General features: G+C 32.3%; 1 protein-coding gene across 3 annotated transcripts; it reads left to right on the top strand.

Moving 5' to 3' along the window:
• The first annotated feature begins 51,664 nt into the window (after positions 1–51,664).
• LOC114332689 (acyl-CoA Delta-9 desaturase) lies at positions 51,665–130,691 on the top strand. Of its 3 annotated transcripts, none has more exons than XM_050646631.1 (5): positions 51,665–51,802; positions 102,551–102,810; positions 114,551–114,887; positions 127,588–127,770; positions 129,324–130,691. In XM_050646631.1, exons 2-5 carry the CDS (start codon positions 102,555–102,557, stop codon positions 129,706–129,708), a joined length of 1,161 nt encoding a protein of 386 aa, XP_050502588.1. In that variant the 5' UTR covers positions 51,665–51,802; positions 102,551–102,554; the 3' UTR covers positions 129,709–130,691. The 3 variants fall into 3 exon arrangements, with proteins under 3 accessions (XP_050502588.1, XP_050502583.1, XP_028138317.1); XM_050646626.1 differs by lacking the exon at positions 51,665–51,802 and adding an exon at positions 81,927–82,031; XM_028282516.1 differs by lacking the exon at positions 51,665–51,802 and adding an exon at positions 100,267–100,295.
• The last annotated feature ends 13,488 nt before the right edge of the window (positions 130,692–144,179 follow it).

Raw genomic sequence — 144,179 nt, 5'->3', positions numbered from 1 at the left:
GGGGGATGCACACATTTAAGATATAAAATAGATAACACAGTGGGGCTCCGCTTGAGCCTTATTTCCGTAGACAAAAATATTTTGAATGTCGTCAAATTGTAAAAATCTTGGACCTTGTTGAAAAATTACAGTAAATAATGCATTTCTAACTTAAAATAATTATAATTTAGTCTTTAAAGGTTACAAGCAAGTTTTGTATTAAAAATCAAGTCGCCTGTTTTTTTAGATAAATTCTTCAATAACTAATTCATTATGGAATTTCTTGAATCATTTTTTTTCAATTGACAACATTGCGAATTCAGCTAGTCGAACCTGACCAATAGTAGGTACTTCTAGAAAAATTTTGATTGCGTTTCATTGTATAGAAACAATTAAAATTATTTTAGAAATATCTTCTTGCAAATTAGTTTCAGTCAAAAGCTTAATTAAGTCAGTGGACTGCCCCGGAAAGTTCTTAAAATTGGATCGTCTAGAAATAATTTCCAATTGAGGCCTTAATTTTTGTTTGTTTAAATGTGGATAATTACCAATTACTAATTTCAATACCAATGTAGGAAATTGTTGCTGTATATTTCAAAATTTACCACTGAAAATAATTTAACTATTTCCAGTTGTCCTGTAAACAAAAACCTTCTTTTAATTTTAAAGAGTATTATATAGTATCGCAAAGAGTATTATATTATATAGTATCGCAAACTTTTTTAGCTTGATTAATAGTGGATTCAAAAATTTCTCTCATCATCTTCCTTCCATCTCTCCTTGGATTACTTCTTCTACCTCGGTTTATCTTTTGGTGGGTAAGTTGTCTCTTTATATTTCACATTTAATTTTTAATTTTTATTCTAAAGATAGTGAAGAAAATTTAATTGATTTTAAATATTCCACGTTAACATTCACAAATCTCTCCATTCTTAATATCGCCGGTCTGGAATAAGAATGAGGTAACTGCAAATTTTAACAATTCCTGGTTATTGCGTAATTAACGTTTAAAATACTGTATACAGATGATACAAAAGCGACAGAACTGCAACTATGTGCTGAGCCACCACACGGTAGTTGCGTCGTTATTAAAATATGCACCATTTTAGACCTTGCTTCAGACAAAGAATGACGCAACTGCAAATAGGGTGGGACTAAATTAATATAATGAAATTCGGACCAATAGGAATGAAAATAAGAGCCGTCGCTGTAAGAATAAATGGCATAAGAAATATTTAAAAATAGTTTTTTTTTGTTCAGAAAAAGTTTCAGATCAAGAATGACGCAACTGTAGATGGTGTAGAAAATGGGGGGATTAAATTTAGATAATGCAATTCGAACCAATGGGAATGAAACTAAAAAGCCATCAATATAAGAATAAACGCCACATCGATGCTCAAGACTGTTTACCTGTTTATACACCGATACTGTTTATATAATCACTATTTTAAATATTTAAAAAATTTTTGATAAAGAATGACGCAACTGTAGAAAAGGTTAAAATGGGGGGATTAAATTAAGACAAATAAATTCGAAACATTAGGGATAAAAATAAAAGCCAGCATTGTAACAATAAACCCCATACCGATGCTCCTGGACGATTACTCCTCATTTAATCTGAACTCTCCTGAGAAATTTAGCTTTTTTGCAATTACGTCATTCTTATTCCGGACCGGCGATACATTGTTTCAAACTTTATAAGCAAGGCAGCAAAATTTAAATATAGGTAAAAAAAGTCAAAAACAAATTTTAGTTTTTTTTTCTGTTTTCTATCAGCAGTAAAATGTACTTTTTATTAAAAAAAATAATGTACATGATTCAAAAATTAATTATTTTCTGTTTCTATTGTGTGAGTTCTCTTCTTATTATCTTTAAACTTGTGTTTTCTTCTATTTGAGTAATTACATTCGTATTATAATATCATCTTAGATATTTTATAACTTCTATTACATTCATTTATTTATCAATTGCGCAATTTCAGTTAAGCGTTATTAGCTGAGTCTGTTATTTATTCATTTTATGTCCCAGTTTAAAATTGTTAGTCCAAGCTGTGGGTGACAAATAGGTCGACAAATTTCAGGATATAATTTATAGTGCGGCAGATTCGTGCAAATATTATAAGAATTGTGAATTTAATGATAGAAGCCTATAATTTGGACCACATATACTACACATGTAAAGGTTCAAAATTAGATGGGAGGCTATCTCAGATTTTGCTTTTTACAAAAATGGCGGGCATTCAAAATGGCGACTATACATATGTGACTAATAGCACGATTACTTTTGAACGAAACATTCGATTTCAACCAAATTTGGTATGTAGGATCTTTAATTTGATGTGTAAGATCGAGCTTCAGAACCGGAAGAATCGGTTTACCAGAAGTTTTGTTTTTCCTGATTATTATTGTAAAAATATGTTGTTTTTTTTTTCAATTCTTTTACCCTGTATGTATTAATTTTTCAAAAAGTTAATACCGCCATTAAAAAGAGCGTAATAGTATATTAAGTATGGAGAACGGTAAGGGTTTTATACCGATCGAAGACAATTGTTTGGAGGAGGAGCGGCGCGACGACTCCAACTATTGTCTGAGATCGGTTACCCTTAACGGTCGACATGCTTATAACGTTTTTTGCACGATTGATACCATTATAAATTATAAAATTAAACATTTTCGTCATATTGACTAGTTTCATTAATTTTATCAAGATAGATACTTTGGTTGTTAGGTAGTAACTAGGGTGCATAACAACAATGGAGAGTTGAGTTTTTATTTAGTTGTCAATAATTTTAAGCATGTCAAAATAACTGTCAAAGTTGATGTTGATATTTTGATCTGCTTCTGTAAAAGATAAAAGTTTTGGTGTTTTTTGGAAGATAAAGTAGTGGTTAATAATTAATTTAGTGTTTATAAACAAAAACATTTCAGTATATAGTGGTTTAAAACTTATTTCCCCCTAAATGGGGGATAAAAGTGAGTCAGGGACGTCTCTTTTGACGCGAGTGACTGCGGATAATGGTGATATTATTAGTAAAATGGAATTGAATATGCAAGATGATGGACAAAATGCGAGACCGAACATTAAACAATTCAATTTGCTTTCAGATAAGTATAATCTTGATAATATTTGGGTTTACATTGAAAGGATTGGTGATGATCTTAATTTGGGAAAATTACATGCAATGACGATTGGGCACCTTATTTTTAAAAAATTAAAATTAACGAATGTTCGAGAAATTAAAAGTATAGGTAGGAACCGTGTAAAAGTTTTGCTTACTTCTCGGTTAGAGGCAAATAACCTCGTCAATAACAGCTCACTTTAAGAACAAAATTTGAAAGCATATATTCCTAGTCATTTACTAGAAATAAAAGGTGTAGTGAAAGACGTTGACACTAGATATGATGTGAAATATCTCATGGATAACATCGAAACTCCTTCTAATGTTTTGAGTATATACAGGACTAAGCGTAGGGTACAAAAAGAAGATAAAATTGAATATGTGGACAAAAAAACTATAATTATAACTTTTGAAGGCAATATTTTACCGAATTATGTTGCCTTTAATAGAGTATATTTTTCTGTTGAACAGTTTTTTGGCCGAGTTGTTCAATGTTATAAGGGTTTAAAATTTGGGCATGTTTCAGGGCAATGCCGAAGTACACAGGAACTATGTGTACAGTGCGGTGAAATTAAAAATAAAGACCATCATTGCGAAAAAAAGTATGTTTTGTATACATTGCAAAAATAACGAACATGTGACAATATCAAAAAAATGTCCATTTTATGAAAAACAAAAGAAAATTAAGAATATTATGATAGAACAAAAAACTACTTTTGTAGAAGCTAGATTAATATGTGAAAACTCCTTTTCAGCACTCATCAGTCCCAACTCTTTCTCTTGTTTAAATAATAATGAAAAAGAATTTCCATCCCTACCAATTAATAATAATGATAAAAATCTTGGTCCGACTCGACCAACTGTAGAAATTAATAGATCTCAATTTTTGACTCAATCAAACTCTAATATAAATAATTCAAATGAACACTCAGGAAAGAAAAGAAAAGCAAATTCACCTATTTTAGAATCAACATCTCATAAACCGATGTTCCCCTTCACTTTTGGACCGTCTCAACCTTTGCCAACTAATTCTTATACACCGAATAATAATATCGAAAATAAAACTGAACTAGCTAAATCTGTAGCAACATTTATAATAAACTTTTTAAAAAATATTCATACAGTAGAAGACATAAAAACCTTAGACAACAAAATAATTATTAAAGAAATAGAACAGTTCATAATTAATTCATAATGTCAATACAACATAATTTAAAAATAAGTCAGTGGAATTCCAGATCTGCTATATCAAACAAAGGTAGTTTAATGCATTATTTAAATAATAAAAGTATAGACATCCTCCTAATTAGTGAACCATGGTTGAAAAAAGGTATTAGTTATCATTTTAAAAATTATAATTTGGTTAGAAAAAAAAAGAAATGATGGCTTCGGTGGTGTAGCTATTCTCATCCACAATTCAATTACTTTTAGTGAATTAAATTTAAACTCTAATTTTAATACGGAAATAGAAGTTTGTGGTGTAACAATTAAATATAAAACAAAGGATCTGAATATTTTATCTATATAAAGACCACCTAAAAGTAAAAGTTCAGTGAATGATTGGACAAACATCTTCTCGCAAGTTAATAATTCAGCAATTATAGGAGGAGATTTTAATGCTCACCATACTATTTGGGGATCTAGTTACAATGGCACAGTTGGAACACAGCTTATTAATACTGCAGATGATCTCAACCTTATCGTAATAAATAATGGCGAGCCTACTGTTCTTACTCGACCAGATCAAAATAGTTCAGCAATTGATGTAACTTTTGTTACTCCTGACATAGCTAATAAAATCCACTGGTACATACATTCTGACACACTAGGCTCTAATCATTTTATTATCAATATGGAAATATTAGATAGTACTACAACTGAAGAGTTTATACCCAGAAGTAAGTGGAACATTAGAAAAGCCAATTGGACTCTATACACAACATCAGTTGAAAATTTTTTTAATAGTGTTTACGAAATGGACAGTACATCTGATAAATATAGCTTTCTAATAGATAGTATGAATCATGCTGCGCACATTTCAATCCCGCAATATAAAACTTAAAAATAAAATCCGTTGTTCCCCACCTTGGTGGAATACAGAATGTGATACAATTATTAAAGAAAGGCAAGAGGCACTGACAGAATATAAAAAAAAAATGCTAATTTTAATAATTTTATAAAGTGTCAAGCTAGCATGGCTAAAACTAAGAAGAATCTAAAATTGATAGCTAAAAAGAGTTGGAAAGATTTTGTGTCTTCTCTAAACAAAAATACTCCAACTACAACGTTGTGGAAGCAAGCCAGAAAACTAAATAGAAAATCAATTCCAAATGCATACAATTTGGATAACACCTTAGAGGATGAAATCTTTGATAAAATTGTTCCGCCATCTGTTAAACCACCTAATACTCATAATTATATTCCAGATAAGCAAGGCCATTCTTTACTAGAACCTTTTAATATTACAGAACTAGAATATGTTCTAAAAAATCGAAATAACACGAGTCCAGGATTTGATAATATTAAATATCCAATGATTCAACATCTCCCTAAAATTGCCAAACTTCTAATGTTACATATTTTTAATTGTGTAATCAGCAATAAATCAGTTATTGATCAATTTCACGATGTAATTGTTTTACCAATATTAAAACCAGGTAAAAACTCAAATTTGGCTCAGTCATATAGACCGATTTCTCTTATGTCCTGTATGTTGAAAACTCTAGAACGAATGATAAAACGCAGGTTGGAATGGTGGGTAGAAAAAAATAAACTTCTTCCAGATTTTCAGTTTGGTTATAAAAAAGGATATGGTACTTTAGACGCACTTTCTACACTAGTAACAGATATTCAAAACACATTTTCCAACAACACCTATTTACCTACTATATGCTTAGACATTGAAAGTGCATATGACAATGTCAGTCTTGACATTTTAAGGGAAAAATTGATAAAACATTTTCATATACCGCCTCAGTTGGCTGAAGCCCTTTATAATTTTTATTCCTGCAGAAAGATATATCTAAGAACTAATAATAATAAACTGATAGGCCCTAGATATAATAATTTAGGACTACCACAGGGATCAGTATTGAGTCCTCTTTTGTTTAATATGTATACTGCGGATTTGCATAAAGTCCCTACTGACATTTTTAAATTTCAAATAATACAATATGCTGATGATTTTCTCCTGTATTCACAGGCCAAAACTTATGATAACTCGGTTCAAACCTTAGGACGAATTCAATGTTGTGTTAATTTATGGTTCAATCAAAACTGATTCCAAATAGCTCAAAATAAATCTACTATCTGTATTTTCACTCGACATAATATCCCAAAAATAGAGAATTTAAAACTTAATGGCTACGACTACGCATTTGCTTCTTCCATTAAGTATTTGGGAATGATTTTGGATCGTAAATTGACTTGGAAATTACATATTGACTTTATGATAAATCGATGTAATAAGGGTCTAAATTTCCTTAAATCAGTTTCAAGGATTTGGTGGGGAGCTGATGTTGAAATTTTCTTGCTTTTCTATCGATCATATATTAGATCTATAATTGATTATGGTAATATTCTATATGGCTCAGCTTCTAAACATATTTTAAACAAAGTAGACGTTGTACAGAACTTAGGACTCCGTATCTGTTTGGGAGCTATGAAATCAACTCCAAATAAAGCTTTACATGTAGAAGCTTTAGAAATTCCACTCAATTATAGAAGGAAATATCTCAGCCAGAAATTTTTAATGAATATTCGTTACCTAAATATCGGTCTTTACCAAAATATTAACAAGCTGAATGTAGCGGATTTATCTAATAAATACTGGAAGCTAAAGAACTCTCCTCCACTTTGCGAGGCTTTTCGAGATCTGTTAAATTTTGACTGTGATTTTAACATGATTGATAGTTTTGGACTTGAAGATTTTCATTCTTTTTTACATACAGTTAAATTAGTAAAACCAAGTTACCATGAAAACAGTAATATTAGCTCTAACACCTTAAGAACATTCTTAGATAATTGGCCAGATTCTATAAATATATATACAGATGCATCTAAGACGTTAGTTGGCACTGGATGTGCCTTTTTCATACCTGCTACTAAAACAGAAAAAATATTTAAGTTAGGCCATGATTTTTCTATCTTCAGTGCTGAAGCCATAGCAATTTATGAGGCCCTGCAATATTTTAAAGAATCAGAAGATATATCTGCAACAATTTTTCCGATTCACTCTCTGTTCTTCTTGCTATTCAAATTATAAATTTTCCCAATAACAATTCAAATATTTATATCCTACTAATTAAGAAAATCCTTTTTGAAATTCATAAAAATAAAAGAAGAGTGAATTTTTATGGGTTAAAGCTCATATAGGACTAACGCATAATGAATATGTTGATAGTTTGGCTAAAAAAGCTATTGAATATGGTACTTCACATAATCGTAAGTTTTGCATATCTGACTTAGTTAACACTATTAAGCATCGAGTTAAAAATCAGTGGAGTCAATCATGGCGAGGTCTTTGTAAACAATCAAAATCTCAGTATTTACTGATTCAACCTTCTGTTCCAAATATATATTGTTTTAAAAATTATGTAGTACCTCGAAGATATATAACAACATTAATTAGAATGAAGTTTGGACATGCATGTTTCCCTCTACATCTAGCAAGAATTAAAGTTTTTGATTCAAATCTTTGTACAGAATGTCAGAAGGTTGGTGACTTAAATCATACTTTCTTTGAGTGCGCAAAATATATTCCATGCACATATAATTTAATCCAAGATTTAATAAAATGTAATGTTTTTGCACCTTTCAATGTATCCTATCTATTGTCTCTGAACAGCAAGAACATATATGATTGTTTAATGAAATTTATCTGTGAAACTAAAATTAACCTCTAAACTTATTAATCCTGATAATTTGGTATATTATGTACATATGAAAAAAGAAGAAGAAGAAGATACATAATGGAAAATGTGGTGAGCAACTTGGACAGTCCATAGCGGCCAGCTTTTGAACTGAGTAGAGAGCTGTAGAAGAGTTTGCTATGGAACTCTAAGGACCTCATTGCCTTCCTTATGTATGAACAGAAAACAAAAAAAGTTGTGACTGGCTAAATGACACCCAAGTCTATGCCATAAAAAAAATATTTTAAATACAATTTTGATTATCATAAATTAAACTATGAGCGAAAATGAATTTGAAGAAATTGAACGGGCTTGGGAAGAAGGGTGTTCCGCAATTATTCCCGAAAAAATCCAAAATCCGTTATCAAAATACCTACCAAAGTTTTAAAGAATGGTGCGAAGGCAAGAATTTAAGAATCGAAGAAAAGACTCTTTTGGCATATATCGTTCAAAGACATATGCAGTTGAAAAATCCACCGTTTTTCTTTATGAAGGCATTGATATTTCCAAGTTTTCAACTTTGATCGCGTATTTGAAGAGAAAAATTAACATATTGTACCATAAGTTTCAATATTAATAAATAATTCGTTAGTTTTCTTTATTCTTTCAAAAAATAAATTAAAATTAAGAGATTTTTTAACTCGACGGTAAGCGAATTACTTACCGTCGAGTTGGAGTACTTACCGTCGAGTTGGATTACTTACCGTCGAGTTGCTAGTAAATGTCACCTACTGACGTAAAATCTGTCACGGTAAACAGTCAAACATGATCAATCGTGCAAAAAAATAGTTTTTAGGAAATATTTTGAGCTTTTTAGTTATGTTAATTACCATTTAATAAAGGCATAACGTAACTTCGCATGTACCTGTGTGCGGCAGATTCGTGCAAATATTATAAGAATTATTGTGCATTTAATGGTAAAAGCATATAATTTGAAAGACATATAGTACATACATAAAAGTTCAAATTTAGATATGACGCCATCTCAGTTTTTGTTGTATTTACAAAAATGGCATTCATTCAAAATGGCGACAATACATATGTAACTAACAGCACGATAACTTTTGAACATCAGATTTTAACCAAATTTGGTATATATGTTCTTTCTTTAATGAATAAGATCGAGAACTTGAACCGAAAGAATCGGTTTACCAGAAGTTGTGTTTTTACTGGTTTTTTATGTAAAAATATGTTGTTTCTGTTTCAATTCTTTCACCCTGCATATATAAATTTTTAAAAAAGTAATACGGCCGTTGAAAAGAGTGTAAATATATTTTTAGGACTTATACTAAACTTTTCAGTTATGTTAATTATCATTTAATAAATGCCTAACGTAATCAAGTATATTCAAATGGGAAATAAGCCACAATTTTACCTAAAAATGATTTTATTAACGTTTCGACGCCCAAGTCGGGTGTCGTTGTCAAAATACAAAATAATACTAAATAAACAAAAATGTTGTTGCTTAGTAAAAAATTCTTCTAATAATTTATTTAATCTGACTCATTTATATCGGCAATTCAGACACGTATTATACATTTTAAAGTAGACGACTTTAAAATGATATTGTCAATATTGATGAGTTGCGTTCCTGGGACGACTTTACTAAAAGATAGTTCATTCGATTACATGAAATCAATCCCAACTCAAGAATATCCGCCACAAAAAATCATAGCATGTGATCTGTCTTTAAACATTAAACCGGTGCTACTAACAGATCATAATATAAATAGTACAATAAAGTAACTTGTGAAGCGATAACGATTAATTTGATTTAAGATGGTAATTAGGGGCTGCATTTCCCGAGTTTTTTACTAAAAAAAAAGAGACTAACTTAATTTTGAGCGTAATTGGCTTACTTATGATGCTAAGTACTATTTTAAAAAACAAGAATAAAGCTATTTTTTTTAACTTTAAAAAAGTTGTAATAAGTTTTCTCCAAAAGTGCATTTCTTTGGTTATTTCACGTTGAAATATTCACTTTGAAATTTAACGGATATGAACCTATTTCTCATCAGCTACAACTTTGCTTCTACTGGGTCTAGAGCGTCCGTACACACACCATTTATTTCACTTTTTTATGAGCTACATTTTTGATAAAAGTATTTTTTTCGGTAAATACTTACTTTTTGAGTTATTTGCCAAAAATCACCTAAAAAAAGTTTTTTTTTGTTGAAAAATGAACGCATTTACTCGAAAATAACTCGAGAAATTATTAGTGAAAAACTGCTATAGAACAAAACTGACTAAGAATTAGTCAGTTTATCCATTTCAAGACTTATTTTCAACGTATATTTTTTCACTCACCACAAGGGATGACACTCACCCCCAGGTTAAAAGCACACACCGCCCAATATCAATTTTTTTCTTTGACATGTTATCTTTGTGTACGCCAAATTTTACGTCGGGCCACCGACACAATAAATCACAATTGTAAAGAAAAAAATCTCCACTCCACTTTAAAAATCATTTTTAATAATTAAGGGAATTTTTTTTTAAATAATTTTTATTTCTTTAGTCAATGACTGTGAAATAATTTCTTAATTGATATAAATAAAGTCACTACGATTTACGAAAACAAAACCAATTATCTCGGCTTCAGTCGATCGTACAAAATTTTTATTTTGTTTTAAATCTTCGATTTGTCTTTAGCAACAATAATCTGCAAGTTAGAAACTCATAGGATGTACAGGGGCCGCTTTAGTTCTAAATGTTTATAACGAAATTTGCCCGCTTATTTTCAAACCCGAATTAAAATGTTGAAAAACGTTTTACGCAGTTGTTTCATCAAAATATGAAAATATAAGCCAAGCCGCACACCAAAGAAACATGAAACTAAAAACATGAAACATGAAACGAAAAACATGTTTCATGAAACTAAAACACTGCTAAACAAATCTCAAAGTCCGCCTACCAATGAAACGAGTGTGATTCATGCTCATGACACATTTTTATTTTCGGAGAGTTTCATAAATGGCCGGACGTATATTTGTTTAGCACCGTTTTATTTCCATGAAACGTAATTTACTTTTCATGTTTCTTTGATGTGCGGCCTGCCTAAGTCTTTAGAAGGAAAGTGGATCTAGGATTAACTCTTTAAGATTTTTTTTCAAAAAGTTATAGCCTTCGAGATTTGACTTCTCGGGATATACAGTTTATAATATCTAAGCAAAAAGTCCACCAATCGGGCTTTTTATTTTTTTTTATGTTTGGAACTGGAAGATATTCAATTTAATCCTTAAAAACATCAAAAAAGTTATTTTTACAATAAATAATGCAATTGCAAAAAACGGCCATTTTGGACCTTCCGCAGGTTGTTTTGCAACAAGAAATTAACAAAATTTACAACAACGTTTTATTTAAAAGTTTTTCTCTAATGAATATCCGAAGCTGCAAAATTAAAAATCTATAAATTTAAAATGCAAATTTTAAATTGCAAATTTAACAAATGAAAAACGTCATAAATAAAATAGCTCCTGAAATTTTTGTTTGTATTTTAGTAGAAGTTATTCCTGGCATCGTTCATTTACAACACCTGATAGGTTTCAAAAATTCCTGAATTATAACACATTTTTTCACCCACAGCCTGGGGTATGTGTATTTACGAACCACATAATCGTGGGCACAAAGTTGGCATATGCCTCAAAAGTATGTCAGTAGTACGGTCTCATTTACGCACTCAGTATTATTTTCTGTCATCCATTGTTGAAATTTAGCGTATCCCTTGTCGTCCGTTTCTTTTGATTTTTTCGGTAAAAGATTCTCGGTCGCTTTTTTTGGCTTTTTTAAGTATTTCTTCAGAAATATCGGATGTCTCTTGCATTCTGACTTTTTTTTTGACAATGTCACATTGCGCTTTTACCTTGGGTAACCCCTTCTCGGGGGTGAAAATTATTCTATCAAAAATAATACCATAAATCGATATACGGACAAATTATAAGCAAAATTTGTTATACAGGGTGTCCCGAAAAGAATGGTCATAAATTATACCACACATTCTGGGGTCAAAAATAGTTCGATTGAACCTAACTTACCTTAGTACAAATATGCTCACAAAAAAAGTTACAGCCCTTTGAAGTTACAAAATGAAAATCGATTTTTTTCAATATATCGAAAACTATTAGAGATTTTTTATTGAAAATGGATATGTATAATTTTTATATCAGGAACATCTTAAAACAAAATTATAGTGAAATGTGTCCACCCCATAAAAAATTTATGGGGATTTTGTTCCCTTAAACCCCCCCAAACTTTTGTGTACGTTCCAATTAATTCATTATTGTGGTACCATTAGTTAAACACAACGTTTTTAAAACTTTTTCGCCTCTTAGTATTTTTTCGATAAGCCAGTTTTTATTGAGATGCGGCTTCTTTTTCAATATATTTACGTAAAAATTTTATGGGGGTTTTGTTCCTTTAAACCCCCCTAATGTTTGTGTACGTTCCAATTAAACTATTATTGTGGTACCATTAGTTAAACACAGTGTTTTTAAAACTTTTGTCTCTTAGTCTTTTGTTCATAAGTCACCTTTTATCGAGATGTAGCTTCTTTTTCAAAATATACCTAAAAATGTAAATTATAAATAAATTTTCAGATTATTAACAGGTCTCTATAACCGTACTTAACCATATACAAATATGTGGTGGATTCGACAAATATTCAAAATATCTCGATAAACACTGGCTTATCGAAAAAGTACTAAGAGGGAAAAAAGTTTTAAAAATAATGTGTTTAACTAATAGTGCCATAATAATAATTTAATTGGAACGTACACAAAAGTTTGGGGGGGTTTAAGGGAACAAAACCCCCATAAAATTTGTATGGGGTGCACAAATTTTACTTAATTTTTTTTGTAAGATATTGCTGTCGTAAAAATGCCACATGTCAATTTTCAATAAAAAATCTCTGAGAGTTTTCGATATATGAAAAAAAATCGATTTTCATTTTGTAACTTCAAAGGGCTGTAACTTTTTTTGTGTGCACTATTGTATATAGGTAAGTGAGGTTCAATCAACCTATTTTTGACCCCAGAATCTGTGGTATAATTTATGACCAATCTTTTCGGGACACCCTGTATAAAGTTATTAATATAAATCAATGCTTTTTGAGTTATTGAGGATCAAGGATTTTATTTTTTTGGAAAAAATGCATGCTTTAAAGCTGTTTTCACGTATAACTCAAAAACTATAAACTTTTACAAAAAAGTTATTATTACTAAAATTGAAGATAATAAAAAATTTAATACAGTCCTTATTTAAAGAACTAAGCTAATGTTAATTTAAAGTGAGTTATGGGTAATTGAATGTAAATTTTTTTCGACGAGTACTCAAATCTAAGTATTCAAGCTGAAATAACGGGAAAACGATGCATTTTATAAAATATACCTGCAAAGCACTTGTCAAATCACTTCGGATTACCTATCAAATGAGCTCCAGAAGAAGCTAAAAGCATTAAAATTAAGCAAGTTATGATGAAAATAAGAGAACCCTTTCACAAAAATTAAAATTTATAGTAATCCTTACAAGAATTTTTTTATATTAGCATAAGTAATGATTTCAACAATTGTGACCGGTTTATAATGTAAATTTTTGAAAAAAACATATGATTTAAAAAAATCAGAATTTTCAAAATTATCGTAATTTTCATTTTCTTTTGATAATAACTCCAAAAATACTCAATATACGTAAAAAATGATATACCTATAACTAAATTTTATTTTTTTCTGTGTCAATATTCTATCTGTTTTTTTATTTCTGTAGGGTGACAAATAACCGAGATAGAAACGTTTAAAGCTTATATTTTCCTGCGGGAACCATGTAACCGGGGCCATTTAACCTTTTATTATTGTAAAAAGTAAGGGGTTTAAAAGATTAAATTCAACGTCATTTAATAGTGCTTGGAATTAACTTTCAAATGGTTTTTAGATAAACCTGATATCCTAAAAATTAACGGAGTTATTTAAAAAAAAAGCAATAACATTTTTTTTTAATTTTAAAAGATGAATTTTGAAAAATTTTTGAGCATAAATTTTAATGCTATCAACTTGTTCGAGGACTCATTTGATAAATATTTCTAAGTACTTTGACAAATATTTAACAAGTTTATGTTATAAAATGCATCATTTCCCGTTATTTAAGCTTGAATACTTTGATTTGGGTATTCGCCAAAAAAATATACATTCAATTATCTATAACTCACTTTCAGTTCATTTTAAAAAGTTTTTCTAGTAAGGGGTTTATTTCATTTTTTATTAGCTTCAATTTTGGTTATAATAACTTTTTTGTAAAAATTTATAGTTTTTGATTTATTTATGAAAAATCGGTTAAAAACATGCATTTTTCTCACGAAAAATTAAAATTTTTGATCTTTAATAATTCAAAAAGTTTTGGTTTATTTTAATAAATTTATATAACAAATTTTGCTTAGAATTTGTCCCTCTATCGAATTATGGGATTATTTTTAATAAAATAATTTTCACTCTCGAGAAATGGTGGCATCCACCCCAGGGCAAAAGCGCAAGTTGGCACCATTTATTCACTTCACCTTTATTCCTTGAGATATCCTCTAACCACTCACCAATTTTCATGCAAATCGATGAAGGTTTAAAGAAATCGGAGGTAATAGCTCATATCCACCTTCAGTGACTGCACTAATTTATATATATATTTTTTTTATGTAATTATGTTTATTTACAATCTACATCATTAAAAGAGTATTAAGTAAATTTTTTCCATGTTTTTGGTCATGAAGAAGAGACTTCCAATGATGTCTCATCTTATTCTATTTATGTTTAAAGTTTTAAAATAGGTCCTGAGGCCAGGTTCTATCTAGTCTCCTTGTGACAGGGCCATTATGAAATAATTCCCTTACTAATTCGTTGTCATGGTGAATGGTACGCTCGTTTTGTGATTCCGAGGCTCGATGGATTTCTTCTCTAATGAAAGGTATATTTAAGTCTTCGTGAAGTGTTTGATTAGTTACATATCAGGGTGCATCCACTATTGATCTTAGAACTTTCGACTGAAATCTTTGAATTATATTCAGTGATGTTGACTTTGCACAGCCCCAGAGGTGTAGTCCGTAGTACCAAATAGGTTTGATTATTGCTTTATACAGAAGAATTTTGTTTTGGATGTTGAGTTTTGATCTGCGTCCAAGGAGCCAATACATTTGCCGAAATTTCAAGTCTAGTTGTCTTCTTTTAGTCTGTATATGTTTTTTCCAAGTAAGACGTTGGTCAAGATGGAGGCCAAGGTATTTGGCTTCTGTTACTGTTGGTATTCGTACATTTTCCATTCTTACAGGTGGGCATGTGTTGTGGCGGTTTGTAAACGTTATTTGAGATGATTTTGTTTTATTTACTTTAGTTCGCCATTTTGTGTACCATTCACTGAGTATGTCCAGATGGTGTTGCAGGTCTTGTGAGGCTTGTATGTGATCTTCATTTACTGCTAGTATTGCTACGTCATCAGCAAAGGAAGCGATCGTAGTATTAGGAGACTCTGGTATATCGGCTGTGTAGAGTGAGAAAAGCAGAGGTCCGAGAACACTACCTTGCGAAACTCCGGAGTTAATAGGACAGAGGCTGGATTGTTGGTCTTTGAATTTTACTGAGAAATATCTATTTGATAAGTAGGATTTGATTAGGAGGAAATAGTTACTAGATAGTGCTAATTTTACTTTGTAAAGCAGTCCTCTGTGCCAAACTTTGTCAAACGCTTGTGAGATATCTAGGAATACAGCGTTGCAGTATTTCTTTTCTTCGAGAGTTTTTGATATTTCATTTATTATTCGATGGACTTGTTGTGTAGTAGAGTGATTTTCCCGAAAACCAAACTGATGTTCTGGTAGTAATGTTAGGAATTCATGATCTGCGTATATTCTTTGTAGCAGCAATCTTTCAAAAACTTTGCTAACTATTGGGAGTAGGCTGATGGGTCGATAAGATGTTACTTCATTGGGAGCTTTGCCTGGCTTAAGGATCATTATAATTTCTGCAAATTTCCATATTTTTGGAAAGTATGATAAACTTAGCATGCGATTAAATATTACTGTTAGCATAATAATGGCCTTACGAGGAAGTTGTTTTAGTACTTGTGCCGAGATTAAGTCATAACCTGGAGCTTTTCGTGAGTTGAGTTTGATTATTTCTTTCTTGACTTCTATAGGAGTAAAACTTTTGATTGGAAGGGACATTTGACATGCTGCGCTAATTAGTTCTTCCACTTCTTCATCAAGGTCTGGTGGCTCGGTTTGAAATACACTCGTAAGATGTTCAGCAAAGACGTCCGCTTTGTCTTTGTTGGAACGAGCCCATTCGCCATTTGGTTTATGGAGGGGAGGAATAGTTGTGTATGGTTTTTTGAGTTTCTTAGTCGCCTTCCATAGCGTCTGATCATTTGCTGTAAGGTTTGTAATGTAATGTTCGAAGGTTTCGTTGTTTGCAGCTTTGATGGCTACTCCAAGTTGTCTACGTAGTCTATTGTATATATGTTGATCTATGTTGTTTCTAGATCTTTGCCAGTTTCTTCTCACACGACGTTTTTCAGCAATGAGTTGCCGAATGTGTAGGGGAACATTTGTTGTATGTGTCGGTCTGCGTTCAGTTCGTGGTGTAGATTGCCATGCCGCTTCTTGCACAAGGGTGGTGAAATATTGAGCTGCTGTATCTATCTCGTGTGGAGATTTGATTCGCAAATTAAGATTAATGTTTTCTTCTAGGTAGTATTGAAAATCTGCCCAGTTGGTGTTTTTTGACGCTAGTCGAGGAGGGGGTGTGTTGGTTATAACTGTGGTACTCTTGTTCATAATAACTGGTGTATGATCAGATGAGAGGTCATAGCTGGATTCTATTAGACAGTTGTTTCTGGATTCTCCTTTGCTTATGTAAAAGTCTAGCACATCTGGAAGTTTTCTGGGGCCACTTGGGCAGTAAGTAGGGATTCCGTTGGTGTGGCAATCGTAGTTGTTGTCGATATATAAACTAATTTATATATAAAAATAAATTTTTTATAATTTTTAATTTCTATTTGATAAATGCATTTTGGACTAATTACGAAAAAAGTATTGTTGAGTAGGTATATTCAATTTCTGTTTATTCAGATTCTTTGTTCGAGAATATAATAATTTAATAAGACATTGGCAATGGAATCCTGTAAAAATTATCTGATCGATCGACACCTTGAATTACTTATTAAGTCACTTTCTTTGCCGTTTTAGATAGATACTTTAAGTAATACTATAACAAATTTACAAAATTTCTCTTTTAAAAATTCATATTACACAATAATTAATTTTTAACTCGTTAAAAACTAATTTATTCTAGTTAGAAGCCAACGACCACGCAAATGTACCGCGTTGCTTAATAACTTTAATATTGTGCTCTGACATTTTTATTCCCAATTGTTTGTGGTAAATAGTTTGAATGAGAAATTTTAGGCTGAGTTGGATTATTTGTACTATAGTAATTACTCCAGGGAAATAAGGCAAAAACATACCATGGTCGGGAAACTGATCCAGCTAGGTTACAAATGCGTTTTTTGGGTACCATAATACATATAAGAATACAATGCTAATACGTTATAAATACAATATTGCCAGTCACAGTTCGGAGGCATACATATTGGATAGAAAACAAAACTCAATACACTGACCGGCACAAAAAACGGCCACCCCACAAAATGGGTCATTTTTGACGTCTCGAATTTCCTAAGCCTGTTGTCCGATTTAAGTGATTTTTTCAATATGTTATAGCCTTATTCTTTAACAATATCGTTGTAATAATATTGTTGCCACACAGCTAAATTATCATTGTATACCAAGTGTACCAATCAACCTGTGTTTTTTTCTCAGGTCACCACGACTTGTGGAATATTCTAGCATTTATAAAATACTGAAATTAAACCCCACCTATATCCTCAGGTTTTCTTAACATTTTGTTTTTTATTCATCCGCTTATGTTGGATAATAAAAAAGTTAGGTACTTAAACAACTAGCCGGGTGTTTCGTCAATACAGGGTGTTTTTAAATAAGGATGGCAAACTTTAAGAGGTAATTCTGCATAAAAAAATAATGATAGTTTGCTTTATAAACGTATGTCCGCAAATACTTCGTTTCCGAGACACGGGATGTTGAAATTTTTATTACAAACTAACGATTTATTTATTGCTCTAAAAACAGTTATTGTACATATTTTGACATGCAATTAAGAATTTTATGTTCTCCATTGGCGCGCATACGGGTAATGTGAGGGGTAATATTACCCGCATGCACGCCAATGGTAAATATAAAATTCCTAATTGTATGTCAAAAAATGCGCAATAGTAACCTCTTAAAACATACCAAATTTCATTTGCATATCTCAACCGGTTTTAGAGCAATAAATAAATCGACAGTTTGTAAGAAAAAATTCAACATCCCATATCTCGGCAACGAAGCATTTGCGGACTTATGTTTATAAATCAAACGGTCATTATTTTTTCATGCAGAATTACCCCTTAAAATTTGTCGCACTTGCTTATAAACACCCTGTATTGACGAAGAAAATGGCTAGTTGTTAAAGTACCTAACTTTTTTATTATCCAACATAAGCGAATGAATAAAAAACAGAATGTTAAGAAAACCTGAGGCTATAGTCTGGTTTTAATTTCAGTATTTTATAAATGCTAGAATATTCCACAGGGTGTGGTGAACTTTGAGAAAAAACACAGTTTGATTGGTACACCCGGTATACAATAATAATTTACCTGGCTAGCAACAATATTATTAGAACGATATTGCTAAAGAATAAGGCTGTAAAATATTAAAAAAATCACTTAAATCGGACAACAGGCTTAGAAAATTCGAGACATTAAATATGACCCATTTTGTGGGGTGGCCGTTTTGTGTGCCATATAATAGATTTATATTCAAAAATGGCAAAATATGCTAAACAACTACATCTATAAATATGACATAACCCAAATAGTCCAGAGAAATAAGATTATTGTCGGGACACTTGGCCAACCAGGTTGCAAATGGGTTTTTTGGATAGTATATACCTAACACATTATAAATAAAAAATGCCCGTCACAGTTCGGACGAGAATTTTAGTTATTAACAAATAAGGGTCAAAATGGCAGTTTTTTCGTTACATACATACATACATACATTATTTAGAGCCTTTATCTTTTAGTAGATGGGCAAATGTTTTAAATGGCAGTAAAATAAGGTTAAAATTTTGAAAATAAAAAATCTACTAGGTTAAACTTTTTCAAAAATGATCTTTAGGCCTTTGATATAACATGAAAATTTGTGTCAAGTATCCTTATAATGCACAAAAATTTCACGACGATTCGTCAAGTAGTTTAAATTTTAATAAATTTGTTTATTGCACAGAGGTTTTTTGCAATGTTATTATTTAGAAAATAGTAATAATACATCGATTCTGCCGCATGAAAGAAGAACACTTATATTTTCAAGATATTAAAAAAAGTCAATAAAAGTCATTTTACCATTGGAAAAACATTTTACTAAAAGAAAGAATTTTTGGCTTAAATAATTTGAATAACTTTGTTAATATTGACTGTAGACTAAATACACTTTGATATTTTTTATATAGCTGATATTTTTACAGGAATTTGCACAACAAAATTTCACCTAAATTAATTAGGGTCAAAGTTAGCCAATTTTTTAATTTAATTCACAACTACTTTGTTTATAACAATTAAGCAACATAACTAGCACCATTTTGAAGTTTAAGGTATACAGTTGATGTGTAAAAGTTTGAGTAAACCTTTAACTTCAACAGAGCGGTTAATAAAGCTTTAAAAATAAAGTCCTAACGAAATCGGTTCGGGGCCGGTGGAAAGGAACTAAACAATCCGTGCATTCAAAAAATGAAATTAATTTTTCAAACATGCCGCGATTAATATCTCTGGAACTTGTTGATGGATTTCATAGAGTACATTATGTACATATATCACCACCTAATATTACAAAATGTTAGGGGGAACTCCCCTTATCACTCAGGCGTATGAAAAATAGATCTCGACCGATTCTCAGACGTACCGAATATGCATATATAATTTCATAAAAATCAGTTAAGCCTTCTCGGAGGAGTATGGCAACTAACACTAGAAGTGGATCATTTTATAGATTTAAATATATAGATAACTATTAAGAAATAGGGGTTGGTGATAGAAGGGTGAATATTAAGGGTGGTATGTATTTCTGAATGCTACATCATAATATAAAATTAAGGAAGACAATTTCGTCAAAAAAAAATTAAAAATAATGTCAGCGGAGCAACTCCCCCTTATGACTTATGGTTATTAAAAATAGATTACAACTTATTTATTCTTAGTCCTACAGAATATACGTGTATGTTTTTATAAAAATCGGTCAAGCCGTTTCGGAGGAGTATGGTAACTAATACTGTGACAGGCCAATTTTATAAAATAGAGAAGTAGCTGTGAATAAATACAAAAATTGACATAGGCGAAACATTTTTTCTTCGAAAATTCGTGTAAAATTACCAGCTATTTAAATATTAAAGTGAAATTAGTCTACAATCGATATTAGCCAAGTTATTCAAATTATTTATAGACCAAAAATGACTCTAGTTTAGTAAAATGTTTTTGAAATGGTAAAAATTACTTTTAATTGATCTTTTACATATATTAAAATAACAAGTCTTCTTCTTTCATGTGGGCTCATTATTTTCTGAGCAATAACATTTAGTCCAGAAAGCCACTGAGGATCCGCTAGGAAAAATATTCTAATTCGGATTTTTTGCACAATCTTACTCAAAAATGACTCCTTTTAACAAATTTGCATGTTGCCAGGACCAAAAGGTGGTCAAAAATTTTTTAAACGTTTTTTTTTTGTTTTTTTCCTAAAATAATTTTTTTTGCATGGAAAAAAGTTTTTTTTAGATTTTTTGGATCATTCCAAACAGAAAAGGTGTTTAGTGACTTTTCTCTAAAGTTGATAGTTTTTGACATATAAGCGATTAAAAATTGAAAAATTGCGAAATCGGCCATTTTTAACCCTCAAAAACTATATGAAAAATTGAAAATTTGAATGTTGCCAAGGTAGGTAGACATTCTTTAAACATCGATTGATGAAACCCCGAAGAGTTTTTTGCAATACAATATTCCAAACTCCTTTGTTTTTTAATTGCTAATCAAGCGTGTGCGACACTATTTTCCACCGACAGTATGGTGCAAATGAAAGGAATAAATTCATTATTTCCTAAACCGGCGACTTTAAGGAAAAATTCCGAAACAGGTCGATTTTTATTTTTAAGTTATGATATTGTGGCATATATGGTATACTAGTGACGTCATCCGTCTGGGCGTGATGACGTAATCGATGATTTTTTTTAATGAGAATAGGGGTCACGTGCTAGCTCATTTGAAAGGTTCTTTAATTCTATATTCAGTAATCTAAACATTTACATAATTATTTATACAGGGTGTCCAAAAAATTTTTATTAAATTAAATTATTTGACAAAAAAAGAAGTAGAAGGACACGCTGTATAAATAATTGTGTAAATGTTTACATTACTGAATAGAGAATTGAAGAACCTTTCAAATGAGCTACCACACGACCAATATTCTCATTTAAAAAAATCATCGATTACGTCATCACGCCCAAACGGATGACGTCACTAGTATACCATATATGCCATAATATCATAACTTAAAAATAAAAATCGACCTGTTTCGGAATTTTTCCTTAAAGTCGCCAGTTTAGGAAATAACGAATTTATTCCTTTCATTTGCACCACACTGTCGGTGGAAAATAGTGTCGCGCACGCTTGATTAACAATTAAAAAACAAAGGACTTTGGAATATTGTATTGCAAAAAACTCTTCGGGGTTTCATCAATCGATGTTTAAAGAATGTCTACCTACCTTGGCAACATTCAAATTTTCAGTTTTTCATATAGTTTTTGAGGATTAAAAATGGCCGATTTAGCAATTTTTCAATTTTTAATCGCTTATATGTCAAAAACTATCAACTTTAGAGAAAAGTCACTGAAGACCTTTTCTGTTTGGAATGATCCAAAAACCTAAAAAAACTTTTTTCCATGCAAAAAGAATAATTTTAGGAAAAAAACCAAAAAAAAACGTTTAAAAAATTTTTGACCACCTTTTGGTCCTGGCAACATGCAAATTTGTTAAAAGGAGTCCTTTTTGAGTAAGATTGTGCAAAAAATCCGAATTAGAATATTTTTCCTAGCGGATGCGCAGTGGCTTTCTGGACTAATTGCAAATAAAAGCTCTGTGGGGCAAACAAATTGAATAAAATTAAAACTAATTAAAAATCGTCTTGAAATTTTTTGTGCATTATAAGGACTACTTAACTCAAATTTTCATGCAATATCAAAGTTCATTTTTGTAAATCTTATAGCAAATTTTTAATTTTTAAAATTTCAGCTTTGTTTTGTAATTTACATAGTAAAAAATAATCTGAATAACATTCAAAGATTGCCATTTTAATCCTGTGTTCATCTATTAAAAGATAAACACTTTAATTAATATATTTAATGACGTTATTTTACCTGTGGAGATTTAAAGGAAGAAACTGACATTTTTGGTCCTTATTTGTTAATAACTATTATATACCTCCGAACTGTGAAGGGCATTTTTGTATTTTTATAATGAATTAGATATATAGTACCCAAAAACTCATTTAGTCTAGTAAAATAAGACTACACTACATGTAAATCAAAATGTAATTTCGTACAGGTTGAAACAAATATATCAAAGTTTAGGTTGGTACAAAAGATATTTTCAAGAAAGTATCCAAATCATATAAGGGGATCATTATTTAAATAATTAAAAAGAGGTTTTTGCACAATATTTACTATTTTAACTGCTAAGGTAATTTACATTTTAATGAAGGTCTTTAGGATTTTTTTCTGCAAAGCTGAAGAATAACTCTTTCACCTTAGACTACTAAATTCAATTTGACCCCCCATTTTTTTTAATAATTATATATAAAATTTAAAAATCAAATTTGCAAAAAAATATTTTTTGCGTTTCAAATCAATACTATAAATTATTTTATTTTCTAGGAGAAGTTGCGCTATGATATCAGTATTAAGCGAAAAAAAATTGGTTAAAAAATATTTAATAATTTATGGGATATTTAATTTGTTTATTAAATATTACTATATTTTCAATTGCAAAAACGCGGTTAATGCCAAAAGAATATAAATCTATGTAAAAACTCATGAATTTTATTTTTATAAATATGTTCGATAAATGTATTGATAAATTCAATTTTCAATTTAACTCTCCTCTAAAAGGGCATTTAAAAATTGTTCTAATTTGTTTATAATTTTTTTTTAATAACGTTGCGGGGATTAAACATTTTAAAATGCCGTTTCGATAATCGGGTTTCTGGGAATTTTTCACTATTTAACAATTTTTTTCCATTTTTCTTCTTCTTTTTTTTCTTTATACTAAAAAACATACGTTTTGCTTATACAGTGTTTCATTAAGAATGTCCAATCCCTGAGTTGTAGATCTCAAAATATTAATATTTAACTAAAATCACTTAAATAAAATATGGCTCCTTATTGAGTTACAGGGTGTTTTATTTAAAAATTTAACAAATATTATTGCTCAGTCAGTGCCGGCGCTAGGTTATAAGGTGCCCGCCTGCAAAATTAGCACAGGCGCCCTCCACCCCACACACATACACACAGATACTCGTACAACCCCAGCTTCGGAAACATTATGTGTGTTCAAATGGAACAGTGAGACCCACATGTCCGAAGATCAAACCGGTCACACTGCGTAACCTGACCCCGTACCTATCTGTACCTCCACCCCTCCCCATCGCAGTACATAACGAATAAGGGTAAAAACATGCCGAAGGTGCATATCAAAACAAACCTTAATTTTCTTATGAGATCGCACATACCAAGGATGTGTCATCCGTTCACCCTCGCGACCTTGCATCGCGGTTTACAGCGATGTCGATGCCAAAACAGCATACGGAAAGTATCTTCGGTATGTTCTGCCCGTCATCGATGTAAACCTCGCCGCGATCGCGACCTACATCGCGCTCATCCATGTATCTTCGGAATGTTATTTACCCTTACTGAAGATACTTTCCGTATCCGGTTTTGGCATCGACATCGCTGTAAACCGCGATGCAAGGTCGCGAGGGTGAACGGGTGACACATCCTTGGTATGTGCGATCTCATAAGAAAATGAAGGTTTGTTTTGATATCGATGTAACGACCGCGATCACGACCTACACCGCGCTCATCCATGTATCTTCGGCATGTTTTTACCCTTAGAAGGCTATGTACTGAACGTTACCTTGGATGCACTGCTGGGTAATGGAACACATCCTCTGTATTACTTTATGTGGTTAAACCACCTGATTTTAGGGGTAGCTAGAAGAGCTTTTCTCCCTATTGATGACTTGATTTTGGACTTGTGCCCTAAAAATATGTGTTCCGAGCAGCGAGGCACGAGGCACCGACTTAAGTCGGTGTCCCGCTATCCCCAAATGTCCCGGTAAATAAAGTTCGGTTACAGTTTTATTGGATCCCTCATCTGACAAAACAACTTCACTTTAACTTTTTTAAGAAATTGGCTAAGAGAACTAAGATTGTTTTCTTGTCATTTCTTCTTTTTCAGCTTTTATTTTTCGATTTGTGCCCCAGATAATTTTTTTTAATCCATTTTTATTTAACTAAATAAAAATAATAACTTAACCGTAAATTAATAATAGTACTGAGTAGTACTTAACAAATATAATTTTATATTAATTGAATGCTAGATTCTTTAACTGCAGAGTACAACTGACAAACTATTCTGTATTATAATCACATGAAATAATACTAAATCTAAGGAGCTCTAAACTAAATTTTATGTAAAATGTTTATTTTAAATATTATGTTTTTATGGGATTAATACTTAACTTGATACCTATTAATAACATAATACTTAAATAATTAGACAGGCGTAGGCGGCAAGAAAACAGTATCACAATCTTGTTTATTTTACTAGAAATCATTCATTTCCTCTCATAACTGCTGATACAAAACTAACAACTTGCAAGAAATTTGAAGAACATAAACAAAGCATTCTCATTAAGAGCAAAGTTGTTTGGTTAAAATATTTATGATATCTTTGACCACTAAATTACATTACTACATGGTAAGAATTATTCTATGCCACATTGCATATTTTTGTATATTATGTGATATGCAAAACTAACAAACACAGATTGGGATATTATGACGAATTTAAACCACATTTAAAAAATGAGTATTTCTATTTTAGTATTTTACATAACACCAGCATAAAAAAAGCTCATTTTGGCACCCCCCAAACAGGGGGCCCGCCTGCAATGCATCCCTTGCAGGCCCGTTATCGCCGGCCCTGTGCTCAGTATTTTAAAACTATTCGACGTTTCCTTTTCATACTTGGTAGAAAGTGTAGGCAATATATACACCCTATGTAAATATGCTAACTACACGTTTCTAGTTATTACCAGAGGCGTACCAAAGGGGACAGCAAAGGGTTGACCCTTCCAAATTCTACGTCACTGGCGAAATTGCCATTTTAGCGCAATTTTTAGATTCTTCAAATCCTTCAATTCTCTCTATGTAAATAATATACTCTTCACTCGTAGCGATAAAGTCATTAGTTTTCGAGATATTTGCAGTTAAACATAAAACATGTAACGGCACAGTTATTTTGATTAATGTTTTGTGCCGCTTAATTTTTAATTTCAAATATCTCGAAAATTAATGATTTTATCATTTGGACTGAAGAGTACATTATTCATTTTTAACGATAAAATCATTAGTTTTCGAGATATTTGGAACTAAAAATAAAGCTTCACAAAATACCGTTACATGTTTAACTTCAAATATCTCAAAAACTAATGAATTTATCGTTACGAGTGAAGAGTACATTATTTACATAGAGCAATTTCGGCAAATTGGTGGTAAAATGGCAATTTCGCCAGTGACGTAGAATTTGAGAATGGTCAACCCTTTGCTGTCCCCTTTCGTACGCCTCTGGTAATAGCGGGAAACGTGTATTGAACATAATTTCATAGCGTGTATAGTACTTACACTTTCTACCAAGTATGAAAAGGATACGTCGAATAGTTTTAAAATACTGCGCACAAATATTGTTTAAATTTTTAAATAACTCAATAAGGGGTCATATTTTATTTAAGTGATTTTGGTTAAATCTTAATATTTTGACGTATAGAATCTACAACTCAGAGATTGGACATTCTTAATGAAACAACCTGTATTATTCAAAACTACTATAAAGAAAAAAGAAGAAGAAAAAACGACAAAAAAATTTGTTAATTATAGAAAAATTCTCAGGAACCCGATTATCCAAACATTATTTTAAAATGTTTAATCCCCGCGACGTTATTGAAAAAACAAAATTATAATCAAATTAGTACAATATTTAAATGCCATTTTAGAGGGATGTTAAATTGAAAATTAAATTGATCAATACATTTATCGAAAACATACGTAAAAGTAAAAGTAATGAGACTTCACAGATTTATATTCTTTTGGCAACAGCCGCGTTTTTTCAATTGAAAATATAGTAACAATTACTTAACAAATTAAATATCTCATAAATTATTAAATATTTTTTAACCATTTTTTTTTGCTTAATACTGGTAACATAGCGCAACCTTCCCTATTAAATAAAATAATTTATAGTGCCTATTTAAAACGTAACAAAATTTTTTTTTCAAATTTGATTTTTAAATTTTATATATAATTATTTAAATAAATAGGGGATCAAATTGAATTTAGTAAGTTTTAGGTGAAATATTTGCCCTTCAGCTTTGCAGAAAAAAATCCGAAAGACCTTCATTCAAATGTAAATTACCTCAGCAGTTAAAGAAGTAAATATTTTGCAAAAATGACCCCTTTTTAATTATTTAAACAATGATCCCCTTATATGATTTGGATGCTTTTTTGAAAATATCTTTTGTATTCACCTAAACTTTGATGTAAAATTTGTTTCAACCTGTATGAAATTACATTTTGATTTTTTTATTTTATTAGGCTAATTTGCAACTTGGCTGATTTGGCCTTGCCGACAAAAGTGTTATTTCCTTGGAGTAAATTTTTTGAATTGGGTTTTGATCTTTTTCTTTCATTTTCACATTTAATGTTTCAAATTCTTCTCTAATTCTCTTAGGACAAGTTTCATGCCTTAAATATTTTTACTATATAGTCAACACAATTCTATCGAAGTTGGACTTGCGGATAAACAATAAGGCTTGATATTAGGAAGATCCTGTAATAGTGCAATTTTTGTCGTCAGGTAAATCATGAAATGCTTATAACGTCCGTCCTACTCTCTCAAACTCTATGCAAAGACAGAAAACTCACTTTTTATATCTACGTCTTTCTACAGAAAAGAAGATTGTTGTCTAACTCAATGTTTATATTAACAATATGTTTATATTAACGACATTTATGATTTGCAAAATTGCTGAAATGCCAACCATCTGTTTTTAAGTATAAAATCTACAAGCTAGACTGCGATTTTTTTATGGCTTTATATAATCAAAAATTACTTGTGATAACGAATAATTTATTATAATAATTATTAAAAGGCAATGCACGGCCTTCTTCGAAACATTAGTACTAACTGCATGGTCACTAATCCAGACAAATGAAGACACTTATATGGGTCAAGGCTGGTTAATTTATATTGTCACGTTAATTGATTTTGTGTAAAATAAGATATACATTATGCGATCAAAGAAACAATAGATACACGATCCTTCATGCCTTCATTACCATCAACCTTACAAATAGGTATTTGATAATGAGTAATTTTGGGTGGTGGAAATTTTGAGAAATACCTATTTAATATTGCCCACATTTTTAACCTGAGTACTAGATTGATAGTGAAAATCATCATGGTAGCTCAAGAAGAAACAACTTTTTGTGAAAAAAGGTTAGTTATATTTATTTTTTGGCTTTTCTACTATACATTTTTTAAGTATTTTCGTATTGAGAATTATTACAGTTAAACTACAATGTTTACTTTGAGCCTACTAATGCTTCTCTTTATTTTGGTTCTTATTACTTTATCATTTTCACATATCTATTTTTTCTATTCTTTTTTCTGTTCTGTTTTGGAGTACTTACTTTAATACAATTATTTTCTAATCCCATATCTCCTTTTATCTTTCTCTATTGAGTATTTTGTTTACAATTTTTCTTGTATAAATCTAGTGTGACTTTATTTTACAAACTTCAATTTAAAAATATAATTAACTATTTAGATGGGAAATAAGACACAATTAAATTGAAAAAATAATTGTATTAAAGTTTTGCAGCCCAAATCGGGTTTCGTTGTCAAAATACAAAATACTACTACAGTAAACAAAACTGTTGTTGCTAAGTAAAAAAATTCTTCTAATAATTTATTTAATCTGACTCATTTATATTGGCAATTTAGACGTATATTATACATTTTAAAGTAGAAGACTTTAAAATGATATCGCCAATATTTATGAGTTGCGTTCCTGGGACGACTTTACTAAAAGATAGTTCATTCGATTACATGAAATCAATCCCCACTCAAGAATATCCATCACAAAAAAATCATAGCATGTGATCTGTCTTTAAAAAAACAACCAAATGCAACGATGACAGTAAAATTCTCGCGTTAGAGATTCCATAGTAAATCACGAGGGAAAACCAGGAAAAAACCTCGTGATAATATTCCGACATCGTAAGTATTTGGTCTTATATTTAATTTATTCTCAAAAAACTAATACCAAATTCTGACTTTAATATGTTTAACTCGACTCTTGTTCAATAAAATTGAAAGAGAAGAAAACATGCCAAGTAAATCGAATTTGTTATATATGTCGTCTATATTAAAAAAAGGAGACAAAAGATCTATAAAAGGAGAAAATAACTATAGAAGGAGGAAATAACCATAAAATAGTTTAATGTTTGCAATTGCAAGAATATTTTCCGCGGTAACAAAAGATAAAATAGGACAACATATGGATAACTACAGTGAAGAATAGTCTGGATTCCTGAAAGCCAGATCATGCCTCGGCAATACATTTATCATGAGAAAAGTTATAGAGAAAAATAAAGAGAAAAACATTGAATCATTGCATTGCCTTATGATATTAACCATTAGTATAACCTATCTACACATGCAAGGTCAAAAACACCAGAAATTGTATTTGAAACAAAAAGAAAGAGTGAAATGAACCAATGCAGAAAGTAAAAATATAGAACATAACAGCAATAGTTCAAAATTAAACAATGGGACATCAAAGTGTGAGTTGCTTTATAAAAGAGTGGAGGTATAGCCTAGCTCGTAGCGGACATGTGTATTGTGTACATAACAGCACTACAGGCCTTAGAGGCCCTTGGCTTCGATAGTCTTGACTAATTTCTTCCACTTTTTGCGGTCCTGTATTTGTCCTTTCCAGTCTCTTGTACCCATTTCTTCTAGGTCAGTCCGGACGGCATCAAACCACTTCCTTCGTGGTCTGCCTCTTCTTTTCTTCCCTTGTTCTCCTGCTGATAAAACTCTTACTACGTTTCTTTCTTGTGGCATTCGTTAAACATAACCCAACCATCTAACTCGCCTTGATTTTCTGAGTTATTTTAGGTTTCTCATACATCTCCATTAGCTCCTGGTTTGTTCTTCTGCGCCATTCCCCGTTAGCTTCCTTTATACCACCAAAAAATGATCTCAATATTTTTCTCTCCCAAATCTCTAGCTTTTTTTCTACTTTATGGTCCATTGTCCAAGTTTCACATGCATACAACACCGTTGGTCTCACTATTGTTTCATACGCTCGGATCTTGGCTGCCCTTTGCACGTTTTTTGCCTTCAACAGTGCGTTTAATGAACCTACTGCTTTGCTACCTTTTAACAACCGTTTATCTATCTCTCTCTCTTCGTCTCCTCTATTTGTAACTGTTACTCCAAGGTGCTCAAATTCAGTTACCTTTTCAAATTTATAATCTTTGTCGTTTGTCCTTAGAGTAATCCACTTATTTTCTTCAGCGTTTTCTCCTCTCACTTCCATATCCTTGGTTTTTCCTTGGATTATAGTCAGGCCATATTTTTTTGCTTCTTCTTCAAATTCCTTGAACATTTTTTGAAGTTCTTTTCTTGAACGTGTCAGAAACACCAAGTCATCTGCAAAACATATACACTGTTATCTTCTATTAAGAATCATGCCGCTTGTCTGTATATTGGCTCCTCTAATTATCTTTTCCAGCACTAGATTGAATAAGTCTGTTGACAGGGGGTCCCCTTGTTTTAATCCTCTATTGACGTTAAACTAATTTGAAAAACTGCCTTCTATCATGACTTTATTGACTGTGTTGGTTAACGTCATTTTTACTAATCGTGTCAGTTTCTCTGATATTCCTAGTGCTCTCATTGCTTCGTATAGCCCGTTTCGCGAGATGGAGTCGTAAGCCTGTTTAAAATCGATAAAGAGCATATGCAAGCCTAGATTTTGTTCATAACTATTGTTTTGTAATAACTTTAGCAACAAATTTTGATCGGTTGTTCCTCTTCCCTGTCTGAAACCAGCCTGGTGTATTGTGTATGAAGGTAAAATAGACAATGTGTCTAAAACCTACAGAAAAATATTATATATTATAGATCTCGTGTCAATACTATCAATGAGACTTTCTAGGAGGTAAAAGTATGTCTTCGATTTCTTCAAATTCTAGCTATAATAATTCTGTTCTCTAAGTTGGCCGTTTATGTTATGTCGATGTAAACATATTATAGCCCCATATAAGTACTGCAATTTACCTTAGCTATAACGTCTCTTTTTGATTTTATGTGGTATCTTCTATTGTTATACAGACAATCTCTTTTTCAGTATCGTTTCTTTTTCTAACCATTTTTGGACATAGACGTATCCTTGTTCATTGTCCTCTATAATTTAGCCTATAAATTTCCATTTAAGTTTCATCATTTACTCTACTTCAAGCGAAACATGGACATACATACATATAGAAGCGAAACATGGACTCTACATCAGCGGGATGGACTGTACTAAATAAATAAGCTGCTGATATTTGAGAGAAAGGTTCTCAGAATGATAATATTTTGTCCTCAAAGAGACAAATTGACAGGAAATTGGAGAAGGCACCGTAATGCTGAATTGATGACTCTGTATGGTACTGAAAACATCATCAGACATAGAAAAGCTAACTGGATAAGATGGGCAGGTTATATGATAACATCAGAAGATGACAGAGTGTTAAAGACAGTATTTTTGAAAAACCAGACGGTAGACGGTAGAGGGTCAGTAGTAGGCCGTCCCTGAAAAAGATGGAAGGATGATGTTGAAGCCGATTTATCTAGGATTCGGTACAATAATGAGAAATGGAAGCACAAGATCCAAGATCGTAGAATCGTAGAAGATGGAGGGCAAAAGTGGATGCGGCGAAGACTCACGACTCACCCCGAGTTGTAAAGCCAGTCAAGATGAAGAAGAAGATTTGCTCTACTGACCAGTGGTGTCATGGTGCGGGAACGCGCGGGAACGCCGTTCCGGCACTGGTTAAGAAAAGAAAAAAAAAATAAATAGAGAATTTAGGTTTTCTAAACAAAAATTAGCAGTGCGTTCCGGCACTTCTAATTTTGCCATGACACCACTGCTACTGACTAACATTAAATTGGGAACCGTTATTAAATGATTGATTGAAAATATGAAGGATACATTTAGATATTCTTAATATTTAATATTTATTATATTTCCTGTACAGTACCTACGTAAAGAAGAAGAGTATACAACTTTTTAGTACTACAAAACGTTCACAAGATTTTTATTTATTAGACCTTACACATCTATTAATACTAACTTCGATGCTTCTATCTGAGAGAAATGCAAATATACCTACCAATAAATAAATAAATAATTATATGAATAGCTAAAGAATTTTTTCGATGTAGAAAGTTCTTTAGAATTAAAGAGACAAAAGAAAGCGGTAGTAAACGTAAGATTTGGAAATTTTTGTCGATTCGGTTAATAAAATATTCCAGCGGCTCCTTAAGAGCATGTCCCGTTCAATTGATGAGATATAAAGCGGTTTCACTTTCTTTCACTCGACCTTCCGTGAACGGTAACAAAAATTTATAGTTACATTGACATGTAGGTAATGAGCAATATATCGTTGAATTCTTATCTATATCTTTCAACTTTTCCGGAGGCTGTGACTATATCTTTCAACTTTAGGAAATTACTTGCATAATTTTGTGTAATTAGAATTTATTTCTTGCTATTATTTTGGGAATGATCAAATTTATTTAAAACTATTCAAATTGTTTTAAAAACTATATCTATACTTGATTTGAACATGTTAACATGTGTGTGTGTGTAGATAGGGGTTTGGCTTCGGACTTAATCCATTGACCGCAGATCGTAGTAATGATGATTTTATTGTAGCCTACTGATTTAAATTGCCTAAGGCCAGACACGCGATAATTTATCGGTAAGCCGTAAGAGCAGTAAGCGCTGTAAAATTAAGCGGAAGTAAGCGCTGTAAAATGCATGGCCAGACGGTGATGTAAATTACGGCGCGTGTCGCGAGGTGTAAATACAAAGTTTTGGTCGTTGTTGTGGCGAGATTACAGCGCCGGATTAACCATTAGGCAAAGTAGGCAGTTGCCTAGGGGCCTCGACCCCAAAGGAAGCCTCGTGGGGCCCAAAACGAAAAAATAATAATTAGAATTAAATAAAAACTATAAATCATATAATATATTGAAAACTTAAAATATCACGCAATACCATAACTCGGTTTCACACGGAAATCCACAACTAGAGAAGCTGCAACCACTGAAAATGCCCTTGATGAAATAAAAAAAAAGCTGAGAGAAACAAAACTTCCTTAACTAAAGAAGATGAAAAACATTCAATGACAGTTGTATTCCAGTTTAAGAAAAGAACCAGAAACCGAAACTAAGTTAGAAATTGAAGTTAAAAGTAAATTCGGCCCAGAATTCGGAAATAACATAGGATTATGGAATAACAAACGAAGAAATATGGAAATTGTGAATTGGAAAAGGTTCTTTAAAATCTAAAAATATTGATGGAAGTTTTTCAAGATTTTTTACACAATCTCTGGTTTTTCGAAATAATATCAGTGTAACAAAAATTAAAAGAGATTGGTTAACGTAACGTACTCTTCCTCAAATGAAAATGTTTACTGCTTTCCATGTATTCTTTTTGGCGAACACTCATCGACAGGCAGCGCCTTCATATTCGAATTGACAGCTCTTTGGAAATTTAATTTAATCAAGAACGGGATTACTCGATTCAAGTCCTGAAAAGAGTAGTCTCTGTGGTTAAGTTTCCATCTTCTCACGTATTAACGTTTAGAAGTGATACAGAAATTCTTCGTTCACAAAATAATAAGAACTACTTAGGCATTTTAGAGCTACTTGCAGAGTACGATCCTCTTTAAGCTCTCATTTAGCTAAGTATGGCAATAAGGGTACTGAAAAGCCTTACTTATCTTCAACGATCTGAGAAAAAACAATAGAGGTAATGGGAAAACTCCTTTTTGATACAATTTTTAAAGAAATTAAGGAAGCCATATGCTACTCCGAGCGTCGATTCAATATCAGCTTTGTCTTATATCGACCAGTTAACTATTTATTAATACTACTCCGAGTGTCGATTCAATACCAGCTTTGTCTCATATTGACCAGTTAACTATTTATTAAGATATGTAAATCCAGCTGATGGTAAAGTGTATGAGGGTTTTCTCTTATTCATACTCATAAGTAGCCATACTTTAGAAAATCTTTCTTTTGCTGTTTTAATCATTTTACACGACTGTGGCATTGATGTAAACGACATAAGCGGACAATCATTCAGCAAACATGCCAGGAAAATAATAATATAATAATATAATAATATAATAATATAATAATATAATAATATAATAATATAATAATATAATAATATAATAATATAATAATATAATAATATAATAATATAATAATATAATATAATAATATAATAATATAATGGTATCCAGGTTCATTTATCTAAGATTAACAAACTTGCAATTTACATTCCTTTTGCCGCACACTCGCTTAACTTAGTTGGAGTAAGTGCTGCTGAAAGTTGCGTTGGAGCAATATCGTATTTTAGGTTTGTTCTGTTCAGTCCGAGTACAACTTTTTTTCAGCCTCTACCCACCGTTGCAAAGTTAAGATCAAATGCTTAAATGAAACTCCACAAAGCGATCCCATTCGCCACGATCTAGTCATCATGAGAAAATTAGAGTGTCATTAGAGAGAACAACGAGTCATTAAAAGAACAAGCCGCATTAGATGGAGTGCAAGGGCTGACGCAACAAGAGCTTTGTCTAAAGGTTACAACGTCTTTAAATCTGCTGTGTATTCTCTTGCTGACAACACTAATCAAAAGGATGAAACAGTTTAAGAGGCTAAGTGTTTGTTGAAAGAAATGTCAAAAAAAGAAACATTCGTAATGAATGAGTTTTGAGCAACAATTTTAGAACGCATCAACGTTATTAGTAAATCATTACAGAAAGAAGAGATTGAACTTAAAACTGCAAATATAGATGGAGGGGTAAACCGAGGTGGTTTTGGAGGGAGAAGGCGGACGCCTTAAGGGGCCTCATAGCTCGGGTGGCCTAGGGGCCTCAAGATTCTTAATCCAGGACGTTGCGAGATGAGCTACTAATTTGGACCAGGTCCATTCGTTTTCGACACGACGCCAAAGATGGGTCCGTTCGATGTTGCTGCGCGATATTTTACAGCTCAGTCTGGCCATCCACTACTCTCACCGTGGAACCCATTTTCGCGCTTATTTTTACGGCTCTTACCGCGCAGTAAATTATCGCGTGTCTGGCCTTAGCCTAGGGAAAGGGAAAAATAATCATAAAACTATATTTCATACTCTTGAAAAAGTATGCTAAACGTGTGATAATGCAAAAAAGTGTATTAGCAGTACAAAAAAAATTATCTCAGTGTTCTAATTTTGTTTTTCTAATATTTTTCCTAGGGCTCTATCCCGTGTTTGTCGTGATCTGCCTCTCTTCTTTCTTTTTTTGCGTTTTTGCCTGACGACAATTTTCTTTCACCAGTTTTGTATGATCCATTCTCTGAAGATGACCCCACCAACTGAGTTGCCTTCTTTCTATAAATCCTAAGGTTGACTCTATTTCCAAATGTTTTCTTATATGAGTGTTCCGTAGTCTATCTCTTTTGGTAGCTCCTCGAACTCGTCTAAATTTCATTTCTACTGCCTGTACTTTACTCTTTTGTTATTCTGTTACTACCAACGACTCGCAACCAAAGGTTAATATTGACTATATTGGCAGACCTATATATTGACTTGAACACATTAATTTCTGTTTTCATTGTTATTTCTTTCTTATTTATGAATTTATTGCTCATTCCATAGTACAGGTTCATCGTTTTTTGAATTATATTATCTCTTAATTTATGTTTCCTGTCTTCCGTTGCCTTCTAATTATATTTTTTTAGTATTGGAAGGTTCGGGCTTATCTTTTATTCTTCTTAATTTTCTCACATGACCATAACTTTTGTTTTATTTTTATTAATTGTCATTTTTAAGTATTTTATTACATATTTCTATATTTTTTTGGAATTTTTTCATTTGCGGCCAATATGACAACGTCGTCGGCGAATGCTCCTTTTGAAATGTCTACTCTTCTTAAATTTCTATAACTCACGTGCATGTTTGTCACTTTTATGTTATATTCTTTAATTATCTTATCCATGTAAATTATAAATAGTGTCGGACTTAATCCTCCTCCTTGTCTCAGACCCTCGTTTGTAATAAATTATTTTGATGTTCTGTTTGACTGATGACATAATTATTCACATTGTTGTTGTGAATGTTCTTAATTACCCTTATGATATTATTACTAATACCTCACTTCTGTAATATTTTCCATAATTGTTGCCTTGGTACAGTGTTAAAAGCCTTCTCAAGATCTATGTACGCCATATACATTTTGTTCCTGTTGCTGATATTTTTCTTGATAGATTAAGTACAAGCAGCAAATAGATTAGCAGAATGACTTAATACGACCTAATGGCGTAACCTACATTAAATTATGTGACATGGTATCAAGAATCTATAAGGGCAATAAAACACCAATTTCATGACTACGCATGAAAAACAAGACTCGATACAACCAAAACACAGAGAATACTGGAAAAAGTAGAAATGAGAATACTTAGAAGAATTACAGGAATCATGCTGAGACATCGAATAAGTAGTGACGAGATTAGAATAAAATGTAATGTAATGTACATGCTATATAGGTCTGGATCCCGCGTATGAAAAAAAAGTTGAATAATAGCAAGCTGAAAATTTATTAATAGTTTAAGGGTGTTTAGTCGGATAAACTTTGATATATGGGAAAACTGTAACAGGGGCAGTTTTAATTGTGGAACAGGTTAAAAATTTGGAACGGTAAGACCACGAAAACGGCACATTTATTTTGTCCGACAGAACAGACTTAAACTCTCCGAACTGAGATTAAACTCTCATGCAAACATCAGACTGCTATTTATCACCTGTCATAATTCCTGTCATTTGACATATTCTACATGTTCCACTCATTAAAACTCCCATTTGGTCATAAATAGCAGTCTGATTTTTGCATGAGAGTTTAATCTCTGTTCGGAGAGTTTAAGTCTGTTGTGTCGGACAAAATACATGTGCCGTTTTCGTGGTCTGACCGTTCCAAATTTTTAACCTGTTCCACAATTAAAACTTCCCCTGTTCCAGTGTTCCCATATATCACAGTTTGCCCGACTAGACACCCTTAAGCTATTAACAAATTTTCAGCTTGCTATTAATCAACTTTTTTTTCATACGCGGGATCCAGACCTAATAAACGAGTGGACAATAAATAGAAAACAAGAATGGAACAATCACACAGAACGGACACAAGAGTCATTCAAATAGCAAGTAGCCCAGTAAATGAACGGGAAATACGGCGACGTAATTTTCAGAGTCAACTCCGAATTGCATGAAAATTTGGCTTTAGGTTCTACTTACCCTCCACTTCAAAGTTGAACTTGTGCTGTTGGTTGCTTTTACTTGGGGTGACAGTCACTCCCCCACGGGGATGAAAAAACGGGCATTAAAAATAAATCCGGAAATGGATAAATTGACTAATTCTAAGCAACTTTTTTTCTATAGAGTTTTTAAGAGTCAATATTTTTCAAGTTATTTTCGATTAAAAATGTTTATTTTTCGACAACAAAACCAAGTTTTCAGGCGGTTTTTCGCAAATAACTCACAACTAAGTTTTTTATCGAAAAAAAATATATTCTTAGCATAAATGTAGCATAGAAAAAAGGAAAAAGTTGTCTATTCGCGAAGTCTATAGACCCAGAAAAAGCAAAGTCTAAAATCTAAAATCTAATATTTTAACGTGAAATAATTAAAAAAATGAAGCACGCTTCGGGAAAAACCCATTTAAACTTTTTTAAATTATTTAAAAAAGCTTTATTTTTATTTTTCATCAAAGTTTCTACCATTAAAACTAAGCGAGTTAAGCTCAAAATAAAGTTGGCCCCTTTTTTTGGTTAAAAAAATCGTAAAAATCTCCCCCTTTTTAGCACCCCAAATTAAATTAATCGTTACCGCTTTACAAACATATACTTTACTTATGTATTCTTATATGATTTGTAAGTTTTACCGGTTTAAAGTGCTTATTTTTTAAAGGGTTATAGTTGAAAGGGCTTGAACGAGTCATTAATCACGCGTGTATGCAAATTTTGAACAGCCATATCTTAACAAATTTTTGTCTTTCATCATTCTCTTTGACTTATCGGTGTCGGCTTCCCTAATTGCATTTCTCCACACAATTCTATCTTGGGCCATATCAATGTTAATCCCTGTATTATTCGTTCTCTGGATTAACTCTTTATAGAAGTTAAGACTAATTTTAATAGTTTTATTTTAATTAAAATACAAATGTATTGTTACAAACTTATCCGTCATTCAAACGTCTAATAACATCTTATAAAAGTCAATAGTCAAAAGGAACTCTTCTTCTTTTTTATAATCTTGTTTAAGGTAGGTAATACAACATCCCCCCTCAAGATGATACATCTTCAACATAACTACTGACTAATCTTTACGATAGCGTAAAGGTCTGACAACCGCTCTCCCAGAGTGCGTTGTATTCTTACTCTGCTCAATATTAAATGGTCCATCAGTTTTCGTTGGCGTTGGAAGTCGTACAGGCGTTTTGGGTTGAGTTGGGTGACTTTCCACTTCCTGACTACCTTTCTCAATGTTTGTTGGTATTTGGGATGTTAGTTGTTGAGTAGTCGGTGTAGTTTCTGGAGTCGAATTTGTTTGTTGAATCCCTGGCAGTTGTTTCAATACTCCATCGGGGATACTGCTTAGATATGGAGCAGGGATCAGATAAAAATGGTTTCTCCTTATGGTGCTTATGGCGGTCTTAACTATGTATGATCTTGGATTAACTTCGTTAATGATTTCACCATGTCGTTTCAGGTCTGTGATCCATACAAAATCACCAATTTGAAGCCGACTCAAATTCTTCGGTCCATGTTTTCCATCATATAATTTTTTATATTTCGAGCGGTACTTCCTCTCCGCGCTTACTAGCTTTTTTGATGATTTAAATTCAGCTAATGCGATTGATGGTAGATTATCTCTCAATTTTCTTCCAAACATCATTTCGGATGGACTGAATCCGTTCTCTAGTGGTGTGTTTCGATAGGATAGAAGTGCTATCTCTATGTTGTTCTTATTCTTCTTTATTAAGGTTTTTGCGACTTTTACAGCAGCTTCTGCTGCGCCATTTGCTTGGTGGAATTGTGGGCTACTTCTCGATGTAGAGAACCCCCATTCTCTTGCGAACTGTTGGAACTCTGATGTTTCAACAGCATCAAATTGTGTTCCAGTGTCGGAACAAACCAACTGTGGTATACCATATCTTGCAAATATTGTTTTACAGATGTTTATTACTTCCTGTGATCTCATGTTCTGAACAGGAAGTACTTCAAAAAATCTGGAATAGTTATCAGTTACGACGATATACCATTTTCCTTCAATTTTAAAAAGGTCCATTGATATCACTTGCCATGGATAATCTGGAAATTTAGCTGGCAATAAAGGTTCATGATGGTTTGTCGAGTTTTGAATACAGATAGGACAAGATCTTACTTTGGCTTCTATCTCTTGAGAAATTCCTGGCCACCACATCGTTCCCAGAGCACGACGACGAGTTTTAGTTATTCCAAAGTGGCCAGCGTGCAATTTTTCCAACATCATTGCCCTGAGCTCACATGGAATGATCATACGGTTTCCTCTAAGAAGGATACCATCCACAACTGATAGTCCATGACGTACTGGGTAGTATGGTTTAACATCACCTGATAATGCAGACTTGTGAGGCCAGTCTCCCATTATGTAGTTCTTCAGTTGATTACAGGTTTGATCATTGCTTTGTGAGTTAGCAACTCGTGTTACATTCTCGTCAGATGTGTGAATACCTGCAAGAGTGACTCCATGAATGAAGGCATCGATTTCTTCTTCTAATTCTTTGTCATCTTCTGAAGGTATGGGTTTACGAGATAAAATATCAGCAATATATAAATTTTTCCCTGGAGTATATACAATATTGTAGTCATAACGCATCATGCGCATTCTAAACCTTTGAAGTCTTGGGGACAGATCATCGAGATGCTTAGTTTTAAATATTTGTATAAGTGGCTTGTGATCGGTCTCTATGGTATATTGTTTTCCTATCAGAAAACTCTTTAGTCGATCGCTTGCCCAGGTCAGAGCTAGTGCTTCTCTTTCTATGTTTGCATAATTTTGTTCAGCTGGAGTCAAAGTCCTCGAGATGTATGCTACAGGTTTCTGATGACCACCTTCAACTTGAAGTAATACAGCTCCCAGTCCTTTGGTAGAAGCGTCACTGGATAGGATTGTAGGTTTATTTGCATCATACATTGTTAAACAAGGTGCTGATATAAGCAATTCTTTTATTTTCTGGAACGCCTCTTTTTGTGCCGGGTCCCATAGAAATGCATTGCTTGGACTAACTAAACTTGTAATTGGTTGCATAACCTCACTCCTATTAGGGATAAATTTCGATAGGAATGTTACAGTACCCATAAGGCGTTGAACTTCCTTGACATTTTTTGGTGCTTCCATGTCTACAATTGCTTTCACCTTGCCTGGATCTGGTACTACCCCATCCTTCGACAACACAAATCCCAAGAAATCGGTTTTCTGCTTACAGAATTCAGTTTTGCCCTTATTCAAGGTTATACGTGCTTTTTTGATTCTCTCGAGCACTTCTCTTAGGCGGTCATCGTGTTCCTCTTTTGTGTTTCCCCAAACCAGCACATAATCCATATGGACTAGAGTATTTTTTGCTCCTTCAAGGACTCGTGACATTCTTTTCTGGAATTCCTCTGGTGCCGATGTAATGCCGAAAGGTAATTTCTGGAATTTAAATCTTCCAAATGGGGTTAAGAAGGTTGTGTAGTCTCTTGATTCTTCGGCTAAATTAAGTTGCCAGAATCCATGGTTTGCATCAAGTTTGCTAAAGTATTTAGCCCCTCTAATCTCTGCAAGTTGTAGCTCTACTACGGGAATTGGGTGAAACTGACTTTGACACTTTTATTTAATCTTGACAGATCGACACAGATACGGACCCCTTTTCCTCCTTTCTTTATGTTTACTACCATTGGGGCACACCATTCGGTCGCATGATCTACAGGAACAATGACACCATTTCTCTGCATTTCTTCAAAAGCTTCCTTTACTTGGTCTCTCAATGGAACTGGAACAGTTCTTGGTACAGAAATAGCATATGGTTCAGCATTTTCCTTTATTTCAATTTTGTATTCACCCTCCATATTGCCTAGTCCTTGGAATAATGAGGAGTATTCTGCGACCCAATTTGTCTCAGTGCTTATAGAATAAATTCTTTTTACTAAATATAAGCCTTGGCAAGCTTTCCTACTCAACAATGGGACATCAATCTCTTCAGAGATAAATACATTTTCTGTAATTTCCCTATTTTTATATTTTAGTTTTAATTTTACTGTACCTAGTATTTTGAATCTTTCTTGCTTTTTTGCACTAAATACTTTATTCGAAGATTCATTTAGAGGTAGTTAATTTATTACATTACTCAGCACTTGGACAGGTACCATTGTTACATCAGCAGCAGTATCCAGTTTGAATATGATAGCTTCAAGCATTCTCTCTTTGCAGCTTACTTGTAGTTTTTGTGTCCACACATTCCTGTCATCACTCGCTTTAATTTCATGTACATAAGAGTTTTCGTCACTATCAGGCTCTGAATTTTGCTGAATGGCATGTACATTTTGGTTTTTGGACTTTTTATTTTTATAACACATCTTGCTGTAGTGTCCTTCATTTTTGCATGTACCACATTTAGCATTTTTTGCAGGACAGTTTGCTAATTTATCATGCCAATCATATCCACATCTAGGGAATTTTTTCGTTTTCTCACCTTTACTTGACTGTTGGCAATTTTGGGGCTTCTGTGATTTTTTGTAAGTTGATTGTTTTGTTATAGCAGAAACATTTGGTTCATTTAGGTTTTGTTTTTGACGGATCAGCTCTTCATGTTGTCTTAGACTGGTTACAGCTTTTTCGAGAGTAAGTGCAGCATCAAGTTGCAGTTTGTCACTTATGCTTGTATCTCTCATTCCGATAATCAACACTAATAAAACCATATCATTGTTTAAAGTCCCCCAATCACATGTTTTTGATAGACTATGTAAGTCAGTAATAAATTTCTCTGCAGTATCACTCCCTTGCTTATGATTTAGGAATTTAGCCCTTTCATAGATAATATTTCTACGGGGTATAAAATAATCTTCAAATTGTTTTAATGTCTCATCATATGTAGTTGGAACTGGTGAAAATGATGAGAATATTTCTTCAGCTCTTACCCCCATATTATAAATTAACACATCAATTTGTTTTCCATCAGATGCTTTATCAAGGCCACACCCTCGTCTAAAACGTTGAAAACGGTTTTTCCATTGTGTCCAATCACTTGGATGGAAATTAAATGATTCGGGAGGTGATAAAGTGAGGTTTATCGACGGTGATTCTTGAACTGGAGCGTTATCAGGCATTTTTTTCCCAATTGATGCTTAACTGTGCTGTTTTCGTACTTTGTATTTTTGTACTAACCAACCTCTAAATTTTTCGAGTTTTCTCATCCGTATTTTTACAAATCAGCTGCCACCATGTTTTATTCGTTCTCTGGATTAACTCTTTATAGAAGTTAAGACTAATTTTAATAGTTTTATTTTAATTAAAATACAAATGTATTGTTACAAACTTATCCGTCATTCAAACGTCTAATAACATCTTATAAAAGTCAATAGTCAAAAGGAACTCTTCTTCTTTTTTATAATCTTGTTTAAGGTAGGTAATACAACAATCCCCTTTACCAACATGTCCTGCCTTATCGTCTCCCCCCAGGTCTTCTTTGGTCTTCCTCTCCTACTCCTTCCAGGAATCTGCACTTCAGCTATTCTTCGTATTGGGTGGTTAACGTCTCGACGTTGAACATGACCAAACCATCTTAACCTATGCTCTCTCATTTTGGCATCAATTGGTGCCACACCTAGACTTCCCCTAATATACTCATTTCTAATTTTATCCTTCTTTGTCACTCCACTCATCCATCTAAGCATTCTCATTTCCGCCTCATGCATTCGCTGTTCCTCTTTCTTTTTCACTGCCCAACATTCAGTTCCGTACATCATAGCTGGTCTTATGGCTGTTTTATAGAATTTTCCCTTCAGCTTCTTTGGAATTTTTCTGTGACACAACACACCACTCGCTTCTTTCCACTTCATCCATCCAGCCCTAATTCTACTGCATGCATCTCCATCTATTTCTCCATTACTCTGTAATACCGATCCTAGGTACTTAAAACTATTGCTTTTTACAATCATTTCACCATCCAAAGATACCATTTTATTTGTAGTAGCTCCATCTTTAAATGAACATTCCAAATACTCTGTTTTTGTCCTACTAAGTTTTAACCCTTTTTCCTCCAGAGCTTGTCTCCACTGTTCCAGTTTTTGTTCTAAGTCTCTTTCACTATTTCCTACTAACACGACATCATCAGCATACATTAAGCACCATGGAATGTTACCCTGTATTTTCGCTGTTATCTGGTCCAAAACTAATGAGAATAAATACGGACTAAGCACAGAACCTTGATGCAATCCTACTTTCACATGGAATTTATCAGTCTCTCCCACACCTGTCCTAACACTAGTCGTTACTCCCTCATACATATCCCTCACAATCTTTACATATTCACCAGGGACTCCTTTCTTATTGAGTGCCCACCACAGAATCTCTCGAGGAACTCTATCATATGCTTTCTCAAGATCAATGAATACCATATGAGCGTTTGTTTCTTTACTCCTGTATTTTTCCATCAACTGCCTTATAATGAAAATTGCATCTGTTGTTGATCTACCCTGCATAAAGCCAAATTTATTCTCGGATATTTCGGTCTCTTCACGTATCCGTCTATCAATTACTCTTTCCCATATTTTCATGGTGTGGCTAAGCAGTTTTATAGCCCTGTAGTTTGTACATTGTTGTATATATCCCTTGTTTTTGTAAACAGGTACCAGTATACTGCTTCTCCATTCGTCTGGCATTTGTCCAACTTCCATAATTCTATTAAATAGACCTGCTAGCCACCTTGTTCCTGTCTCTCCCAATGCTCTCCATACTTCCCCAGGAATATCATCTGGTCCTACCGCTTTTCCTTTCTTTATTTTTTGAAGCGCTTGAGCCACTTCCTCGTTGGTTATTTTGGTGACCATTGCTGCTACTGTCTCCGTTGACTCTACAGGCTGTCTGTCAAATTCTTCATTTAATAAGCTGTCAAAGTACTTTCTGGATCCCTTTTTGACATCCCATTCGTGACCTAGTATTTTATTATTTTCATCTCGGATACATGTAATCTGATTAAAATCTTTTGCTTTCTTTGCTCTCTGTTTGGCTATTTTATATATTTTCGTTTCGCCTTCCCTGGTATCAAGTTGATCGTATAGGTTTGAATACGCTTCTGCTTTAGCTTTTGCTACTGCTACTTTCGCTTCCTTTTTGGCGACCATATAGTTTTGAAGATCTATGTCCGATCTGGTTTCTTGCCACTCTTTATATAATTTTCTCTTCCCTTTTATTTTTTCTTGTACTTCATTTGACCACCACCAAGTCTCTTTATCCTCAAACTTCTTTCCTGACGTTTTCCCAAGTATTTCAATAGCCGTCTCTCTAATAATATTGACCATTTTTCTCCAAATTATGTTAGGGCTTCCTTTTATGTTCCAACATATTTTTTCTACTATTCTTTCCCTGAATAGACCTTCCTTCTCATCTTTTAGCATCCACCACTTGATTTTTTGTGGTCCTCTCCGATATTTTTGTTTAGTTTCGCTTTTTTACTTCGATGTCCAGAACAAGCAGCTTATGTTGTTGGCTTACTGTCTCACTAACTATTACCTTCCAGTCCTTGCATTCACGTATGTCTTCTTTCCTTATCATGAAGTAGTCTATTTGGGATTGATGTTGTCCACTTTTGTAGGTAATAAGTTGAGTTTCTCTCTTTTTAAAGAATGTGTTAACAATCGCCATATCCAATGCTGTTGCTAATTCTAGCATGTCATCTCCAGCTTCATTTCTAGTTCCAAAGCCTAATCCCCCATGTATTGTTTCATACCCTGTCTTGGCTTGACCCACATGTGCATTGAAATCACCTCCTATTATAACTTTCTCCTCCGCTGGAATATCACTCAGTACGTCTCCTAATTGATCATAGAAAGCTCTTCTTTCATTCTCACCTAGACCTGTTTGAGGAGCATACACACACACAACATTCAATACCTCTTTATCAATTACAAATTTCACTGACATCATTCTATCACTCGTTCTTACAACTTCTACTACGTTATCTTTCATTTCACTATCAGCAATTATACCAACTCCATTTCTAGTGTTACTACTCCCTACATACACAATTTATATCCATCACCTAGTTCTTTCGCCTTTTGTCCTTTCCACCTAGTTTCTTGAATACAAGCAATTTGAACTCTTCTTCGTTTGAGCGCATCCACTAACTCCAGACTCTTACCTGTAAGACTACCAAGATTCCAAGATCCTATCCTGATTTTTCTAACCTGCAATGGTGTTCCCCCTGAGATTGTCCTCACCCGGAGATCCGAATGGAGGCTCATTTTACTTCCGGAACATTTTACCTCAGGAGATGCCATCATTTTAGTATAAGTTTTTATTGTGTTTGGAGAAGGTCTTTTCATTATTATGGCCTGAAAAGATTTTTGGATATTTGATGCCTGAATGCCTTTTCTATCAGCACCATACCCTGCCCTGCAATTTTTGTCTTACAGAAAAACAAAATGAAACTAGCCAATACAAAAAGCAAAACCTACATTTTCTTACTCTTTGAGATTTTTCGTATCACTAATCCTTTTTAAGTTATTTTGAAAAAAGAGCATTTTTCAAAAATTTTTAGATCTTTTTTTAAAGCCAAATTTTTTCAAAAATAAGCACTTTGAACCGGTCAAACTTACAGATTGTATAAACAATAGATATACATATAAAGTAAAAGGTAAAACGGTACTTATTAATTTTATTTAGGCTGCTAAATAAGGAATAATTTCACAATTGTCTTAACAAAACAAAAGAGGCCAACTTTATTTTGAGCGTAACTAGTTTAGTTTTGTTGCTATAAACTTTTATAATACATAAAAATAAAGCTTTTTTTAAACACCATAAAAAAAATTTCTCGAGAATTGTTTAATTTTTTGGTTATTTCACGTTGAAATATTTGATTTGCCATTTGACGAATAAAAGAACATATTTTCCATAAGCAAAAATTTTGCTTTTACTGGGTTTATAGACTTCATTAATACACGATTTTTTTTTTCGTTTTTTAAAAGCTACATTTTTTCTAAGAATATTTTTTTGGATAAAATGTTTACTTTTTGACTTATTTGCGAAAAACCGTTTGAAAACTTTATTTTTGTCGAAAAATAAACATTTTTAATCTCAACTAACTCGAAAAGTTACGACTTACTACACAAAACTCTATAATAACGGAAGTTGCTTAGAAATTAGTCAGTTTATCCTTTTCCGGACTTATTTTTTCTGGTCCCCCCCTCCCAAGTAAAGGCAACCAAAGACACAAATTCAACTTTGAGGTGGAGGGTAAGTAGAACCTAAATCCAAATTTTTATGCAACTGGGAGTCGACCCTAAAAATTACACTCCAAACCGGTCATATACTGGACTATAGGTGCAAATCACCACGTGGTAGACGAAGTATCGGCCGACTGCGCAAGAGATGGAGTGACAATCTTCCATAGAGGCAGTATCCCGCCAATAAACAAAATTACTAATGTAAATTAAGAAGAAGACGGTAAAGCTTACTTTTTGACTGATTGATTGTTTTGTTTTATAGGTTCTTGAAGTCAATTTACCTAATTTTGGATTACCTCATTTAATGAACATTATAAAACTCGTTAAATTTTATTGCTATCTGCATAACTTGTAACGATTTTTAAATCAATCTAATTTATGGATTAGCGGTAAAAGTAGTAACGAGGACAGTTGGCGGGTGCTCCTATATAATTACATTATTTTAAAATTAGCTTTTCGATACGTCTTTGGTTTAAAATAATCAAATTATCGTAGGTATTTTGATGAATAGAGATATCTATCATAAAAGACAGTACTTTAATTAAATTATTTAGTCACACATTAGCATTTTCCAACTTTATGATGTAGAATAAACCTTCTTCTTCTTTTTATGGTGCCGTGCACCTAGAGTTCGAATTATCTTAATGTCAGACGCCTGTCTTTTACGGCATGCAAAAGTTCGCCAGGGTTGGCCAGAATAAACCACAGCTGCAAAATAAATATTCTTTATGTTTAGAAGAACTTGCTAAAGAGAAGCTTTGTACATTTTAGTAAACTAACATTTTTGGTGTAAATTTAAACAGTATAGTATACCCCTTGTTCAATTGGCAATTTGACTTTATTACTAGAGGTTGTCTTGGTCGATAACAGGGTATATTACAAAAATAATACAATTACTAATTTCTAACTTTTACGCTATTGTAGCAGTAACAATGTAACAAAGCAAGATTTGTTTCTACGAATTAACAGAGGAGTTCTGGAGCAGCTAGCATTTCTATTAGGCTTTTAAAATATGGCTCAAATAATCTGACCTTTTGTATAAGTATGCTAATAGAACTAATTTAAAAGAAGGTAAAATTACCTGAAGACTGAAACGTAGGTATAGGCTAAGTGTAGCTATTCACAAGAAAGGAGACCAAATAAAACAAAGATGTAACAAAGCAAGATTTTTTTCTACGAATTAACAGCGGAGTCCTGGAGCAGCTAGCATTTCTATTAGGCTTTTAAAATATGGCTCAAATAATCTGACCTTTTGTATAAGTATGCTAATAGAACTAATTTAAAAGAAGGTAAAATTACCTGAAGACTGAAACGTAGGTATAGCCTAAGTGTATCTATTCACAAGAAAGGAGACCAAACAATTTGTGATAACTACAGAGTGTCGAGGAATTACTATGGAGAGTAAGACAAATTTAATAACAAAATTAAAGTCTCATATGCCCTCAAATCGTTTGCCTTTCCGGGAAGATTTGCCAGTCGGTTTGTGTGAAACACTAGACGAAGATTAAGGTGTTTTATATATTTTGTGATTTCTTTTTTACTAATAAATTAATTTTCTTAATATTTCAAATTTATTAATTTAATAGGTGATGCACTTAGTACCTATTAATTAATGTTTCTTTATAAATAGGATCCCTTCTACTAAGTTAATTAGTCCTAACTACCGATATATTCAAATATCTTTTTTTGTGATGATATAAGTGAAAATAATATTGTACTATTAAATCCAATAATTATCAACTAACTCAGGCAGAAAATCTTAAAAACCTTGTGATTATCAATTTTTTTTGGCAAGCAATTATTAAAAAAACCGTGATATCTCAAAACTGTAATTTTGCAGATAGGACCTCTTGTCTTAGGAGGGCAGTACTAAGGAATTACTCTCCTAAACGTGATCTACAAAATACTGGCTTACATCATATACAATCGACTATCGGGATGTTGTGAAAACATAGTAGGAAAATACAAATGTGGATTTCTTAAAGAAAAGTCAACTATCAATCAAATATTCCTTTGAAGAGAAGCTTTGGAATAAACATATGAGTATAAACACACTATACAAAGCCTGGTATAATTCAAAATTCCATGACACTTGGTGAAATTGGTAAAAGAAACCCTCATAACAGTCGAGTGTAAAGTTACAGTGCAGAACAGAGTATCAAAAACATTCCAGACTCAAATAGGACTTCGACAGGGAGATAGTCTATGGTGCCTCCTATTCAACATCTCCCTAGAGAAAGCTATAAGAGAATGTGGAATAACAACAAGAGGAACCATTATTAATCATCATCATCATCAATGGCGTTACAACCCTTCGTGAGTCTTTGCCGCGTTTACTATTGCCTTCCATGCTTGTCGGTCCTGTGCCACCAATTCCCATTGTCTCACTCCCATTTTCTCCAGATCTTCTTTGACTGCATCTTCATTAATAATAGGAGTGTATAAATACTGGCCTATGCGGATGACTTCGATATCATAGAAGTAAAAAAGGTAAACCTGATCCAATCGTTCACGACATTGGAATCAGCAGCAAAAAGAATGGGGCTACGCGTTAATATTAGTAAAATAAAGTATATTAAGGTGACAAATAATAATCATCAAGTAGCAAAAACCGAAGATCTAACGGTTGGAAAATGTACTTTCGAAAGAGTAAGGGAGTTCATACACCTAGGCTCCCAAATCAAAAAAACTTTTAACATCTGACATAGTCACAAAAAGAACGAAAATATTGATATATAAGCTCTTATTAAGCCCGTCCTCATTTACGCGTCCGAAATGTGGACGATGGCAAAAGGCTATGCAGAACGTTTAGGTTGTTTTGAAAGTCAAATCCTCAGACATATTTGTAAAGGAGTGCAGGAAAACGGATTATACCGTAGATGCCATAATTTTGAGCTTTCCGCTTTTATGCCGTTTACTGAACTTAATATTGGTAGGTCCATCAAAATATACAGACTGCGGTGGGCAGGCCACTTAGTGAGAATGAACGAGATGGAGCCGTCAAAACACATTTATAACCAAAGACCAGATGGAGCACAATTTAAGGACCAGGTGAAAAACGACTTAACAGTGTTAAGATCACGGAATTGGAAAATCAAGGCGAAGGATAGAAAGGAATGGAAGCTGATTCTAAAACAGGCCAACACTCATCAAGAGTTGTAGAGACAATGATGATGATGATTAATTTATGGATTAACGGTAAAAGTAGTATCGAGGACAGTTGGCGGGTGCTCCTATACAATTACATTATTTTAAAATTATCTTTCAATACGTCTTCAGTTCATAATAATCAAATTATCGTATTTTGATGAATAGAAATATCTGCCATAAAAAAGTAGGTTAATTAAGTTATTTATGCCTGGTTGCACCAACAGATCTTAAGCTCCAGCTTAGCTAAGCTCTACTTATAGATAGGGCCTGCTTGAGTATCACTTACGTTGCACCATAATTTTAGGTTCTTACCTTATCAATTATATCTATTATTATATTATGGTATTCTTATTGTAATATATTATAATTATATTATATTAATTCTTAATGTGGAAAATCCTTAGATTATATGGGATACCACTAAAAATCATAAACTTTATTAAACTCTTCTACGAAGGATACAAAGCCAAACTAGAACATTCAGGTGAAGTAACAGAAGAAATATCCATAGAAAGTGGAGTCAAACATGGTTGTGTATTATCCCCTACCCTATTCCTTATTATGATAGATTGGGTAATGAGAAAAGTAATCGACTATCGAACAGGCATCAGGTGCAACCTTTTCAAACAGTTAGAAGATCTCGAATTTGCAGATGACATCTGCCTGATAACTGAACACCGAAATCATATGCAAGTAAAAATTAACAAATTGGCACAGTACTCCGACACGATCGGACTTCGAATAAACACAGAAAAAACTAAACTTCTAAAAAATAATAACCATTTAAATAATAAAATAATGATAAACGGTAAAGAAGTAGAAGAGGTAGACAAGTTCACATATCTGGGATCTGTCATGGAAAGGAACGGGGGTACAAAAATGATATACAGACGAGAATAACAAAGGCGCAACACGCATTCAACGCTTTAAATAGAATTTGGCAAACAAACGAAATATGGGAAACAACAAAAATTAAAATCTTTAATAGTTGCATTAAAAGTATACTGCTCTATGGAGCAGAAACATGGAAACAGGACGAAAATACAACTAAAAAACTACAAACATTTGTAAACAAATCTCTAAGAAAACTCCTGAAAATATACTAACCAAACAAAATAACTAATACAGAACTATGGGAAAGGACAAAGCAAACTAACATATCTACTACAGTCAAGGAAAAAAAATGGAAATGGATCGGCCACACTTTGAGGAAAGACCAAAGCAGCATAGCAAGACAAGCACTTGAATACCAACCAGAGGGGAAAAGAAAGAGGGGCAGACCAGACAACAGCTGGAAAAGAACAACAACGAGAGAACTCGAAAAAATTGGACTAAGATGGGGCGAATTCAAAAAGAGAGCAAAAGATAGAAGAGAGTGGAGGGAATTAGTTCACAATTTATCCAGAGAATAAAAACAAAAGAAGATGCGCTGTCCCGGCCAGACAGCAATCTTACACTTTTGGCCAAGAAACGCATAAGCGCCCAATACTCCACAAGGAGGGATGGAACGAGAGAGAGAGAGAGAGAGATATTAATTCTTATGATATTCTCGACTTAATCTTAAGATCTGTTGGTGCAACCGGGCATTAGTCACACATTGTTTCTTAACTTGCAAAATAAATATTGTTGATGTTTAAAAAATGAGCTTTTCACATTTTATTAAATAATTACTTTGTGGAAAATTTAAATTTCTTGTAAGCTAAGAAACTTTTCTAAACTAACTTATCCGATATAAAAATTGTAAATTTCAACTTCATGTTTAAAATTTTTAAATCCAACGATAAGCTTGAAAAGCTTTCTTCGTTATAGTTTTAAAAATAAGTTAAATTCCATTTAAATGAAATCACCCTGTATACACATCTAACAGTTCTTTGTGTTTAGTAAACAGACGTATAAAGCCAGTAGCTATAGAAGTAGAAAAAACATTTAGGACGTCCTAATTAATTCTACAAATCTCAATAAACCAAAGCATGTTTCTGTTGACACTTTAGTACAACAAAGATGGATTAAACAATATTGAATAAAACCGCTAAGCGAGTATGTTATCGATGTCAGGTACTCGAAATCCCACACCCGGTGTATAAAAAAATGGGGTTAAGATCTATCAAAAATCCCCTCCAACGGGTTGCAATAACTATCAACTACGGAGAACATAACGAAATTGTTCAAAGATCTATTGATGTTTATGTAGTGGGGCTGTTCTTGTAAATTATAAAGTTAAGTACTATTCTAACTAGATTAGTTTACAAATTATAGTGTTTAGGACAAGTGCATTACACTGACATCATTTTTGGATATTTATTTACTGGGACTGATTCTAATTTGTGACTTTGTAAGTACGTTCTTATATTATCTATTATACAAGAGTATTTATTTTGTCGTCTTCCTACCTTATATCATTCGTTTGTGATCCATTTACTTACATACTCCGTGGCGTTATAACCCTTCGTGGGTTTTAGCCGACTCGACAACTTGCCTCCATTCCTCTCTGTCTTGAACAATCTACATCCAATTCTACATGTCCATGGCTTTAAGGTCTCTTGCTATTATTATATCGTCATTGGAGTCGAGAACGTCAACGTGGTCTTCTTCCAGTTGGGATTTCTTCCCATACCAGCCTTACTATTCTTTCGTCACAATGTCTTTTGAGGTGTTCTGTCCATAGAAGTCTTCTAGACTTTATATCTTTTATTATGCTAGCGTCTGGATACAGTTCTTCGAACTCTTTGTTAATTCTTATTCTATATTGTCCTGCTGCTTCATCAAGCACAGGCCCAAAGAACTAGTCTCCCTTCGTTTTCATTTGTTACACTCAAAAAATTTAGTTCGTAATATTGATTAACAGTGATTATTGAGTAGTATTTCGTTGTAACAACAATTTAATTTTTTGTTTCAACGAACTTTTAGACAACGAACTTTTATTGTCACAATGATTGAATAATAATTGTGAAAATAACTAGAGTACATTAATCAATAACACTCAATTTATTCAGCCAATTAGTTAGTTTCGTATATTTAATAAATAATTGTAATTCTGGCAGCAAAACACTTTCTTGATTTCGTAGATGATAAACCTTGGTTTATCGTGACAATGTACAGATTTCATTAAAACAAGGAACAAATGTTGTTAATATAGAGTAATCTTTGATTATTCCATAGATTGTTATGATCCACTGATTGTTATGACAACTAATGCATTAGTCAATCTACTACTGCTTTTAATATCCACAATCAATGCGTTCATGGTAACAATAAACGCAGTTGTTGAAACAATAAATGTTTTTTGCTTGACCAATTGAAATGTAACGGCTTTTCCTTATCGTGATACCCCGAGCTTCTTTGTGTTACCATTGTTTAAAAAATAATTTTTTGTTAAACAATGCTGTTACCTCTGCCGAAATGCCAAATAATTTCATTTCGTTTCCAAGTGTAGTCCGTACTGGAAGGAAGTTTTCGTGTGTCTATTATCGTATTCAATTTTTTTCGAATCCTGAGAAAACTAATTAGTATTTTTGAAAAATTTAAACGCAGAATAAAATATTACAGTATTATCGAGGGTCTGAAGCCTCTGAGAACTTATATGTAGATTATTTTAATAAGTCAGAGGGGTGAAAAAGAGAAAATTTAGTATGATTTTTAATTTCAAATATACCATTCCAAAAGAAACTTTTTGAGGGGAATTCTAAGGGACTTTCAGCCCTCGGTAATAATGTAATATTTTATTCTGCGTTTACATTTTTCAAAAATACTTATTAGTTTTCGTAGAATGTCAAAGAAAATGAATGCGTTTAAAAAGAATTCGATCGAAATTTTGCACCTGCGCTCTCAAAAAGGATTAAAGTGTTATACATTTTTGGAATCACTATTTCATACGCTTTTAAATGAGCTGTCACATGATGTACTTTCCCATTAAAAAAAATCAAAGTTGTGCCTGTCACCTGAAGAGGGATCGTGCAAAGTTCCAAACATTGATGTTATAATATACTTTGATTATTTTAAAAATCGACCTATCCGAGTGTTTTGCTTATGTGTGCTAAAAATAAATAAGTTAATAAGGGGGGGGGGTAACACTTATTCCAGCGCACTGTATAAGTGAAATCAAAAATGAGAAATCATACAGTGTAAAGTCCATTAGGTTTAGGACAAAAACGAGGGATTTGCAAAATTATTAATAATCAATTAGTCTCATACATTGAGTTAACGTATTCAGGAATTATTAATATAAAATACGTTCAAATTGTCCTTTTCATGAGCATTTTTCAGTGCGTAACAAATGATGGGAAAGAGGGTAAGTCCGTGATAATACACATTTATGACATTTATTCTAACATGACATTTTAGTTAAATCTGACAGTTGTCACATTTTATTTTCAATTTGGAATAAAAACAAATCAAATGTGTTTCTTGCATTTATAAAATGGTATTTCCTTTGATTTGTATAGTCTTATAAATTATACAGATTATATTTGTCATATTATTATCTAATTAAAAAAATTATTTTTTTTATTATGGCGCCATCTATCGACAACTAGAATAATTAGAATAAATGTTGTAAATGTCTGTAATCACGGACGTGCCTTTTTTTCTGTCACATACAATTTAATGCGTTAGAAAGAAATCGAAAAACTGTGACGCACTGAAAGATGATCATGAGAAAAAGAATAGTAGGAATGAACGAAACTGATTGTAGGAATGAATAGAATTATTGTATTGTAAGAATAACCGAATTTATTGTGGAAATGAACGGAATTTAATTGTAAGAATAAACGGAAATAATTAATTGTAGAAATAAACGAAATTGATTGAATGCAGGAAGCAGTATACGTTAGGAGAAATAACACTGTAATTGACACAATGAATAGTCTTCGTCGGTCAATTAACGACGTTCTTGTTTCAATGAATAGTGTTCGTTGACTCAGTGAACAGTGTTCGTAATATCAATAAAGTGATATTATGGTATACATAATGAAAGTATTAATATATTAATAAATGGATGTTCAGCCATTCAATAAACGTAATACATTGGATCAACTAACGAAAATAATAAATTGATGAACATCGCTTTGTTGTTCCAATAAAACCAAGAATTGGACAAATTTTAAGTATTGCTTTTGTTATCTGAATTAACATTTATAATTTATATATCTTGTTAGTTATTTCCATTTTATAAGACTTTGAAGGGCATAAAGACATCTGTTGCCGGCTTGTATCCTATTGTCTTTTTCTTGTTATCCTTTATTATTGTTCCAATATATTTTAATTATCTGACGCGCTCATGCTCAAAGTCATCAATGGTGATATTCTGTCCGATTCTATTGTTTTGGTTATTGCGGCTCATATACTTATATTTACTTTTAATTTCATTGATTAGGAGCTTCATCTTTTCTGCTTCCTTCTTGAACCTGACGAAAGTCTCCTTCATCGCTAATCTAGTGTTTCCTATTAGATCGATATCGTCTGCAAATATTAACAGTAAGTTTGGTCCTTCTCGATGAGATACTGTAGTCGGTTTTTAGATTTTTGTAGATTTTAAATGTGATGATGGCAATTAGATGCCTTTCCGATAGATACTTATCTGGTTGTGTTCTTTCTTTTGGTCTTTTATCTCTTGCTGGTTTGTCTGAACTGCTATGCTAGTAACGCGATGAATATAAATCAGATGCAGAGACTAGCAGCTGAATAGGGCTACTGTGAAAGAAAGTATTAACAAAACGTGGTATGAATATGTCATTTCACGTATGCGTACTTATTCCGAATTTAAATCTTATATTTTCTTTTATACTTTTATTTTCTTTTATACGATACTGAAGCAGAAATGTAAACTCTAATCGATGCAATGTGTAAGATACTGAAAGCTTTTGAAATGTTGAGATATAAACTGTTAAAATTCCGAGAGATACTAGTAAAATGAAAATGTCTGCATTAGGTTAAAAAAAATCAATAAAATGGAATTTTTAAGTGCATTAATACCAACGACTTATAAGAGATTTAAGGTGAAAAAAAGTAGTCAAGATAAAACCAAAACATCGTGGCTAAATACAATACATCAATCGTATGACGAAAGATCTAAAAATAAGTTATCGGTATTGTGGAAGGGCATAGGACAGGTAGAATAAAATGATAATTTAGATGTACCTTTGGACTTACTGCATCTAAAAATCTTTTGGATTTAGAGCATCTATGACAAAAACTATTTGGATAAAATTTAGAGCGTCTATGCCAAAGAAAATTTCCAAACTATGTACCTAAATGAAAAAGTAGTCCTATAAGACTTTTTATTTGATTTAATTATATTTTTCTACAACCGTGTTAAAATAGTTATTTATGAAACAGTTCGTGAAGTATGCTTTTTGCGAACGCACGCGATTTTTAGAGCACGAGCGACAACGGAGCGAGTGCTATAAATCGCGTAAGTTCGCAAAAAGTACTTCACGCAAAGTTTCATACAATATTTTATCTACGATAAACAAATAAAACAAGCTGTAACTCCTCGTCACTGGAATGCATTTCTATTCTACAATTTTTAGAACTTTGACATTTAAAAATTCTAACTACTTTCAAACCACAAAACTGTCAAAACTTTTGTTGTAATTCATTGCTCATATTGTCATCACCATGACAAAGCGAAAGTTAAGGATTGTCACCATGACAACGCGAAAGTTATAAACAGTGCGAAAAAGTAAATCCCATTTAAAATACATTGTTATTTAAGGCAGGCACACTTTAAATCCTTTACGCACTGCTATCTATAATGACAGTTTTCACAAACTAAAAACTTATACATAATATGACATAGAGTAGATAAATTGCATTTATCTACTATTTATCTACTCTATGTCACATTATGTATAAGTTTTAGTTTGTGAAAACTATCATTATAGATAGCAGTGCGTGAAGGATTTAAAGTGTGCGTGAAGTAACAATGTATTTTAAATGGGACTTACTTTTTCGCACTGTTTTTAACTTTCGCGTTGTCATGGTAACAATTCTTAACTTTCGCGTTGTCATGGTGATGACAATATGAGCAATGAATTACAAAAAAAGTTTTGACAGTTTTGTGGTTTGAAAGTAGTTAGAATTTTTAAATGTCAAAAAAAATTGTAGAGTAGAAATGAATTCCAGTGACGAAGAGTTACAGCTTTTTTTATTTGTTTATCGTAAATAAAATATTGTATGAATCTGTGCGTGAAGTACTTTTTGCGAACTTACGCGATTTATAGCACTCGCTCCGTTGTCGCTCGTGCTCTGAAAATCGCGTGCGTTCGCAAAAAGCATACTTTACGAACTGTTTCATAGATAACTATTTTAGCACTCCATAGGAGCGTTAAAAATGCTACTTTAAGGCACTAGTGCTTTAAAAATTTTAAGGCACTGCAGTCAAAAGTGAATTATCAAATTGTGAAACGTCAAAATATTTATATTTTATTTATTAACATTAATATTAATAGTACAACTTGCGCAATTTGAAAAAGTTGGTTTAAAAGGTTTTTTAAAATTCAGTTTAAACTGTAATATTGCATTTTTAACACGTTTGTAGAAAAAAACAAGTTTTTCTACAACCGTGTTAAAAATGCGATTTTTAGCACTCCATGCGTGCGTTAAAAATGCAACTTTAAGGCACTAGTGCTTTAAAAAAAATTTAAGGCACTACAGTTCATATTGATCGTATATGCAATTTTGATGTAATGTCAAAAAAATATAAAATTGGAATGTCAGTCAAGTTCAATAAAAGTTTTTGTAGGTATTGTCCTGTAATTACGTTTGTAGAAAAAATATTGTATGATATACCTACGTGTTAAAAAGTACATTTTTAAGGCACTCATGTGAATTGCAGAACTCGCTATCGCTCATTCTGCAAACTTTCACATGCGTACCTTAAACGTGTACTTTTAACACTTACATCATAAATAGCTATTATGTAACGGTATAATATTTTCGCTAACAATTTTTAGACATTACCCTCGAGTGTAGACAGCCAGTTCTACCTTTTACGGCTCATAGATTTCATGGTTTCAGCAATTAACAAAAATATTTTATTTTATAAATTTATGACGTTTGTAGAAAAAATATTTTATGATATACGTGTTAAAAAGTACATTTTTAAGGCACTCATGTGAATTCATAATTCGCTTCGCGCATTCTGCAAACTTTCACATGCGTGCCTTATAATTGTACTTTTAACACTTATATCATAAATAACTATTATATTTATATCTCAGCTTGATTCGCCCAATATTGGACATAGGCCTCCATATGGCATTCGTTTTTGATATTTGTCTGCCCATGGCATTTCTCTAGTGGCATTTTCAAAATGTACAAAAGATGGTGACTTTCAGCAAAAACTTGCTATCGTTTGGATAAAATGAAAAGTCAAATATATGGTGAAAGCGCTCAATTCAACCTCCCGTATAGTCGATATCATTATTAGTGTTATAACGTAATTTCAGAATTTCTGCTTTGTCAGATATTCAGACTGATACAAATCATACACGGAAAACTAACGATTGAATTATCAATTTGTATCAGCCCAAGTACTGACGAAGCAGAGATGCTGAAATGGCATTATAACACTCTATTAATACCGATTCATACACTATGTCTATTGGAGTTGTGTGGTATGCATCTTGATCTTAGGCAGTTCGTAAATATACTGATAAGATTTTTTAAGCTTTTTGTCAGAACATTTATTTTTGTCAGTTTTATTATGCCATCTATTCAGCTGTTTTGCCGCTTTTTATTCTTATGATTGTCGATTATACTTCTTCCAGAGCGACTTTTGATACATGTTCTTGGTTACTGGATACTTCTTCCAGTGTTACACAGGCTTTGTATACAGTGTGTCAAAGCCAAATATAATAAATTCATTATTTAACGAATGAGCGATTTTGGAAATAAATCCCGAAACAGATCGATTTTTATTTGTAAATTATGATTTGTCTTGCAGCTATATTATACTAATGACGTCATCTGTCAGGGTGTGATGATGTAATCGATAATTTTTTTAATAAGAATATGGGTCGTGTGCTAGCTCATTGGGAAGGTTATTCAATTTTCTATTCAGTAATATAAATATTAACATAATTATTTATAAAAAGTGCCCAAAAAATTTTGTTTTAAATTAAATTAATTGATACAAAAATAAGAATGTGCCTAATTTATTTAATTCAAAATACATTTTACTGCTGTCAGAAAACAAATAAAATGTTTATTCTTGGCAAATAAACATTACTTTTTACTTCAATTTAATGTTGAAGATGTCACCCACCTGCCTCTTTGCAGTTTGAATATTTAGTTTAAGGGAAATTTTTTGTGTCAATTAACTTAATTGAAAAACAATTTTTTGGACACCCAGGTTTTCATTTTGTGTTTTATTTTAACATTGTTACTTCTTTGTTACCATGTGATAAATACAGACATGTTAAAGATTACAACCCGTTCACAGAGGCACAAAGATCTCACTCGTACAATCCAATTTTTTACATGTTTTACGTTCTTTGTGATTAAATAATTAGATTCACCGCAATTTGAACCCGCCACTCCACACCCCCTCACCCTACCAACAAAAACGTTATTTTTTTTTAAATTTTAAGTGGGATGCAATCAATTTAAAAAATTCAAAAAATTCATAAGCATAATTGAGGCTTTTACAAAACATGTCTATTTTTAGAGACCCGTAGGATTTTGAGATACATAACCTCAAAATTATTATTTTTTTTTGGAAAAAAGCTTTTTTTAAGATGGCTCCAAGTCTAATTTTTTCTCCCGTTTCGTGTTTCTGCCATTGTCATATAGGACATTGATTGTCATAAAGGACTGAGTTACTTTAAATTATATAAAATATAACCTTTAAAAACCTTGATTAGATCTATTATAAAGTTTATAAAATGGGGAAAATTCCCAAAACCCCTAATAGTCGAGGAAATGAAGCTGAAAAAATGGCAAAACCTCGCAATTTTTTCGTCCAGCATCAATTTGTACAAAAATTTGGGATTAGGCTCATTACACCCTCTAGTTCATTTTCTATATTGAGCCGTTGTACACTTTTGGTTTTTTAAGGGTGAAAACTACCCCTAATTGTAAAAAATTATAAAATAACATTTTCAACTTTAATGTTGTCAACATTTGGTTCTTATTAGTTACATAATGATTGTTTTATGCTTTAAGATATACTATCATAATATTTCAACCCTTAAAACCACCCTTGTTGGATTTATAGTTTAAAAATATTTACTTATCCTAAAAGAATAATTTCGGCTTGCATCGATTAACATAAAAATTTGGGATTAGGATCATCTCACCCTATACTTCATATTCTATATCATGCTTAACGGCGTTGATTATTTTTAGGGGTGTAAACTACCCCTTATTGTCAAAAATTATATAAAAACATTGTAAACTTTAATATGTGTAAAATTTGGATTTGATTGGTTAAAAATGATTGTTTTATACTTTGGAATATAATATCATAATAGTTCAACCACCCTTAATAACATTACAGTTTTTATAAGTAGATATTTTAATAGATCTATACAGAAAAATAAGTAGAATTAAGGAATTACAAAAACATTTATTTTCACAAAAATACGAATGTACAAATATGTACAAATACAAATACAAATAGTTTTTTAGTCATCTTTCAGTATACGAACCAGTTCTGTGGTATTATACATACATTGAAAATTATACATAAGCGGACTATTCGAATTTTTCGAAAAAAAAAAATCGTTTTATAATCATAGCTCCTTCATTTTTGGCGATAAAAAGTTTTTTAAAAATTGACGTTGTAGGATTTTTGAAGAGTTATAAGATTTTGTAAAGTAAATTCCGTAAGATCCCTTAGATTTTAATTAGGGTGGGTTTAAAGGGCTCGAATAAGGGGGTGTTTGCTCGTAAATAGAGGTTATAAACATCTATATCTTTCTAACTGTTCACTTAAATGAAAATCTATGCACAAGAAAATTTTAGATATTAAAAAAGCTACAATTTAGTAGTCCAACATTTTTCTCGTATCTCCAGTATTTTCGGAGATATTTTGAAGTAAAAGGTGAAAAATGGGAAATTGCAAAAAATTAATTTTTCTTTAAACTCCAATTTATCTAAAATTAGGCCCTTTAAATAGGTCAAACTTCTTGGGTGTATTGACAATACAAATATAAAAGGAATTACAGAAAGGTCAAGAGCAATTTTTAATTAGGAGGGAAGTTAGGGGGTTGTTTTCACTGATTTTTTCATAGAGAAAAGCAGGTACCGACCTTTTTTTGATCACAAGTCGCTTAATTTTCAGGCTATAAACTTTTTATTATTATATTTTGAAAGATCTAACTATATACTTGAAAAATATTATTTAAGTTTTCCTCGAAAAATGCAAAGTTTTTCCGTTATTTGGCTTTGAATATTTCAAATTATGCATTTGACGAAAAAGGCTAACTTTTAACATGCCGTATCTCGGTTTGTATTACTTTTAAATATATTACAGAAAAAGAATTTGGTTTGTGTTACTAAATGATACAATTTTGATATCTACAGTTTTTTTGATTAATTGCATAGTTTTCGAGGTATTCTCAAAAAACCCTCTAAAAAAGTCGATTTTTTCGTCGAAAAACTGTTACTTTCAACCGCGAATAACTCGAAAAATATTAGTTTTACGAAGAAAATGTAAAAAACGTTTTTTTCTTAGAATTAATTTTTACATCGATTTACATGGTTAAAATTTAATAAAAAAATCCCGCCCGCGAGATGGGGTGGAAACCACCCCCAAGGTTTTAGCGTACAGCAGCATGATATAGAAAATGATCCTTGGACTATTCCCACCTTCTGTGAAAATTTCAAGTAATTCCATACTGGACGAAAAAATTGCGAGCCAAAATGCTTCATTTCCTCGACTATAAAAACAGTTTTTCGGGTTTTTGAAAGCGGCACACCCTATGGATAAATCCGAAAAAAATATAAATATAGTTTTTGATAAAATACACAAAACAAGGCCAAATAGACCTGCAGCCATCTCCAAAAAAAAAGTTATATGTACGCTTTTTTTAAGTTAGGTATACGCTTTAAAAAAAATAAATAATGCAGTTTGAGGTTATTTATATGCTCAAGCTGTGGGTCTATAAAATAAACAGGTTTTGTAAAAGCCTAAATTATGCGTGTGAATTTTTTGAAATTTTTAAATTGATTGCATCCCACAAAGAAAAATAACGTTTGTTTTGTTAGGGGGGGGGGTGGCAAAATTGAACTCTGTGAGTGAAGGCATTTTGCCTATCTTGACTGGTGGTACCCTTTATATTTCTTCCAAATATGTGTTTATAATACTATCGTCTGCGCTTTTATTACTCGAACTGTTGAGTAACAAAAATATTAATCATAAATATATGTACATTTTGTATATATCTTTCATCTAATTTCGTATTTATATTCATCCATTTTCGTTCTAGTCCTTTTGATATTTTGAATTTATAATTTTTCTACCATGTCTATAATACATCACTTTTGATATTGTCCATGTCTATACATTGTTGTCATCAGTGGCGTAGCGTGAGTGTCGGCCGCCCGGGGCGGAAGACAATTTTGCCGCCCTCTTATTTAGGTATTTTAATTTATTGTATACTATACATTACATACATTAATTATAGAGAACTTTTCGGCGAGAACAGTTATCAATATTTTGCATTATACAGGTTGGATTTTAAATAAAAAAGTTTATCTAAGTTTTACAATCACGTTTATTAATACAAAAATTCTTTTACTTTAACTAATTAGATACATTGATATAACTTAGGTATTACCGGTACCTGTCACTTAAGATTAGGTACACCTTGACGATCGACAAAATTAAATAAAATCAATTTTTAATTAGAACTGGAACGATACTATAATGTTATATTTTTATTTTTATTGAAAAGTAATATGAGTATTTGTTAGAATTAAAAACAAAACTTGCGTCTTCAATTAACAATTTATACGTCTACTTTTTTTAAGAGCAAAGTCCTTTATTGCACCGTCAATGTCTATCCCATCACACACCTCTTGCTCACTAGACAAAATAGCCAAATTAGTTAGTCTGAGCGTGTGCTCACTACGGAGACCAAAGGACTGTATCCTCGCTCCGACCCTCGCTCCCCGGTATTTATATTCGTGAATTCTCGCATTTAAAATAATGTATTTATTTTACATAGCGATCGATAATATAGTTTTGATCGCTATGTAAAATAAATACATTATTTTAAATGCGAGAATTCACGAATATAAATACCAGGGAGCAAGGGTCGGAGCGAGAATACAATCCATTGCTCTCCGTAGGTAGTGAGCAAACCCTTAGAGTACTCATTGTCGATCTTAAATAATTTTTAATCAATTTCAATTTTGAAAAACTCCTCTCACAGCTGGCATTGCTTATAGCAACTGTGAAAAATATTCGGAACATTATTAAAATATTCGGCAGAGTATCTTCCAGCTTGGATTTAACAATAAATTTAAATAATTCAAGCGGTCTGCATTAATCAATTTCGTTGCCTATAGCAGCAACGAAAGCCCGCAGTCGAAGTTTTTCAAGCTTGAAACCCTGCTCGTCAATTTCTTCAGATGCGTAGTCTAGTTTACATTCAGTGTTGTCTGGATCTAATAGTATAGCCGGCCGGCGTTAGATGAACAAACTTATCCGTTAAATTATGTTGCTGTTAAAAAGGCTCACGAATTTCTACAATAACTCTATCTCTATCTAACGAAGAAAACAGCTTTCGTCTCAACTCATTTTCATAAGACAAGTTAGCACCTCTAGTTCCGTCATCAAAAATATTCTTTCTTGTTATGCGCCTCCGAGGTTTTATGGAAACTCCAAGTTCTTCACACATATTTTTGCATAACCTACCTACAGCGCCATTTGCTCATTCCTCTCTTTTCTCTGTCAATATCATCTGCAATGTATTTACTTTCTGAGCGCACAATCTTATGTCAAGTCCCCTTGTTTGTAAATATTTTTATGCATCATTCACTTTATGTAGCATCGGTTGCCACAGGCCCAAAAAACAAAGAAAGGAAAATGACTGCATCGAAACTAGTGAAGCACCTGCATCTCTCCTAGTGTTTAAGCTTTCACCTGCCTCTGTCAGTTTTTCCAAAGTGACGAGAATGTCTTTGTCATAATGCCATGTCACATTTACGGCATCGCCTCTTGCACTCCACCGCGTGTCTTGAATCCTTCTTTTGCCTGTAGCTGCTATCAGAACTTCCCAACGATGTGTCGATGAGGAAAAAAAGAATAGCAAAGTTCTAAAGCGCCGAAAAAAGTTGTGGTGATTGTTAGTCATAAACGGGGAATTTCGACAAGTCAGTATAGACGTTCTTGCCAGTCGCTACAAAATATCATTCAAAGAAAAGGAATTCATCGAATTCGTCACAAAATAAGTAATAATGAAAAATTCCGTGGTCCTTTCGATCGGTCCGAATTTGTAGTTGCGATAAAAATATAAAATGGTTCAAATATTTACAAAATATTTTTATTATTTATTGTTAAATTTTGCCGCCCCTAAAAAGTGCCGCCCGGGGCGAGTCGCCCCTGCCGCCCCATACTACGCTACGCCACTGGCTGTCATGTGAATTTTCCTTCCCTATCGAAAAGATTCATCATCATCATGGCATCCACACTCCTAGCGGAGTGATTGCCGCCCTCTTTGGGCCCTTCCGATTCGTTTGTCGCGGTGAATCAATCCGCATTAACATTTTGGTTTTACAATTGGTTGTGTGACTTGGCATCTTCTACAATTTTCCTCCATTCGTTCCTGTTTTTGCTTATGGTTGCCCATTCTCTGACTCCCATCTTCTTAAGGTCCTCGACTATCTGGTTCTCCCATGTAGTTTTGGGTCTTCCTCGTGGTCTGCTTGATACAGGTCTCCATTTAAAAATTTTCTTGATGGCGGCTTCTGGATTTCTCCTTTCTATGTGTCCCATCCATCTGCGTCTCTGTGCCTTGATAAATCTGATGATGTCTTCTCCTTTCAGAAGTCCTCTTACTTCGTGGTTCATGAGTTTTCTAAATTCATTATTACCTAAATCTAGTGGGCCTGATATCCTCCGAATTATTTTCCTCTCTAGGATCCTCAATCTTTCTTCCTCTTTCTGGGTCAGACACATTACCTCAACATGATATGTGATTACTGGTCTAATTGCTGCTTTGTAAATCTTTAGTTTAGTATTCTGAGTAAGTTTCTTATCTTTTAGGAAGTTATTGTATTTCCAGTTTCCTGCCTGGATTCTTTCACTGATTACGATGCTTCTATCGTTAGTTCCATTAACTGAGACTCCAAGATATTTAAAGTGTTCTACCTTTTCAAACTTATATTCACCAATATTTAAACTTATTACATTATCTGGATTTTTTTCTTGAGCATATTAGGTATTTTGTTTTGTTTTGATTTATTTCTAAACCCCTTTTGGATGCTTCCTTGCATAACTTCGTAAATTCTTCCTTTAAACTGTTCAGAGCCCAAGCGGGGATTTTTGCAGTTACTCGAGCGCGTCAGATTATTAGATGCGGAGAAACCTTGTACCCTAAAAATGCACCGTTAAGGGGGGGGGGGGCGAAAAAAATCTATCCTGAGAAAAACTCGAAATTGTCAGATTAAGAAGAGCTAAGCTGAGTACATGCAAAACAGTGTATATTTAAAAAATCTGACGATTTGAGCGGGGCGTAAGGAAATGGGTGAGTCCAAAAGTTTCACATAAAAAAAGCGAATATTTCGCGAGATGAATGACAGATCAAAAAACTAAAAAATACGTGCTCAATATTTTTTTTTAAATCTATCGAATGATACCAAACACGACTTCTCACAGAGAGGGATGGGGGTAAATTTAATATTTTAAATACGAATCCCGCGATATTTCGCGAAATGAACATCAGATCGAAAAATTGAAAAATACACCTATTCAGTATTTTTGAAAAATATATCGAATGGCACCAAACACGATCCCCCACGGAGGTGAGGTGGGGGGTTACTTTAAAATCCTAAATGGGAGCCCCCATTTTTTATTATAGATTTGGATTTCTTACGTAAAAATAAGTAACTTTTATTCGAAACATTTTTTCGAATTACGGATAGATGGCGCTATAATCTAAAAAAACGAGTGTTGGAAATGGAAAAATAAATTAAAAATGGAAAGTCCCCACTAAAATGGAAAACTTTTCTTAACTTTTTTGGGTTTTAGGACCTACTCTTCACAACCCAATAGGTCCCCATAACGCTCGAGTGACTGCACATTTAGCATACTTTGCTCCCCTACCATTAGAATTTTTTATTATTTTTAAATACATGATGAAACAGCAAAAATTCTATGCGTGCAAAATTAATTGGGTATAACATTTCACTCTTGTCAACTTCAAATAGCCTTAATCACTCTTTGTAATGAAGTACCTATTGTTGATTCTCTAAAAAGTGGATCAGATTTCATCGAACCGTTATCGAGATGAAACTTTAGTAAAGAAATAATTATATGTAATTGACATCAAATTTGGCCAAGACGCTACATTAGGGTCACTAGGAACATTATTTGACAAGTGGTTGATTGAAGAGGTATTCAAGACCCCCTTTATCGATGTTTGTTATTAACTACTACAATAAATCAATCTCATTACAAATTCAATTTTTTTGCGCCAACAAATTTAAATTCAACTTTTCAATAGCACAATGCAATTACTGGCATATTTTAATGTATATACAGAGTCATCTATAAAGTTTTTTCTAATAATTATAGCTGTAAATCAAATTCATAGATACAAAGAATATACTTTGACGGTACAGAATATTTATTATAATTATCTAATGACAGATAATGATAATTATATAGTCATACATAGCTATAAATTTATTTTTCTATGGATGCTATACAATGTGCAACTTCCCTCACTACTTACATACATTCAAAACGAACAATTTCTCAGGGTGTGAGAAAAGTCAGCCATTGCAGTGAGAAATATTTTTCTCACGGGTTCCATACGTAGAATCGCAGTTTCCATGGTAACATGCACAATACAAACACAAATATTTTTACAAATAAAATGTGTCAAATCAAAACTTACGAGGAATTACCTTTCAAAACTGTTCAAATATAACTGGTAACTATAATTTTAAATAAATAAAAGTATATAAATATTAAGAATATTAATTACCTACATATATATTTTATTTCAATTTTGGCATATCATCTACATAATAGCACCTAAATTATTTAATTTTGAAGATTGAACTCTTGACAAAAACGCATCCATAGAAAAAGTACAGTGTACAACACGTGAGAAAACGACGTATTTCTCCCTCGCTTGATTTGCGGCACTCGCCTCGTACCTCGGCTCGTACCAACAAACTTCTACGCTCGTGAGGAATATGTCTTTTTTCTCTCTTGTTGTACAATATACTATTGTCCGTTAGTTCTATTATCTTGGTTCTATCGTTCGATATTTCGTCAACTCACTTTAATTTCAATAATTATATATTTTTTTATTGAATAATTATAAGATGACCCTTAGGATTTTTCTTCCAAAAAACGTTCTCAGTTATGTCCCCTTTTTTTTTGTAAACGTCTACTTTAATTAGTCTATTTATTTTTGACTAATCCGCTATGGTTTTTCTCCTTCCTCCTACAGTTGTAATCTTTTCTCAATGCCTACTTTCGTCGTCTCTTGTGATTATATATTGTAAAATCCGGAGATATGGGATGCAGCCAGAAAGCAGTTTATTAACGAAAAGTCTTGGATTTAAAATATTGTTTATTATATTTTTATTTCAATTATTCTAATTGTTTAAAAGGTAGTAAACTTTGCATCTGGGGCTTTTCGTTGTTTTCCTCGTAATACGAGAGATGTCGCTGAATTGCGTCTCAGAGGTGGGTTCATTGCATTGCGATGGTTTGCCTTAAATTGGCAGAATTGTTTGTATTTCCTTCAGAGTTGAGACTTCTGAGCTTCACCGATGAGGCCTAAGGATGCTGAAATAGCTATATGGAGATGGTGGTCCAACTCTGAATCAAATATAAACAAAACCTGCCTTGATCTTTTTTATCTTTTTCATTTTTACTCAGTTTGAGTATTTAGAAACTGTCTTTCGGTCCTTTCCCTTGACGAAGGGAAGGTAAATGCGTGGCCTAAGCGTCCTCTATTTGCTTTCTCCTACTTTCGTCGTCTCTTGTGATTATATATTGTAAAATCCGGAGATATGGGATGCAGCCAGAAAGCAGTTTATTAACGAAAAGTCTTGGATTTAAAATATTGTTTATAATATTTTTATTTCAATTATTCTAATTGTTTAAAAGGTAGTAAACTTTGCATCTGGGGCTTTTCGGTATTTTCCTCGTAATACGAGAGATGTCGCTGAATTGCGTCTCAGAGGTGGGTTCATTGCATTGCGATGGTTTGCCTTAAATTGGCAGAATTGTTTGTATTTCCTTCAGAGTTGAGACTTCTGAGCTTCACCGATGAGGCATAAGGATGCTGAAATAGCTATATGGAGATGGTGGTCCAACTCTGAATCAAATATAAACAAAACCTGCCTTGATCTTTTTTATCTTTTTCTCAATGAGTTTTTTCGATTCTACACTTAAATTTTCTTTTTTTATCTAGTTTATGTCTAGTGGATGGGAACCATACATTTTTGGAGTTACTTGGTAATCACTGGTAAACTAAATAGTGTTTACCGGCATTCAAAATATGCTTGATTATTTCAGGTTGGAACCATATATTCGGAAGTTATTTTATTACTGAATCTCCAGTCACGAAGATCATTATGCTATGTTCTTGACTTCTAGTCTATCGCGGTTATCTCTTTATTCTGACACTAGCCTAGAGTTTACTTTAGGGCTCCTGAAAGCCCCTATATCTGCTTGATTATCTATCTATATAGACTAGAAGCAAAGATAAGCATAGATAAGCATAGATAAGCATATATAAGCATAGATAAGCAAAATTATTGGCTAGAACTCGTAAAGTGAATGTGAATATAAAAGGAATTATATAAAACGGTAAAGGGTCATCATTCCATATATTTCTGGGCAACTATAGACACGTGTTTCGGCCTACTTGAACCTCATCAGTATAGTGTAGCAAATTAAAAAAGTTGTATGTTAACTTGGAAAATGATCACTACAGGAGCAATGTTACCAGTTTTGGTCATATTGTTAAAAGATCCGCATATCGCAGGGCTACAACTAACACTGCCAAGGAGGTAAGGCTACCTGAGGAAATGAAAAGCCATAGCGGAATTAAATAAAATGATGTTGAATAATCGAGTACAGATATCAATATAGATAAGCAAAATTATTGGCTAGAACTCGTAAAGTGAATGTGAATATAAAAGAAAATATATAAAATGATGAAGGGTCATCATTCCATACACTTCTGGGCAACTATAGACACGTGTTTCGGCCTATTGAACCTCATCAGCAGTGGCGACGCGTGAGTTTTTCTGAAGTGTTACCAAAACCAGATGCAAAAAATCTTATTTAAAAAAATGAAGATATGGCTAGATGTATATATACACTCACCGGTACAAAATTCCGCCACCCAAAATTTTTGATTAAGTTTGACAATCTATAACTTTATTAGATTTTAAAGATTCTTGCACGAGTTTGTAGGTACATGTATTGATGTCAATTGTTATTATTCCGGTAACAAAAAATTTTTGCTAAGATGGCATTATACGGGGGTGAATGTAAGCGTTGTTTTTTCTCCTAAATTTAAAAAGTTCTGTGGAAAAATTGGAGGGCTGATTTTGTTTCATACTCCTTTTGTATTATCCTGGAGGTATCACTAAGGACTTGTTTTTTGAATTGTCTGAATATCTCTTTTCTTGTAAGAACTGTAATTAAAAACACTGCTTTGAAGGTTTATTTAATTAAAAATATAAAACGCACTAAAATTAACAAAACAAAACAAATTTAACAACAAAACAAAACAATTCAATAGCGGGTATGTCCACCTCTTGCAGCAACGACTGCTCGCAATCTGTTTAGCATCTAATAAAGATGTGTTTTACTTGCCTGGGGAATAGCCCGATATTCCTCTACCACGGCCATAACTGTACCAAATTTTCTGGAGGCCTAGGATGACGGCAAATAGCTTTTTTTATTCATATCCCATAAATGCTCAGTATGATTGAGATCTGGGCTGCATGTGGGCCATTCTAATCTTATCAATCCAACCTCAATTGTATGAGTCAATCAGTGTTTTTATTTACAAAAAATGGTACAGCTCTTACAAGAAAAAATATATTTGGATAATTCAAAAAACAAAATGTTGGTGATACTTTCGGGAAAATATGACAGGACTATGAAACAAAATCAGCTATTCCATTTTTCCACAGAACTTTTTAAAATTAGGAGAAAATACAACGCTTCTTTTTTATTACTGGAATAATACCAAACAATATAAATACATTTACCTACAAACTGGTGTAAGAATCTTGAAAATCGGAGCACAAATAATAAAGTTATAAATTGTCAAACTTAATCTAAAATTTTGGGTGGCGGAATTTTGCGCTGGTGAGTGTAGCTTCAATAATATCATTTTGTATATCACTTGAAACTCTCGAAAAAACATATGTTTCTAGATGTTGACAAAATTTTTGATCTTTTTTGGCAATTAATGTTAACATGTCAGAGTCGTTGCACTCAAAATGACCACGAAACGCTAATTCTTGTTTGGCCCAAAAACATACAGTATCTATTATAAGTGTGCTAAGGATATACCTATCTATTTTTTTTAACAAACTCATTATGTTTAGCAATATTTGCTTTAAAAGCTTGGTTAAGAGAACTTTTGATTTTTGTTTTGTCAAACTGAATCAAATTGGGTATACATCTTACATGTAGGTAACGGAGAAATTTCATGTCTCCTTTTTAAAAATCTAACACTATTTAAATCGTGAAACTGGTCCACCCATTTTTCTGTAGAAACCAGAAGACATGGCCAACAATACAGTATATTTGTCTTGCAACCATAATATAACCAAGGATTTTCACTGTACCAACTAAATTTAAAATATCGAACTACTTTTGTTGATTCCTTTTTTAAATTGTTTAAAATAGGTCTTTCATTTTTAATCTCATTTTTTTCTTCAAAATTATACAAGGAGAATTACTTTTCAAGTAGTTGATCGATTAAGAAGCGACACTCATCCATGGTTAACTGCAGGCACACTTTTTATAGGTACTGTCACCAATTTTAAATGTGGTAACAGCGCTACTGATACACAACGCGCTTATGCCGTCGCTTCTTCAAAATTTTCAGTCACTAGCCGGTCCCGAGCGCCAGCGTGGGCATATAACCATTGTGACCAGAAATGAGTCTGGTAACAGAGTATAATAAAGTACAACTGAGTCACATAAACTCGCCAATATTTTCGTGTCTACGAGTAGTTGGCTATTTACTGCGTTAGGTACTATTACCACATAATATAATAATATATTTCTATTGGTAAATAGAATTATTAATCGTCATAAAATCGTTTATTTGCAAGATTTTTAACTGTTACCAATGGTAACAGTGGTAACATGGACGCTTCGCCAGTGCTCATCAGTATAGTGTAGCAAGTTAAAAAAGTTGTATGTTAACTTGCAAAAGGATCACTACAGGAGCAATGTTACCATTTTTGGTCATATTGTTAGAAAACCCGCATATCGCAGGGCTACAACTAACACTGCCAAGGAGGTAAAACTACCTGAGGAAATGAAAAGCCATAGAGGTATTAAATAAAATGATGTTGAATAATCGAGTACAAATATAATATAGATAAGCAAAATTATTGGCTAGAACTCGTAAAGTGAATGTGAATATACAGTGCTAGTCAAAAGTCCGTACCCCCCCTCGTATCTTTTGAACGGTTATACTTATAATAGTGAAATTTGGAGGAAGGAAATAAACGGATGTAGGCGTCGTAACTAGTCATGACAGGTGACGTAATAGTGACAGATGACGTTGCAGCGCCACCATGACAGATAATTTTAAATGGGACCTTATGGCAAGTGATACCTCGTTTGAAAGGTATTGAAAATACCTATTTAGTCATACTAATTTTGTTTGAGTTTAAGCTAATTTTTATGAATAAATGATATAATATAAAATTTGAGTTTCGCATTTAATTAATAAAAATTTAAACCTCCGCCTATGATTACTTGTCAAAAGGGTTGACGTTGACGTAAAAACTATTAGAGAACTGAAAAACGTGAACTTTTTTGACAAAAAGAACATAGGCGGACATTTGAATTTTTATTAATTAAACGCGAAACTACAATTTTATATTTATTTCATTTATTCACCAAAATCAAAATCAATTTATATCCAAAAAAATTAGTATGACTGAATAGGTATTTTAAATATCTTTCAAACGAGGTATTACTTGCCATAAGATCCCATTTAAAATTATCTGTCACAGTGGCTCTGTAAAGTGATCTGTCAATATTACGTCACCTATCATGACTAGTTAAGAAGACTACGTCCGTTTATTTCCTCCCTCCAAATTTCACTATTATAGGTATAACCGTTCAAAAGATACGAGGGGGGTACGGACTTTTGACTAGCACTGTATAAGGAGATATATAAAATATATGAAATATGTACGAAATATATATTATCTATTTAGGTTATTATAAAATATATGTATAAATTGGTATCAAAATTAATGTTAACTTCTTTTAGCATAGGTAGAGTATAGTTAGATTATTTTCTATTTAGTACCTACTCGAGAAATTAGTCCTGCAGTTGTTTGTCAGTTTCTTCATATACGGTTTCTATCAGTTTTTTGATACGAGTTTCTTCTTGTACATATTAACTCTTAAAAAATTAGGATGATTTATTTTATGGTAAGTATTCTTGTCCGTTGGTCTGTTGTTGCTTCCTTATCGTTTCTGTTTTTTAAACATTATGGACAGATTCTTACACCACAGTGCCCAGATTATGTTTTGTTTTTAACATCACTGCCAAACAAAACCTTTCTAATAGTGTAATTCAAGTTTGCCAGTCTATTTCCTTGTTAACTGTGACAAAGTGGCAGAACTTCTGAATAGCAATTTCACTATGAGAAGATTCTATGTGGTCCAAGTTGAATATTTTTGTAAAAATACTAGAAATACGCTCAGTGAGGAAAGATTCTATCAAACAATAATAAGTTCACAGCGGATTTGGTACTTATGATCTCGACTCCCGATTGGTTGTGTTTTGCATCAGCCACCTGTTATGATTAGTCTAAGAGCTAGTGGACCCTCCGACTAACGGTCGTCCTGTAAGGCTAGAAATTTGTCTAGTGATAATTCATAGCACACCAAGGCTAAAAACCATGACCTGGCAGGCATCAGCCGTGCACGTGTATCTACCAGGTGAATCGAAAAGTGCAAATTTAGGGGGTAAAATAAACTTTCTCCTGTAAAGTTTAAATTTAAGTATGTGTTTGAGTAAGTCATTTAGAAGAAATGTGTACAATGACAGGCGATTCTGAAGAGCATAAGACCTTGCCAGGCGAGGGGAAAGATTATGGGTTTTTCCTAAAATTATTTTTTTTGCACCGAACAAATTTTTTTTTTAGGTTTTTTGAATCATTCCAAACAGAAAAGGTCTTTGGTGATTTATCTCTTAGGTTAATAGTTTTTGTTATATAAGCGAATAAAAATTTTGAAAATTGCCAAATTGGCAATTTTTAACCCTAAATCGGACATTTAACTAAAAATTTCACTGTTGCCAAGGTAGGTAGATATTCTTTAAACATTGATTGATGAAATCCCGAAGAGTTTTATGCAATAAAATATCGAAAACCCCTTTGTTTTTAATTGCCAATCAAGCGGGCGCGACACTGTAGTATAAGTGAGGACGTTTGAGTTTGCATAAATTCATTATCTCGAGAAAGGGCAAATTTAAAGAGAAATTCTCAGACAGGTCGAATTTTATTCTTAAATTAGGACTTTTTGGCATATATATAATACTAGTGACGTCATCCGTCTGGGCGTGATGACGTAATCGATGATTTTTTTAAATAAGAGTAGGGGTTGTGTGATAGCTCATTTGAAAGGTTATTTAATTTTCTATTCAGTAATATAAACATTAACATAATTATTTATACAGGGTGTACAAAAAAATTTTTTTTATTAAATTAATTTAGACAAAAAGAAGAAAAAAATTGTTTGTACACCCTGTATAAATAATTATGTTAAGGTTTATATTACTGAATAGAGAATTAAATAACCTTTCAAATGAGTAATCACACAACCCCTACTCTCATTTAAAAAAAATCATCGATTACGTCATCACGCCCAGATGGATGATGTCACTAGTATTATATATATGCCAAAAAGTCCTAATTTAAAAATAAAAATCGACCTGTCTGAGGATTTCTCTTCAAATTTGCCCATTCTCGAGATAATTAATTTATGCAAACTCAAACGTCCTCATTTATACTACAGTGTCGCGACCGCTTGATTAGCAATTAAAAAACAAAGGGGTTTTCGATATTCTATTGCAAAAAGCTCTTCGGGATTTCATCAATCAATGTTTAAAGAATATCTACCTACCTTGGCAACATTGAAATTTTTAATTAAATGTCCGATTTAAGGTTAAAAATGGCCGATTTCGCAATTTTCAAAATTTTTAATCGCTTATATAACAAAAACTATTAACCTAAGAGAAAAGTCACTAAAGACCTTTTCTGTTTGGAATGATTCAAAAAACCTAAAAAAACTTTGTTCGATGCAAAAAAAATAATTTTAGGAAAAACCCCTAATCTTTCCCCTCGGCTGGCAAGGTCTTATGCTCTTCAGAATCGCCTGTCATTGTACACATTTCTTCTAAATGACTTACTCAAACACATAATTAAATTTAAACTTTACAGGAGAAAGTTTATTTTACCCTCTAAATTTGCACTTTTCGATTCACCTGGTAGATACACGTGCACGGCTGATGCCTGCCAAGTCATCGTTTTTAGCCTTGGTGTGCTATGAATTATCACTAGACAAATTTCTAGCCTTACAGGACGACCGTTAGTCGGAGGGTTCACTAGCTCTTAGACTAGATACTCGTATACACATATACATATCACCCACATGTTCAAAAAGTTCAGTTTATCTTTCAGCTTTGGTATTATGTTTTGGGGCCATATAAGCCAATGACAACTAATTCGTAGTTGTTAACATGGCGTAATAAAGTATTGTTTTAATGCTAACTGCCCTTCCACTTTCTGTAGCATTTTAAGGACGTATGTTGGGATTGATGTACTTCGGATCCCTTAAATATAAAAACTATTGCTGATGATTATTCGAGCCACTTGAAAGTCTTATTCTTATTGATATTCCAACACATGGTTTTAAGACTGCTCGCTTTTTCGGTCTTTTAGAACAGCTCCTTAATTGCCATGAAAACTAAGGTATATTTGTAGAACACAATACAAATTTAAAGAATAAACTTGGTCCATACAACCTTTTTTAAAAAGATATATTAACCCTTACCTACTGACATGGATGTTTCAGGACGTAGACTCTGTCATGAGATATGTCATAATTAGGGGAGTGCATATAGCCTTTCACTTCGGAAAAAATCAAACAAGTCAGAACTTTTTGTAATTTCATTAAGTAATGTTTAATAAACAACGTATCAAAAAGTTCTACTCGAGAAGTGGGCGCTTCATTTTTTATTAAACAAATGAACTGCGAAATTAGATATTTTTTAAATAACTCCGAAAATATAAATTTTAGAAAAAAACTGACTTATCCATTGAAAAATTCAGAAAATTTTACAAAATAAACCTTATACAAAGATTTTTCTAAAATTAAATCTAGCGTTCGGCGAAGTGCATGGTTGAGTTATGTCAATGTAATTCTTTAACTAATGGATCAAATAACATTTGACAATTATTGGACATGAAAGAAGAACAATTAAGCTATCTTATGGTTATAATAAAAAGAAATAAAATGCATGGGCATAAGTACGGTGTGGGCGGAAAGTGAGACTTACATGAATTTTGTTTAAAAATGTTTTAAAAATGTGTAACTAATACAATTTTACTTATAAAACTCTCCAATTTGCACAACTTACCTTTAAAACATCTTCTAAAAAAAATTTTACTCAAATGATACGACATCTCAAAGAATATAATTTTTGAAAACTGTGTAGTTTTATAGAATTACTACCATTTTAAGACGATATTACTCAAGTTTGAACAGATTTATTACAATTTTATAGGTGTTCTTTAAAGCTTAGGATACAATATTTAAAATGCACTAAATTATTTTACTTTAGAAATGAAATAAATAATTTATTTTTGAGAAAATTAAGAAAGATAAAATAATGTAATAAAAAGCCGAAAATTTCCTGCTAAAAAAATGTATACAAAGTGATCAAAACTTTTTTCTGTAAAACTTACCTAAAATACAATAAATAATAAGCTTCAACAATAATAAATGTTCAACAAAAATTTTTTTGTGCTCTTATACAGAATGTCGGCGTAAATTGGAACCTATTTAGTATAGTATAGTTGATCCAAAAGATGGCATAACCCAGACATCCAAAGTGAAAGTTATCCTTCAACACCAAATTGTTCTATATGGTCCACACAATGTCCAGAAAAAAGTCACACCATTTTAAGCGTCGGGTTTGGGGGGGAGAAGGGGGAGAAATCGGTAAATTCGTAGGTTTTTAAGTTTTTCGCCAATATTTCTAAAACTATGCGGTTTAGCATGAACAACCCTCTATACAAAATTGTTCTACATTAAATTTGAAATAAAAAAGGCCCTATGCATAATCTTTCTAAAATGAATGGTTCCAAGGTTACGGAGGTAGTATAATATAACTGGTCCAAAAAAAGGCCTAACCCAAACATCCAAAGTAAAAGTTTTCCTCCAACACCAAAATGTTCTATATGGTCCACATATTGTACAGTAAAAAGTTACACCATTTTGAGCGTCCGGTTCGGGAGGAGATGGGAGAGAAGCCGGTAAATTAGTAGTTTTTTTACGTTTTTCGTCAATTTTTCTAAAACTATGCTTTAGTGTAAACAATGTTATATACAAAAATTTTCTACATAAAATTTAAAACAAAAAATGTTCTATACATAATTGTTATAAAATCAACGGTTCCATATAGTTACGGAGGGTGAAAAGTCGAGGTTTTCGATACTTCTTATATATTTTGGGCAATATTTAGGATATAACTATACCAAAAACCCAGACATCCAAAGTGAAAGTTATCCTCCAACACCAAATTGTTCTATATAGTCCACATAATGTTCAGAAAAAAGTCACACCATTTTGAGCGTCGGGTTTGGGGGGAGAGAACCTTTTTTGTTTTAAATTTTATGTAGAACATTTTTCTACAGAACATTCCTTAAGCTAAAGCAGAGTTTTAGAAATATTGACGAAAACCCTAAAAAAACTACTAATTTACCGACTTCTCCCCCATTTCCCCCCCAAACCGGACGCTCAAAATAGTGTAACTTTTTACTGAACAATATGTGGACCATACAGAACAATTTGGTGTTGAAGAAAAACTTTTAATGTTGTTCTGAAGCTATTTCCTTGTGTCATTTTTATGATTAATTATTTATATGGGAAATAAGCCACAATTAAAATGAAAAAAATAATTTTATTAACGTTAATAAAATTATTTTTTTCATTTTAATTGTGGCTTATTTCCCATATAAATAATTAATCAGAAAAACTTTTACTTTGGATGTCTGGGTTAGGCCTTTTTTTGGACCAATTATACTATACTACCAATGAACTGTCAACACCGATGGAATGGGCAAGAAGTGAATTTAATGACGCCAGGATGAGATAGCGCTAGTCAGGGAAGGAGGGAAGATAATGGCCATCTTTCCTAAACAAAAAATTTATAGTGGTAGTCAGCGTTGCCAGCTTGGGGTATTTTTCCATAATTTTGGAGTAATTTGAAAGCGTCTAGAGGAATTTTTCTAAGCAGAAATGGTTGTGGAGGGACAATTATGAGATATTTTAAGGGGTCATGGTAAATTAAATTTGCGTATATACGTAGAACTGTATAATTATACTCTCATATAATCGAAGACGATAGGACCTATGAATTATTTCCAAGGCCCTCTGTTGATAAATAGTATAATTTTGGTTTACTGTTCTCTACATTTGACTACTAATTTATTAAAATGCGTCAAAAATTTAAATTTAAGGGGTTTGAGCTTAATTTGAGGGAATTTCAGTTTCTAAGTGGGGGATTTATAAAACCACATCTGGCAACTCTGGTCATTATGATAATATCCAACCAATGAAGAAGTCAAATTTTCCCTGACAAGCTCTGTCTCTCTCTAGGACCTCTCACTTTTATGTTGGCCGCAATGTCGCTTCACTGTTTAAATGGGATGGGGCCATTCCATCCGTGTTGACAGTTCATTGTATACTACCTCCGTAATTTTGGAACCGTTCATTTTAGAAGGGTTATGCATAGGGCCTTTTTTATTTCAAATTTAAGGCTATGGGTACATAATTCGCAAATATTTTACGTGTATCCCTACTTTTTCTGTCTTTACACGGCAAATTACGTGTAGTAAAATTCACACAGGTATGGATATGTAAACATTACTAGAATGTCATTCTACTTGAAAATGTCATCATTAATTTAAAGAGATGGGTTTTGAATGTTCTTGGATAACTGTTATTTTTATAATTGCAAATTGTTAATTCAGTTAATAAATGTGATACTTTTTTCACTAACTATGTATTCAGTGATTGTAATAATTTATTTGTACAACAAAGACTAATACTCAATCGAAAAAAGAGAAAAAGTGTTAAAGTGATTTTTTAATAATATATTGTTATGGAACGCTTACCATTTTGAACATCTTTAACAACAAAATACTTGGATCACAGAATATATTATCCTGATGTATTCTCTGCTTGGGTCTTTCACAAATAATACACAATAAATAACTTTTTATTAAGTTCACGTCTTAAATCAATTATTTATCAAATACATTATATCTCAATAATATTTAATCAATAACTCAACATATTCCCGATGCAATGTCAAATATTTAAAATTGTCACTGATTGTCAGTGTCTGACTGACAATATATGCTGACAATATTATATTCGGCTGAGTGCGTTGTAAGACAAAGATAGATTTGGAAAATATTTCCACGGCATTGTGTTAATTTTTTTCGAATCCTGAAAAAGCCAATAAATATTTTTGAAAAATTTAAACGCAAAATGAAAGACTAAATTATTGCCGAGAGCCGAAAGTCCCTTAGAATAAATAAAAAGTTTATTTTGAATGATATATTTGAAATTAAAAATCACACTAAATTTTCTCTTAGTTTTTCACCCCTGTAACTTATTAAAATAAACATTATAGAAGTTCTCAGGGACTTTCGGCCCTCGCTAATAACGTGATCTTTCATTCTGCGTTTACATTTTTCAAAAATACTTATTAGTTTTCTCAGGATTCGAAAAAAATGAATCCCCATTTGAATAGCATTGCAGCCGAAAATACGTACCGATCCTCATGTAGAACAATTTTGTGTAGATGTAGAACAATTTTGTGTAGAAGGTTGTTCATGCTAAACCGCTTAGTTTTAAAAATATTGACGAAAAACGTAAAAAACTACGAATTTGCAGATTTCTCCCCCCTCTCCCCCCCAAACCCGACGCTCAAAATGGTGTGACTTTTTTCTGAACATTATGTGGACCATATAGAACAATTTGGTGTTGGAGGATAACTTTCACTTTGGATGTCTGGGTTTGGGTCTAACTATACCATACTAATTGATAACTTTTTTATTATCAGTTTTACGAAAACAAGTTATTCTTTATAAAATACTCTACATCATATGTAATCTGAGATGCTACCATGAGATATCAGATTTTATTAATTTTATACGAGGTATGTCAAAAAATATGAATTTCACTCAAGAGTAAAGCACCTTTAAATTTCACAATAGTGAAAATTTTTGTTAACAAAAGTTGTTTGGAATTAATAACTAAGTTCTAATGTTCAATTGCGTCCTTATAATTGAAATATTATGCACTATAAGGGCACTTAACTGTTAAGCGAAATTCATATTTTTTCACATACCTCGTATAAAATTGAAAAAGTTTGATATATGGTGGTTGCATCTTAGGTCTTAGACTAGGTAGAGCATTTTATGCCGAATAATTTTTTTTCGTAAAATTGATAATAAAATATTTATCATAAATGTAATAAACTGATGATAGGTATCGCGTAATTTACAAAAAAAAATGAAAACATTTTTTTCTTAATTAGAAGGATATAATTGTATATTAAAACATAGTTTTTAATTCCAAATAACATTTCATAATAATCATTTTTATTATTCTTTAATGTACTTTAACTCTAAGGTAAAGGAACTTTAAGGTACTTTACTCCTTAACGAAATTCATATTTTTGACATCCCTGTATAAAATTGACACAATCTGATGGTCGAGTTTTAGATTTTAGGCTATCCTAAGCATTTTATGGCGAATAACTTTTTTCGTAGAATTGATAATAAAAAAGTTTCCCATATGGTTCCTAGATACACAGACATACTGTATAAGAGCTACTGTATAAGAATTTTCGAATTGTAATGCCATATTCGGATTCAACATACTCAAAACAAAATAAAAACATATTTGATCAAAGTAAAATGATGAATTCAACGATATTTTTAAAATTATTTATACGAAACAATTATTGTTATTGTTTAAACAATTAATAAACAATTAGCGGCAAAATCTGTGACTAGAACTTTTTACTTTAACATGTATAATATAAACTAACAAAAAAAGTTTTAGAAAAATATAAGCTTGTTTTAATTATTCCGAAATAATGCATATTTGGGTTCTATCTTGACTCCCCTAACCGTTGCCTATTCTTATTTGTTTTCAATATCAATTTCTCTTATATCACTGTATTTGTTTTTTGCATCAACTTCAGAATAGTTTTTTACACTGCCGTAGAATAAAATACTGCTCCAAATAAAATAAACTTAATTTTTTCAAGAAAATTATGAACGCATGCATGCATAATATTAAAAAATGGTGGAGGATCCATTTTTCTTGTAATTGAGCATTCTACTTTCATTCTCTTCCATATTTCATCTGTTCTTATTCTTTCTTTGGTGATTTGTAGACATCTTCTCATAAAGTCCTATTCTACTCTTCTTATTTTATTTGGTATTGTTGTTGTATTTACCATATTTTAGCTCCATATAGGGTAATATTCTGCACTATGTTCTGACATTATCCTTTTTTTTTTGTTTTCTTTGGTTAGAGTATTATTCCATATCACTTCACCGGATGTTTTCTTGGCTTGTTTTACAGTGTTATTTTCAATTTAATTATTTCATATGTATGGTGTTTATAACTCATTTGTATGGTGTCGAAGGTTGTACTTTAACGGATACACTTCTCAAGGATCTGGAAGCCTTTGGAATCTGGGTGCATCGGAGAATCCTATGCCAGAATAGCTAAAAATCGCAAATATGAATATTTTGGCAATATTATTTCCACCTAGAGGAATATCATATATTCCATTTAATAATACAAGGCAATGTAGACGGAAGAGGCGGACCAAGTCGAAGAAGAACGTCATAGCTTAGAAACCTGATAGAACTGTTTAACAGATCCTCTGCATCCCTTTTCCGAGCTGCTGTCAACAAAATTACTATAGCCAATTTGATAGCCAACGCTCGATAATCGAGCATGGCACAAGAAGAAAGAATATCTTTCATACAAGTACCATTTCGACTTATCATTGACTTTAAGAATACCTAATAGTCTCTTCTAAGGTCATTAGGTTCAAATCTGCAGCCTGGGATCCAATACATACCTACATTAAATAAATTTCAATGTTCCTAAGATAAAAACTATAACTTTTTCAAAACTTATAATATGCATACCTATATGGTATATATATATATATATATATATATATATATATATATATATATATATATATATACCTATATAATATGGTATAACTATTATAAGAATTGCATATTTCTGCATAATATATGTATATTCCTGTTTTTAAAAAATTCATTTATTTTGTATCTTTGCAAGTAGTAAAATTTTGTCAATTTTTTATGCTTTTAATATATCTATAAGTTTCTACAAAACTTTCATGGTTCGAATACCTCCAAAACTAATCTAAAAAAACTTATTAATATATTTTAACACTTATCGCACTCGAAAAAAATACGAACTTTCTTTATTTTTTCATCATGGAAATATTTATAGACGCCGGTAAAATATTCATTCGATAAAAAAAATAACAAGATCTCATCTAGCTTGCACCAATTAAAATAATTTGAATGATTAATTATTACGCCATCTGATTTAACGTTTGAAATGGATTATTTACTTTCAACTTGCTAAAAATGTGAGGGGACCAAATATGCCCCACCAGCGGATTTTATCTAAAACTTATGCTAATCGTGAGCTTTTGTTGCACATTTTGAGACTATAGTGGGGTACCGTTCTAAATTATAAGAATGATATTGTAATCTTTGAGAATTAGTATTAACTTTTGAACGTTGTTACATGGTGGTTTAAGTGAACCATTTTACTATACCAGGTACTTGCATGTTTAAATAAATAATATTTTATTAAAATGTGTGTACTTTACGCAAGTGTAATGTGATGAACTGTGATTATTGTGTGACTTTTTGTGAAATTTTGAATAAAAATGATGAAATTACTGCTAGTAATAGTAGTTATCTAATTCCTCTGGAAATTTAGTGAATCTGTAAAATATTTTGTTGAATTAAATGTGAATTAAGGCAGTGGTATAAGTACATTTATTGTTATATTCACTCATCTCGGGCGTGCGAATTTTTTGGGGAAGTTTTCCGTCACGTTTGTAGTACTTCTTGTCATCAATGTGACAGATTGTAAATATACTGGGAGTTAATATAAAAACAACTTTGTCATCTCTGGTTTTCTTATGATCTCAATAGTACAATAATTAGATTATTCCACTTAGATCCTCATAGCTGATGTTGTGTTCTGCAAATTGTCATTTTAATTTTACTGTTTCTCCTCCGATATCTCTTTCTTTACTTTTATCTCTAATCCGCTTATTTGTCTTTTATCCATTAGTTTTATGTGACACTAGCATATACTTCTTTTTCTTCTCAGATCATTTTATCCTCTCCAGCATCGAATGAGGATTCCAGTTGTTCATTTGCCCATTTTTTCCAGGCATTTCTGTTCTTGGTCATCGTCTTTAGTTCTTTATAGTTTTCCCTTTATTCCTTCTTATTTTGTCAATCTGACCTATCTATTTTCTTCTAGGTCTTCTCCTTCTCTCTTTCCTTTTTCTTCCCAGTTCTAATATTTGCGTTGTCATGCTTTCTTATTTTTTTCAATTAATATTTCGGAACCAAAACATTTGCATCTTTTAATATACTCAGTAATAGGTTTCTGCTTTGTCATTTGTCTGATATCTTCATTTCTTGTCATGTGCCATCTTGTTTTCTGCACAAAAGCATTTTTCTTCTCTTGATTGCCTTGATTTTTGTTTCACGTTATTTCTGAATTTCCTGATTTCGTTTGATTATGTTACTATTGGTACTATTATTGTATTGTGAATTTTTTATCTTGACATCTATTTTTAAATATTTGTGTTCTAGTATTGTTGTATTAATTTTGTATAATTATGTAGACTTATTTACTCTATTTGTTATTTCCGCGTGTATTTTGCCATGGTCAGTCACAATGTCTATTATTGTTTCTAATATTATTATTTTATTATATTTGATCTCCTTATATATAGTTTTGGTCTTCTTTTTGATTAACTATCATCGTTTTTGTTTTATTTATATTCAAATCCATTTTCATTTTTAGTATTTCTTCAGTCCACGAATTCACCAGCCTTTGAAATTTATTTTTATTGTTCGCTATCTACCTACAATATCATCTGCGTAGAGTAAACTGTAATTTTACTGAGTGCAGGTTCCTGAATCCAATTATTGTATTTAGATTTTCTACTTGCGTTTTAAGGTTAATTATATTTCCCTCCATTATTGTGACGACTAATACAGAGCTCAAAAAAAAGGTTTAAAATCGATTAAAAGATTTTTCGGGATACAATGGCAAAGAGACAAAGAATGAGTGAAGTATATAAAAAGTTTTTAAAATGCAAGAGATCATTTCCCAGTGAAAATGCGAGTAATGTAACGAACATAAAAATATAGAAATATACGTATTATCTTTAAATAGGATTGAGCCACATTTATTGGTGTAATGGAAATTACATTCTTAATTAACAACTAGTGTTTGACATTTCGATTACCTATCAAAATATACTTATAAAAATATACTAAAAATAACGAAGTTGAAATAGGACGATTAGACGTTTTGGCATATCTATCTAGGTATTTGTTAATAGCTTGTTAAAATTTAAGCTGAAAATTTGTTAATAGCGTAACGGTGTCTAATTAGTCGGACAAATTTTGATGTATGGGAACACTGGTACAGGGGAAGTTTTAATTGTGGAACGTGATTTTAATTTTGGAACGTGTCATCCTGATAAGTTTATGATTGTGAAAACTAGCAGGGGGTTTTAAGTTTATTCAATAGCAAATTTTATATCATATATGAAAAAATGTTTGTCCGACAGATATGTTGAACATTTTAATAAGTCCGACACGTAGAACATGTCAACTGACAGGAATTATGAGGGTAGTAAATAATATCAGTCTGATTTTTGCATGAGAGTTTACTGAATGGATAACAAGCCAATTGGAAGTTCTGTCCGACAAAATACATGGGACGTTTTCGTAGTCTGACGTTAGAGACCTGTAACCTGTTCCACAATTAAAACTTTCCCTGTTCCAGTGTTCCCGTAGATCAAAGTTTGTCCGACTATACACCGTTAAGCTATTAACAAATTTTCGGCTTGCTATTAATAAACTTTTTTTGATACGCGGGATCCAGACCTTTTTGCGCAGCAAACAAATAGTTATTTATGAAACAGTTCGTGAAGTATGCTTTTTGCAAACGCACGCGATTTTTAGAGCACGAGCAACAACGGAGCGAGTGCTATACATCGCGTAAGTTCGCAAAAAGTACTTCAAGCACAGTTTCATACAATATTTTATTTACGATAAACAAATAAAAAAACTGTAACTCTTCGTCACTGGAATTCATTTCTATTCTACAATTTTTAGAACTTTGACATAAAAAAATCCTAACTACTTTCAAACCACAAAACTGTCAAAAATTTTGTTGTAAGTCATTGCTCATATTGTCATCACCATCACAACGCAAAAATTAAGGATATTTGATTATATGAAAGTGTGCCAAAAAACCGATTGAAAGTGTGCGAAAAAGTAAATCCCATTTAAAATACATTGTTACTTCACGCACACTTTAAAACCTTCACGCACTGCTATCCATAATGACAGTTTTCGCAAACTAAAAACTTATACATAATATGACATAGATTAGATAATAGTTATTTTCCTAACATGTGCAGAAAGTCATACTTTTCCGCACGCGACTGCAGTTTGCCGAACGACGCGAAGCGGGAGTTTGGCAAGCAGTCGAGTGCGGAAAAGAGACTTTCTGCAAGAGTTAGGAACAATATTTTTTCTACGAGTCTTTAAAAAATGACCAAATCTTAATCAATTAATTTAATTATTATGAAAATTCCACACCTGTAATTTTGAACCAATCAAAATACGTTATTTTGACAGATCACCATGGCAACGGAGGTATTTTATCGGAAATTTTTTGCTCGTGGGGTACCCAACAGCGAATTATAGTGGAAATTTTTTGACGTTTACAATAACAGAACATTTTTGACAGACTGGTTTTTATTTGTTTACATAATTTAAAATAAAACGCCAAAAAATAATTTTCTATCACTTGTAGTTACTCAAAACTTATGTAAAATTGAAGAATATACTATTTTCTATCTTGAAATGGTATTCCCATGCAACTACAATGAGTAGAAATTACGAATTTGAAAGCCTAAATAATTGCTGACAAAGCTATGGCGCGCTATTAATCTGTTCATGCAGCTTTGGATTTTCAAATGCAAATTTGGTGTGGAATTTTCTTACCGAATACCACGCGAAGTCAAATTAATATCCGGAAATTTTTTTGTTGATCATGAATATTTTTAGAAAATTTTCCTCGTCTGCGACTCGGGAAATTTTCAAAATATTCATGATCTCAAAAAATTTTCCGGAAATAATTTGACGTCTAGTGGTATTACTAGTGAAAATACATACACAAATTAATTCTTTGACAAGGTTGTCAAAACCACACTTTCAATATAATTAGTTAGCATGACGACGATCTTGGTTTCCATGACGATGATTCAGAACGACTGTTATTGTCTCCCGATTTGACTTTCGAATATTATGTCAAAATAATTTTATTTCATCGAATTGTCGCGTTAATTTCATTAAAACAGGAACACAATAAGATACATTTGAAATAAAATAGTAAATAATATCTAAATATTAGTTTATTGCATGTATTGTAATTATTTTAAGGCCATATTAAAATATCTAAACGCGTGCGGAAAAGTAAAACGCGTGCGGAAAAGTAAAGTGCGTGCGGAAAACTAAAACTTTCTAAACTAAAACGCGTGCGCGAAAGTAGACATTTTTGAAAGCTCGTAGAAAAAAATAATTATGGTTCTACATTGAATTGTTGGGATTTTTTATAATTGAGGTATAATACCAGAAGTTTGTTTATAAAAATCATTGTTTAACTAACAATAAGTATTGCATTTAAATTAAACTAATAGATTTATTATAGCAAGAGAATATTTGGATTTAACCTTGAAATCCATCACCTATTCAAGGTCGCATACGATAGTGTGAAGAAAATTGTATTATACCAATCAATGGATTAGTTTTGTATACCAGAAAAACTTCGATTGGCTTAACCATTCGATTGACTAAAATGACATTGACTGAATTAAAAGTCGGTGTTGGAATACGGGAAGAGAGTTCTAAAACTTCTGAGATAGAGGATGGGGTCCGAAAAGGGGCTGTCCTGGCTTGCGTTCTATTTAAGATTGCATTAGATTGATACAGATATTAGCATAAGCTGGTGACATTGACATAATAAGGAATAGCAAACGAAATGTTGAGCAATTTTTACTAGCCTTGAAAACAGCGGCGAAATAGCGATCTATTTAAATAGTCATCAACAAAGACAAAACTAGGTCCATGTTGTTTACTAATGATCCTATACCAAATGAGGAACCGAAAACAGTATTTTGGACTCATTCTTGTAAAGTGTTGACAGTTTCCCATACCACGGCACGCAAGTGATTACTACCAACAAAAGGAGCGAAAAAATTTAAAGACGAATAACCCTTACAAATAGGGCATATTATAGACTCAACAAACAATTTGACTCAAGAAACATCCAAAGAACTAAAAAGTTATTATATACAAAATACTGCTAAGGCCGGTTCTCACATGTGGGAGAGAAGCATCGGTTGTAACGCAAAAGGATGAAAGACTTTTGGTAATATTCGTAGGTAAGATACTACGTAAAATATTTGGAGCTATAAACGACCAAGGTCATTGAAGTCAAATATATAACCTCGAATGATACCCATTCTTTAATGAACCAGAGGTCGTAACATTCATTAAAAGACAACGACTTAGATGAGTTGGACACATAATACGACTGCCAGAATAGCACGATTGCTAAAAATCTAACCACATTAAGGCCTGTAGGACGAAAAGCAGAGTCCGCCCATAAATAAGGTGATTAGATGGAGTTAAGACCAACTCAGAAGAAGGCAGCAGGTGGCTAGAAATTGGACAGAATGACGACGAATCTTGAGGCGAGCCATGATCCACAAAGGATTGTCGATCCAAAGCTGATGATGATGATGATTATAACTGATATATTTAATTTTGTTCCAGTTCTCTTGGAGTCTGTTGTATGATTTTTATTCCTTGATATTTTTATTTAATTTAACAATTTTTATTGCGTTTTATTTAATTTTAAATTTATAAGCAAACTATTCTCAAATCAAAATCACTATCAAAACATATGATTTTGTTACAATATGTCTCAATTTAATTTGCTAATAATTTATTATAATATGACAATATTTTCTCTGTTAAATATACTTTTAAAAAACTCATACAGAAGTAAAAACTTCAAGTTGTATACTGGTATAAAATCGTTTATTAAAAAACTTCATAAAATGTCGTGCAAAACGTTTTCGATCTAATTCAGAACATCTTCAGTGCCTAGAATGAAGTATTTCCACGTTAGATTAAGGCAAAAAAGTTAAAATTGTGACTGTTAATAAGAAGAAAATGTGGAGAATACTTACATTCTGCTAATTAATTGAAACTGGCACACTAATTGAAGTGGTAACATCATAATATATGGTTTACATGTTAGATTTAATAAAAATATGGTGAATACCAGTCGATGTTAAAAGATTAAAATCAGTACATGCTTAAAGGGCAACATGATTCTCTGCTCGAAAAACTAGGTACTTGCCAGTTCAATGGGCACAGACCAACTGATAAAATAGGAAATGTACTTTCAATATGACATGACAGAGAGTGACATGACAAGATAAGGTAAAGTAATTTTTTGGTTAAGAACTTCAAAAAGTGTAGGTTTTAGTTCGGATTTTAATTAAAATATAATGGTTGTTAATAACTGTTTGAAAATGTAATTAAAATTGTTTAAAAAATTAGAATCTATTGTAAAGTCTAAATTAGCAACTCTCTATTCCAGAAAAACTTTTGGATTGTAGGATTTAAGGTTGGTATAATATATGGTTAAAAGTGTGACTACTGGAATTTTTAAATTAATACTTACATTCTGCTAATTAATATTTAAAAATTAATTTAAAAAATAATAACCAAAAAAAAAAGAAAAAAAGGAACAAAAATAAAAAAGAATAGAATAAAAAAGAAGTAAAAAAAAGTGTTTCGCACAAAATAAAATATATATTTAAAAAAAACACAGTAAAATAATTAAAAAAAACAAAATAAAAAAAAAGCTGCAAAATGTACCAATGTATCTATAAAAATAAAATTGTAGAATGTACTTATGTTATAAGAAATTTATGACTATGTATCTGCAATCAATCAGAAACAAGTCTGGCTAATAGGCTCTGCCAAAGCCATTTTTCAAAAAAAAAATACTGGAATTTTTCCATTGATTTTAAATATACTTTTAATCTAAGAAAAGTTTGGTATTCTTTTTCTCATAGGCGTCTCTCAATGCATCACAGTTTTTCGATTTCTTTCTAACGCATTAAATTGTATGTGACAGAAAAAAAGGCACGTCCGTGATTTCAGACATTTATAACATTTATTCTAGTTGTCGATAGATGATGCTATAATCGAAAAAAAATTATTTGCGAATTACGGTCTTTTTCATGAGCATTTTTTAGTGCGTCGCAAATGATAGAAAAAAAGGTAAGTCCGTGATAATACACATTTATAACATTTATTCTAACATGACATTTTAGTTAAATCTGACCGTTGTCACATTTTATTTGCAATTTGGCATAAAAACAAATCAATTGTGTTTATTGCATTTATAAAATGGTATTTTCTTTGATTTGTATAGTCTTATAAATTGTACAGATTATATTCGTAGATATATTATATAATTCGTAAATAACTTTTTTCGATTATAGCGCAATCTATCGACAACTAGAATAAATGTTATAATTACACGACGTGCCTTTTTTTCTGTCACATACAATTTAATGCGTTAGAAAGAAATCGAAAAACTGTGACGCACTGAAAGATGCTGATGAGAAAAAGAATATATAATATATCTACAAATATAATCTGTACAATTTATAAGACTATACAAATCAAAGGAAATACCATTTTATAAATGCAATAAACACAATTGATTTGTTTTTATGCCAAATTGCAAATAAAATGTGACAACTGTCAGATTTAACTAAAATGGCATGTTAGAATAAATGTTATAAATGTGTATTATCACGGACTTACCTTTTTTTCTATCATTTCTGACGCACTGAAAAATGCCCATGAAAAAGACTATAATATAAGGTGCATTTAAAATTTAGACTTCACATTTTGTCCTCACTGGTAGGCTAATTATAAATTCCATTTGTACAGGTGTTAAGCTTTTAATTTTTGTATGCATATATTTTGACCATGGATCTATTAGTATTTATTAGATCGTGTTAGAACTTTCTTTTTTTTATTTAGTATATATTAAATACAAAAATGAATAACACTCCAGATGTTTTATGACCACCAATGATTAATTACAGTTTTAAATTAAGAATTTCACGGACATATACTTTCTTGTTACTGTCTTAAGATATAAATAAATATCTTTGGAATGAAAGACTAGTCAGAAACGACAAATATATCGGTAGTTCATAGTTCACTTAATGAAAAATCATTTTTATTTTGATGGGTAAATAGAAGATAAACCTGGTACTGGAGGTAACTGAAATCCTGGCCCAAGAACGTCTGACAGTGGTTCGGAATCAGCATCACGATGAGATTGGTCATTTATCTCTTGCTATTTTGACCAGACGGGTCCCGTATTCTGCTTTTATATGGTTATTGTATTATTTTTTTTCCATTTAGTGTCCATTCGTTTATACACTGTGATCTCATCTCTGCAGTTTCCAGTAGTGTTTCTGTTGTGGCTGTGTCGTGTCTTTTTTCTGATGCATATTAGTCATTATTGGTCTTATAAATTCTTGATTTCATCTCAGTGTTAATATGTTGGTTTCGCCATATAGTATTATTAAGGCATCCTGCCGTCTGATTTTTGTACTTGATCTCTCACATCTTTGTCAAGGTCTCCATAGCTTCTTCTTCTTAAAGTTCCATCTCCTAGCGGAGGTTGGATATCATAATGGCTATGGTCACTTTGTTGGCTGCGGCTCTGAACAGTTGTAATGAACTACAGTTAAACCATTCTCTAAGGTTCCTCAGCCAGGAGATGCGTCTTCTTCCTATGCTTCTTTTTCCTTGGATCCTTCCTTGCATAATAACTCTCAGCAGCTCATATTTCTCTCCTCTGGTAATGTGACCCAAATATTCTAGTTTTCTTGTTTTTATACTGTTCATAATTTCTAACTCCTTATTTAAACGTCGTAGCACTTCAACATTGGTAATCCTTTGAACCCACTGAATTTTCAACATTCTTCTGTAACACCACATTTCGAACGCTACTATTTTTCTTATATGTTGCCTTTTCAATGTCCAAGCTTCCAATCCTTATAGTAATATAGAAAATATGTAGCATCTTAGAGCCCTCAATCTGAGAGGCAACTGAAGGTCTTTGTTTGTAAGCAGTGTCTTCGTTTTTGTAAATGCTTGCCTTGCAGTTTAAATTCGGACTTTAATTTCTTTGCTTTGGTCATTTTTTTTATCAACCCAGGTTCCCAGATATTTGTATGTCTTTACTTTTTCTATTTGGGCTTGCTCTAGTATTAACCTTTCATTTCCATGTTTGTTTTTGAGACAATCATAAATTTAGTTTTTTTCTTGTTTATTTTGAGTCCATATCGAATGCAATAATCGTTAATTCTATTTAACAATTCTTGTAGCGACTCAAGGGTGTCTACCATTATAACGGTGTCATCAGCGAATCTTCCGTTTATAGAGATTCCATCACTTAGTTCCGCTATCGCTTCCTGAAATATGGCTTCACTGTACACGTTAAACAGTAGCGGCGACAGTACACAACCCTGTCTTACCCCTCTCTTTATATCAATATTCTCGGACTCTTGTTCGTCTATCTTTATATTGGCCTTTTGATTCCAATACAGATTGATGATAATTCGTAAGTCTCGTCTGTCTATATCTCTGTTTTTCAATAATTCTATTAGTTTTTCATGTCGGACTCTGTCGAACGCTTTTTCGTAGTCGATGAAACAGGAATAAATATCCAGGTTCATATCTAAGCATCTTTGAGAGAGGACATTAAATGCAAACAATGCCTCTCTTGTTCCAAGTTCTTTGCGGAACCCAAATTGGGTATCATCCATATCATTTTCTAGCTTTCTGTATAATCTTCCATGAATCACCTTTAGAAATATTTTGAGGGTATGGCTTATTAGTGATATTGTCCTATAGTCTGAACAATCTTTGGCATATATTGTTTTAGGTATTGTTACAAAGGTGGACACCAACCATTAATGAGGTATTTTTCCGGTTTTATATACTTAATTAAACAGATCCAGTAGTACAGGTAGAGTCTCCATAGCTGGACAGTGTAATTCCGAGGTATTTTATTTCAAATATTTGTTCAATATTGATGCTACCCATTTCTATTTTACATCTGATTGGTTTTCTGCTGACTACTATCTTTTTAGTTTTCTTAGTTGAGATTGTCATATTAAATAATTCTTTTGCTCTTATATTAAATCTGTGGACTAGTATTTGCAGACTATCTTTATCATGGTCTATCAATTTAGCGTCGTCAACGTAACAGACTTCATGTTTTAACACTTTTAATGATTTCATCCATGATTAAATTGAAGAGCATACAGCTCAATAATATAAGTCTCCCTGTTTCATTCTGCTGCCTATTAGCCCAGTAAATGAACGGGAAATTCGGCGATACCGTGTAATTTTCAGGGGCAACTCCGAATTACATGAAAATTTGGATTTAGGTTCTACTTACCCTCCACTTCAAAGTTGAAATTGTGCCGTTGGTTGCTTTTACTTGGGGGGTGATACTCACCCCTTCTCGGGGGTGAAAAAACATACGTTCAAGATAAGACCGGAAATGGATAAATTGACTGATTTTAAGCAACTTTTGTTCTATAGAGTTTTTTAAGTAAGTCAATACTTTTTGAGTTTTGCCCATTGTTTTCATTCTGGTGGGGTGTAGAATAGCATTATGTTGTTTTATATGCCATTAGAGTGAAAACTTAGTCTTGACTTTTCGAGTTATTTGCCATTGAAAATGTTGATTTTTCGACAAAAAAAACTACGTTTTCAGGCGGTTTTTCGCAAATAACTCGAAAAGTAAATATTTTATCGAAAAAAATATTCTTAGCAAAAGTGTAGCTTATAAAAAACCCAAAAAAATGGTGTATTAGTAAAGTCTATCTATCAAATAAATACAAAGTTATAGCTCATGAAAAATATGTTCTTATTCGTCTAATTCCAAATCAAATATTTCAAGGTGAAATCACCGAAAAATTAAGCACTTTTCGGGAAAACCCCATTTAAACTTTTTGAGAGTGTTTATACAATGCTTTGCTTTAATTGTTAACAAAAGTTTTAGCATTAAAAATAAGCGAGTTACGCTTAAAATAAAGTTGGCCCTCTTTTTTTTGTAAAAAATCATGAAAATCTCGCCGTGTTTAGCTCCCCAAATGAAATTAATCGCTACTGCTTTACAAGCAATTTACTTACCTATCTATTTTTTATATGATCTGTCAGTCTCACCAGTTTAAAGTGTTTATTTCTGAAAGGGTTATAATTAAGAAAGCTTGAATGGGTCACTTATCACTAGTGTATGCAAATTTTGAACAGCCATATCTTAACCAATTTTTGTCTTACGGAGAAACAAAATGAAACTAGCATATTTATAATAGTAAAACCTACATTTTTTTACTCTTTAAGATTTTTCTTATCACTAATACTTTTTAAGTTATTTTGAAAAAATGAAATTTTTAGAAATTTTTTTTTTTTACTATAAAACCAAATGTTTTTAAAAATAAGCACTTCAAACCAATCAAACTTACCGATCATATAAACAATACACATACAGTTAAAATAGATGGTAAAGCCAAACGATTAATTTCATTTAGGGTGCTAAATAGAGGGAGGTTTTCACAATTTTTTTTATCAAAAAAAGGGGCCAACTTTTTTTTTCAGTGTAACTCGTTTATTTTTGATGCTGTAAACTTTTATAAAAAACAAATAATAAGCTTTTTTTCGATACTTTAAAAATATTAATAAGGTTTTCCCGAAAAACGCTTCTTTCTTCGTTGGTTTCGCGTTGAATTATTCGATTTGAAATTAGACGAATAAGAACGTATTTTTCATGAGCTACAACTTTGCTTCTGCTCAATTTGTAGACTTTACTTGTAAATCATTTTTTTCGTTTTTTTATAGGCTACACTTTTGCTGAGAATATTTTTTTCGATAAAATATTTACTTTTTGAGTTATTTTGGAAAAACGGTCTGAAAACGTAGTTTTTTGTCGAAAAATCAAGATTTTAAATCGCGGATAACTCGAAAAGTATTGACTTACGTAAAAAACTTTATAGAACAAAAGGTGCTTAAAATAAGTTAATTTATCCATTTCTGGCCTTATTTTAAACACGCGTTTTTCACCCCCCGAGAAGGGGTAAATGTCACCCCCCCCCCCAAGTAAAAGCAACCAAAGGCACAAATTCAACTTTGAAGTGGAGGGTAATTAGAACCTAAATCCAAATTTTCATGCAATTCGGAGTTGCCCCTGGAAATTACACTCCAAAATGGTCATTTATTGGGCTATATGTCTATAGGTTCTGTAAGTTCTGTAAATCCATCTATTCAGACTTCCATTTTGTTGTTTTGGTAGATATTTTCAATAGCTTTTATGATATTTAGGGGAACTTCTCCATTATGCAGAAGATATATTATATCTTTGAGTCTTACTGTGTCAAATGTTTTCTTTAATTCAGACACAAAAATGCGGATCTATTATAATCTAGCTATTTCTGAGTAATTTGCTTTATGACATATAGATATTGCATTTGTACACGATCTTCCAGTATGAAAACTCTTTTGTTCATCTGCCAAACCTGTCCTCTAATTTATACGTTCTTGTAAAATTTTAAGTGAAGTTTTGAGGTAGTATTTAGCAAATTTGATATTCATTTTTCAGTATCTTTTATTTTGGGACATATTGTACCATTGACATGTTTAATTTGTTATATTTTAATGTAATTCTAAAATACTGAACACGCTAATAATTACAAAAATTATTCAGCGGAAGTGTACATATATTATATTCTAATTATTAAATGTACTAATGATTTAAATATTGTAGATAATAGTATTTCGCCAAAAGAAAGGAGAAAGTTTTGACCATTTTTTTTCACTTTTACTAGCAGCATATTACCTATGGGTTGATGTTCTGATAATTTTGGAGTGTCATTAATCTAAGATTAATACACGAGAGTGTTTTTTGTTAGGTAACAAAGTGTTGCGACATCTAATTATTATGAGAGTTTCACATTCATTGGATTTTATTAAATCTTATATCTGGACATACAGTTTATTTTAAAAATGAATATTAGTTCTTTATTCTCGTATTTTTCTAACCACCATTCAATTTGATTGTGTTGTTACAATATTAATAATGGCACCAAATTATTCCAGACTTTGTCATCATTTAAATAGTAAATTTTTTTTAATCTAATCTTATTCAAAACGTGTTCTTTTTTCGCTCATTTTATATTAAATATACAGGGGTGGCCAAACTGTGGCTCGCGAGCCACATGTGGCTCTTTGAAGGATTATTTGTGGCTCATTTAAGGATTATATTTGTGGCTCTCAATAAAAATGTACCTAAATTACTTTTAATTTTTGTGTTTTAAAATGTCTTAAATTATTGACAACAAATATAAAAGAGTGTGTAAGATCATGACTTAGACAAGGAGACCCCTTATCACCGTTGCTATTCAAATTGGTCTTAGAATATGTAATAAGTAAAATATCATCTGAGCTGACAGGGGGATTTGCGAATCGAGGATCAAAACTAGTTTTGGCATTTGCTGATGATCTATATGACAACCACATATAAAAAGAGGAATCAGCAAGAATACCTGTGTGGAAAAGAGCATAATACTCCCTGTCATCATTATTAAGATCTAAGCTGCTAAAAAGACAATCTAAATTAAGACTGTATGTCACTTATTCGCTCAATTGTTACATATGGAAGTGAAACATGGACTCTACATCAGCGGGAAATAAACAAGCTACTGGTGTTTGAAAGGAAAGTTCTCAGAATGATATTTGGCCCTCTCATAGAGATGAATTGACAGGAGAGTGGAGAAGGCGCCGCAAAGTTGAATTGGTGACTGTGTATATGGACTGAAAACATCGTAAGATATGTAAAAGGATAAGATCGGCAAGTCATGTGGTAAGATTAGAGGAAGACATACTGTTAATGACAGTGTTTTTTGAGAGACGGTAGAACTCAGTAGGCCGTCCGAGAAAAAGATGGAAGGATGATGAAGAATTGAAGTATCTTGAATTAGTAAAGGTTGCTTGTAGAATTATTTGCAAATTTGAATCAACGAGGTAAACCATTTTATTTCAATTTAAAATTTGTGTAGTCCAAACAGTGACAGAAAAATTTAATACCTTTGTTACACTTTTACATGTTTAATTGCGGCTCGCAAAAAATTTCAAATTTTGAAAAATGGCTTGATTATCAAGGAGCTTTTCCACCCCTGAAATCTTACTTTACTTTACTTAGTCCTAAGCCTTTCTACCTTTAGGTGTAAGGCTGGTGGAGTTGAGTTTGGCCTTATAGTCTCCATGCTTTCCGATCTTGCGTTAGGTTTCTTGCACTTTCCAATGTCAATCCCTTCTTCTCGACTTCTTTCCTGATTTCATCTACCCACATAACTCTTGGTCTTCCTCTTTTGTTTTTCCCCTGCACTCTCGTTTCGAACACTCGTTTTGTAAGTCTCTCGTTCGACATTCTACACACGTGCCCGAACCATCTTAGTTGTCCCTCCACTATTTTTTCATTGATTGGTTCCAGTTTTAGGTTTTGTCTAATTGTTTCGTTTCGTATTTTGTCTGTCCTCTTTCTGTTTGCTATTTTCCTCAGGAATCTCATTTCCATATCATTGACTCTGGATTTTTGTCTCCCCGTCAATGTCCATGTCTCGCTTTTTTTAACTTTTAACTTTTTTAACCGTTCTTAAATAATTTTGCTTAGCTGAATCAGCTTAGAGTCGGTTTCTTTTCAAAAAAATATTATCTCACGTTATTTGTACATACTTAGTTACTTAAATACCTTCTATTATATTATTAAAATATTATAATTATTAGATAATTTCTTATTGTTGTATAAATTATGGTTATAACAAAACAAAATTACGTTTAATCTAAGAAACAAATAAAATAGTAGTTAACTGTTTCAGATTATAAATATGCCACATATTTTATAGCTTTAGGCTCCATAAAACAGCTTGATTATAAATATATGTACAATTTCTCATTGAAAAATCTGCTATAATTTTAAGTTGCTTCGTGCTTCTTTTTCCAAGACTTCAATCGTATCAGTACATATCTATCCAATATACTTTTTGCCATGTGCTTATCCGAATATATTTCCCACTGGTAGTTTTGCTGTGTTATTCAGGATCACTGGTAGTTATCGTTACTTTTTGACACTCCTAGGGACGGTTGTTCGAACGCTAATCAAAACTGGAATCAACTGATCATTATCAAATATTTATTTACTGTCACCAACTGTCTATATCAACTTTGTTTGGGTTGCTGAAAATATAATTGATTACAATAATTATGAGATTTATTAATCAATTATGTTAATAATTGTTATGTTAATTAATAATTAAGAATTAATTCATCAATAAATTATGTTAATTATCATAATGATAATTAACATAATTGATTACAATCAACTGATTGTCGTACGAATGAGCGGTGTTGTTATTTGATGGTTGTTAAGGGGACTTAATTATAATCAACTTCTTAATTAGCGTTCGACCAACCGGCCCCTATTTATAGTACTAGTGTGACATGTTATGTTGCACCAGTCTGTCGAGTTATTCTGGGTATTCTTACATGACCCTAGATACTACCTTGGGGCTCGTAACAACTGTTATAGCCATCTAGTGCTCTCTTTTGCACAATCTAAGGTTACCTGAATTGCAGAGATATGTTAGTCTCCTAGTTGAATGAAAATGCTTACATTTCCACTAATACTGTCAAACCCTGCACTCGACCACTACGAAGATTTATACAGTTTTTGACTCGCCTGTGTACCAGTTGTAATCCTGCAGCTTGAGTTATATGTTCCCTCTTCTTCATCACTGACATGGCACAAATATACATCTAAATAAAAAATACTTTAACACTGTATTTGGATACCATATACCTACCCAGAACTTATTATGTATACTGTACTGTTAATTTTGTTTTTGATATTGCTATGTCTATCTATCTATCTATATATCTCGTGTTAACCATTTTATGACGTAGGCCTTCCCTTCTTGTCTCCATTTGTGTCCGTTCTGAGCTAATTTTCATCTATCTGGGACCGGCTTGCCTCTTCAAGTCATCAACCCATCTCATCTGTGGTCTTCCTCTACTTCTTTTGTATTCGTATAGTCTCCAGGGTAGTATTTTCTTGTTCCACCTGCCTTGTGCCCCACAAATTTTCATTTAGATTCGACTACTTTTTCTCTTACATCTTTCATTTTTGTAATATTTCGAATCCATTTTCCTCGTTTTTTGTCCTTCAAGTGTATTTGCAAATTCTGTCTTTCCATTACTCACTGTGTTTTTATAAGTTTATCCATATTATTCTTGGTTAGTGTCCAAGTTTGCGCTTCATACGTGATTACTGGCAACACACACTGGTTGAAGACGTTAGACTTAAGATATTGTGCCTATTTCTAATTCTTTAGGATGTAGCTAAATTTATCAAATGCCGCCCAGACCAATCCTATTCGTCTTTTAATTTCTTCTGTTTGATTTTCCTTGCTCGCTTTTATTACTTGCCCCAAATATATATATTGTCGTACTTCTGATACTACTGATTTTGCCTGGTGTTCTAATTCTTCGAGCATATCTTTCAGATTTTCTTTACTGTTAGCTATCAGGGATCAGGATGATATCATCGGCGTATCTGAGGTGACTTAAGTATTGTAATTCCTTGCATACTTCTTCTTTATATGTCTGTTATGTCATAATCTAACAATTGCGTAACTCAAATTTTCTCGTGGTCTCTAATATCCCTTTCTCACTTCTCTCTTATAAATATGTGTAGAAGAAGATCCAGCACAGCTCCATATCTGCTATGGAGCTGTATCTACCTTCACTTTTAGTCAGATTACGTGTGCTGTGTTAATAGTATTAAAGTATCCACCGCTCTCTTGATTATTTATCTATTAGTGTTAAATCTAAACAAACTTATGTGCATATAAATCGACCCACTTAAAAATTTGGTCATATTTGATGACTCGTATTTCCTAAACCTGTTAGCAGATTTAAGTGATTTCTTGAACATGTTATAGCCTAATCCTTTAGCAATACCACTGTAATAATATTGTTGCTAAACAGGTAAATTTTCATTGCATAAAGGGTGTACCAATTAAACTGTGTTTTTATTTCTCAAAGTTTGCATCACCCTGTGGAATATTCTAGCATATATAAAATACTGAAATTAAAACCCAACTATAGCCTCAGGTTTTCTTAATATTCTGTTTTTTGATTCATTCGTTTATGTTGGATAATGAAAAAGTTAGGTACTATAACAACTAGACATTTTGACAAAAAATAATGACAGTTGCCTTGATAGACGTTTGTCGGCAAATATTTCGTTTCCGAGATACGGGATGTTGAATTTTTTCTTACAAACTGACGATTTATTTATTGCTTTAAAACCAGTTGAGATATCCAAATGAAATTTGGTAGGTTTTAAGAGATAGTTATTGTGGATTTTTTGACATAAAATTAAGAATTTAATATTCACCATTAGCGCGCATACGGGTAATATGACCGATCAAATTACCCGTATGTACGCCAATGGTGAATGTTAAATTCTTAATTTTATGTCAAAAAATCCGCAATAGTTATCTCTTAAAACTTACTAAATTTCATTTGCATATCTCAACCGGTTTTAAAGTAATAAATAAATCGTCAGTTTGTAAGAAAAAACATCCCGTATTTCGGAAACGAGACATTTGCGGACATACGTTTATAAATCCAACTGCCAATATTTTTTCATGCAGAATTACCCCATAAAGTTTGTCTCACTTATTTAGAAACACCCTGTATTGATGAAGAACATGTCTAGTTGTTAAAGTACCTAACTTTTTTATTATCAAACATAAACGAATGAATCAAAAAAAGAATGTTAAGAAAACCTGAGGCTATTTTATAAATGCTAGAATATTCCACATTGTGATGCGAACTTTGAGAAAAAACACAGTTTGATTGGTACACCCGGTATACATATAATGAAAATTTACCTGTTTAGCAACAATATTATTACAGTGGTATTGTTAAAGAATTAGGCTATAATATGTTCAAAAAATGACTTAAATCGGCCAACAGGTTTAGAAAATATGAGACATTAAAAATGACCAAATTTTTAAGTGAGCCGATTTCTATGCACGTAAGTTTATATTTTAATTTTTCATTTTTATCTCATAACATGTTCTTTTGGGAATGTAACATACAAGAAGAAGGTCTAGATACAGATAATTTTCCGAGAAGGAAATTTATTATTATACCGCAGAAATATGTTATTTTCAGCTTTCAGACATTTTAAGCAGATATTAATTTCCTTTATATCGTCATTTATGTTTTCATTTTCATCGTGTTTCGCCTATTCTTTTCGTATATCCCTGTACACAATAAAACAATGTTGTCATTGAAATTTAGAACCAATTCTGTACTTATTACATAAAATGTAACGATAATAGAGTTAGTCGATTATTTTTTCATTGAAAGTATTTGAAAAATATGCACAATATTACATTAGAATAAATATTTGCAAGGTTCAGAATTTGCTAGTTATTTTCTGTTAACCTACAATTTGTAATATTTGTTCTGTATAAGTTTGGTTCCGTTTACAGCATATAGAGTTTTGTATTAACTATGGGTAACGAAGAGTAAGACCCTTATTTTTTTAGTAAATAGTGATAATTTTTTGATAATGATATTTTATTTATTCATTTATTTTTCTAGTTTCCATTCTCATAGTCAATCACTTCACAGACATGTTCCATCAAACTATAGATAATCAAACAGTCTTTCACTATGTGCAGTTTTGCAGTTTTATAGACCTTTCAGAATTTTCTTGAAAGTGATTTATTCACGATTTTTGGTATGGTACACATAGGTACACATTGAAAAACAAAGTTTTTTCTAGTAAGTTATAGATTTTTTTCTTAAAGATTATGTCTCCATTAATTAGTTTTGATGGAGATTTTTTAAAAAATCAAAAAGCCCTATTTTTTGGTTTTTAATCTTTGAGGTTCAATTGCGCCCTCTAGCGGTGGACCTACAATTGTGAAAGTGATTTCCAGGCTTTTCCCGAGGCGGCTTTTTTTATACATATTTTTTTCTCGGGGCTGTGCTGTAGACGGTTCCTGAGAAGTGGCCGAGAGCCGTTCTTGTTGGGACACCCGATACATATTTAGGTCAGCATTTGGTATTAGTGTTTGAGAGTAAACTAAAGTAAACCCTAATACTTACGATGTCGGGATAGTATTACGAGGTTTTTCCTGGTTTTCCCTCGTGATTTACTATGGAATCTCTAGCGCGAGAATTTTACGGTCACCATTGCATGTGGTTGTCTTTTTGGGGGTTGTTTTCATGTAATCGAATGAACTATCTTTCAATAAAGTCGTCCCAGGAACGCAATTCATAAATATTGGTAATGTCATTTTAAAGTCTTCTACTTTAAACTGTATAATATATGTCTGAATTGCCGATATAAATGAGTCAGATTAAATAAATTAATAGAAGAATTTTTTTAGCTACAACATTTTTGTTTAATTCATTAATATTTTTTGTATTTTGACAACGACACCCGATTTGGGCGTCGAAACGTTAATAAAATATTTTTTTAGTAAAATTGTGGCTTATTTCCCATCAAAACTAGTTAATTGCAACCACAAGCAAATAGCTTCAGAACAACATGTCTCCATTCTTACATATACAGTCTTTGGTCAGATTCTCTTTCAGTATTACTATTTTTTCTTCTTGTTTAAGTTCCGTCTCCCAATCAGAGTTTGGACATCATCATCACTAACTTTACCCTATCTACAGCTGCTTTAAAGAGTTCTGTAGAACTGCATTTAAACCGATCGATCCCTTAAATTCTCCAATGGGGACACTTCTTCTTTATATACTTCTTCCTCCTCTAATCTTTCCCTGTATTATAAGTCTTAGCAGTTCATATCGATGTCCCCTCTTTACGTGTCCCAGATATTGTAACTTTCTTATATTTATTGTGTTTATTATTTCGTACTCTTTGCCCACTTCTCGCAATACTTACGTGTTAGTTTTCTTCTGTGTCCATGCTATTCTAAGCATCCTCCTATAACACCACATTTCAAAGGACTGCAGCTTCTTTATGTGTTCTTGTACATGTAGAAAACATGTAGAATCTCAGAGCTCTCACTCTCAGTTCTAATCTTAGGTCGTTGTTGCAGAAAATTGTTTTTGGCCCTTTTCTGGCCCTGACTTCTGTTGTTTGATCAATATTGTCTGAAATCAAGGTTCCTAGGTATGTATTTGTATTTATCAACCCTTTCTATCGGTACATTTCCCAAATGTACGCTTGTTTGTATATTTATTTTCTTTGTTGTTATCATGTATTTGGTCTTTTTATACTCATTCCATATTTTTCAGAGAAAGTGTATGTTTGGTTTAGCAGTAGTTGTTCAGTAGAGCTTGCCATAATCACGGTATCATCTGAATATCATATGTTGTTGATATGTTGATCTTTCATTAATTATGATTCCTTCACTTTGAGATAATATGCTTCTTCAAAAGTGGCTTCATTATAAAATGTACATTAAATAGTAATGGAGATATAATGCATTCCTACCTAACCCCTCTCTCCTGATTTAAGCCAAGTGATTGGCGTTTTCTTTTCTAAAGGCTGATTTTCTAATCTAATTATCTAAAAATTGATTGAAATTATTGGTTAATCAGTAATAAAGCATTTTATATATTTTCATGTATGGCTATTTTAAAACAATTTTCTACTTTTCTCTTTTGATTACCTCCCCATTATTGTTCTGTTTTTTTATTCCTGATTTTTAAAATTAAAGGTTGACATTTTATAATTAAGAAAAGATATGTCAAGTGAAATATACCAACAATTATTAACCAAAAGTTTAATATTATCTTACAGAAATATGGCTCCGCATCTGCTCAGCAACACAAACCTTCTTCTTGCCGAAGTAAATGAAACACAGAAGACACACCTGTCGTCCAAAGAAACTTACCAACCGACGCAGACCACTCAAGCTAAACCTGCTAAAAAGGAAAAAAGCGATGGATCGGAAATAGTATGGCTTAATGTAATGGTATTTATTCTGCTACATTCTGCGGCTTTGTATGGATTGTGGCTGATGTTGTCCCTACAAACTTCATGGAAGACATTTGTATTTAGTAAGTAGATGATTTTGGATGTTACCTAAATGTCTATGTCAAAAGCTATCTTTGACTTTACCATATAATGATCTGAACCGCATGTTATTCCTCTTTGTGCTCTTGTGTTTTGCGATTGCATTGGACTGTTTTGCTTTATTATGACTAAATATAATATGTAATTGATTAAAAACATCACTTATTATTTAGTTTTAGACTATTTTCACATATTTCAATCAAGCTGCTAATCAAATGTCCCATAATTGCCAATTGTCTTATATTTCCATTTCCTCTAATTTCATCATTAACATCCTCAAAGGAATCAGCTTTCTTGTTGAACAGTTCATCACCACTGATTGTATTAATACTAAGTACCGTAACATTTCTTTGATTTATTTTCATATTTACTTTTACTATATTCTCGTCTATTGCCTCAAAGTCAGTAAATTTATAAGTACGTTTTTTTTGTTCTAAAACTGATACTCCTCCTTTAGCTCTTTAGCATATTGAAATGTCACTAAATATATGTTAATAATTATTATTTCCTCTGTACCAGGTCTTTTCTTTTTCGTTTCAGGTAACACGACTATATCCATATCTAACCTAGTAATTTCTTGAACGGTTTTCTCTATCTTTCCGCTGATACCCCGTACATTCCAGTTGTAATCCGATGACATCCGATACAATTCTTAGTATTTTTCGTAGACTATTTTATTTAAGTGCATTCAAGGTTTCCTTCCTTTTGATTGGTTGTCTTACTACAATATAGAGATCAATATTCCCCTTTTACATTCATTAGCCTTCCAAATATGTTCTGTTTGTCGTTGATGTTTCGTCGTAAGCCTGGACACTGTACCCTTATGGGGTGCTATCTGACGAGCTAATAGAACGCTGGTTTTTCATACAGGTGTTACTTCTCTATCACTTCTTTTTTCCACTTTTTTCCGAGTTTGTGACCGGCTGCATTGGGTATAGAGCTACTCAGTTCATTTATCAATGCATTATTTTATTTTTACTTGACAAGACCAAAAGAATTTAGTACAAATTAACAATTACATCTTTGTAAATTATAAGCTCGTAACGAAATTAAAACTCGTATAGAAATTGCAAGAGGAGCACTTATGAAACTTAGATCTGTTTTGAGCAACTCTCAGCTGAATTTACAACTAAGAATTAAGTTCTTAAAATGTTATGTGTATCCTGTATTACTGTATGGATGTGGAACCTGGATCATGAAGGTTAACATGATGAACAAATTAGAAGCCTTCGAGATGTGGTCATATCGTAGAATGCTCAGAATATATTGGGTTCAACACATTTCAAACAGAGTAGGTCAAGGCGAAGGTGACTTAATCAAGATGATAAAAAAGAGAAAACTTGAATATCTCGGGAACATAATGAGAGGTAGCTGATACAGGATGCTGCAGTTAATACTCAATGGAAAAATCGACGGAAGAAGAGGGATTGGTAGGAAGAAATAATCATGGCTCCCAAACCTTCGTCAATGAACTGGCTTATCAGCAGATCAACTATTACATGCCGCACAAGATCGAGAACGATATCGGCAAATTGTCGTGGAAGCTACCCACGCCTAAAATTTGGGCACGGTACTTGAAGAAGAAGAAGAAGAAATTATAAACAGATATGATATAATTATGACTCAATAAATCAAAATAAATTATTGAAATTAATCAAATATGTATCTAGAAATATAGCCACGAATTATTAGATTCCAGAATTAGTGTGGAGTCACTGAAGGTGGATATGAGCTATTACCTCCGATTTCGTTCAACCTCCATCGATTTGCATGAAAATTGGTGAGTGGTTAGAGGATATCTCAAGAAACAAAGGTGACATGGTGCCAATTTGCGCTTTTACCCTGGGGGTGGATGCCACCCCTTCTCGGGGTGAAAATAATTTTATTAAAAATAACCCCATAATTAGATAGAAGGACAAATTCTAAGCAAAATTTGTTATATAAAGTTATTAAAATAAATCAAAACGTTTTGAGTTATTAAAGATGAAAAATTTTAATTTTTCGTAAAAAAAATGCATGTTTTTAACCGATTTTTCATAGATAACTCAAATACTAGAAGTTTTTACAGAAAAGATATTATTATCAAAATTGAAGCTAATAAAAAATTACATAAACTTCTTACTAAAAAGACCTTTTAATATTGACTAAAAGTGAGTTATAGGTAATTGAATGCATATTTTTCTTATCTCGGCGAGTACCCAAATCTAAGTATTCAAGTTTAAATTACGGGAAAATGATGCATTTTATAACATAAACACATTAAACATTTGTAAAAGTACTTAAAAATATCTATCAAATGAGATACCGAACAAGTTAATAGCATTAAAATTTATGCTACAAAAATTTTTCAAACTTTATCTTTTAAAAATTTTTCCACAAAATGTTATTGTTTTTTTTTAATAACTTCGTTAATTTTTAAGATATCAGGTTCACCTGAAAACGGTTTGAAAGGTAATTCCACAGGCTATTAGAAAGCGGTGAATTTAATTTTTTAGACCCCTTACTTTTTTAAAAATCAAAGATTAAATGGCCACGGTTTCATCGTTCTCGCAGCAAAACTTAAGCTTTAAACGTTTCTATCTCGGTTATTTTTCACACTACAAAAATGGTAAAAAAGGTATAATATTTGATATAGGAAAAACGAAAATTTGGTTATTTACCATTTTTACGTATACTGAGTATTTTTATAGTTATTTTCAAAAGAAAATGAAAATTACGATAATTTTAAAATTCTGATTTTTTTAAATTATATCTTTTTTTTTAAATACGCATTCTAAACCGGTGAAAATTGTTAAAATCATTACTTATGCTAATACAAAGAAATTTTTGTAAGGATTACTATAAATTTTAATTTTTGTTGGAATGACGTATGTTTTATTTTTCACTTTTTCCTAAAAAATTCGAAAGGGTCCTCTTCTTAGTTTCATCATAACTTGCTTAATTTTGATGCTATTAACTTCTTCTGGAGCTGATTTGTTACGTATTCTAAAGTACTTTGATAAGTGTTTAATAGGTATATTTTATAAAATGTATCATTTTCCCGTTATTTAAGTTGAATACTTAGATTTGAGTACTCATCGAAAAAAATATATATTCAATTACCCATAACTCACTTTGAATTAACATTAGTTTAGTACTTTGAGTGAATAGTGTATTCAATTTATTGTCTTCAATTTTGGCAAGAATAACTTTTTTGTAAAAGCTAATAGTTTTTGAGTTATACGTGAAAAACAGCTTTAAAACATGCATTTTTTACGAAAAAAATAAAATCTTTGATCTTCAATAACTCAAAAAGTATTGATTTATGTTAATAACCTAATATAATAAATTTTAATAACCTAATATAATAACCTAATATAATAAAACTTGTCCCTCTATCGATTTATGGTATTATTTTTAATATAATAATTTTCACCCAAGAAAAGGGGTGGCATCCACCCCCAGGGTAAAAGCGCAAGTTGGCATCATGTCACCTTTGTTCCTTGAGGTATCCTCTAACTACTTACCAATTTTCAAGAAAATCGATGAAGGTTCAACGAAATCGGAGGTGAAAACCTTTAGTGACTGCACTAAATACACATTGGAAAAGTTTGGATTTTTGCACAAAATTTTTATAAAAAAATGTTCAGTGGTTATACCTACAGTTACCGTTCAGAAGATTGCAAACCAAAAATACGTCAAAGCACTTATTATAGTCAACTGCAAAATATATTAAGAACATCCCCTTCAGAAGATCAAATAATTATTATGTTACGATATTTTAATACCTGAATTGGAAGGATTGGGAAGAAGGATTGGAATTTCAAAAGGACCAAAATATCAACAATATTGTACTATCACCAATAGTACTCATCATAAGTGGCTCGACAATCCATTGTGGATCTTGGCCTGCTCACAAAGAAGTCGCCACTCCTGTCGATTCCTGGCAACTTCCCTTCATCTTCTGACCCCTAGAATCTTTAGGTCTTCTTCCACATCATCAATCCATCTTCTTCGTGGTCGTCCTCTACTTCTTGTGCTGTATGATTTTGAAAATGTTGATCTCTTAGTGTATTCGTGATCTGACATCCTAGCAATGTGTCCAGCCCATCTAAGTCTCTGAACTTTAACGAATTTCACAATATCTGGATCGGTGTATAACTGATACAGTTCAAAGTTGTATCTTCTACGCCATAGCCCATTTTCATTTACTGCCTCAAAAATCTTTCTAAGAATTTTTCTCTCAAAAATACCAAGAAGTCTTTCATCACTTTGAGATAAGGTCCACGTTTCAGCTCCTTATATCAAAACCGGTCTTATTAAGGTCTTGTATATATTGAGCTTTACTGCACGTTTTATATTCTTATTTTTTAAATGTTTATGGAGACCGTGAACATTTCTGTTTGCTATTGCTATGCGTCTTTTTATTTCATCGCTTATCGTGTTTATTGAGTTTACTAGCGATCCAAGATATGTGAATTCCTTGACTTGCTCAAAGGTGTGATTGTTAATTTGAATTCTCTGTTGGATATGTCGGAAGGTTTTAGAAACCAACATATATTTGGTTTTTTCCTCGTTTACTACAAGTCCTAATTCACTTGCCGCGTCCGCAAGCCTTGTAAAACACTGCACCATGTCTCTCATACTTCTGCCCACTATAACTATATCGCCAGCGAATGCGAGAATTTGCTTCGATTTATTAAAAATAGTTCCATTCATTCTAATATTTAATTGTCTGACCAATTGTACTATCGCAGCAAATAATTGACATCAGGACATTAACTCAGCGAAATAAAATGTACAAAAGGCCTGGAGCAGAAAATATTGGAGAAAGAACTAGAAAAAAATATTTGGCAAATGTAATATGGAGACTAGATAAATGCTGGGCCAATTTAGAAAAAGCTATTGATATTGAAGCACAAGGAAATGATTAATTAAAAGACAGAAAATTCAAAGAAAAACGGTAATTTTAATAATTATTTAAGATTTAGATCATAAGGAAGACAGAAAGGTTATGGTGACTAAAAAAGAGTAAGAAATAAACAAATATATTAGCATATAAAATAAACGAAAATACTTTAGAAACGTAGGTACTTAAATTAGCAAAGAAGCCACTGCTTATAAATGTATATGAAGAAATAAATATATTTCTTCATATACATATATAAACTGAAGTGTACAAGAAAACAATATACACTATTATGATATGCACTTCACAAAAAAAACCTGTAAAAATATCTCTAGACAAATCCCACATATAGGTCTGGATCCCGCGTATGAAAAAAAGTTGATTAATAGCAAGCTGAAAATTTGTTAATAGCTTAAGGGTGTCTAGTCGGACAAACTTTGATATATAGAAACACTGGAACAGGGGAAGTTTTAATTGTGGAACAGGTTAAAGATTTGGAACGGTCAGACCACGAAAACGTCACAGGTGTGTGTGTGTGTGTGTGTGTGTGTGTGTGTGTGTGTGTGTGTGTGTGTGTGTGTGTGTGTGTGTGTGTGTGTGTGTGATGAGAGTGGATGGCATTAGAGCATGTCTATTTGCCACAGAATTAACGTCACAGATATTTTGTCTGACAGAACTTCCAATTGATTTGTTACCCTTTCATTAAACTCCCATGCAAAAATCAGGCTGCTATTTATCACCAAATGGGAATTATAATGAGTGGAACACGTAGAATATGTCAAATGACAGGAATTATGACAGGTGATAAACATCAGTCTGATTTTTGCATGAGAGTTTAATGAAAGGGTAACAAATCAATTGGAAGTTCTGTCGGACAAAATACATATTATGTGACGTTTTCGTGGTCTGACCGTTAAAATTTTTTAACCTGTTCCACAATTAAAACTTCCCCTGTTCCAGTGTTCCCATATATCAAAGTTTGTCGGACTAGACACCCTTAAGCTATTAACAAATTATCAGCTTGCTATTTATCAACTTTTTTTTTCATACGGGGGATCCAGACCTAATAGGGTGAACGTTGGGCCATCTGAAAAAATGCTAGTGTCACTGCTTAGAAGATACCGAACAACAAACAGACATTTTTCCTATTAAGAGAAATGAAGAAGCAGAAAAATGTAGGTCAGATAGCCAAACGATTCGAGGCGCTCCATCGACAAATCTAGTGGATCTGAGTTCGAGCGCATGTCTCAGTGAACAGAAAAATAAAATGGCTAACGCCGTAGTATGAAATTCTAAGAATCTACGGCTTAGTCTGTAATAAGCTGGTGTCTGATCGGCCTATGGGGGAGCAGTAGGGCAAGGGACAAGGGCTTGCGGCTCGGTGACACTCCTCCATAGATCCGTACCGGAAGGGCGTTGATGCCTAAAAACAGTGTATATTATACATTATAAGAAGTAGAAAAATGTATACGAACTTTTAATGAAATTTAAAAAAAGTGATAACTTATGGTGATCTGAATGAAGCTCCTACAACTATTAGGGGAGTGCAATTAGAACTAAAACATGCATTGTTTCGGAAAAATTCAAACAAGCTTATATTTTTCTAAAACTTTTTTTGTTAGTTTATATACATGTTAAAGTAAAAAGTTCTACTCGCGGATTTGTCCGCTAATTGTTTATTAATTGTTTAAAAAATATCGTTAAATTCATCATTTTACTTTGATCAAATATGTTTCTATTTCGTTTTTGATTATACTGAATCCGAATATGGCATTGCAATTTGAAAATTTTTATTTTCTGCGTATGTCTGCGTAGCTAGGAACCACATGGAAAACTTTTTTATTATCAATTTTACGAAAAAAAGTTATTCTTCATAAAATGCTCTGGATAGTCAAAAATCTAAAACTCAACCATCAGATATCAAATTTTATCAATTTTATACGAGTTATGTCAAAAATATGAATTTCGTTAAAGAGTAAAGTACCTTTATATTTCAGAATATATCAAAAAATGCTATCATGAAAAGTTGTTTAAAATTAAAAACTATGTTTAAATATACAATTACATTATTCTAATCGAAAATTTTTTTTCAATTTTTTCTCAAATTACGGATACTCATCATCATTTCATTACAATTATGATAACTATTTTATTATCACTTTAACGAAAAAAAGTTATTCTTCATAAAATGCTCTCCCTGGTCTAAAATCTAAGATACAACCATCAGATATTAAACTTTTTTAATTTTATACGAGGTATGTAAAAATATGAATTTTTCTTAAGATGTAAGTGCCTTTATTATTTACAATATTTTAATTAGAAGGATGTAATTGAACACTAAAACAAATTTTTTAATTTCAAACAACTTTTCTTAATAATAATTTTCGATATTGTGAAATTTAACGATACTTTACTCTTGAGTGAAATTCATATTTTTTTACATACCTCTTATAAAATTCATTAAATTTGATATTTGATGATTGCATCTTAGATTATATACGATGCAGAGTATTTTATAAAGAATAACTTTTTTCGTAAAACTGATAATCAAAAAGTTATCAATAGGTTCCAATTTACGCAGACATATATAAGAGCTAAAAAAATTTTTTGCTGAACATTTATTATTGTCGAAGTTTATTATTAAATGTATTTTAGGTAAGTTTTCCAGAAAAAAGTTTTGATCACTTTAGATAAACATTTTTTTAGCTGGTAATTTTCGGTTTTTGTATTACATTTTTGTTATCTTTCTTAATTTTCTCAAAAAGAAATAGTCTATTTCATATCTAAAGTAAAATAATTCAGTGCATTTTAAATATTACATCCTTAGCTTTAAAAAAGCACTTATAAAACTGTAATAGATCAGTTCAAACTTGAGTAATACCGTCTTAAAGTGGTGGTAATTCTATAAAACTACGAAGATTTCAAAAATTACATTTTTTAAGACGTCATATCATTTGAATTAAATTTTTGAGATATTTTTTGAATAAAACATCATTTAGTACGATGCTTGAAAGTTAAGTTGTGCAAAATTGAGGGTTGTATAAGTAAAATTGTATTAGTTACACATTTTTAAATCATTTTGAAACAAAATTCATATTTTCCGCCCCCACCGTACTTATGCCCATACATTTTATTTCTTTTTATTATAACCATAAGATATTTTAATTATTCTTCTTTTAGGTTCAATTTGTAAAATTTCATTTGATCCATTAGTTAAAGAATTACATTAAAATAACTCAACCGTGCACTTCGCCGTACGCTACTTTACAGTGCGCCAATGTTTGTGAGAAGGGTGACTTTAGTGTTATAAATAAAGAATTATAGAAGATACAGATTTAATTTTAGAAAATTCTTTATTTTAAGGTTTTTTTTGTAGAATTTTCTGAATTTTTCAATGGTCGAGTCAGTTTTGTTCTAAAATTTATATTTTCGGAGTTATTAAAAAAAACATCAACATTCGTAGTTCATTTGTTTAATAAAAAATGAAGCACCCACTTCTCGAGTAGAACTTTTTGATATGTTGTTTATTAAACATTTCTTAATGAAATTACAAAAAGTTCTATCTTGTTTGATTTTTTCCGAAGTGAAAATCTATATGCAAAAATTTAATTTATAGTTATATTAGTTAATATTAGTTTCTAATTCTAATAAAAAGACTATCAAAATTAATTAAGGAAGTAATTATTTTCTTCATAAACTGTGTAAAATTAACTTTATTTAGTTCTCAAGAAGCAATAAACTATAAAATGGGCAAACCTTTTGGTTATTTTTCCGAAGATTAAAAGGACATAGAAAACATCTGAAAGTAATAAAAGAGGTAGTAAAACTAATTATTTAGGTTACTGAGTATAAAATGAAACCAGAGGTTAAAAAAATCACTTGCACAAAGGAAAGGTAATTAACCTGGACGTTAAATTATATTACTAATAAACCTAGAAAAGATGTAAGATAGATCCGTTATTTTAAAGTTTTCTTTAATGAATAGAACTGTTATTTCGTCAAAAATTATATTTTTTAATTCTTTCCCATTTAACAGATTTTCATGTTTTATAGTCATCTGTGCAATCTATGTTAAAAAATCTTCATTATATTATAGTTCTTTTGTAAAAGTTTTCACAGAAATCGTAAAATAATTGCGTTTCTTAACAATGAATATGGATACTACCTAAGTCAATAGAATAATTTTATCGCCAACCGTCACTAAAATCGTTCATTATTGTACCCATTTGCCCTTATTTGCGGCAGTAAAGTAACACTTTATTGCACTGAAAGAAGTAGTACTTTACCTACCGCGATTATTAATCAAATTAACCGAGATTAAATGTAAGCGGTCGATGACAGTAATCGATTATTTATTTGGGTTAACTTAAAATTTATTTACTTTAATTATTAAAAATATTGTACAAAATGTAGGTTATTATTAATTAAATTTATGTCAAAAAGAGAAATTCTGTAGTATTTTGCAATTATATTCATACAAAATAAATCAAAACTTTACAGATTTAGTAATTAGGTATTCAATATTGATAACATAACAACTATCGATTAAACAAAAACCATCTGCCATTACTGTCATACGAAATTTTTATTTAGTCTAAAATTGCAAAAATTCTTAAATATTTGAAGTTAGGTATTAATACAAATAATGTGTGAAATGGTGATTTTTTTAATTCGATTATATATAGGATGGTGATAGATATTTACTGATAATTTGCCAGTAAATATATATATTATATTTAGATTTTCTACGATTCACCAAGGGAAAATTAATTGCGGGGAGGCTACAGTTCATAAACAATGACGTAACTACACACACCGGCAAAATTAGCCGAACACCTTAAAAATGGGACATGTTTGATGTCGCGAATCTATGGTCGCGAATTTCCTAAACCTGTTGTCCGATTTGAGTGCTTCTTTTAGTATGTTATAGCCTTATTAGTTAAGAATATCGCTGTAATAATATTGTTGCTAGACAGTTAAATGTCATTTTATACCGGGTGTTACAATCATACTGTGTTTTTTTTAAGTTCGGAACACCCTGTGGAATATTCTAGCATATATAAAATATTAAAATTAAAACTCTATTGCAGACTTAGGCTTTCTTGATATTTTTCTTTTTGATTCATTTGCTTATGTTGGAAAATAAAAAAGTTATGTGCTTTAACAACTAGCCATGCTTTTTGTCAACAAATCCTCATAGTAGGGGAGAAAAGTACGCTAAATTTGCAGTTACTCGAGCGTTATGGGGACCTATTGGATTGTGAAGGGTGGGTGCTAAAACCAAAAAAAGTTAAGTTAAGTTTTCCATAATGTGTGGGACTCTCCATTTTTTAATTTAATTTTCCATTTCCACCAATCGTTTTTTCCGATTATAGCGCTTATATAATTGGAAAAAATGTTGCGAATAAAAGTAGTTGCTTATTTTTACGTCAAGGATCAAAATCTGCAATAAAAATTGGGGGCTCCTATTTAAGATTTTAAAGTAACCCCCCACCCCACCTCCGTGGGGGGTCGTGTTTGGTGCAATTCGGTAGATTTTTAAAAAATATTGAATAGGTGTATTTTGCAGGTTTAAGATCAGGTTCATTTTGCAAAATATCGCAGGGTTCGTATTTAAAATGTTTAATTTACCCCCTACCCCTCTCCGTGGGGTGTCACGAGCCCCCACGGAGGTGTGGTGGGGGATTTAATTTAAATTCTTAAACAGGAGCCCCCAATTTTTATAAACAACTTTTGTAAAAATGAGCAACTTTTATTCGAAACAATTTTTCGAATTATGGATAGATAGCGCTATAATCTGAGAAAAATGATTGTTTCAAATGGAAAATATTAAAAAATGAAAAGTCCCCCACTTTATGGAAAACTTAACTTAACCTTTTTCTGATTTTAGCACATACTCTTCACAATCCAATAGGTCCCCATAACGCTCGAGTAACTGCAAATTTAGTATACTTTCCTCCCCTAATATGAGGATTTACTGATGGAAAACATGGATAGTTGTTAACGCACATAACTTTTTTATTATCTCACATAAGTAAATGAATCAAAAAGAAAAATGTTAAGAAGGCCTAAGTCTACAATTGAGTATTAATTTTAATATTTTACATATGCTAGAATATTCCACAGGGTGTTCCAAACTTTAAGAAAAAAACACAGTATGATTGGTACACCCGGTATAAAATGATATTTACCTGTCTAGCAACAATATTATTACAATGATATTCTTAAATAATAAGGCTATAACAAACTAAAAGAATCACTCAAATCGGACCAGTGGTTTAGGAAATTCAAGACATCAAACATGTCCCATTTTTAAGGTGTTCGGCTAATTTTGCCGGTGTGTGTAACGTTATTTTTAGTTTTTGGTATTATTTTAAGTACTGTAATTAATTATTTTAATATAATTTAATATTTAAATACAAATACAAACTGTTTAAAATATACAGTGCTAGTCAAAAGTTTTATGCTTTGTTTATTCTGATTTAATGACCGAATATGTACTTTTCTCTTAATTCGACCACTTGATTTTGGATGGTTAAGAAATTTGGTCTTGAGGTTCATTTTTAGACCTATTGTTGTAGCAATAACATATTGCTTGTAGATGATCGTTTGTTCCGAATTTCGAGCTTGTTCTCGAGGCTGGTAGATATCCAACTTTTTTATAGTCTTGTCATAACATTTGGATAAACATTTTATAGACGTAGTTCAATAAGCTGATTGGTCTATAGTTTTCTAAGTGCGCCTTGTCTCCTTTCAAATTATATTATTATTAATTTTACTTTACTTACTACTATTACTTTTAAATTATAATTGTCTTATTCATCTTATCCTTTTAGGCGCAATCTACTTATCATTCGCCAGTACAGGAGTGACTGGAGGAGCGCATCGTCTCTGGGCGCACAGAGCCTACAAAGCGAAGCTGCCCTTCAGGATATGGTTGATGTTGGGACAGACAGCAGCTTTGCAGAACGACATCTACGAATGGGTCAGGGATCACAGAGTCCACCACAAATTCACAGACACCAATGCCGATCCCCATAACTCCACTCGTGGATTCTTCTTCTGTCACGTAGGATGGCTGATGATGAAAAAGCACGAAGACGTTAAGGTTAAAGGAAAGACCATCGATATGAGTGACGTAGCTGCTGATCCTGTAGTCAGGTGGCAAAGAAAGTAAGTAATTCTTACGCTGTAATATAGTTTTATCAATTCATATCATAGAAGATTATGATACATGATATATAAAATTTATTGAATATTTCTTAGAACATTAAGAAGTTTTATAAAGTCACACCGTTGATTGAAATAATACATCAATCAACGGTCACACTAAATGTGTGAAATATGCCAATATTAGTAATCTGAATATCCAAATAGAAATAAATTACTTTTCTTAAAACAATGAATTATAAAACGAATATAGGAATGAAAAAATTATAATCACCCGGTAGATCACTGAATATTTCTCAAGTTTCTGGAAGAATTGGGAGAGGAAGGCTAAATAGAGAAGTATCATCTATTAATATTCAATATATATGTAGATAGATCAAAACATAGATCAGATATATTTATAATGAAATGCAATAATTAGAACTAAGACAAAGATGATGCTGATAAAGACAAAAGATTCAAGATAAAAGTCCATAAATTATTTTAAATAATTAAAAAAGGCATTTTGTAATGTTATAAATCTAATACTGAATAGAAGGATTTAAAAATTGTTGATTTGGAGAAAACTGAAAGTTAAAAATAACACTTTTTAAAAAATGTATCCCTATTTGCTCTTGGTTTTCCTAAATATATTTCACCATATTCCTCTGAATACGAGAATCACTAGACAAATCTAGTTATAATGCCAGTTTTTTAGGAAACTGAAATATACATATTCAATAAATAATACAGTGACAAAAATAAAAAGGCGTTGGGCAGAAAACATGAAAGATAAACAGAACGTCTTGTACATTAAGTAGTGGAGATGAATAAAACTTAAAAAGGTAGGTAAACCCCGAAAAAGATGCCTATTAGATGATATTCGAATACGAAATGCAATAGGAAAATAAAGATTAATCAAATCACATAGCAAAAATCAGTGGAGGAAAATATATGAGACATAATCTAGAAGTGAATGAATACCTTTTTTAATTTTTTTTCACAAAACATGATAAGCACAGATGCATTAAGAAATTATTAAATGAAAACCGTTAGACCAAACCACCTTTTTATCTATTATAGACGCAGTTAAAATAATAGTCACTTAAAAATAGTGAGAGATAAAGAGAAAATAACGACATCAACAAATACAGGGTGAGACAGATAAACGGCCCATTAGAAATATATCTCGAGAACTAAAGGTAACAGAATCATGAAAATTGGGATGAAGGGGTGTTGAAGTATTTAATGAAAATATTTTCATCTATTAGCTACTTCCGGAAGTTATACCGGAAATTGCTTATAACTTCGTTTTATTAAATGGGACACCCTGTATATTTTACATTTTTGGATTCTCCTCGATGTCTTTTTTCTTAAAATATGGCGTTCTGTAATGTTATACAGGGTAGTTTAAAAGGTAATTACGTTATTTTCTTAATTTCGTAGTAATATTCACACCCTGTAGAATTGTAGAAGTTTGACATCAGAAACTCTGTTTATGTTCCGCTCACCAATTTTCGTGAAAATGAATGGAGGTTTACCTAAATCGAAGGTCATAGGTGATTTTTACCTTCAGTGACTGCACTATAGAAAGAAAATTGCAATTCAATAATTGAGATGCGTATATTTTGCGAGCTCATAAATTATTAAACGATATGTAGTCGCCAAATAATTAATTTAAATTATTTTAAGTACAACTCTCTCTTAAGCCGGGAATATGAGATGGTTTTCTTGCGAAGGGGTTGTAGCTCAATAGTCGAAATGCGCGTGATTTAAGAGTTTATTCTTAGAATATAAGCTATACGAATTAAACAACTATTAACTTTTTTGTAAAAACTTACAGTTTTTCAGTAATTTACGAAAAACCGCTTCAACACATGCATTTTTTTCACGAATAATTAAAATCTTTGGTCTTTAATAACTTAAAAAGCATTGACTTATTTTAATAACTTTATATAACAAATGTTGCTTATAACTTGTCCGTTTATTGTTTTGTGCAGTTATTTTTTATAAAATAATTTTCACCCCCAAAAAGGGGCGGTATCCACCCTCAGGGTAAAGGCGCAAGGTGGCACCATGCCACCTTTGCTTCATGAGGTATCCTCTAAGCCTAACCACTGACCAATTTTCGTGAAAATGGATGATAGTCCATTCTTTCACGGTTTTTGCTTTAAATTTTAAAGAACCGCTTGGATTGACATGAAATTTGGCATACGCATAGCTTACATGTCAAAGAAAAAAAGTGATATTGTGCCGATGTGTGCTTTTGCCCTGTGGGTGACTTTCACCCCCTCTTGTAATATAAACTGACTAATTTTAAGTAACTTTTGTTCTATAGAGCTTTTTCGCCAAGTCAACACTTTTCGAGTTATTTGCGAGTGAATATTTTCATTTTTTTACAAAATAACTACATTTTTAGACGGTTTCTCGCAAATAACTCAAAAAGTAAGTATTTTGTCGAAAAAAACGTTCTTAGCAAAAATATAGCCTGTAAAAAAGTAAAAAAAATGGTGTACGCACTAGGTCTCTGGACCTCGTAAAACCAGAGTTATAGCCAATGAAAAATAGATTCATATTCACCAAATTTCAAATAGAATAATTCGAAATATCCAAAACATTAAGCACTTTTTGGGGAAAATCCATTATAACTTTTTTAAAGTGTTTAATAAAAGCTTTATTTCTATTTTTTTAAAAAGTTTCTAGCATTCAATTTAAGCAAGTTACGCTCAAAATAAAGTTGGTCGCTTTTGTTTTGGCAAAAAAAATCGGGAAGACCACCCTCTAATTAGCAACTTCAATGAAATTAATCGTTACCGCTCCACAAATTATTTTACTTATGTTGTGTTTATATGATCTATAAGTTTCATCGATTCAAAGTGCTTATTTTGGAAAAAAATTGGTTTTAAAGTAAAATTTTAAAAAAATTTAATTTTGAAAAATATGATTTTCTTCAAAATAACTTAAAAATTGTTAGAGATACCAACAATCTCGAAAAACAAAAAAAAATTAGCATTGCGTTTCTGAATATCATGTATTTTTTTGTTTTTCTGTTAGATACAAATTGATTGAGATTTGGTGTTTCTAAATTTGCATACATTCGTGATGAGTGACTCGTTCAACCCCTTTTAACTACAGCCCTTTCAAAAATTAAGACTTGGAACCAATGAAACTTACAGATCATATAAACAATACATACACGGGTCAAGAAACTTGTGAAGTCGTAATGATTAAGTTCATTTGAGATACTAATTAGGGGGTGATTTTCCCGATTTTTTTAACAAAAAAAGGAACTAACTTTATTTTGAGCATAACTTGTTTACTTTTGATGCTAGAAATTTTTTTTATAAAACAAAAATGAAGCTTTTTTAAACACTTTAGATAAGTTGTAATGAGTTTTCCCCGAAATGTGCTTCATTTTTGGTTATTTCACGTTAAAGTATTCCATTTGGAATTTGACGAATATGAACCTATTTTTAATTAGCTATAACTCTGCTTCTACTAGGTATAGAAACGTGATATATACACCATTTTTTAAAAAAATTTACAGGCTATATTTTTTCTATGAATGTTTTTTCGACAAAATACGTACTATTTGAGTTATTTGCAAAAAACCGTCTAACAGTGTGGTTATTTTGTTGAAAAAATGAACATATTCACTGGCAAATAACTCGAAAAGTATTGATTTAGTGAAAAAACTCTATAGAACAAAAGTTACTTAAAATTAGTCAGTTTATCAATTTCCGGACTTACTTTGGACGAATACTTTTTCACCCCAAGAGGGGGGTGAAAAGCACCCCCCGGGCAAAAGCACATGTCGGCACAATATCACTTTTTTTCTTTGACTTGTTAGCTATGAGTATGCCAAATTTCATATCAATCCAAGCGGTTCTTTAAAATTTAGAGTTTTTGCAATATTTTACCGTTAAAGAACGGACTATGAAGGTTCACCGAAATTGAAGGTAATCGTTGATTTTTACCTCTAGTGACTGCACTATACACAATAAATTGCAATTTACTGATCTAAATGCGCGTAATTTGGGAGCTCATAAATTTATTAAATGATATGTAGTCGCCAAATAATTAATTTAATGCATTTTAAGTACAACTCTCTCTTAAGCCGTGAACATGGGGTAGTTTTCTTTCGAAGGGGTTGTAGCTCAATACTCGAAATGCACGTGATTTAATAGTTTATTCTTAGAATATATAAACTATAGGAATTATATCCGCAATACGATATATTTTAAGTTTTCTCAGCATTTTTCTCTTAAGTTCAATCAATTAAAGGGTTGTTTGGGGGTGAAGGGGATGAGCTCAAAAATTGAAACTATATCATTTCAAGAGCTCATAAATAGCTCGTAATTCTGCCGCAAAAATCGATTCAATATTCCTATTTTTAAGTAGTGGGGGGCTGACCCCCACTAAAATATTAAATTCCTGCTCAGTGGAACGAGCTCAAAATTTTTACTTTACGGATTATGAGAGCTTATAAATAGCTCATAAATCAGGGCTATTTGTTTTTTAATTTTTGCAAGTGGGGGGGGCAGCTCAACACGGGTTTTATATTCAGTTGCAATGAGTCTGGTATATAAAAATGGTATAAATTTTTATTTTATATTAGTATTACCCCTTTGAATAACATAGGTCCATTTTCCGTTGGAATTTACCACGCTGAACAGATGGAGTCGTGAATTGCAAGTTTTAGAATTCCCTCTTGTCTTCTTCGCTTCAGCATCAATCTGGCTTGCAATTTTTAGAAGCCATGGAGGTAGTACCAGGAAAACGGTCCAATAAGTTTTCAATTAAATATCTTTAAATATTTTTATTAGAATGAAAACTTTGAATTTTATTTAGCAGATGCCGCTACGCACCTACTACCATCACGTCAGTTACAATTCAGGGACTAATGGAGTCGAAAATTTCAACTTAGGGCAGAGATAGTAACCTATGCATTCTCTAAAGAACCACTAAAAAGTGGTGAAATCGTCGATAAGAGTGATGGTTTCGCTCTCTGAACTAAGTAAAAATTAAGACAGTTTTGGCTTCGCATTGCAACTGAATAAAAATGGTATACATTTTTATTTTATATTAGTATTACTCCGTTGAGTAACATAGGTCCATTTTCCGTTGGAATTTACCACGCTGAACAGACGGGGTCGTGAATTGCAAGTTTTAGAATTCCCTCTTGACTTCTTCGCTTCAGCATCCATCTGGCTTGCAATTTTTAGAAGCCATGGAGGTGTTACCAGGAAAATGGTCCAATAAGTTTTCAATTAAATATCTTTTAAAAATATTTTTAAATATTTTTATTTGGATGAACAGTTTGACTTTTAGATGACCCATTCATTTTTTGAAAATATTTTCATTAAATAGATCACTCTTCAAAACCGCTTTATTCCAATTTTCATGATTATGTTGCCTTTGGTTCTCGGGATATTTCTAACAGGCCGTTTTTCTGCCTCAACCTATATATCGTTGCGTACTCCAGATACTAATCTTCATAATATAGAACCAAACAAAAAGGATTAAAATTCTGGATTGGCTCATGAAAAAGTACCAGTGGGCACCTCTTTTTCTAGATTACTGCAATTGATTTTGTTCGCTTTTTTCCTCTTAGCTGCCATGTAAACCAGTAGGTCATATTATTATCAAACGATTCCATACAATTTTGATTATCTTATAGTTTTCATTTAATTGTGTTATTTTGTTATTACTTTGATTACTAAATGTTCTACTACTTTCATAACATGGTAATTCTTTCTAATGTCTGCGTGTTTTTTTAACTTTTCTTCTCTTATAAACGAATCGTGAAAACCTCGATTAATAAACACTTCAATAAATCCAAAGCAGTTAGTTTAATAGTACACTGTCTCATTAAAATGATTTAAGTGGATATAATTATATCATACAACTATCTTTACACTTTAACATGATGCTGGTATGTATGTAAATCATAAGAATGTGCGACGCGTGTTACTATAACTTTTACAATTTATTTAAGAAGTAGTTTAGTTTTGATAAACAAGCTGTTTGACCAAATAGCCCGATCAAAGAACAATCTGACCCCAAAAAAAATAAAGGAAGGATGAAAATTTGGGAATAGGTAGCTGAAATTGTGTATTATTATATAAGAAAAAGTTTACAATTCTACATCCCCTCCATTTTGAAAAAGTTTACAATTCTACATCCCCTCCATTTTACAAAAATGGAGAGGAATACCCCCCTCTCGAAGATGAAAAAAATACATTCAAAATAAGACCGGAATTGGATAAAATGACTAATTCTAAACAACTTTTCTTTTATAGAGTTTTTCACTAAGTGAATACTTTTCGAGTTATTTGCGAGTGAATATGTTCATGTCTAACAAAATAAAACATGTTTTTGGACGGTTTTTCTGTGATAACTCAAAAAGTAAGTATTTTAGCGAAAAAAATATTCCTAGCAAAAATATAGCTCATAAAAAATTGAAAAAAATAGTGTATACATAAGGTCTGCTGTAGACCCAATAGAAGCAGAGTTGTAGCTAATGAAAAGTAGGTTCTTCTTCGTCAAATTCCAAATCGAATATTTCAATGTGAAATAACCCAAAAACGGAGCACTTTTAGGGGAAAATTCATTTTAACTGTTTTAATGTGATTAAAAAAGGTTTAGTTTTGTTTTTTAAAAAAGCTTGTAATATTAAAAGTAAGTGAATTACGCTCAAAATATTGTTGGTCCCTTTTATTTTTTGGTAAAAAAATCGCTAAAATCACCCCCTAATTAGCATCACATATACATTTTAACATTACCACTTCACAATTTACTTTGTCTATGTATTATTTAAATGATCTGTAAGTTTCATCGGTTCAAAGTGCTTCGTTTTGAAAAAGCTGTAGTTAAAATGGCTTGAACGAGTAACTAATCACGAGTTTAGGCAAATTTTGAACAGCAATAGCATAACCAATTCTTGTCTAACAGGAAAACAAAAAATCAAAATTATTCAGAAAAGCAAAACGTACATTTTATTACTCTTTGAGATTTTTGGTATTCCTAATTGTTTTTAAGTTAATTCCATAAACAATTACGACTTTTTTCGAAATTAAAAAAATGTTTTATTTTAAACCCAATTCTTTTCAAAACTGAGCACTTTGAACCAATGAAACTTATAGATAATATAAACAATACATAAGTAAATTAACTTGTAAAGCGGCAACGATTAATTTTATTTGACAAGCTAATTAAGTGGTGATTTTAGCCATTTTTTTACCAAAAAATAAAAGGAACCAACAATATTTTGAGCGTAACTCACTTACTTTTAACGTTAGAAGTTTTTTTAGAAAACAAAAATAAACCTTCTTTTAAACACTTTAAAAAAGTTGTAATGAATTTTCCCCGAAAAGTGCTCCGTTTTTTGGTTATTTCACATTGAAATATTCGATTTGGAATTTGACGAAGAAGAACCTACATTTCATTAGCTGTAACTCTGCTTCTAATGGGTCTGCAGACCTCACGCATACACAATTTTTTTCAATTTTTTATAAGCTATATTTTTACTAGAATATTTTTTTCGCTAAAATACTTACTTTTTGGGTTGTCTCCGAAAAACCGTCCAAAAACATTTTTTTTTTTTGTTAAAAATGAACACATTCACTCGCAAATAACTCGAAAAGTATTGACTTAGTAAAAAAACTCTATAGAACAAAAGTTACTTAGAATTAGTCATTTTATCCAATTCCGGACTTATTTTGAACGTATATTTTTTCACTCCGAGAAAAAATTTTTCACCCCGTATTTTCCAATTTTTGTAAAATGGAGGGGATGTAGAATTGTAAACTTTATCTTATATAATAATAGACAATTTCAACTATCTATTCCCAAATTTTCATCCTTCCTTTATTTTTTTGGAGGTTTTCGTAAAATTTTGCGTTCCCTGATCGGGCTAAAAGTAACAATCGAACCAAAGTGTAAAATTAGAACATTGAAAATTTTTCCATTTTTTTTGTTCTTATCCATTTAGTTTGACACACTAAGGAGTAGGATTTCAAATCCTGCTTTATTCATTTTCCTTTTAGTTTTATTCCCATTTTGGGATTATCTCATTATCTGTTCTATCAACATTTTATTGGATGTTGTCTTGTTTATTTTATTGTTGTGGCATCTAATAATTTGTAGTTTATCACATGTCTATTTCCACATACATTTTGGAATTATATTAAAAACTACGTATCCATTCATAATAAATAAAGGAAACAAGAAATAATACTTTAACCAACAATTTCAACATTGAAACAAATAGAGCCCTAGCTTCCTATAATTTCTGCTTAATAACATTTAAGTCTGTGCAGTTTAACCAGATTTCAGACAGCTATTTTTTCAACATACGGTAAAGTTGATGATTGTGGGTGAATCTCTATATTCCTTTTTCATTGACAACTTTGTTACAATTTTTCTTTCAACACTTCTTCTGTTCTGTCATCACCCATGTCTAGCATCCAGAACAAATTAGCGTTAGTTGTTTGATTAGGCCTCATGATGATCATAATATTCTATAATTCCCGGTGAACAGATGGGTGCGCAAAAGACGAGTCATCGAGAAATAGACTTTGTTGTTCTTTCTGTATTTACTTGTACTCCTCAATACACGAAGTAACTCTTCATTGCTTCAACATTATCATCTACTTTAATTTGGATCGTATTTGTTTTATACAGGGAGTCCAGAAACTCTCCCGACAAACGAAAACTGGATATTCTTCAGATAATTTTAAGACAATTTAACCCAAATCACCTAGTCCGAAAATGCTTCCTACGGGAGATAGAGTTCTTTGATAATGGCGTCTTGTAATTAGTTTTTCTTAAATATCTTCAAAACGCTTCTTTTTAGAAAAACACAAATTGGTACACTTATTTATCTTCCAGCGATAAATCAATTACATCAATTATTACGAATTTCTAGTACCGGACATGGGCGCCCGTTTTGGGTAGGGCAACGGTTATTTTATCGTATAACTTTTTTATCTTTTACTTCTAAGCATTTTTTTTATACTGGATTATTAAATTGTAAAAGGTATTCTAGTACTAAAAGGGACTCTTGTTTTAAGTCGGCAGGATTTAAAAAAAAAATTAAAAAAAAACTATTTAGAACAATGAAAACTGGTACGTTTATTTATCTTCCAGAGATAAATCGATTTCCTTAGTTGCGAAATTCTAGTACCGGTCATATGCGTCCGTTTTGGGTAGGTAATCGGTTATTTTATCGCATAACTTTTTTGTTTTTAACTTTTAAGCATTTTTGACACTTGATGATTAAATTATGAGGTATTCTAGTACTAAAAGTTACTCTTGCTTTAAGTCGATAAAATACACCCTCTTTTTTGAAAAAAATTTTAAAATTTTTACCGCCTTAATTGCAAGATTACCTTTTATTACTATGGTCGTGAGCGGCCGTGGAGTAACAGCATAATCGCTGGCCTCATACGCCAGTGCACGTAGGTTCGAGCCCTGCCAAAGACAAACCATTTTCATTTCCAATAATGACACGAGCCGTCGCACCGTGCCTCGGAGTGCACGTAAAGCCGTCGGTCCCCCTGGGCTAGTGTACATCGGCACTAGTTACTTAAAACAGGGTTAAAGATGTAAATGGCGCCGGAACTGTCCGAAAGGATCTCCCCGGCAAGAATGCCATACGATATTATATTATTATTATTACTAGAATACCTCACAATTTAATAATCCATTGTCAAAAATGCTTAGAAGGTAAATACAAAAAAGTTATGCTATAAAATACCAGTTGCCCTACCCGAAACGGGCGCCTATGACCGGTACTACAAATTCGTAATTGATGGAATCGATTTATCTCTGGAAGATAAATAAGGCTACCAGTTTTCCTTTTTCTAAATAAAAGCGTTCTGGAGATATTTAAAAAACCAATTACAAGGCTCCATCTTCAAAGAGCTTTGACTCCCTTAGGAATCATTGTCGGACTAGGTGAATTGGGTTAAATTGTCATAAAATTAACTGAAGAATCTCCGGTCTTCGTTTGTCGGGAGAGTTTCTGGACACCCTGTATATGCAGCTATTTTGTTGTTTCTGTTGAAGTGATCAAATCAACAACGCGCTTTAAGATGTTATTCTTTGGGGTAAATAGGATGGGTGAGTACAAACAGGGTGTTTGGTAAAGAATGAGCCATAGCTTAACCTTAGATTCCTGAGGTTAAAATAGGTCCACTTAAGCTAACTTACCTTAGTACGACAGTTGATAATAACCGAAATATCGGGTGTCAAAGTTAAACTTTTTTTTATTTATTAAAAATGCTAAAAACGAAGCTAAAAACGAAGGAGCATAATACATTAATCGAAATAAGTGTGCCTTTTCATTTTTAACTTCAAATACATATCTCGAAAACTCATGACTTTATCGTTACGAATAAAGAGTATATTATTTGCATAGAAAGTATTGGAGAATCTAAAAATTATGCTAAAATAGCAGTTTCATCAGTGGCGTAGAATGTGGTAAGGGTCAACCATTCACTTTCCCCTGTCGTACGCCTCTGGTATTAACCACAAACGATTATTTAACATAATTTAGTAGGGTGTACATTACCTACACTTTCTGCCAAGTACCATAAGCATGTGTCAAATAGTTTTATAGTACCGGGCACACATAGTTCTTAAAGTTTTAAATCAAGAATAAATTATTAAAAAAAAAGAATACTTAAAGATAATTTGACATATCCGTATGATACTTGGCAGAAAGTGTAGGCACTGTACACCCTACTAAATTATGTTAAATAATCGTTTCTGGGGACGTACCAGAGGCGCACGACAGGAGAAAGTGAATGGTTGACCCTTCCCGAATTCTACGCCACTGATGAAACTGCTATTTTAGCATAATTTTTAGATTCTCCAATACTTTCTATGCAAATAATATACTCTTCATTCGTAACGAGAAAGTCATTAGTTTTCGAGATATTTGAAGTTAAAAATGAAAAGGCACACTTATTTTGGTTAATGTATAATGCTCCTTCGTTTTTAGCTTCAAATATCTCGAAAACTAACGGCTTTATCGTTACGAATGAATAGTATGTGTTTTACATAGAATGTATTGGAGAATCAAAAAATTTCACTAAAATAGCAATTCCCCCAGTGGCGTAGAATTTGGGAAGGGTCAACCATTCACGTTCCCCCGTCGTACGCCTCTGGTAGTAGCCAGAAACATTTGTTATTCACAAAATTTAGTAGATTGGACAATACCAGCACCACTTACCAAATTTCGTGTTGTTGTCCCATGTCTGTCAGGAAATATTCAAAGTTAAATAAAATAAAAGTTTAACTTTGACACCTTGTATTTCGGTTATATCAACTTTTCTACTAAGGTAAGTTAGCTTAAATCGACCTATTTTAAGCTTAGGAATCTAAGGTTAAGCTATGGCCCATTCTTTACCAAACACCCTGTATATGCAGCTATTTTGTTGTTTCTGTTGAAGTGAGCAAATCAACAACGGGCTTTTTTCCTTTTGTGTCTAAAATGTTTGGGGTACCTAAATAGGATGGGTGGGTACTTATATTACACGAATAGGTATAGAAATTATATCTCGCCCGGTTTTTCAGTGACAGGTTAACATTTTAGTTAGCTAACCTAGTTTAAATTTTAACCAATATTTTAACCCTCCTAGCGTTTTTCAGTGCTTTAAACTAAGTTAAGAAAATCTCGGTTAGCTAACCACTTTTTTCTTCTGTTGGCAGCAGTAACTGTACTTGCGCAGGTGCAATTCGAGAAATAATGATCAATTTGACAGAAAAATAAATAAAAAAACAATTTCATAACTAAATTTATAAAAATGATTCATTCAATATCAAGTTCGGAATTTTTATTTAGTTCATAACCTCTACTATATAGATATATTTTATATATAAATAGTCTACCTCGTCTACTAGGACGATTATTTAGACTTTTTTGCCGATTTCGTTTGTCAAAGACCACGGTGTTATCAGTATTGGAACAGATTGACCAGGAAATAAGAAGTCAAACTGTTAAATAATTATTTTGCTGCATAGACAAATATATAATTATCTTTTTTAAATATTACTAGAAATCATGAATTAAATCCTGTTTGTAAACGTGGTACTTGTAAAGTTATAATATATTAAATATATTTCCTTATAATTTCTTTCTATATAACGATACTAATTTATACTTTCGATAATAATACATAATAATTTCTTAAGGAGACATTTTAGAATACTTCCCGCGATAAAAAAAAAATAAAAAATAACATATCTCAACTAATCTCTTCTTTCAGGCAATACTCAAAATAAACATTCGACCCTGATGCATTCACTGCACCCATGCGCAAGCGTTAACCACAAAATTCGGAGTTAAACCATCTAACGGGGATCGGTTAAAATCTTGGTTAACTTAAACGGGTTTAAGGTCTAACCTAGTACTGAAAAACTGATTAACCATGAATATTTCGGTGACCTAAAAATAAATAGGTTAACCCAGCACTGAAAAACCGGCCCTTTGCGATTACTAAGATCTCCAAACCATTAAACACATAATAGATCGATCCACGGCCATATGGAGGTAGTCTACTTCTGCCTGATACACCAGAGCCCATAAATTCTACAGCAAACCTTGATATATTTTTGTAACGCTTAACTAAAAACTTTATTTTATAGGTATAACGTGTATGTTATTCTACGTTTTTAATTATGTTGCTATGTAATAACTCACCGTATTTCTTTTCAGATACTACATCCCACTGGTAACTCTTTTAACTTTCTTACTGCCAACCTATGTGCCATACTATTTCTGGAAAGAAGACTTTATGATGTCTTTCTTCGTGTGCATATTCAGATTTGTGTTGCAGTTGAATGGTACCTGGTGTGTCAACAGTGCTGCACACTTGTGGGGATACAAGCCTTACGATGGGTGAGTAAATGACCTTTGACTCGTAGAATATTCTGCTACAATTACTGATAAATAACAAAACAGCAATATCATCATATACTCTTTCATTGTCCACTGCTGAACATAGATCTTCTTCATAATTTTCCATCAGTTTCAATTGTGTGCCTCTTTCTCCAGTTTTTATGGCAACGTTCTAGACCGTCAATATATCGTAGTGTCTCCATTCCAATATCCGCTTTATCCATCTGTCATCTGTCATTCAAGCCACGTGACCTACCCAGTTCCATTTCAGTGTTACTATTACATACGAAGCGATGACGTCAAGCGAATGGTTGGTCATAAATAGATGTAAGAACAACGAACATAAATGACTGAATACACATAAGAGACGCTTCAATACGGAAGTGTGCAATCAACCATATTATTTAATACAAAAGAAAAGATAATGAAGGAACATCCTTCATTATCTATATTTTCCTAAAGAAAATCCGGCACATACAAATTTAGGAGGGAAGAGTAGTACTTTTATGTAAGACAAAAAACGAACTTTTGACATTGGAATGTTAAAAAACTGAGTTTTTAAGAAGACAAACCAGAAATTTTCTACAACAGTACCTGAATAATACAAGAAAATAAAAAGTGATAAGGGATTGCGACAGGAAGATGCCCTGACTAAATCTTTTCACTATATTTTTGAAAAAGACGATTAATGACTCCAAAAACTAACAACAGAATAAATATTTTTAATTAATGATTACAAATTATACGATATTGACCTAGTTGAGCCAGAACCATCGATTACATCTGATCACTTCGATGGCATTTTGTAAAATGGTATTGGGCGTAGGATGTACAACTCTGAGGTATACAGCAAATACAAACAGACATCTGGTGGTAAACACGTGACATCATAAAAATAAGAAGGCTAAGATGCTTATTGACTGTCTGAGAGTAGTGCCTAGACAGATGATGAAAGGATGATGTAGGTGGATATGCTAGAAAAATAGGTACATCAAACTGACCACGGTTGGCAATGCATGGATCTGACTAGTGCAATAGACTTGGAAAGGTCGGAGCACTACTTTAGGGTTATAGCACCATTGATTATGATGAATGACTCCCTTAATTTTAACCGTGTCTGCTCCTCTTCTTCAACTCATTCTCAACTCAACTCCTTCCATCAATCTTTATCCTGAGAAACCTACTTCTAATTTGCTCCGGCTACTGTTTTCATGGCATCTACCCACCTCATCTGTGGTCTTCCTTTTGGTCGTCTACTTTTGTAAGGTCTCCAATATTATATTGTGGCGTTCCAACGTTGGTCCTTTTGCCTGCAAAGCTCCATTTCAGTTTGGCATTTTAGGCTGTGCTTCACTTTTTGGCTAGGTCTGCTCAGCTTATCTTAAGCAGTATTCTGTATAACCATAGCCTTCAAATAAAGTACTACTTGCTATATGATCCCGTTGAAAACAATTTTACGAATGAACTTGGACGAGACTTTCAATGCGCACTGTACATATCTTATTATTTAACAAATTAATAATGCACTAATAATGAACTTTAATGTTTTTTAGATCAATCAATCCAGTAGAAAACCGTTTCGTTTCAGCCATCGGTTTTGGAGAAGGTTGGCACAACTACCACCACACCTTCCCATGGGACTACAAAGCAGCCGAACTTGGCAACTACAAAATGAACTACACCACCGCCTTATTGGACTTCATGGCACACATCGGCCAAGCCTATGACCTGAAAACTGTCTCCGCCGAAATGATAAGGAAGAGGGCACACAGAACCGGTGACGGCACGTGGAAAGACGGTAAGATTGACATTAACGCTGGTGTAGAGAAAAACCTTGACAAGAACCAGTTCTACGACGATTGCGTTTGGGGATGGGATGACAAAGATATGACTGAAGATGTTAGGAAAGATGCCAATATTAAAAATAAACAATCGTAGGTTTGTGATTTATGCATTAAAAGAAAACTAGTAATCCATAACTAATATTATTTTGCCATCAAGTCGTAAGTTCTTCATGAATTCACACTGAGTAATTAACTCGTTTCTTGTTTTCTAACTCTAACTTGTTTTTCTTCTTCCATCAATTCAATTACAATTTGGACTAGAATTTCTTCTTTTCTTTCTTCCTTTATTATACCTATTCTTTGCATTAACGATTGCCTCAGAATTATACGAATATACCAAATATTTCCTACCACCGAGAAATTTTTCCAGATTTCAAAGTAGATAATCGTTGGATAATCAACCCTTTATGTCTATCTCGTCTACAATACCAGCTTTTTTTATTTTCTGATTTCCTATTACTGTCTGTTTGAGTTTTAAACTCTTCTATCTATCTTAAAATCCTCATGACATACCAAATACTTTTTATTTATATAAATATCTTATATATTCTCATCTTCTTCTCGTTCTTCTTCATCTTCTTCTTCTTCATCTTCTTCTTCTTCTTCTTCTTCTTTTTCTTATTTTTCATCCATTCCTTTTTTTTTCTCTTATCAAATTATTATCAACTGGTCTTTGCAGCGTATCATTATTGAGCATCAAAGTTTGTTATTTCGCATTTATCAGTAGCAGTAATATGTGCATGGGCTAGGATAGAATCGACTTGACAATTTAGGAATCAGTAAAAGAAAAAATAACGAAGTAATATTAGAATGACAAAAACCAATACGAAATAATCAGTTATGGGTTACGTTCAAGCTTATTTACTTATAAACACCACGTGTTGATAATACCTATATATTTAAATTATTTATATTTAAAGTATGTTTAGTGATAAGAATTAATTGTCTTTATGATATATTGCCGTTTGTGATAAGTATATAAAATAGGTTTCGAAGAAATTTAAAATATTTTTTAAAAGCTTTTATATTTCTTTTGGACTTGTTTCAACATTCCAGAATAAATGTTGTATATAAATATTTAAAGTATTTTTCTTTCGGGTGGTATTATAATGGCCTGTTTAAAAACAATATCTATATTTCTAGGCTAGACAGTCTTAGTAACGAACAAGTCTTTCACTTTTATACCTTTCGCAAAATATTTAAATGACGGTTTTCCTACTTCAGTAAATATAGTGACATTTGATAAGTATACAGGGTGAGCCGCTATTGGCCCAGCGCAGCGGTCTCTTATACCTAAAAGGTTAAAAAATTATGAAAAATGTTCTCTGTTCTCAGATGTAGTTATTTTTAAAGAACATGTTTCAAAATTACTTTGAAATAAGTATAGTGCATTGTTTGACTCAAAAACATTTCTCATTGCTAAATATTGTGGTACTGGTTCAAAAAAGAATAGCAACACGTATAAAGCAGGCGGGGAGCAAGCTGCGACTTAGACCATCTGATAGTTCAAACACAGTTTAGATGTAAAATTAGTCGACAGTCGATGAAGAATGCAAACAAGCATTTCAGAAATGAAATAAAGGACATAAGAATTACATATATAATCAAACGAACCAGACAGACGAATATAGAATATGAGAACAAAAGACGAAGAACAGGTGAACTATGCAGACAGAAAAAGATAATCCAAGAGTTCAAGGAAAATGAAATACGCAATGCATACCAATTTACCAAACATTTAAGATAATGATACAATCGGAATACTAGCAAATGCAGAAATAAGAAGAGTGAAATCATTAGTAACACGGAGGGAATTAAGAGAAACTGAATGACGTATTCTAGGGAACTAATAAACAACAGGATACAATCACTGCCATATCAACAAGTACCTACAGCAACAATAACTGATAAAAGATGAAGAAAAGAAGAAAATTAACTAACTGGACCTCCAACACTAAGAGGTTCAATTTAAAATAGCAATAAAGTGCCGGGACTAGATAAAATACCGACAGAACTATACATGCAACGACAAAATAATTTGACAAAAAGTACAAGATATGTACAAGTACTGTAGTACAAGAAATATAAAGACAAAAATTATAATCTGTATTATTCATAAAAACGAAAAATATTTGTTCTCTACTTTGTTCGGGATACAGAATAAGTACAAACATTTTTAATCGAAGAGTTCAACTTGTCGCTGAAAAAATTATCCGGGGATATCAAGCAGGGCTTAGGCAAAATATTTATATTTTCTGACGATTAACTCTTCACTCAGTCAATCGGTCACTTCGGCAGTCAATAAATACTAGCCAAAGCATGGGAATATGACATAGACGTTAACAATATCGTTGTAGACTTTAGGTAAGCCTATGATTCAAAAGATAGAACACAACCTACAACTACCTAATATATTACAAGAACTCGACATACAAGGCCAGATAAGTGATGCGTTTGCGAGAAGACTAGCTTCGACACTTTTCAATTTATTCTAGAGTATGTAATTCGGCGGTTAACGGTGAACAGAAATATCATACTTACACCCAAATACACCAAGTTGGCATCGTACGCAAATGGTAAGCAGAACAAAGAAAAATGCTGCAGAAGAAACTTACCTTGAATTGAAACAAAGCGCAGGAGTTGTAGGGCTATGAATAAATATAAATAAGACAAAATTTTTTGTACAAACCACATCGAATAAACAAGCGCAAGAACAACACTCTACAGACGTTATAGAATACGTGAATAGGTTGACGTACTTAGGAAGTCAGGATGTCGACAGACAGGGTACCTCATGTGGTCCTCAAATGTACAGTACAAACTGTACAATGCATATAAAGTACAAGGGTAACATGCACATAAAATTTTACACCGAATTATTCTTATCAGTTCAAAGAATCCTAATCTACTGGTAAATGAGGAGATACAAAATCAGGCTTTGCTTTTGATCGAAGACATGTATTATGCCATGCAGTTTGTTAGTCAAGCTAAAAATTCCATCGCCAAATCGTGTTCAATCAAGAATTGGAACGTGAAAATGAATATGACCAAGATGCATGTGCAGTCCATAGTTTGCGCACCATTCTACGGTAGCCCCATATTTCACATGTCATTACAAGCTTTAAATCCGCTTTTTTGATGATCCACGTTTCTGAAGAGTAGGTGGCGATATTAAATATTAATCCTTAAACAAGTCGTAATTTTGTCTTCCTCTTCTTCTTCCTGCTTCCTTAATAGGCTCGCGCCTGTTTCATCTTCTGATGCCTCCTCATCAGATATCCAGGTTGTCACTCCATCTCTTCCTAGGTCTTCCTATACTCCTTCGGCCGTTTGGTGATCTCTCTTGTGCTATTTTTATTAGTATTCCTTCTCCCATTCTGCTTATATGGCTATATCATTTTTTTTCTTTTCGGTGTCCAGTGATTTATGTTTTCTATATTACAGCTTTGCCTGAGGTCTGTGCTACGTTGTCTGTCTCATAATGATTTTCCTGTGATATCTCGGACTATTTTCATGTCACACGTTTCCATCAGTTTTTTTGTCAAGTCATAATTGGCCTAGCTACTGTCCTAAAAATCTTGGCCATTGTTTTTGTTTGTAGATGTATGTTGCACCAGATAGTGTGTTAAAGCAGCGTTTCTCAACCTTTTACCCTTTGCGACCCAATCTTCCATAATTATTTTCGCCGCGCCCCCCCCCCTCGTTCAATAAATTTGACAAAAAACAGTAAAATCTTACTTTTTAGTATTGAGTGCTCTTTATGATTATAACTCCTATTCAGTGTTCATGTGTATTTTATTTTTTATTTTGTCAGAGTTTTGTTTTGCTTCGATTTTAGTAAATTAGTTAATGATGTTAGTGTATTTTTTTAGATGCTCACGCCCCCCATTACTAAAAGCGCGCCCCCCTAGGGGGGCGCGCCCCACAGGTTGAGAAACGCTGTGTTAAAGACATCCTGCTATTCTGTTGGCTTTGTTTATTTGTTGGGCAAGTTCCGCTTCTGTATCTCCATAACTGTGAATTGGTACTCCCAGGTAGCTGATATTTCTGTCTTGCTAGAATATTTTACTGTCCACTTCCAGCTTGCACCTGATTGTATCTTTAGAGATTACCATACTTTGTGTTTAACTTGGTAGTATTATCATGTTGAACTTTCTTGCTGTTATATTATATTAAATTGATATAAAAGTATCTGAAGGTCATCTTTACTTTCTGCAATAAGTATGGCATCATCTGCATAAGGCATAACATACTAAAGAGATGATGTCTTCACCCATTCTGTACCCTATACTCAGGTTTTTGACTTTATGAATAATTTCATCCATGATGAGGTTAAACAACAGCAGGCTCAATAAGTCTCTTGACATATGCCTCTTTTCACTGGTATCGGCTGTGTTAGTTTGTTGTTAATTCTGGCCTTTATGTCATTTCTGCTGTATATGTTTTCGATAATCTTAATAATATCTGATGGTCTATTTCGTTTATATAACATGTAAATTACGTCATTCCGAACTACATGGTCGAATGCATTTTGCAGATCTATTAAGCAACAGTAAGCCGGGACGTTGTATTCTAGTGATTTTTCCATAACTTGTTTGACGACAAAAACTGCATCGCTACAGGATCGCCCTGATCTAAACCCTTGTTGTTCATCTGCTATCTGCTAGATCCATTTCGTTGGTGGTTTTGATGGTTATGACTTTTGTGGTTAATTTCAGAGCGATACTAAGCAGGTACGACTAGATCAGAAGTTCTCAAACCAATTCAAGACCGAGGGAGGTGTTGGACAAGGATGCATGTTGTCACCTGACTTATGGTGAACATGTCATGAGGATGGTTTTAGAAAGATGGGCCGGTGGAGTAACAGTAGCTGGTAGGAAAATCTCCAATTTAAGATTTGCTGATGACACTACACTTATAGCAGCAAATGAGCAAGACATGGTTGATCTTCTGCGAAGAGTTCAGTACGAAGGCAATAAAGTTGGTCTGAAAATCAGTAAAGCTAAGACAAAAATAATGGTGGTCGACAGATTCAACACTATTCAACTGACTAACATATTACAGGAATACCAGATAGTAAACACCTTTGTCTATCTCGGGTCTAGTATAACTAACGATGGTAACTGTGAAGCAGAAGTTCGGAGACGTATTGGTATGGCAAAAAATGCGATGAGTCGCCTAACTAAAGTTTGGAAAGACAGATCTATCTCTCAAAATATCAAGATGAAACTGATGAATGCCCTTGTATTCTCTTCGCGCATGCGAGCGCCAAAAAATTGATGCCTTTGAGATGTGGTGCTGGAGAAGAATGCTACGCATACCTTGGATAGCTCATAGGACAAACGTTTCCATTCTAAACCAACTCAATATTTAAAAAAAAAGGCTGTCCACAATATGTATGCAACGAATTCTGCAATTCTTTCGTCATGTGGTTCGCAGAGGTGACGACAGTTTAGAGAGATTAATTGTTTCTGGACACGTTCCAGGGAGAAGATCAAGAGGACGATCACCAACTAGATGGTCTGACCAAATAAAGCATTCAGCTGGAAACTCATTCTGCGAAGCTCTTAGAGCAGCTGAAGATAGAGATCAATGGAGAAACATTGTTAGGAATATTGGAAGAAATCACGAACCTCAGTAATGGGGAAACGACAAGATAGAGAAGAGAGAGAGAGAGAGAGAGAGAGAGAGAGAGAGAGAGAGAGAGAGAGAGAGACTAAGTAGGTTTATTTCTCTGTAGTTTTCAGGTACCGTTTTGTAACCCTTGGTTAGCTGTTAGGTATTATATGCCCCGAAAGAATTTTTTGTACAAGTATCCTTAGTTGTTCAATTAATGTGTTTCTACCGTATTTCAACATTTCGTTTGGAATCTTGTCCGGTCGTAGAGATTTGCAGTTTTTAGTTTTTCTAATGCTTTAGTAATTTCACCGCTGTGACGTTTAAATTTTCGGTTGTTATCTCTGGAGTTTCTGGTAAGATCTGGCCTTCACCTGTCTTAAATAATTGAGTGAGATAGAAGGTCCAGGTATAGACATATATTTTGTTGGTTTCTGTTAGTTCGCTTATTTCTTTTCTCTGCGTTTTAATAAATCTCCATATTTTCCTTTGCAGTCCGTAGTAGTCGGCTTCCATTACTGATGAGAAAACCCTCCAGTATGCGTCTTTAGTCTTCTTTGCCAATGATTTAGTCTCGTTTCCTATTCTTTTGTAGTTATTGTAAGCTTCTGGTGTTTGGTGTGATCTGTATTTTAAGTGGGCTTCTCGTTTTTCTTTACACTTTGTTTTGATTTCTTGTCGGAACCAGGGCGTTTTGTTAGGTTTCTTGAGGTTTATGTTTACTGTCCTGGTTCCCAACGCTTCACATACTGTCGAGTTCAGATTATCTTCTAGTTTTTTACAGGCTATTTCTTTGGAAGATAGTCTTTTCTGATGTAGATGTCTGGTTGATGGTTGCCACATGCTTTCGATGTTTATTCTTTGTGTTTTCTCAACTGTTTGCGATCTTCTTGTTTTCCGTCGGGTTTACATTCGTATTTTGGAGATAAGCAGAATATGGTCACTTCCCACATTCGCTGAATTCGAGGTTACCACATCTCAAATTTGGGAAGGATGTATGTTCTTTGTTATTATGTAGTCTATAATTAATTTCTGACCCCTCGTATTGTGAAATGTGTATTTATATCGCGTCTTGTGAGGGAAGTAGGTGTTATTGATGCGCAATTCATCAATGTATGTGCAGAAATTGATTATTGACTCCCCATTATCATTTAACACGTCTTCATTATATCTCTGTTTAATGCCTGGTATGATGTTCTTCCCAATTTGGGCATTAAAATCTTCCATCAACAAGAGACTGTCATTTTTTGGGATGTTGTCTAGGGTTTCTTGCAGTTTCTCATAGAATGCTTCTTTTTCCTCCTTTGGCTTACAGTCTTCTGGACTATATACATATACTTTATGTTCTTAATTTTGTGTTGTTTGTAATTTCGGTATTCTTTCATATTTTTGTGAGTTTGACTCACTGGCGAAGCGTCCATGTAACCACTGTTACCATTGGTAACAGTTAAAAATCTTGCAAATAAATATGTATTTTATGACGATGAATAATTCCATTTATTATTTTATTTTATTTTTACCACTAGAAATATATTATTATATTATATGTTAATAGAACCTAATTCAGTAAATAGTCAGACACACGAAAATATTGGCGAGTTTATGTGACTCAGTTGCACTTTATTATATTCTGTTACCAGTCTCATTTGTGGAGACAATGAATGGTTATCTCGCTGTCGCTCGGGCGGCTCGGGACCGGCTAGTGTGAAAATTTTGAAGGAGCGATGGGCGTAAGCGCGCTGTGTATATCAGTAGGGCTGTTACCAGATTTAAATTTGCTAACAGTACCTATAATAAAAAGTGTGCGTGCAGTTCACCATGGATGAGTGTCGCTGCGTAATCGATCAACTACTTAAAAAGTAATTCTGATTGAAAAATAAAATGAGATTATTGAAAATGAAAGACCTATTTTAAACAATTTAAAAAGGAATTTAAAAAATTAGCTCGATATTTTAAATTTAGTTGGTACAGTGAAAATCCTTGGTTATGTGGTTGCAAGAAAAATAGACTGTATTGTTGGCCATGTCTTCTGGTTTTTACAGAAAAATGGGTGGACCAGGTTCACGATTTAAATAATTTTAAAGTTTTAAAAAAGAGACATGAAATTTCTCCGTTACCTACATGTAAGATGTATACCCAATTTGATTCAGTTTGGCAAAACAAAAATCAAAAGTTCTCTTAACCAAGCATTTAAAGCAAATATTGCTAAACATAATGAGTTTGTTAAAAAAATAGATAGGTACTCGTATATCCTTAGCTCACTGTACCGTATGTTTTTTAGCCGAACAAGAATTAGCATTTCGTGGTCATTTTGAGGGCGACGGCTCTGACATTCGAGGCAATTACAGGGAATTGTTAATATGAATTGCCAAAAAAGATCAAACATTTTGCCAACATCTAGAAACATCAACTGTTTTTTCGAGAGTTTCAAGTGATATACAAAATGATATTATTGAAGCTATATGTATATACATTTAGCCATATCTTCATTTTTTTAAATAAGATTTTTTGCATCTGGTTTTGGTAACACTTTAGAAAAAGTCACGCGTCGCCACTGGTTTGACTGTTTCCGATATGATCATTGTGATGAAACGACGTATCTCGTATGGCGAAACCTAAATAATTAATTTGTCTGACTCCTTCGTAACCTGCCATGTTTCTGATCTTTGTTTGGTTGTTTCTGATTCTGTCGATGATCATTACTTTGGTTTTCGGTATATTTATTTTCAGTCACATTTCGTACTCATCGTACTCAGCCTTCTCATAATTTGTTCAAATTCTTCTGAAGACGCCAATATCACAGTATAAAGAGGGACAGTAAAACCTCTTCCATGTCGGCACTATGATCTCAAAAAGTAATACCGGCAGTACGCAATTGGTAATTAACCAGTGATGGATGCGGGTTTTCCCTGTTAAAACCCGTACGTTTCTATGTGACTAGCAATGCGAGAGTGGGGCAAAAGCGACTGGGAACACTGCGCGGTCGCCATGCGCGACTAAAGATTTTACTTCCAATTTTTCGAAGAGTGGTTCTATTGTCCCTCTTTATACTGTGCCAATATAACAGTGTCATGAGCATAGCTTAGGTTTTTCATTTTTCTTCCTCCTATAGTTGCCCCACCTTGTCATTCCTCAAAAACTTGACGCATAATGTGTTCATATCTATTAAATATAATGGGGAGTATGGTATGATACATCCCTGTCGGACTCCAGATTTCAATTTGAAGTTTTTCGAAAGCACATTATTAATCATTCTTACATTAGCGTTATTATTTCTAAACAGTTCTTGTAATAAATAGATTAAATGTTCAGGCGTACCCATTTCTCTAACTAATTATATGCCACATTTTACCTAATTTTAAGTTATCTAAGGCCTTGCAGTAGTCCAAGGCCAATATATATTAAAGGTAAACTAAAAATGGGTAGTTCCCTGGGTTGGCTGTATACCCTAATATAGTTAAACAAACTCTAACATGAAGTAAAACCACTTCTATGTAATAGGTATAATTTACTAAAATCTTAAAAAATCCCAATGGATTAAATAAAATAAGTTCATTTAAAACGTTTTCGGACCTATCAGTCCATCATCAGTGAATTCATATATACTTGCTAACTAGCCCCAGAACCAAACAATGGTTGTAATTATAATTCAATTTACATTATAGTATTGTAAAATTTAAAAGGCTAAACGCCGATGTTAAAAGACAACCTTTGGGAACATGGTGAAACTCTAAACGAGAACCTTAACCAACCATCTTGGGCCAACGAGGTCTGCCAAGGACTTGGCAGATGGTTGGTTAAGGTTCTCGTCTTGGCAGACCTCGTTGGTCCAAGATGGTTGGTTAAGGTTCTCGTTTACAGTTTCACCATGTTCCCAGAGGTTATCTTTTAACATCGATTTTACAACACTATAATGTAGATTGAATTATAATTACAACTATTGTTTTGGTTCTGGAGCAAGTTAGCAAGTATATATGAATTCACTGATGATGGACTGATAGGTCCGAAAACGTTCTGAATGTACTTATTTTATTCAATCCATTGGGATTTTTTAAGATTTTAGTAAATTATACCTATTACATAGAAGTGGTTTTACTTCATGTTAGAGTTTGTTTGTATTAAAGGCTTTCTCCTTATCTTCGTACTTTTCTACAACTTTGTAACTTAACTCTTATTCTAAATAGAATAACAAGATAACAGTTCTGCTAATTTCTTTAAATTATAACAATTCACTTTCGAAATAGTATTTTATGTGCTCCTATAACACGGTCTGGTAATTGCTCGTAATAGTCAAGGAAAACTAGGAACTTAATAAGCAGTTAGAAGACATAACCAAGAAATACGTTGATGTCATAAATGTGAAGATTTCGTTAGAATTACAAGATAAAAAATATAAATTTCAATTAAATAAAATTATAAATGAAAAATAAATAGAAATATTTAACAAAAGTCTAAACCTAAAGATAAAACCTACGTATGGTAATTTTTATTACAATTGGATGGATTTCAATGAAACTTGCGAAACTTCAATTATTAGTAAGAGCGTTAGAAAATTTTATGAACTAAAGTGATGATGTCGAAATGAAAATTGCATTATTGAACTAGGAAAATACATTTTCCAAAAAGGGCATTTCGAAGTTATGAAATATAATAAATTTGTAATTCCGAAATAATTGATGTAAATGAGTTAAATATTACTAATTGGTAGGGCGCGGATTATATGTAAGTTACATATTTTTACATATATTACATATGTATAGATTTTTTGAAAAAAGTTTATATTTAAGTGGTAAATACATATATTTACATATTTTCGTCACTTTACTCTGCAATGTAAAATCCAAAAACCATTAAGATGTAATTATGCAGGGCCTGTCCGTTTATTTCTAGGTACTATTTTCCTAAGATCTTAACAATTATTGTTAATTTCCACAAATTGAGTTAACCGACTTGGATTTGGAACCTGGCATTAACCAGAAATAATCATAAAATGAACTATTACTTATTTATAATTTGAATAGACTCCCGGAACGAATTGTGACTGGTCCGATGACAAACGCTGAAGATCTGTGCAAGGCAATGGTTGCTTCTAACATTCCATTAAAAAAATTAAATATCGTTAATCTAAGATCGTTTTTGGAAAAATATTGCAAATTAAATATTCCGGATGAATCCATGTTGAGAAAATCAAGTGTCGACTCTATACATAAATCAACAATGATCCAAATACGAGAAGTCATACGTGGTAACTACATTTATGTTATTGTGGACGAAACTACAGACGCCCGTGGAAGATATATTGTTCATTTGCTAATTGGCGCACTTGAGGAACATGGTCCAGGAAACTCATTTTTAATATGTTTAAAACAACTTAAAAAAACCAACAATTTGACCGTTACACGATGCATTCAAGACACTTTGACAAACTTCTTTTTGTCAGGTGCCACTCCAAAATAAATTTGTGACTTTCTTATCGGATGCTACTCCATATATGCTTAAGGTGGGCCAACATTTAAAAATATTTTATCAGAAACTTTTTCATGTTACTTGTTTAGCTCATGGAGTTATCAGAGTTGCAGATATTATCAGAGCCCAATTTCCTCTTGTGAACGAATTAATTAGCAATATAAAGAAGGTGTTCATTAAGGCTCCTTTGTGAGTTCAATTATACAAAGATAGGCTTCGCGACGTTCCACTACCTTCCCAACCTGTAATTACTCGATGGGGGACTTAGTGTAGCTATTTTTACGCTGAAAATTATGATAGAATAAAGAACGTAATAAACGACATATCAGACTGATTTTGGGGTCGCTGAACACGAATATGATGTCGGCAATGGTCTCTTATGCACCTGTGCACAGAAGGGAACTCGTCTTCTGGAGTCTTATGAAACTTTAATAGAAAATCAGTTCTTTCTGCGCATCATGTGCCTCAGTGATCATTGGCGACATGATATTCGTGATTGGCGATCGCAAAAACCACCGAGTAATGAGTTTGCACTGATTTTGTATCGAATTTCCACTCCACAAGACGAAGCAAGTCTTGGGCACACATGCCTCTAACTGAAACCATCATCGTCGTCATGATATTCGTCTTTAGCGACTCCAAAAAACCTGGAGTAGTAATACTGAAATAATACTCATTTCCCTCAATTATTTCTGAATTACTTTATTACTTTTCACGGCTTCGAAGTACATATTGGAAAATGTATTTTCCTTGATCAATAATGCAATTTTCATTTCGGCATTACCACTTTAGTTCAGAAAATTTTCCAACGATTTTACGAATTGAATGCAACCAGATTCATTAAGATTTATCTAACTTCAAATAAGTGGTAGTTTTGGAATTTTTTCTTCTTTGTCTGTCCTATTCACCAATTCTTTTTTAGCAACCTCTTCTGGTCCAGTCCTGGAAATAGGCATGTCCTTGTGTTTTTTTCCTTTTTCTTTTCCGATCTTCTTTGCGGTCTTTCTATGCCTCATATATTATGTGCTCTTGGTCGCCATTATATCATTATCTCGCTCACTTCTCTTCGCTTTCTCTTGCCACATGTACTGCCCATTTCTATTTTGATTTTGCGATAGCTTCTCATCTTTTACTTTGATTCTTTTTCTCAGATTTTCGTTTTTTATAAATTTATAAATATGATCTCTTGAGCTTGCATTTATTAAAAGTCTCTCAGTAGCACTTTGAGATCTTTTAAGTCTATTGAGAGATTGGTTAATAAGTGACATGGTCTTTATTCCATATGTCATGACAGGAAGGATACATGCATCAAAAATATTTTGTTTTCAATTAACTGGAATATTTGGATCGTTTATAATAAAAAGCTTAAGAGGAAACAGTAGCGATCAGCAGGTAGCAAAAACGCGTTCCAAGATTGCGGCTGTAATTTTGAATATTTTTTCGAGATATTTGGCACACGTACTTGTAATATAATAAAGAATGGCGGTACAGAGCCCAATTTGAAAAATATATTAATATGTGGAAATTACTCTGCAATTAAATACAATATTAAAAAACGAGCCTGTACCGCCATTAAGAAGAACAAAAAAATACACTTTCTTCAAATAAACTTTTTTATCCGATGCCTAGATTTTGTGTCATTTTGGAACTACTAAAATTTTTTATTTCATTAGTAGTTCCAAAATGACACAAAATCTGGGCATCGGATAAAAAATTTTATTTGAAGAAAGTGTATTTTTTGTTCTTGTTAATGGCGGTACAGGCTCGTTTTTTAATATTGTATTTAATTACAGAGTAATTTCCACATAATAATATATTTTTCAAATTGGGCTCTCTATCGCCATTCTTTATTATATTACGAATACGTGTGCCAAATATCTCGAAAAAATATTCAAAATTACAGCCGCAATCTTGGAACGCGTTTTCGCTACCTGTTGATCGCTACTGTTTCCTCTTAATTTAACTATTGCATCCAAGACATTCGTATTCTTTCCTTGTTTTATTTTATTTCCCAAGTACACATATTCTTCTACATTTTCAATATTCGTATCACCAAGAGGGATATCCATTATTTTAGCTACCATTACCTTAGTTTTCTCAATACTCATTCTTACTCTCTCCGATGCTTGTTTTAAGTCTGTTAACATTTTAGCCCGATCAAGGAACACAAAATTTTACGACAATTTCCAAAAAAATAAAGGAAGGATAAAAATTTGGGAATAGATATTTGAAATTGTCTATTATTATACCGGGTGTCCACTTATAATTTCCTCCATTTTAACTACCGATAACTTCTAAACGGCTCAAGATAGAAATATGCGGTTTCCGCTGAAATGTATTATTTTAGTAAAAGTTTTTGTCTGAATGGATTGAATTTTTTATATCGCTTTCAAGTACGAAAACAAAAATGGCGGATTTTTGAAAAAAACGTTGTTGACTTTTTTTAATAGAACACCCAGTATATTTTTTTGTAAATTGAAAGAAAGGTCATTTACCTATCCAGCGATATAAAGTTTTTTTAAAATCGGTTGTCAAATCACTGAGTAATTAATTTTTAAAATGAGAGGTGCAACGTGGATATCACATACCTAAATAACATAACTAAGCAAATTGATATTATGTTATCTGATTTCCACATTGCATCTCTCATTCATTTTAAAAATTAATTGCTCTGTCATTTGACAACCGATTTTAAAATTTTTTATATCACTAGATATAAATGACCGTTTTTTCAAGTTTTTAGGTAAATGACCATTTTTTATATCGCTTTTGAATAAAAAATGGCGGATTTTTGAAAAAAAAACGGTGTTGACTTTTTTTATTAAAACACCCAGTATATTTTTTGTAACTTGAAAAAATGGTCATTTACCTATCCAGAGATATAAATTTTTTTTAAATCGGTTGTCAAATGAACGAGCAATTAATTTTTAAAATGAGAGATGCAATGTGGAAATCACATAACATAATATCAATTTGCTTAGTTATGTTATTTAGGTATGTGATATCCACGTTGCACCTCTCATTTTAAAAATTAATCACTCAGTGATTTGACAACCGATTTTGAAAAACTTTATATCGCTGGATAGGTGAATGACCTTTCTTTCAATTTACAAGAAAATATACTGTGTGTTCCATTTAAAAAAAGTCAACAACGTTTTTTTTTTCAAAAATCCGCCATTTTTGTTTTCGTATTTGAAAGCGATATAAAAAATTCAATCCATTCATACAAAACTTCTACTAAAATAAAACATTTCAGCGAAAACCGCATATTTCTATCTTGAGCCGTTTTGAAGTTATAGGCAGTTAAAATGGGGGAAAATATAAGTGGACACCCGGTATAAGAAAAAGTTTACAATTCTACATACCCTCCATTTTACAAAAATTAAGAAATACGGGGTGAAAAAATATACGTTCAAAATAAGTCCGAAATTGTATAAAATGACTAATTCTAAGTAACTTTTGTTCTATAGAGTTTTTTCACTA

This window comes from Diabrotica virgifera, chromosome 1, assembly GCF_917563875.1.
Source record: "Diabrotica virgifera virgifera chromosome 1, PGI_DIABVI_V3a".
Lineage (NCBI taxonomy): Eukaryota > Metazoa > Arthropoda > Insecta > Coleoptera > Chrysomelidae > Diabrotica > Diabrotica virgifera.
This window is presented reverse-complemented; position numbering and strand designations above follow the sequence as displayed.

Coding starts and splice junctions, on each gene's coding strand:
- LOC114332689 (XM_028282516.1), top strand. Junction 102,811..114,550: donor ATGGAAGACATTTGTATTTA/GTAAGTAGATGA, acceptor TTATCCTTTTAG/GCGCAATCTACTTATCATTC. Junction 127,771..129,323: donor GGATACAAGCCTTACGATGG/GTGAGTAAATGA, acceptor AATGTTTTTTAG/ATCAATCAATCCAGTAGAAA.